General features: G+C 39.5%; 2 protein-coding genes across 2 annotated transcripts; one reads left to right on the forward strand and one right to left on the reverse strand.

Annotated features, from left to right (window-relative positions):
- Positions 1 to 697: 697 nt before the first annotated feature.
- On the forward strand, positions 698 to 4,140 carry nkapd1 (NKAP domain containing 1). Its single transcript, XM_026365055.1, has 5 exons — positions 698 to 1,087; positions 2,437 to 2,525; positions 2,681 to 2,821; positions 2,931 to 2,984; positions 3,202 to 4,140. The coding sequence occupies exons 1-5, from the start codon at positions 1,019 to 1,021 to the stop codon at positions 3,632 to 3,634; spliced, it is 786 nt and encodes a 261-aa protein (XP_026220840.1). The 5' UTR covers positions 698 to 1,018; the 3' UTR covers positions 3,635 to 4,140.
- Positions 4,141 to 8,416: 4,276 nt separating this feature from the next.
- On the reverse strand, positions 8,417 to 101,712 carry lrfn1 (leucine rich repeat and fibronectin type III domain containing 1). Its single transcript, XM_026377093.1, has 5 exons — positions 101,593 to 101,712; positions 53,847 to 53,898; positions 29,663 to 29,770; positions 11,975 to 13,370; positions 8,417 to 9,466 (listed from the first exon to the last, which is right to left on the reverse strand). Exons 4-5 carry the CDS (start codon positions 13,348 to 13,350, stop codon positions 8,566 to 8,568), a joined length of 2,277 nt encoding a protein of 758 aa, XP_026232878.1. The 5' UTR covers positions 13,351 to 13,370; positions 29,663 to 29,770; positions 53,847 to 53,898; positions 101,593 to 101,712; the 3' UTR covers positions 8,417 to 8,565.
- Positions 101,713 to 144,179: the final 42,467 nt, after the last annotated feature.

The following is a 144,179-nucleotide window of genomic DNA, read 5'->3' on the forward strand; positions in this document are numbered from 1 at the left end:
TGTTTTTGATGTACTTGATTTGTACGAGGAAATGTTCTAACTGTTGCTTCACCTTTTCAGCACTATTAAATGGTTGGAGTAAACCTTGTTACGTGTTGCTTCTGATCTATAGGAAGCAAAAAGACTAAAAGAAATTCACCGTACTGACTGAGTCTAGCTTATTATGGCTAATTGGCCTGCAGAGTGATCATCCCATTCAAGTGTCTACTGTTGTATCCACTGGGGATTCAGCTCTGGTTAGATGTGCCAACTTGTGAGAAAAATTATCTGCTGCACACTGGTGTAATTGACTCTCGGTGGACCATGAGCAATGTCACATTACTATGTCTTATTACGGATTCAATGTTAGTATAAAATATTGTTATAATAAAAGTGCAAAAGTCAATATTAATTTCTCTTGCAAGTAGCCCACTTAGTTGTCTTGTGTTATTTGTGCTCTTTAACACTGGAATACTACCAATCTTAATAGATGATTACGTTCATGTAATTCTGGTTGAATTTACTGATGTGTATGCATTAAAGAGATAAACAGATACTCATCACTTTAATTAAACATTAGTTAAAACATCAGTTAACTATCTACTCATTGGCAGCTTCTGCCACGATGATTGACGGGCCGCTGGACCAACCAAGCATCATGTTTTCCGCACCAGTCAGTGACGTAAATTGTGCGACGATATGACGTGTATTAGGAAAGCGACCGTACCGGTTTTCCAGATTTCCGGTAGAGACAGCGAGCCGTGTTTTTATTTTTTTGAATTCCGCACTCTTAGGAAAGGTTCAGTTTGTATACATGTACCATCTGCCACTGAAAGTTGTTTGGAAACGCTAAAAGCAGCATTTATTTCCTTCTTGTTGTATCGGAATTTCCAGCAGTGATGGCTAGCGAGCTAAGCTAGCTTAACTGGCGAGTGTTCGTGAAGATTATCCAAGATAATCAGGTTTTGTTATTATTGACCTTGTATTTATGTTTATAATAAGATAGACCTTTACTTATACGTGCCTGCCAGTTATCACCATGTCCAAGCAGCATATGGGAAAGACCTTGCTGAGGAATGTAATCCGCCACACAGATGCCCACAACAAGGTGCGTTTGAGTCCATGTGTTAGTGTGTCAAACACGAAACATACTCAGGATCTAGTTTATTGATACGTAGTGTTAAAAGTTTAGCAGCCTAATGCAACGGCATGAAAGTTTTAACACTTTTAATTAACCTGTTCAGAGAGCTGTTGATTCAACTGTATAATGTTGGACGACGTTAGTTGTGGTGATGTTTCTCCCATTTTGTTGCTCTCACTGATTGAATTAGGGTGGAGTAGGTAGTACAAGTTTTCATCTGGGTATAGATCATAGAGGACATAGTGGGACAAGACTCTATATCAAGCTGTTGGTTCTAGAAAATGAGAGGAAATCGGTAAATGGGCCTACAAGAATCTCCTCAAGCCGAAGGTGACATAATTTGACATTTGGTTTGTTTCCACAGGAAACAAAGCTGGAACTAGATAACACTTGGCATTTATGCCTGAAGGATCACTTAAAGGGCCACTTCCTGATTTACACCTTGTTTTCTATGGTTATAGTATGAATGAAATTAAGAAAAACCCCTCTGAATGACATCATCTGAAGTAGTTTCATAGATGTATACACGTAAACGCTGCATCAAGGCTTCTGAAATGTGACTGTCTCCGTGCCATATTAGATCAGTTCAAGAAAAAGAAAACAACAGACTTTTGTGCTGGTTTTGGATTCTCTAATGAAAGAAATGGCAATGACCAATGGGGGATATTATTTCAAAAGTTATCTTAGAATATTTTATTATTATTATTATTTTTTTCTAAGATTTTGATGTATTTGATGTGTTGAGTATCAAAATAACTAATAGTTAAGTGGCAATGAATAATGTTACTAAGTTAAGCTAGCTATTAAGTGAAGTCAATGACTTTATAGTTTAATTTAAAAACATTTATATAATAAAAGTAATATAATTTAATAATATGCATAACAATATTATAATACAATTATTAAAATCTGACATACAAAGGGGAAGTATACCTTAAATATTACTGAATATTGGTATCACAGCCTAGAAAAAGATTTCCGTCTCTCTCTCATTTCTTTCTTATGAAGGCTGAAGAGAAGCTTAATGCTAGAAATTTCGTTTCATCAGTACATATTTGAATCCCTTAAGCATTTCCCCTTGATAAATAAATAATAAATTTAGTATTTAGGTTATCTTTGAGTAATATGAAAATGTGTTTTACTACCTGATTTATTTAAGTGTGACAAAGAAAATAAAAAAAAAAAATTGGGAAGGGGGAAAATACTTCTCACAGCACTGTACTGGTGAGTTCAATAAAGTATTTAAAATGTGCATGTAATTGTGACTGTGTGTGTGGATACCTTTTCACGTACTTACTGTTGTCAACTCATTGCAGATCCAGGAGGAGATGGAGATGTGGAAAATGCGAGGCTGGGAGATTGGGATGTCCCACAACAAACATTTGTCAGACACGGAGTGTGTGAGGTGAGGAACAGTGAATGTCCCAGTTTAATATGAGCCAGCAGAACACAAGAGACACCAAAGCTCATTTGGGATTATGTTTCATTATATAGCTCTCAGTTTAGAGAGCAGTTACTGTATGCTATTTGGCTGATTTGTGGATAATTGTTGTTTTCCAGGGGGCGTATGCACTGTGATCGAGTGTCGGCTCAACCAAGAGGCCTGAGTCAAAGCAGAGAGCGCGTCTCCGAACATGACGACAGAGAGGCTCGATACTGGACCCGAAAGCTGTATGAATTTGAGGCAAATGACCCTGATAGGTAAAGTATATGACTAAATTAGAATCTACATATGTTTTAGTTTTTGGGATATCACAACAAATTACTTGGGTGAAAATGCACATTTTCATGTCCTGTTTTCACATCACAGATGGGGACATAGTGGCTTCAAGGAGCTTTATCCTGAGGATTTTGATAGTGACAGGTGAGCAACAAAGATTTTAAAGGGACACTCAAGTTAAAACAGATAATACTGATCATATTGTAAAGGGTTAGTTTGATTTTGATGGGACTCTTTAAAGTCCCATCAAAATCTTACTCTTCTTAATAGCTCTGGAAATGTGAAATAAGTGGATTGCATCCTTATTTCATAACTAAAACCCTGTTTCATGTAAACTATATTTATTTTTGCTAAATTTCAGTGAAAAAAAACGCGCCACAAAGAAGACGGGGAACCATAAAAAGTCCAAGTCCGACATTGAAGGCAGTTTATCAAAACACTCGAAGAAATCTTCCCGAAAGAAGAAGAAGAAGAAAAAGAAGAAGAAAGCAAAGTGCTCGAGTAGTGATGACAGCAGCGATGACAGCAGCTCTACCAAAGATAGACAGAGGAAGAAAAGGACAAAAAGTCGACATAAAAACAAGAAAACCGCAAAAAGCAGGGGGAGAGATGAGGACAGCAGCTCAGTGGGCAGTGAGGATGAAACACAAATGCAGAGACGGACACACAAACGCAAAAAGAGAAAACAGGACTCCCACAGAGAGTCGGAATCGGGGCCAGACTCAAAAAAGAAGAGGAGGAAAGACTGGAAAGCAGCAGGTGAGGGAAACTCAGGTGATAGTTCTACAGACTGAGATGCACGAACATGGACAAACACTCAGCTCAGGTAAAGACAGCGGAAAACTGCTGCAGATTCCCTTGTTCACTTGCACAGAGGGCTTTTCTCTGCAGTGCTATTCTGTAATGTACTTTGTCAGACATCAACAAACCTCTGCTGTCGGCCTCCTCTGTGGGCGTTCTGTGTAGCAGTATTTCATCACCTCTGCAGTGCTGGAAGCACATGGTTCAGCAGTACAGGCAGCAAGAAGAGGGATGGTGGAGCACCCACCACCTGCCTGATAAAGACTTCTGTAGGCTGCAGGCTCATCGATTGTTCATTGACTGTTGCCTCAGACTGTCTGCCTCACCTGTTCTGAAATGACCCATAACAAAAAAAAAAAAAGGCTAACGTTATGCAATATTCTTCTTTATGTGATGATAGAATGTGCATTTGATTTTATTCATGTTTTTTAGTTTTGTAAATTGTAATATTTTACATGCAGCACATTGTCACAGTGCGAAATAAACATCTACTTTGTTATTCTTTCTCATTCTTTTTGTTATTTGGTTAAGGATTCCAAATGATGTACTTTTAAAAGTCTGATTTTTAGTATTTGTCTCACTGTCATACAAAGACTAAACCTAACATTTAATCTGACTAAAAAGTATTGTCTGTGCAGCCTAACCTAACGTAGCCTAGGGACAGTATAGAAATTATGGGGGAGTAGTAAAAGGGAAAGGATGTTCTTGTGTTTGTCATTTTTATTTTGTATAACTACGTTAGCATTGTAGTTAACAGTTACTTAATTAAATGAAATTGAATTTAAGTTAATTCACATAAATGCAGTTTGCAGACACTTCTCTCTGTTTGGCTTTTTCATTCATGTGTAGACTGGTGGTTCCGTTTTTAACGCATTATGTTTTGTAATGGAAGTTACACTATTTGACAAGTTGCACCAATTCACATTATTTTGACGTTTTCCCCTGAGATTAATAGAGTATACAAAGAGACTCCCTCTACTGTAGTTTATTTTATATCATCCTGCTGTCAGAAATACCAGAACTAGAACATCAAATGTGTATTCATCCACAGCTTGACATAGTCCCAGAAGAATCCACTCTTCTTTTTCTGTTAGCGTAACCTTCGCTGCAGCGGTTATAAAAATTAAATTCACTTAAAAAGTTGGTCTTTGTAGTAATGATCCCTTTTTAAAGAGACCACGTGTAGTTTATAAAGAAATCGAGCACAGCTTCTTCTCCGTAGGCCTTCATGGATCAGAGACGTAGCTGTGACCCCTTCACTTTGAACATGTAGTGTTTTTATAATGCAGGAAATATACCTTAATAAGCTGCTCTTTATGATCAAAGAGAATACATTTAGTCTTTCCACTCAAGAGTTCAACCCTACCGTATGTTTAAGTGCAACAGATTGATATCCCCTGTAAGGTGTTATAGCTCAGCTAATGTGCTACTTCAAGTGATGTCTGCGATCATATGTATATGACATGTAATGATATGGTGTGTCACACTGTTCTCTTCAGAAATGCACAGGACTAATACATCACTATCATCTTCTGTGCCACTGGTCAGTTAGTAACAAGGAGTAGGTCTGTGTCATGTCGGTATATTTAGTTAATCTGATGCTGAAGCAAGTAAACCATTCTGAACGTGTGTGTGTGTGTGTGTGTACTGGAAAAGCCTGAAGCACTTTCCTGAGTCTGTGTCAATAGGCCAAGTGTTCCATGTAAATTGCAGAGAGTGGGCTGTGTGGAGCTTGGCTGCAACTGCCTAGATCTTGGAAGTGGAAAAAAGCAAAACTGAATTCTGCTGGTCAAATCAGTGTTGACGGAGCTTCCTAAAAACATACTGCCAAGGTTAATAAGCATTTGGCAAGAGGGCAAAATCCCAAAGTGAGTCTGTTTTACAGCGGCATTCAGTGGACGTATACAACTGTTCAGGAAGCGATTTGATTATTAAGTTTTGGAACATTCTCATTATTCAGTAGTTTCATTTATGTTCATGTGTTTGAAGTTGCAGAGTGTTGAGCTCTCAGGGCCACCGCACAAAGTGCCGTATAGAGCAGGGATGGACAACCCTGGTCTTCAGGGGCCACTGCTCTGGAGGTTTTCCAACCTACCCTGCACTACAGCTTCTGAATGGCTGAAAACACCTGATTCAGGTAATCAGCAGTGGTTAGGGCAGCGATATCTGGAAAACAAGCAGCACAGTGGGCGTTGAGGAGCAGGATTTGACACGCCTAATCAGTTGGAATACATTAGTGATTATTTAGAGAGAATGATTAACACGGAGGAGACTTTTTATGCTGTATGTACCAAACCACTTTCATATAGGACTTTCCAAACACATATGACCATGCTTTACACATATAATGAGATCTTGAGCGAAAAATATCACGCACAGCAAGTCGAGAAACATTTTTTTGCAGTCACTCAGAACTGCTGATGAGATACAACACACTTCGCTCTATCCCAAGTGTTTGCCAGTTTGGCTGTCTGGGCCAATTTTGTAGTACAGGTGAAGTCTGAGCCTCCTCCTACCTAAGCAGATTTTGTGTTGAATAATGGTTAAGGGTTACGGATAGGAGCAGGCAGAAATACTTCCCCTTCTGTGAAAAATGGTCAGCAGCACATTTCCAGACTGGTAGTTAATGAGAAGATGGACGGGTTGAAAAATGAGCGCGCCACAAATTGACAGCTGCACACCGCAAAGTTAAATTTCCTTCTAACAGGAAGAACAATCCTCCAGGCCGTGTACAATGTAAATGATTCAGGCTGAAAACTGGTTAAGTGTGATGAAAAAAAAAAAAAAAAAAAGCAAGGGATAACCCTGTTCTTGGACTCAGTCCTCTCCATCACTGTAGATGCAAATAGGAGATTCAAGAGGATTGAAACCTCCAGTGTGACTTATCGCTCAGCTCCATGTTTTATCTCTCTGCTGTCTGCGCAGCTCGCTCTCATCTCAGCCTGTGCTAAGCAGCTGTAATCACGAGGAGAGGGCGGATTCTCTAGCTGTAAACAAATATCCCATCCATCCTGATCGTATCTCTTCTCACTGGCGTGCCTTATTCGCTTTATTTCACCCCTGTATTAAACATTTGAATGCAGAATAAAAACTATTAGAAATGGTTTGTAATCCACTAAAACGTGGTTGGAAGCAGATACAGACATTTCTGAGTGATTCTGAGTAGATTTCTCGACAACTCCATTATGAAGCATCTGTAAGTGGTACAATATAACAATAATTTGTCTCCATATGGAAAAATACATATTTAATATTCATTAAAAGAAACCTTGAAGGAATATATCGTTTGTGTCTCCATGACAACTGCAAACTCCATCTGCCGATGAAGTCCATGAGATGTGGCTGAAAGCTCAACAAGCTTTGAGTTTTGAGCATATTTACCGACTGCTGTGAATCTTCCAGTTAATGCATGTTTTACAACACACTGATTTATAAACTATAAAGTATTTACATACACTACTGTTTAATAATGCTGAATTGGGCATTTAAAGTAAAACGTTACCACTTTTATAAAATCTAAGCTTTAAGATCCTGTCCAGAATCTAAGCTAATTCAAAACTAAACCTGAAATGAAGGATGCTACACAGACGTTCTGCCAGCGCTTTTTAATACATCCTCTCTGCAGCCTGCAAATAATTAGAAACCTTGCAGAGCTTTGTCTCCTCCTAGTGGCACGCAACAGATCTTACATTTGTAAATAACAACAGGCAGCATTTGAATCCAGCATCACGTCCACTTATCATGTCCCTCGTGGTGTCCCTGGCTCACTGTGCTCCTGTGGTCTTCATGCAGCTTTCACAGAAACCTTATAAACAGTAGCCAGGGATCAGGTTTTTATCACCTTGATTCGTGCGTCCCTCCCTACAGTGGACACATGGCGCTGCTCCTGAAGCATGAGGAAAAAAATGCAACTGATACAGTAAACCCACACAAAAAAAAATTTAATACCCTTCGTGAGGGGATAAATGGTCCAAACTTTGACATACTAAATAGGGAGAGGTGTGATGACACAGGTTTTTAATGTAAAAACTTGCAGCCAACACCCAAATGCTTTGTAAAAAGTCATGTGACATATGACTTACTTACTTACATAGTTAGTACACATACACCAATGTTTTAATATACTTATATAGGTCTTTTTTTGATTGTTGTCTTTTTATCTAGACCAGCCAGATACAGTACTGATTAATATACAGTCACATCTGGAACAATACCTATTTAACATGATACAATCCGACCGTCAAAGAGGGATCCACGGCAGCTTTCTAGGTCCATCCTCCCTACGCTAACGTTAGAAATCGGCACGTGTAAAATTCTTTTTTTATTATTATTATTATTGTTGTTGTATAGACTGGTAGTGATACTTGTCCTTGTATCTCGTGTCTTCTGTGCAAAAGTTTTTTTTTTTGTTTTTCTTTTTTGAAACAACCCAAAACATGATTGACATAACAGGATACCTGGCTGTTCACTTTACAGTTATGATGAAGTTTTTAATTTTTTTTTCATTATTATTCTTTTTTAAACAATTAAACAGTCACATCCAAACGCCGCGCTCCCTTGGCATGTCACAGGAAAAAGAAGAAAATTAAAAATCCGAAGATATGCCTCCAGATATCAGGATGGGAGGCAATGATAGACAGATCATCTATCAATGACAGTACATGACTACAGTGAGCAGCATCCTCCATTCGTACATTTTTTTTAGAATAAGGCACTGCTGCATAAAGAAAGGACATGGCCAACAAACCTCTCTGGGAGTATGATGAGGAGGCAGGATGACGGGAGACTGTGCTATTCTCCAGCAACTCACACAAAGTTTCCATGTGTACGTTAATGTGCTTGTGTTTGCTAAATGATGTATTCGTGTTTTAACGTGTGTATGTTTGTGTGTGGCTGAGCCATCTACTGGGCTACATTGTTTTCCTCACACTGTGCTCTCAAGCATCCACTCGGTGCTGCTGAACGTAACTCTCCTGTTAGCGAGCGGCGACGACTCCATGTTGAGCTGGTTGGTGGACTTGTGCCACCTTGTCCTTGCTCTGCGGGGGTAACTGTGACTCTGAAATATGGAGTAATCCCCGCCGTCAAAGGAGAATCTGTGCCTAGTTCGTGCCAGCTCGTTTGGGAGCAGGCCCATGTTAGCCAGGGCGCTTTTCTTGTCCTTGAGCCTGGGAGCCTCCTTGGTGCCAGCATTAGGGCCTATGAGACACAGGGACATGGTAGAGCCCGTCAGGCTACTGTCTGTCTGCGTGTCCTCAGACAAGGGACCAGAACGCTGAGCATCCAAGCTGGTTCTCCTCTTCATCTTGTCCACAGAGAGCGAAGGCAACTCCACCTCCAGGACGGCAGTGGTGGCTGCAGGATCCTCCTTCTTCTCGTTGTCTACCCTCAGCACCAGCGCCATGCACTCTTTGGGTGCCTGGGCTTCACGTTGGCCCTCGTCAGACGGCTGCTTGGAGGTGGATCGCTGGAGTCGCTGTTGGCTGCCATTTGTCTGAGAGTGCATGCTGGAGCTGACCTTGGTCTTGCAGTCCTCTGGGCTGCTGTAGGCCTTGTAACGGATCATCAGGATGATGATGAACACCAACACAGAAGCAACAATTATGCCGCCAATAATTATGATCATAGTGCCTCCCAGAAACTGGCTGTGCATGAAGCGACACTGGCTGACCTCATTGGCCGTGTGGAACTGCACGCAGCCGACCACACGTGTGGCCGTTAATGATGTGATGCCGTCGTCGTAAACCGCCAGCACACAAAGGTCATACTCCCGCCCTGCAGCCAGATCATTGATTAAGAAGTTCTTGCTGGTAGATGGGATCATTCTGCAGAGAAAGAAACAGTGCGGTGGTGAAGATGTAGGGGATTAATCATTGGAATTACAACGCCCACACATACTCATTTACATAAGGTGTATTAAATCACACATAGGTGTCAGTTCCCCATAACAGAAAGACAACAGGGCCATCGCAGCTCCAGCATTAAATATCACCCATTCCTGTAGACAAACATAAAAGCCCCACACTTCATTAAATTTGAATTATGAGCACATATGTTACTGTATCTTCTAAAATAACAGTGAGAAGTTGCTCTATTAGGTTTGTGTAGAAAATGCCAGGGAAAGGTAAACTGCAAGGTGAGAAACAAGGCAGAAGCTGCTCACTGTCTAAAGAACAAACCACAACAGCTGCGGGCTGCAGGACAAGTGATGCATGAAGTGAAGACAGTTTTGATGTGTGAATACCTCAGGTCACATCTTGGCGGCAACCGTAACATTACGCGTCTCTAAATACGAAGGAAAAAGGCATTGTCTTCAGGTCAACATTGGCGTTAATATAATTAGAAGCTTGTTCCTTTTCCCTGAAGGGGAAATTTGATGGTTATCATTTGTAGGTAATAATGTACCACCTAAAGACAAAACAACAGTCAGCTCCATGTCTAAACTGAATGAGAAAATTATACAGGAGAGCAACTCATTATATCCGATAAAACCTAAAAAAACCAAAAATAAACGACCAATATTATTAACGTGCTGCATGAATACATAAATACTGAAAAACTTCTGCTATACCGGATTCACTTCACGCGCTTCACTCTGCATAAGAAATGCATCAAACTCTGTCCTATATTGAAAACAGCATTTTAATAAGGTTCGCAAATGGTAGTAGTCGCTGTTTTAAAATGACTGGGCTCATTTTGCACAAATAGGTTTTGTTTCTCTCTTCATGTATTCTATTACCAAACTGTAACTTTCCTCATTTAATTATATTTAACTTCCTATAAGAAACTTAAGCAGAACACAAAGATCTAAACACAAGTATATGTACTCAGCACGTAAGTATAAATTGTTGAAGGGACTTCAAACAGGACAGGTTTTCACTAAACCTTAACCTGTCACTATCTCCATGAATCTGCTACTGGAGTGTGGATCGGGCTGCATATTTCTGTCCTGACTCCATGTGAGCCCTCATGCATTTACTTTTTGCAGTGTTTTTCTAGAGTAGATGCTGTGCGATCCTCATGCTTGAGTCTGAGGAAGCCCTATGACTGAAGCCCTGTTTGGTAAACATATCAGAATATATCACAGTTAGTTTGGCCTGTAGCTGTTTTGACTTCTCTAAAATCTATAAACAACATTCTAATCTTAATTCAACTTAATATAATAATGTATATAATAATAATAACTTTTCAGCTTTGTTCAACAGATTAAGACATTTTCACTGATTAAGACACTGTGTGTGATCATCAGTGGCATTACTTATTACATTGGGATTTTACACATCACAAGTAATGTAACATGTCATCAGTTATTGATTAAACAATCCAAACTACATTGTGCTGTTGGAATTATCAACCACAACCAACCACAAATACTGCTGTTACTTCAGTAACATGGCCCAGTACTGTATTTGTTTTTCCATTTTTATGTTTACTTCACCATATTTCAGAGGTTAACGTCTCATTTTTACAGCTGCGGTTCCTCGTTACTTTTAAATATGATAAACTTATCTAATGTGACGTACTGCTCAAGACTGAACCAGTGATTTTCTAGTCATTTCTCTGCCTGGTGACCCCGTATAAAAAGCAGCATTGAGGCAAAATATAAAAAAACAACATGTTGTACATGTATCAGACATTTATTTGTTTTCTTTCTTGCCCCATGAATCTTTTCAGAGCCCCTCACATTTTTCTTGTCATAAACGTGAACTACTGGACAAACACACTGTAGTACTGCAGTGGACAGAGTAATTTAACTTGCTTTACATTGTGCAATCCTGCTTCTGTGATTAAATAAATGATCTGAATACTTCTTCCACCACTAGAACCAAGCCTATCATTAGACGACCACATCTAATCACACTGTGTTGCAGCCAATTAATGCAGACACTTGCTAATGATACAAACAGTTACATGCAGTGAAATAGTTGGCCTTCATGTTATTGTTTGTCGTATTATGTTCTAATGATGCTGGAAAGACCTTTTAGTCCTTCAGGGCGCTGGACTCTGGAATCCTTTCATGTGATTGCAACAAGCTACACACATATCAGAGACTGGAAATGTTTCGCTGAAACTGAAGGTAAGTGTGCTGTACATTTTGTGCATATTACAATACATTTTAATTTATGAAAAAATATTCTTCCTCAGTTGTCCCCCAAGACTGCACTATAGGGGTCCTGCTTATGTTTGGGCATACTTAATCATTTTGCCTCTGCTATAATGGGCCATTGTGTCATTCAGCAGATGGTAAGTCCAGATGTCTCACCTTTTCCTCATGTCCCTGCTCTACCACCCTCTTCTCCCTCCATTCACCCACTCTCTCCACCATAGCTTACCTGTACACCAAAGTATCATCTGCTGTGCTGTTGTACTGAATCTGGTACATCCTGATGCCAGGGATATGGCGCTCAGATGGCCAACGGATCACCGCGGAGGAGGAGGTCAGCTCAGTGACCATCACCCTCCTGTCCTGCTTGTCGTAGCCCTTGGTGTCATTGCCAGATTTGGAGGAGGTGGTGATGTCTGAGAGGCCAGGGTCCTCACGCATGTGGCCTGTGTTGTTAACAAACAAGGGTAAGGGGATCATGTTGATCTCAACAGCAGCTGTGGCGATGCCTGCGGCATTGGACGCCACACAATTAAATGCTCCGCTGTCCTTCAGTGTGGTGATGAGAATATCAAGGGTGCCATTATCATACAGGATGGTGCGGGAATTGTTATGCACCAGCTTGCCGTCTGGTGACCGCCAGTGGATCTCTGGGTCTGGATCCCCCACGGCTTTGCATTTAAGAGTCACACCCTGTCCCTCCATCACGTAGGGTTTAGTGACGAGATGTTTGGTGATGAGTGGAGGCTCGCAGATAAACTCCTCCTCTTGGATGGACCAGAAGTATTTGTCCATGAGGTGCTCTGGTGAGGCACAAGTCTCTAGATCGTCTTCTCTTGTGAGCCTGCGGAGCCACAGCAGCTCACAGTTACAGTGAAGAGGGTTTCCACCAAAGCTCACAGCCAGCGTAGAGGAGCTGGAGCCCTTGGCATCTGACAGGACCTGCGCGTGCTGGAACAGGCTGTCTGGTGGCAGTTTCTGCAATCTGTTAGAGGTCATGTCCAAGCGGACCAGCTTGGTGAGCAGCGTAAAAGTCCCGGCTTCGATGTGATCAATCAGGTTGTGGTCCAGCGTTAGTGTGTTAATGTTGGTCATTCTGGCTATGGCTTCCCAAGGTAGACTACGCAAGTTGTTATTGGAAAGATCCAAGTCCTCTATAGTGGAAACAAACTCATCAAAGGAGTTGAGGGCCACATGGTGGATCTGGTTGTTTCCGAGGATGAGGTGCCGCAGGTTTATTAGGCCTTTAAAGTGGTCGCTCTTTATAACGCTGAGACGGTTTCCATCCATGTGGAGCGCCCGCAAGGAACGCAGGCCGAGAAAGGCATGGGGGGTGATCTGGCTGATGGTATTACGGGACAAGGTAAGGTGGACCAAACTAGTCATGTTAAAAAAGTCTTTCCTGCGAATGATGGTGATGAAGTTGTCGGTGAGCCGGAGCTCGACGGTCTTGCGGTCGATGGTGGGCGGAACAAACAACAGGCCAGTCTTAGCACAGAGCAGAGTCAGTGTGGGGGAGAGGTGCTGGCAGATGCAACGGCCGGGGCAGCTGTATCCCTTCACCAGCGCCGCACACAGCAGCATGCACAGAACCACCCGGTCCATCGTTGAGCAGTTTCCAGGTCCTGTGTGTGAGACAAACACAGGGAAATAGGAGGGACACTGAGTCAAAAATAGAGATCTTAAAATTAATAAACAGCGTCTCAGTCTTTATGAAAGCATGCTGCAAAAATCCAGACTCTGACCAAGATTGCTGAGACTGCCAGCAAGGTATCAATCACAAAATGAAATGGAGCTTTTCTGAAATAATGGCACCTGGGATGATGAAAGGCTGTACCAACACTGTCAGAAGCCCATGTCTCTGTAGCCTTTTAATGGAAATAACAGAATATTTTTGTACCGCCAGGCTGCCTCACCACTGAACCATATAATTTCTTGAATGATCACAGGACAGTTTTCCTATATTAGGTAACCATGCCGTGTACATTCCCATCATATAACAAGGCCCGTGTGTTTTTCTTGCTCTGAATTCCACATCAGGGTGGAGAATTAAAGGTAGAAAAGGGCGCTTGTCAGTGATGCTCAGGGATTTTTATGACCTTTTCACGCTCTCTGCTCTCCCTATGCTTCAGGAAAATTAGACAGAAACCTGTCATGTAAATCACAGCAACAAAAAGTAAAGGTGAAAACAGTGGGAATGCGGCTTGTTTTCTAGTCTGTCCGACGGAGGCATTATTCGAGGATTCTTGGATTTTGCAGGATGTTCTGATTCTCTGCTTCCCATTTAGGCGTATTGATTTCGGTCTCGGAGAGAACACGCCTGTGGTGACAGGAGTAAAAAAGTGATCCTTGGCTGTAATAACTGTAAGACACGCCAAACAGTGATGTGCTGTTGCTATACTGTCAGCAGTTTTACCCTCTTTGGCAACCACCTTGATTGCTAATGCCTTAAGCTTCGCTGTTGATGAGAGAGCCTGTTAACGGCGATAAAGTAAAGAGTTGACAAATGACTTTTCTTTCATAGGTTTAGAGCATTGCAATCACTCCATCCACCCCGCAGCGTGACAGATTTGATCCCTGGCAGATCTGTGTCGTTCAGCAGCATTGTCTCTATTCTTGAGGTCCAGCATAATTATTTTAATCCACTCTAAAGTGAATCCAAAGCTGGCGGTTGATTTTAAACATAAACAGTGTCTGTTATTCACCATTTCTGACACTCCATCCAATCTGTCACAACTAATTATAGAGCCTCTTTATCTGTGTTCCACCATGCTGAGGTGGTGTTTAATGATGTCCTCAGCACCCCCGATTTTGTCCCCCATTGTGCTCAAAGCGAAAGCATCTAATGCTCACATTACCAACAGCACTACATTAAATTTGATATTAAAAAACGCCTGTGGTGAAATTCATGAAATATTTTAAATGCCACATCAAATTTCATAGGAAACCAAGGTATAAGACAAGCTCTCATCTCTCATCCTTCTCCATATTCGTATGCTTCGCACGCAGACTGTCACACGTCTAAAGCTTAACAAACGTGGTCTGATGAGAGTTGTTATGATAGCAAGAAGAGTGAGAAATCGTGAGTGCGCTGCTGTCGTTTTGCATCAACCTGTGTTGCATATAGCACGCAGCAATGAAAATTCTCAGGTGCTCTCTCTTTCTTTTTTCACTTTCTTGTACACACGCTGCTCTTCCTCTAATTGTGAGGACCCTCATTGACGTGATATGTTCCTCAGCACTCTATCCTAACCATCACAACCTAAACCCTTTAACCTTGAAAGTCTCAAGCTGCTGTTTGAATTTGTGAAGACGGCCCAAAATATATCCACAATAATGGTTTGAACTGACATCCACACAAGCGCAGAAAGACTTACACACATGCAGACATGCACACAGGTGCGCACGCGCGAGCACACACACACACACACACACACACACACACACACACACACACACACACACACACACACACACACACACACACACACACACACACACACTCTCTCTCTCTGCTGGCTCCCTCCTGTCTGACAGACAACAGGGCATCTTGTTAACTATGCGATACTGCTGTCCAATCAGAGAGCTCATTAAAATTTGGATTTGTATGATGTCATTTTCTGAGGCAAGTAGAACAGCTTGAAGCACAAGTTCAAACCAGTCAGATAGTTTGTCAAAGGGAGTTGATCACATTTACTGGTAGCTGGCAGTATTACTTCTACTTTATACTACAGCTCACTGAGTTTTAAAAATGCAGCAAACCCAAACCTTTTGTTTTTGTTTACACTCTTTTCTATTGACTCTGGAGGCTTAGCGATAACCCCCACTTAGAGATTTTAAATTGAGAAATACCTTTTCCTCTGCAATTTATTCAACAAAGACCATACAGGCGAGATAAAAATATAACATGCACATAGTTATTTTGGTGTTCAGTCATTTATACCGAGGTTAAACTATTTCCTGTGCAAAAACACTCACTAGGCGGTACAGAGTGTGAGGAAATTTCTGAACCCCCCAGAGTGAATTTACTTATTTAGCAACAGTCGTTTACTGTTGGCACTGAAGTGTGCTTCCCTTGTCTTGTTAATTCCCCAAGTTACTTTTATAAAGATGCTGCAAACGCTAGAACTAAAACAGGGATTCTGCAGGTTCACCAAGGTAATATTTTTTTAATGCAGATTTAATGCTTCCCAGCAGTATATAAAAGTAATTTATAGAAGTAAGTCAAATGAATTATTTCAGTCATTTTTATATCCATGTTGAACATATGCTACTTTTAGATATAAAATGCAAAGATCTGCTGCTTTTTGAGTAAAATATAACCAGACTGATGGAAAACTGAGGACTTCTAATGCCTAATAATTCAAATACCTTGAAAGCCTTTATACTGTCTATGAAAGAGGCCGCAGTAGTGCTGGTCTTAATTTTAGTTAAATACCTTTCTAAATAAGAGCTACAGCAGGGTGAGAGTCCTGAAGTCTTTGATTCAGATTGAATCTAACATTGTCTTCAAACTTTGTTAAATTTCAGTGACCTTGCTTGATTGTGTTAATATTCAGATGCTAACTAGGCCACAAAGCTTGTGGTTTCTCAGAGGACCATCTGTGCCAGAGCATTTCCTGCCACACCGTCGAGGATACTCTATTGATCTTTCAGCATCTCAGGGAGGGGGAAACTTTGTTGCCACAGCAACTCTGGTGCAGAATGTAGGTCTTTGAATTGCATTAAGATGATGTTGAACTGCCCGAAAAGCAGGGCTTCAATCTTAATGGGTGCCGAGAAGGTAAGAAGGGACGTGAACAGATGTCTGAATGGCCAAGTAAATTAAAAAGAAAAGGGCAGCTCTGCCTCGCATTTCTATTTCTGTTTTATGGCTTAATTTTAGTGGCAGCCACCAAATCGATACGTAGAGAGCAGGAGAGAGCACAAGGTGAACTGGAGTTTAGGTTCGTTTTTGTGTCCAGTCATGCAGAATCACAGGCCATCAAGGAGACACTTAGCTTTTTTACCCAAATTAAGAAAAGCTTGTGCTCGTGGTGATACACACATACTGTTCTTGTACATTGTGTGCATGAATAAAGGAATAAATATGCATTTATGAATATGTGGATGTCCATCCCACCCCTAAAGGTTCCTGCAACAGAGTTTCCTATCTGTTGTCACTGGCTATAACAGGCCATGAGTCTTAACAACCTACAGAAAGGCAGAAATGAGTGATGACTGTCAGTGCTATCACAGGTGTGTTAGATGGTTGGGAATGCAAAAAGATAAAATGCTGTACACAGGGAAAGTGTTAAAGCATCAGAGATCAGATAGCAGTGGAGAGGTTGAGTTTAATAAGAGTTAGTAAGAGTTTAATTCTGCTTGTGCGATGTTCTGAGATTTTAATGTATGGCCATTTGCTAAAAGATGCTTGTGTTCCTGCCCAGCTGTTAGTGGGTGTATTTTACAGTTTTATCCACAGGTTTCAGGGTAGTTAAACTTAATACCAGAGGGAGCTGTCCTTTAACCAAACGTGTGGCAGCTCTCTGTCCCTCAGTGCCCATTTGGACCTTTAAAGAATTGCCTTTCTTGAATAAAGGTTATACATTTTTCTACTTCACATTTGGCTGTGCAGTGATTGTATTCTTGCCGCTGACACTGAACTAAATGGGATAAAGAAAGGTGAGGGCGACCAGAGCTGAAACAATTTGTCAGTTAATCAGTTAGTCAGCAGGGAAATTTATTTTCTCTCCCAACTGAAAAAAAAAAGACAGGAAAAAACAAAACAAACAAAAAAACTAAACAAAAAACAGGCAAAATAGGCAAATTCATACCCTACCTAGCAGTATTATAGTAATTAAAATCTGTATTACAGCTGCTCAGATGTCTTCATTATATCACGTTATAGAGTATTTTTGAAATTTTTATTGATGAATTAATTAACAATCACAATAGTCAACTTTGTCCTGCTTTGCAAGTTGTTGCAGCAAAGGTTGTCAACACTAATAAATGATACAACTCACACTTTCTCCAGTTCCCTTTTAATCAGCAACAAACTGTGTAGGCCAGCTGATTAGTGTAGAAATTATGAAGAGATTCCAAGAAAGCGGATGGAAAATACCATACCTACAAAAGATCTGTGTGAAAAGAGAACGCTAATGTAGGTACTATCAGTACAACAATCGGATGCTCACTTAAAAATGACTAAAAGCCAGAGCTGAGAGAGTCATAAAGAGTGCAGCAATACAAGCTGAAGGAGGGAAACAACTCATGTAGCACCTTCCTGCTGCTGCATTATTAACACATACCATACCAAATTCAGAAAAAACCCTGAAACCAGGCCCCATTCATCCAGGCAGATGAAAAACCTTTTTTCACCTGCTCATTTAGCCCATGACTGTTGGAATTTTTAAATTAGCATTAGCATCAATGACTTTTCCACCATATAGTGGATTTATCAGGAAGAAGTACAGGCTTTACAAACAGAGAGACCACTGCCAAGCACATATCCTATAGTTTCACAAAGATTGACATTGTGTGTGAGTGCGCTGTTTGTCTTGTCTTAATGAAGTGATAGTGAACTGATTGTGGACAGTTGAAAGGACCAAACAAACCATTTAAAGAGACAGCATTAGGTTAATGTAAATTAATACACCTTTTTAGAAAGCATTAGGTTAATTTAAATTAATACACCTTTTTAGAAAGCATTAGGTTTCAGGAACTTTGGCCTTTTTTTCATGTACTTGTATTTGTTTTATAGTTTATAGTCTTTTTTATCTAAAGTTTTAATTCCTCAATCTAAAAATGTATTTCTTTTTGTTATTTGTTGTTTTGAATTTCATCCAATTTATTTTTTTATTTGGCTTCATTTGCCCAAATGTGACTAGTTTCCAATTTTCTTGGTTATTTATAGTTGTAAATTGAATATTGTCCAGCTATTATATGACATTTTTGAATTTTTGAAATTGGTCAGCCAAAAAAATATATAATAATAATAATAAAAAAAGGAAAATAATCATTAGTGGCAGCCCTGGATTTTAGTTACTGTACAAGTTAGTTGAAGCTCAAGGATATTTTGAATGTGACATTGACAACAGTCAGTGGTTGAGTACAAACAATTCCACAGGCTGTCCTTACCTCAGAAAGCACATCTGCCCTGGGCTGATGTATTGGAAGGCTATTTTCCAGACGTGACTTTGTCAGGAAACTGTAAACGCCAATTAGAAGGTGTCTGCAGCACTGCTAGCTGCCCTTGTATGACTCTTGTCAGGATGCAGGCATAATTATTGACAGCCCAAGTTCACTGGAGTCAGCTCTGTCACCAGCAGTGGACGTGTAAACCGAGGCTTCGCAGCCCAGCCATCAGCTATGGGGGTGGAGGGATCGTCGTAAACAGAAGGAGCATTTGCATATTATAATTATATCTGAATGCAAAGATGGTCCTCTCAATTACATCCCATTTAAAACTTTCAATAAAGAATAATTGAGAAGCACAAACTACTGTAGCTCCATAAACTTTGATTGTAAGAGCCCTTCCCCAAACTAGGCGGAGAACCTCGGGATTACACTGACGCCTCATAAGCATAGTCATGCACATCATTTGATGGAACACTTAATTGCTACCTTTTACCTGCCACCTGTTCCTTTTAATTTGAATGTCTCATCTCACAAATGCGTCAACAGTTACAAATGACCTGAAAGTGAGTAAATATGTTGAGATGAAATGAATTAAAGAAAAAAATGTGGTTAACAAGGTTTGGTCAATCATTTTCCTGACTGCTTTCCAAAAGCTTGCCACTGAATATTAACTAGTAAATGATAGCTAACAATTATTCACACATACACAGGAAATTACATCGAAGAGACTGAGAGGACTGTAATTAATATTACAAGGTTCCAGGTCTTTTCAAGAAATTGTTTTCCAGGCTGATCTGTCTGTCAGACGGAGATCACACTGAAGACTCCCAGAGGTTCCCAGATGGAGAAGTCTCAGGCTTTAGGCACTATAGATTTTGAACTTATTATAAACTACAGTATTGGTTGCATTATTTTTGAAAGCATTCTCAATTCAGTGCAAAGACTTGTAACTTTGGATGTTTCATTCTAACCTCATCTGGTCAATGAACAGATCCAGGAGACCTCATTTGAGCTGTAGATGAGGATATTTGGCAGTTTGCTCTCAGCAAAACGAAACACTGAGGAAACTGTTTTCCAGGATATTTTACTATTTCTATCATTTTCCAAGACTTTTCGTGACTGGAAAATTGTATTAACTATAATAGTCTAATATGACGTCTTTACCAATCGTACCATTTTATAGTTTGTTTTGTCTGAATAAAAGCCCTAAAATTTTTGATTTAATATCACACAAGAAAACTAGCAAACATTAACTGTTGCTCCTTAAAAATGTCAGACCAATCAAATAATCAAAAGAGAAAATGATCTTGATTTGTATGATAGTGATATTTGTTTACACCAGTGACATAAGAGGCGCACATTTCTGCACTTAATCCTGATCTCTGCATATCAACTGAGTTCTTCACTGAAATAGTCAGCAATCACAACAACGGCATGACGCATAATGTTCCAGTCAGTCCACTCTACACATACTGCCTCCACAACTGATCCAAAAAAGAATAAGGAAAAAAACCCTGACTGCATCCCATCTATTAGCTGTCACAAATAGATAGATAGATAGAGGGATAGATAGATAGATAGATAGATAGATAGATAGATAGATAGATAGATAGATAGATAGATAGATAGATAGATAGATAGATAGATAGATAGATAGATAGATAGATAGATAGATGGATGGATGGATGGATGGATAGATAGATAGATGGATGGATGGATGGATGGATGGATGGATGGATGGATGGATGGATGGATAGATAGATAGATGTGTGACTGTTGCTCTTTTCTCCATGTAGCAGTTTCACTGACAACATCCTGGAGAATACTGAAGTACAGTCGACATATTTGTCAGAAAAGAAACACAAACAAGCCTTGATAAAAGCCACAGCTGCTAGCAAACAATATGAGGACAGATAGTGATTCTGAATGACACTCAGCTTATGGGATTTCTATTTCTAGACTTACTTATTTTGAGATCTTGTAAGGGTCAGTGACAAGAATTGGTGACTTACAAACAGCGCAGCAGCGTGGTTGTCTCCTCTATATGTAGTAGCTGAGTGTGTCGCTTTGTGGTGACAGTTTACTCGATGCTGTATGCTTGTTTGTCCTCTACACTTATCACTTTATCCAGTGACTTGCCGTTTGTCGTCTTGTTCCTCAGCACACAGTTATCAGCGCCGTGCCCTCTTAGTAATGTGCAGACGAGCTGAATAGAGTCTCTGAATTGGTGCCTTATGGTGCCACTTTGTGCTACAGTGATGCTGAGGAATCCACATTTGGTTTCAAATCCTCCTCCCAAGGCTCCTATACTGCATTGATCCTGCTCTGTATGTACCCTTGCAAGGTATTATGTATGCCTGTTATGTGCTTCACTGCCACAGCAGACTCTAGCGAAAAGCTGATTTACACTGTGGAGAGAAAATCAAATCAAATGGCTGAACCTAAAACCTTTCCCGGTTGAAATACAGTACGGATATATAATTATCTTTTACTGATATTAGCTTTCATGTATTGAAACGGGATTACTGATCAGATTGTTCTATTTTGGGCCATCTCTGAAACGAGCAATGCAGACCTTATGTCGATCAACAGAATAACAGATCAACTAATTCTTTTAAATCAACTATGGAATAACAGAAGAATACAAACATTTAGAAAGTGGTGAAAATACACAGAAAAACTGTGCTCTATAAATAACAGTCACTCAGTAAACCGCTAAATTTCCATCCTCTGCTACCAGATGGTTAAAATCTCTACAAAAGGAACTGAAATGGCTTTAGTGATCCTCTGATCTTTCCACTAGCACCACAATGAACTGGACATTTTTGGGTTGTCAGAATAACTACTGGGTTGATGCCATAAAATTTGGTACAAATGGCCTGTTCATGGTGTGCAGAGAATGAGTCTAAATGACTCTGGTGAAAGCAACAAGTGCTTTACAATGTGACCGCTGGCAGCGCTGCACTCACCTTGCAAGACCAAGCTATGCAATGTCAAAAGCTATTTTAATTCTTGCAGTGTACTGAGGGGAATTATTTCTTTATCTGGATCTTTATAAAAATCTTTGAATCACTGTGAAAATACCTTCAAAATTGGAGTGAGTTTTGAAAAGGTCACCAGGAATTTATGTTGTGGCCATCGGTGGCTTAGCTCTGTGACCTGAAGACTGTAAGGCAGCATACTGTACGAAGTATGAAGTACTCTCTATGGATGTTCACATGCCAGCCTAGTGCCTGTACATGTGCTGTAATGCATGCTCACTGTTGCTACTGTCCAGAATTTGCCATCTTGTTTTGCGGTGCAAATGTGGGGTTTAATATGAATAGAACAATGTGTGTGTGTCCATACTGTGAGTAGGACAAATGGAAAATAAGAATTGGCCTTTAGAGTAAATTTAAACTAGTGCAGGGGTAGGCAACCCTGGTCCTAGTGAGCCACCACCCTGCTTGTTTTCCAACCATCCCAGGCTATGATTGGCTAAACACACCTAATCCAGGTAATCAGCACTTGGTAGGACAGAGATAGCTGGAAAACAAGCAAAACTGCAGCCCTGGATGTCCATCACTGACTACCTGCCTATAGTGTTTAAAGTCTTGTTAAACTAGTGCACTGTCTTGCTTCCATTCAAGACTCTGCCAAATGCAGACATCCCCAAATGCAGAGTGAATATCAAATGTTTACTTTCCCCTTTGTGACTACATAATCATTTAATTAACAAAAACAATTGAGATTTATTACCATCAGGATCCACACGAATAAAACTACTATAAAAAATTAGATGCAAGAATGACAATTTCACACAGCTCTAATTGATACAGGAGACAGTGTATTAAATTCACTCAAGGCCATAATGCTTATAAGAGTGCGTTACAACCTCAGAGTTGCTATAAATGCATGTGATTCGCTGAATGCACACAAATAATGAACCAAAAGCTTCAATTTGACACACTTCATAGGAAAGCCTGTGCAAAGCAGGTTTAGGCATAACTTTTGTCAAACGTATATTGAAGGTATTAAACTCATGTACACACTACAGGGTGTCTGAGCTTCACTAATCCTTTAGTGCACCTTCCACAGTGGCAGTGGGGCAGTAAATAGACAAGAGGTGTGGATTTATCTACATTTGGCATTGCACCAAGAGAATTTGGTTAATAAAGTGAACGTTTGTTTCTAACAACATCATTTTATCATCATGTACCAGTGCATTTATTTATTTACTGTGACTCCACATGAAAGAACTGACTTCTCTGCACCACTTACACTTACTTAGAACTGGATTTGCATTTGCATATGTTCATTTGTTCACTGGAATTTGTAATATCCTGATCTTGTTTTACTTAATTGTCTGTGCCATGAAGACGTAGTGCCACCCTCTCTTTTCTAATGTATTTTTAAATGTAATCCTTAATTGCATGCATGCATTTACCCAATATGGGGCCCCTGGACAAATATGTGTGGTGGGCCCCTCAGCAGAGGTCATCGGCTAGGTTTGCTGTGTGTCAGCTGGTTTGAGATTATTTAATTAAAGACATTTTCATTAAGAAGTATGCAAAATGTGGGCTCGACAGCACCTGCAGTATTTAAGCTAATATGCTTACAGTATACGCCAATAAGCCACACCACTGAAACCAACCATCAATCAACCATAGCAGCATTATATTTTTCAGCTATTTGTACAACAGTAGCTCCTCCAGACCAGACGGACTCCCCTTCACTCTCCACCTGTACCAGTGAGCCATGCATGCCAATGACCCTGTTCACCAGTTGTCCTTCCTTGAACCACTTTTTAGAGATAATGACCACCGTGTACCTGGAACATCCCACAAGACCTGCTGTTTTGGAGATGCTCTCACCCAGTTATCTAACCATCACGATATCCATTTTTCTTACTTTCAACATATCAACTTCCAAGAAGATGATATCTTGCTGGCACTTGCTGTCTAATATATTCTTGAACGTTACCAGTGTAACAATTTAATCTGTGATATTCTTAATATCTGTGGAGTCTTTATAACAGTGCTACAGACGATGTAAAATTCAGTTTCCAAAATCAATGTTAGTGCTTTTGAGGTGTAATAAAAATGTCAATTTGTTTTTCATTCATAAAACATCTGAAGAGTTAGTTTCTGAAAGAACTTAAACCAACATTGTTTAAATTGATGTTTGTTTGCTGCTGCAGCAACTCATCCCTAGGCACCTTTTTAGGAACATCATCAACCTACTGACAGGACTCTGTATCTGGTGCATTTACTCAACCTTTCTTTAAAGCCTCCTCAAAAGTGAAGATAATGGAAATGAATTAAGCCAATGGTCCCATGTAACATGCATGGTGAAATTAAATGTTTTACATTTTCAATTGGGTTAAAAGACATTAAGAAATTAAATTATAACCCCAGTCTGCGAGTGTTGGTGTATGTGGTAGGTTCAAATAGAGGTTGCGTTTAAAGCGTCTAATATGCATGATGCTCTGAGTGAATTACATCTTTATTTACCATTTCTACCTCCAGTTCCAGTTTTTTGGCGGGAAAATCAGATCAATGCATTTAAACCATGACATATCAGGATAATAAGTAATTATGTGAAGGTAATGTTTAGAGTGACTGTAGCAAGCTCATGCCATGCTTTGTGAGTCCCTAATCACTAACCTGTAAGACATGCTATTTGAGACCAAAAGGCAGATTTAGCTCAGTCACGTAAGATTATTTTTACCTATATTTTCCCCCTAGCTGTACATATGTGCTGTTAATATAGCTGAATCCATGTAAAACATTTAATCTTATTTAAAGTGTCTTTAAATAAGCATTCACTTATTAAAGTGGCTGTTGATTTAGAAACTTAAGAAAGACATTTGATCAAAGCTGAGCTGTGCATGTCTTTACAATGCTCTGGATACTGCCGTAGTTTCAAATTGTGCTCTAGCATTAGGAATGTACATATTTCCACTACTACAGTAAAACAAAAAAGGTAAAGACCTACTGGCTGAAGTAACAGCAAATCTCAACACCAAATACTGTACATGTGACTCAGCTATAGGAGGTTCATTATGGGTCACTGTGCTCATGGCTGCACCATAAATAATTAGTTCAAACCTATTTGAGGAAGGTGGCATTATCAGACACTGCTCTTCATTTGGTGTCTCTAGTTAATTAGTAAATTTGATAAATTAACCACTGAACCAAATTGCAGTTCAAACGCTATCAAGTTAGGAACAAATTAAGCCTAAAAAATGAGGACATCAGAGAACATTCAGTGGGATTGAAGCAAAAGAGCTTTTTTGGTTTTGTTCCCTTTTATTGGGGTACAACGTGAATTTAATTCTAAAACCTGCATCAAGCACTTTCTACGTATTCAACATCTCCCAAATGGCTCCTGGTGCCGTATTAATTGTAGACTCTGTTTTCATAAAATGGCTTGTACATAAATAAAACCGCTGTCTTGGAGTTGAATTAATTCTCATGGAAGATTTTCTGATTGCTTCTCGTGTTTGATGTACAATCTGAGAGGATGACACAGCAGCTCCTGTGTCTTTGTCTTTCAGTTTGATCCTCAGCCCTCATCCTTTCTTGTGTAGACTTTCCTCATTTTCTCATTGTTTGCATGCCATTTCGTCCAGATGCGTGATCTTTACTCGAATTGCAAGGCAGGAAAATGAACATCTCACCTGCTACTTAGTGGAACAAATAACATGTGTTCTGACAGAGTAAATGTTATACCAGGGTTATACCAGGGCACAGTTTCATGTATTCTGACTGACAGTTTTCATATGTAGCTGGAGACAGGTGTGGGAATGACCCGAGCTAAATGCAGCTAAATAAAGAATTCAACACTGAACTGCTTTTCTATAATTTATTCCATACAATAACACAGACCTTAATCTTGGACAGCAGAGAAACCTACTCAGCGCCATTATTGTACTTTAATATAGCTTTGCCCATGCCACTTGTCCATAATACTACACCCAGGCAAGCTCATTGTGCTGCCAGGACCACTTACAACATCCCTGCCTCATGTGCAGCTCCTCCTCCTCCTCACTCTCCTCTGCCTATGAGCCAATGCAAATTACAGTAACAGCTTGGACGTGAGTATAATCTCAAGTGGTGCAAACTGGGCTCCATGGCGAGGCATGCAGGCAGATGGAAGCAGAGACTCTGCCAGGCCTCTTTAGGGGCTCCCACTCTTTCTCCAGCATGCTAGACAATGGAGGAACTGTGGCTCATAACCAGCTCCTCGTCTGCCACTATCTTGCAGCCTACTCCCATACGCTGTATTGGGTAAATGATATGAAAGAAAGGGGGCTCCTATCGTGGCCTTGTTTAGACGGCGGCATAGATGGACACAGATCCTGGTGCAGAGCACAGTGCTAAGGCTTGAGGAAGGATTTTCAAACGCTCACATTTGTGATGAAAGAGAAGCGGGGAGAGCGCAGTGGGTGTGTTTATGTATGTTTCTTCACACCAGGTGGTAAAGGCCTTTCCCTTAGCTACGATTTATTTATATTTAGACATAAACAACTGCTTCTATTTGCATAAAAAGATCATATCACGTAATTTTGCAAACTTTAATTTTACTATGTTAAGAGAAAAGCTTTGATTCTCTTAAAAAAGCAACATATATTATTCATTTATGCAACTCCAGTGAGGACACCACTACTTCCAAAACTGTCCTGATACAGTATGTCTGAAAACACATCCCCCATACAATATTCATACAATATACACTACAAAGCATTATGAATTCAGCCTAGCTTAAATATGTTATATGTTCCCGTTGCCTCAGGGAGGGCAATTTCAGAACTGAAATAGTTTTCCTAATGTCTGAGCACAGTCCTGACTGTATTACTCAACTTCTATTTCTGCTAAACAAGTAAGAAGAGTTTGTTCTGCTCTGTAATTTGTAAAGCCCTGCTGATTTTTTTTATACACTTATAAAGAAAACTACAAGTAAGGAAAAAATTCAGTGGTTGTGGATCCCTTTATAAGTTAAAAGCTTCGGTATTTGATTCAAGCACTGCAGTAAAAGTTACATCAAACTGTAATGCACCTTTTATTTTGAATGAATGAGCTCCAGGCTTTACACTTGCATGACAACAAGGATCAGAGGTTCTCTGTTCTGCTGCTCTGGGAGAGACGCTTGCTTAGGCTCACAAACACTGATTCTGCTATTCTTGGCCATTAACGTAAATGGATCCTTTAACTCAGTTATGTTCCTCACTGTAACTAATGGGGAGGCTAACGCAATAGGTTTGCACCTCTGTGTGCCATTTAAAACGCCATGTGACGCTGCCAACCAGGAAGCTCAAAGAGAGACAAACATATGTGCCTCGGATGAGTTCAAATAGCACCCTCCCCCCTGTACACATACATAACAAGACACAGTACAAAAGAATATGATGTATGAAGAAATCAATAGACTGTGAGTCAGCTGTGTGTCGAGATGAGGCTGTTTAAGTGACTCAGTCTTCAATGTGTTTGCCAACCCCGAGTACATCTGCAATAACAAAAAGATATTTAACCGAGAGACAGAAACAGAGAGAAAGCACCAAGACGCTGAGCGCAACTCCCCTGGAGCTACGCATTTATTGTATCTGACTTGGGCTCGCACGCATCCAGGTGCGCTTGATTTTACCAGATTTTCCTCCAGTATTATTTGAAATAGCTTCAGCTCCACCATTTCACATTCGCAAACCCCCTGTTAGTGCGGGATGCGGGTGACACGGAGTGCACAGCTTAATTTCTGTGGATGATTAGAGCCGCAGTAACAAGAAATCAGGTGCAGAGACGATGTCTCAACACGTGCTGGAAACTTCAAGAATACCCAGAGCTGCTACTCGACGCTGGCTGTCGCTGCCTTCAATACTTGGTATTCCGGGAAACACTGAATGCAAGACTCGGATTACTTTGACAAGGGAAGCAGACCACAAAACACAAAGAGCCCAGAGGAGGCGTGCGTGCACAGCGCTGCCACTGGAATTTTGAATATGTGAGGGTAATAACTTGACCTCCTCCTCGCTCTCCCCTCGATCCCCGATTAAAAACATGCATTCACTACCTACTTAGAGAGCATCATTTTCTCTGTTGTAGGACCATAATTTTGTGCAAGCAGAGATGAACTGGTAGGAAATCCTGTTGTTACGCCTCTTATCTCCCTCAAACTTGACAACGAGGATTAAGCTACACTTGAAAGAACAGCTGGGCGAGGATGATGAAAGAATACATATGGGCCAAAACTGCTGGACTTTGCCAGCGCAAATTGCTTTTATTTAATTGGAAAGGGTGAATTCAATTCTTTTAAAATGGATTAATTTAACAGTTGCCATTATTTTGAGCAGAGTTTAGCAGGGCGCAAGACTGTTGTCGACGCTGCTTGTTAGGTTTACGACGAGAGGGAGGGAGAGCACTGAAGGGAACAGCAGTTACATTCACTAATTAGCATTGCCCTGTCATTCCATTTGAACCAACTGAGGACAAGTGGGAGCCTTCACATTTTTTTGTTCTCAGCACTGTGGGATTCCCCCCGACCATAGAAACCGCATGGGTTCTGACCACAGAAGGTCGAAGGTAGGCAAAATAACCTCACCTCCCACTTGCCTCCTTAGTGAACTCCCACAGGGGAATTACACAGACCTTTTGCTCAAACTACACCCTCAGCAAAGTGCAGTTACTGGCAGCGCGCTGGATCACATAGTGCTTAGATGTAGAGCGATGACATTTTGAAGATGCAAACCAACTCCAAGTACACCAGACAGATGTTAAGGGGATTCAGGTACCTACTGCACTTCAGACGCACACAATTATTCTCAGCTGACTGCTCTCTGAAGACGCCGCGCAGATCATTAACTCTATCCTCCCGTGTACAAGGTTATAATTAATAGTTTCATGCTATATAATGTACCACGGAAACACGAAACTGTGTTTATGTACTGTGATTTGAAGAGTTTTTGTGGCTCATGTCAGGTTAGTTAGAGGGAATTACACAGCAGCCCAATCACTTTGTCCTACCCGACGATCCCATGAGTATCTCTTCCATGCTGCTACACAGGAGACCGTCATCCGTCTTGGAGAGATCAAACCACCTGCAAGGTGGTCAAGGTGGTCGGGAAGCATTTAACATCATATGTTTCACAGTGTAAATGCTAATGCGTCCCGAGGCAACCCCCCCTCCCGCCCCCCACGTGATTTTAACAAGGGTCAGTGCATTAACAATCCAGCCATTCAAGTGTTTCTTTGTAAACACAAATAGCATGCATATTATCCATTACTGTTCAATCTAAGGAGATTCTTTACACTGACCATAAACCATCTATTGTATGCATATACAGTTACCACATTAGCCATATGATATCTATGCAGCAGTCTTTGCACTCCCACACACTACTGCACTATTTGTAACCCTGCACACACTGAGTGCTGTTTATATACAGTATCTATAGCCTTTTTCTCATAACATATATATGTCGGTACATACTAGCCATAGGTTTTTCTTTACTTCTCTTGTTTATCTCTAGTGTTTTATATTTACATTATGTGGCTTAGGTGGCATATGGCCACAATTTAGCAAATACGACAAAAAAAACAAACAAACAAAAAACAAACATTATTTCTGCTCTGCCCCTGTAGTTTCACTCTGGTTTTCACTAATAAATTTCCACTTGTGATCTACATACTACTGCGTCTTCAATCTGCTAATGCACCACTGCTAACACAACAGTTCTGGCAGCGACAGAGCTGCCCCGGCTAAAGGCGGAGCTGCAACTGCTCACAGTGAATGTGCAGTGACTTGGAAAATACGACAAACTCACCAGATATCAAGCCCTGGTCTCCATTGCAGGTTTCACATCAGCATCCCAATCATCTGAGAGTCTGAGCTGAGGCAAGCGACTCCCACTGGCATCATAGGAAAGCACCGTCTAGAGGACAGGAGACATGTGTAGCCTTTTTGTTAGAATCAGCACACGTTACAGCTGAGGTGAGAGAGCGGACTATACTAAAAAAAACAAAACAAAAACACGAGAAGCGTGGTTGTTTTAACACATTTAGGAAATTTATCATCTAGACAATATTGTAGTGCAGCAGACAACATTCCTCAACACACGAGAGAAACAGTCATACATTCGTAATATCATTGACTGAGCTTGCTTCTTTTTCCACTTGGCAGCTTTGGGTGCAATATGAACGCTGATCTGATTATGAAACAACAGGAAAGAAGCATGAGCAGCGGGAGAGGCACCGAAAAAAAACAGAGTTGGAGATACCATGACTATGAATGTGTGTCCTGTCATTAATATTTCACTGCATCATTGTAGCTGAAGAAAGAGAACAAAGTGTAAAGGGGAGCATAATGAAAAATTAATCATATTTTGACACAGCTTTGGAATTTATCTGTGCAATATAAAGAACTGGTGATTCTTCAGCTCGTGATGGGATTTTGTGACTGAGGAAATAAGTGAGTTGATTAATGAGTCCAAATAATTACTGCATGATTTAACACAAGGTTGTTGCCATTTTATGCACACATCTGATGAAGAGGAATGACGATGGGGTTTTGTAACTCGCTATTTTTTGAGGCTATTTTTACAGCAAAAGAAACGTTTCTTTCATGCCTGTTTTCTTCCTCACGCTGGAGAGAGGTGACTGTCAAGGTCACAGGGCTTTGGTTTCTCACTTGTCCCTAAAATTCAAAAACAAGCAGCATGACATGTCTCAGCTCTCCCTGCAGTACAGCCGCACGCAATCCAAGAGAGATTACCATATCGCTCGCGTTTGTCTGCAGAGAACCTTGATGCATTTAAAAACAGAATTTTCCACTCAGGTTCTTCGTCTTCCAGCTCTACTGTACATCAATTTGTATTCAGAGAGGGACCTTAGGCCTGTCACCTACAGCTATTCATTCAGCCAATGAAGTATTTATGACGCAAGCTTTTGCTTTTTGATACGTCACAGCAAACCTCTTCAATTCATCTCAGGCCGTCATGTCATGAGTTTAAGATTTAAAGGGCAAAACCAAAGTAAGAGTGTAGGTGTCATAAATTTCACATGTCTATCGTTTCACAGTCTATCATGGCATGCATATTAACCCATTCCGACAGTCAGAGTGACAGTGAGTGGTGTGACACACAGTGTGACGCTGAGCAACCACTGGGAGGTGCATAAAGTTGTAAATTTGTTTCGAACAAGAAGTCCTTCACCCATCCAGAGTGGCCTAACAACTGATTTTTTTAGTTTTATCTTCAGTTCCAGGCATCAAATCATCACCTGCCCCAGTGTGATAAGTTCGGTGTCAGCCCAGGACAAGCCAGTCTCACTTAATCTCCAACATGGCTCTCCTTCGCCGTATCAAACACTCCACTTCCCTGCTCCATTTTCTTCTCACAGCCACAAGATTTTACCTCTCGCTTTCACTTTCTTTTTTCTCTCCAGGCCCTTATATGAAGTGAAAAGACAGAAAAAAAAAAGAAAAAAAAATCCTCAGTGCTTGGCTGCTTTGGCCAACGGACACACTCGGTCAAGTCATTATACATCACGATGATTCCTTCGTGTCTGGGCAATACAAAGACAGCTGTTAGGGAGACAGTCATCCTCCTGTACTGCCGGCTTTGTTACTTAAAATACAACAAATGGGCTGAGACTTGCTTGCTTTTTTTTTTTTTTTGCTTGCTGTAGTTATAAACTATCTATTCGCATAGAGACGACTTGAAATGTGTGGCATAAAAAAAAGCCAGCCAGGTGAGAGGAATGATGAAAAAACATCCTCTTCAATCTCTTTAAGATGAAAACATCTCTAAACTTGAAAATCAAAACACTAACATCATGTTTGTTATTGGAACTTTGATGGTAAATGTAGCTGCAGTGAAAGCATTATCTGTGTGTATATAACCATTAGGTTGCTGCGTGAATAAATATTATTTTATTAGAATGTAAAAGTGAGATATCTGAAGTGAGCTCACGACTAAATTATGATTTCCTTGGAAAACTCTGCCTACAGCAAGTATCAGCAAACTGGATCAAAGCTAAACTGATTTATTTAAAGATTGTAATATAATAGAATTGTCAGTTTAGACTTTTTGTCTGGGCATACAGGATTACAAATTACATATTTAAAGGCTATGTCTGAAATATTTCTCTATGCGCTCAAAAGAAGAAGGAGCTTTTTTTTTTCTTCTCCTTCTTAGATATCAGCTCTGAAAAAGCATCAAAAGAAACCTCTGCTAAAAAACCTCCAGGCATCTCATTATATTGGATCTTGCTGACCATTTAGGGAGACAATAACAAGTCATGGAGCTTCAGTCACTTACAGAGCTTTGAGCTCCCTGAGCTTTCTTTGTGCTCCGTTCCCCATCAACAGAAGTGATGGCTATTTCTGAGTGTACCGGCAGGTAAGCGTAGACCCACACCATTTACCAGGATAAAACCCAATACAGGACATTAATTCCACCACTGGCATGTGAGGAGGTTTTTCTGTATTTATTACATACTTTTATTATTTTTAAATTGCCTGACTGGAGTAAAGGTTTTTGGTTGGAATTAAATTTTTTTCTACAAGTACCTCCTTTCACTAACTGCAGCAATCACGGTGCCTGAGATGAAGACAAGCAATAAAGCGGCCGCAGCTGTAACGCTCTTATTAAAGGACGTTCTCAATGTCATTATGACTCAGCAGTGGACTGACAGAGCCACTCACTCAGGAAAACAGCTCTTCTGTTCAGAGGTGTAGAGTAGCCTGATGGCTGTCATAACGGTGAGGTCAAACTCATCCTCAGCAGACCCACAAAACTAGATGTCATCAGGCTATTTGCCTTTTCCCCTGGCTTTAAGGTAATTTACTTCTCATGTCAGCATTTGATTAATGACTTCATTTGCACACTGGTTGACATACAATACATGGTAAGGTATCAATCATAATACTGTACATGTTCACAGACATTCCAGCAGCTGTGTTGCCACAGTCAAACCTTAATTACATCTAACTAATAGGAGTACATGAGCAGCAATGCACTAAAATGGTAACCATATTGAAGATATGTCACCAAGTGTAGATCAAATGGGTTTAAGTACTTAAATATATTCACTTCTTTCACCAATGTGCTGAATTCTTAGTGCCAATTGGGGACGAAACCACAGAAGTCATGTGAATGTAAAGGACGAGCAGCTGTTTGCTTTTTTTGCCGGAGCCATTTGTGCTAATCTAAAACACTACCAGACTCTAATGAACGCTCCCATCCCACTGGTCTGACGAGAATCGAGCTCGGCTCTTTACTTGGAATTGAGACAAAACAGTTTCAAGGAAAATTGCTTGTAGGAGCAGTCTGATTGAATAATTAGCTTTTTATTAGCTTCTACAAACCTTTGGCATTAGGGGTCAAGAAAAGATGAATGGTGTGTGTTTGTGTGTTTTTCCACAGCCAATCAATACTCATGAATCCTCCATGAACACTGCTTGAGGGCAAGGTTACCAAGAGAGTGCCTGGAACTAAAAGATCAGGTTGGAATCACTAAGCACCCATACTCAGTGATAATTAAGGCTGGTTGTATCATGGTTAGGATCCAGCAGACGAGGCTGGTTGAGGTCCTCTGTAATGCATGAGCTGAATGCATGCATGCCTATCAGTGAGACTTCTATCAAATCACAAGAGCACAGGTTAAGTTAGTGGATTTTACTTTTGTTAATATGAGATCATCAGCTCCCAATACAGAAACAAATACTAAATGATGATTCAAGGTGTCTCCGTATTACTTCGTTAACAAACCCTGTCCCCTAAAAATTATACAACAATACAAATTAGGAATGCAACTGCAACCAGATTATGATTCCTATTAATGTAACCAGGATATACTGACAACTGATATAATGAAAAGTCGCAAACAAGTTGATTGGCATTGTGTTATTAAACTGCATCACAACATAGTCATTCTATGACTGTGTTTGCTACGCAGACATAATTGCATTTGCAGTTTAGCAACTGTACATTTAGCAGACAGAGGTGGTAATAAGTGATGATACACAAGCACTTATTCTAATTATTAGAATTCAAGTTTAACTTCAAGGTTCATTGTGAACCTTGAACCTTGAAATTTTGACAGCTTTCTTAACTCAAGGTCCTCTTGCAAGCTTTCAGTTGGATCTTGTGCCCTTCACCAGTCACTAGTTTGCCCAGTTGTCATGGACAGTGGCGAAATATTTAGGCTGGAAATAATCACTTTATGTTTGAAATATGCATATTTTATTGTCAATTCTTTACATTTAACCTCAGTATAGCAAGATATATTATAGTGTGTTAAAATATTTATGTGCAAATTATGTTAAATACTGTTTACTAATGTCAACTATGGGATGTTAGAGTAAGGTGTTACCATACAAGGAAACACAGTGATGACTTACTTATGACAAGCCGGAATAACAATAATAAACTTTATGTTATTGTTGTTGGACAGTTGCACATACAGTAGATGATGATGCTACTATGGTGTTTTGTCCAAGGACACTTTAACATGTGGAACAATGCTCTACCAACTGAGCCTCTGTCACACCAAATTGATGAACTGTTTGGCATTTCTGCTTGAAAAATTACTTAAACAATTAGTCGACAATCAAATTAGCTGCAGATTAATTTTGTGTCAGCTGACTAATCATTTAACTGATGGATCCCTTCAGCCCCGAGTGTAACAGAAGGAAGAGAAAGAGATAAAAACTACAGCCTCATGAGATATAAAACTGAGCAATTTAGACCACATACGGTGAAGAGATCTCATAATTGTGTTGAATTGTTGTCGTTTTGTTTTACACATGCTGCTCTGTCAATTGAGATTATATTTGGCTCCACTTACATTGGAATACTTCAGGGAAGAAGTGGACATGTTTTAGAGACATGAGCAGCTAAAATCTTGTAAAAGCTCACAGTAGGTCAGTAGCTTACAAAACATCAAACATCCTAATATGGTATTAATCCAAAGCAACTGGCAAGTGATGAATCATTTAATCTACGGCTGCAGTGAGCTCATATAAATAATAAAGTTATTTTGCCTTTGAGCATGCTTCCATTTTTTAATGGCAAAGAAAAAGCTTCATCAAGGCTATGAAGTGCACATACTGTGGCCTTTTTTGTCCTGTTAGGAGACAAAATAGACAATAAACAGTACTTAAACATAACATCTTGATCTTGTAAACATTTTCATTATTTCATGTATTAATGTATTCATTATAATGACTTTAAGATGCATTTACTTTACTATCTTTTTCAGCCCATGACATCATCTTCATCAGCAGATGGAGTTGGCTTAATTGCCATGGACATGGATCTGCATCTGAGCATGCTCAGTAGCTGCTGTGATATGCTGTGAAGCTTGTGGAGAAAAAAATACTTGAGTGTTTGTTTGTTTGTATGTTTCTTTGTTTTAGTATATAGTTTCTTATACTCTGGGTAAATTTAAAGTCCTCTCCCTCACTGCGTTGATGATAAATCGAGCTACGGTACATTCTCAAGTAAGAACAAATTGCTCACTAAGATTAGATTTCACATTTCCATAATTCCCAAAGAACAGTTTTGCATCGTGGTTCCACCAATTACTGTATGTGGGTAATCCTTCAGCAGGCAGGTCATTAAATTTTAACACTGTGTTGAGGTTTTGGCACTATCACCAGAGTGCACGGTGCAGTTTATGAAAATTTACAGGCGTTTGACATGCTCATGTCACATTAACAGGACGAAATATAATGAGGGATTAGGCAGCTGTCTCCATGTGGCTGTGAGCAGTCACACTGACATAAGATTAACACAAATAGTTTATTACATTGTTGCAGATATATATTATTGTCCCTGTGCTTCGTTGTGACAATATCTACACTAACTTCATTAACTGTAGGTATGTTGCGGACGCAAACCAGCTCATGATGAAGAATGATATAAATTTAGCTCACCCTGTTGTTAAAAACCGTGCAACATGGCTTTGCTGTCTGCACGTCTCATGCCATTAACATGAGGCTCCATTACAGCGATAGTGACACTTTGATCATTTCGTGCAGCCATAATAGGAAAAGACAGGTCTGTTATACAAAATGAAGGTTTTGCAACTATCTCTCCTGCCCCATTGAGCTTTCACCTGAGAATGCAAATGGGCTCCACGAAAACCAAGTGATTTCATGGTTCACCGACTGCTACATAAGCATATGGGCTCCATTATTCAGGATAATGTTTTATAGAGGAGGGAGTCTGCTTATGAGTCTTACCTTAATCCATAACTGCTCATTTTGTAATCACTCAGTCATATTTAGTTCACCTGTGTTTCTATGCAATTTGCAGCATTATACTACTTCAACATTCGAGCAACTCCACATGGCTATGTTATGCCAGCAGTATTTACAGTATGTGGAATAGACATGGTCCTCTGTTCAAAAATTCGAGCATGAAGATTACAAGGGCTTAGTAAGTAAGGGCGTAGTAAAAGTATTAGCAATTCCCGGTACCTACAAACCTCTAAGCAGGGTTATAAGAGAGCAATGCAGCTGCCTCTAACTTGTTTGAAATTCTGTGCAATTAATTAAATACTGGAAAAAAACACATACAAAAAAAAAAAAAAACTGCAGTAAAGTAGCGGCGGCTTTTGCTGCACAGTTGCTCACAGAGATCAGTGACTGTGAGGGATTCTCAGGCTACAGATTTGAGAGGTGAAGACAGAGAGAAAAAAGAAGCTTATATTAGTTTTTTACGCTCTCCCAAAAAAGTGGGAGGGCAAAACCCCTTTACGAGCCCCGAGCGTGAGTGTAATTTGCTAAATGAATGTGACAACTTGTCTGTAAACAGGAGCTGGGACTAACTATGAATCATACTGGCTAGCCAGATATTTCTCCTTATTTACCATCTGCAAATAATGTCAGAGTTGTGCCCGAGCGCTGCCAGAGCTGTCACTTTGACAGGTTGTGGAGGTGGTGGTGGTGCAGCAGTCACCAACAAAACAGGTTATAAAAACAAGTCCTCTTCATTTCTTTTCCCCTCATGAAAACATCCCAATTCTCCCCAGGCTGGTTAACACTCAGGTTTCTATAATTTGAGTCGTTTCTTGAATTTGTGGCCAACTGTAACAGGATATGTCTGTCAAGACAAGAGTCCAGGTGAAGAGGAAAGGAGAGGTTTGATAAGATCCTTTCCAATATGTTAAAGGAGGACTACAGGGAGATCACCTGATTTCCTGAGCTCACTTTCACTTGACTTGTTCTGATTAACAAAATGTTCATTTAATTCATTTCAGTCTTTTTCTTTCTTTCCTATAACAGAAATTCAATGAACTAAGAGGTACTATAAGAACAGCATGAAGCCTCAATCCCATTAGCAGAGGTTTAGTACCTGTATTTTGTTAGCAGCTGAAATTCACAATTCGCATATACAGAAGACTGACACGTCGTTTATGATTTCATATAGATTTCATTTATCACTTGTCATGAGTAGGTATCTCCATCTCCTGATTTAGTTTGCTGAGTCCTGAAATGGCATTACTACAGCACAAGAGAAAGCTGCAGCCACTGATTTATTGTTGTTCCAAAGCATTTGTATTTGGGCCGAACCAACTTGTCTGGATTCACAGTGGACCTCAAGTCTTGGACCATATGTCTCTTATTAAAAATAAATTCTGTTTTTTGCCATGCTAGAGGCATAACTCCTGGGATGGCAATGTGTATCTGTCAGTCCATTACTTTAGTCCAGACTGAAATATCTTGACAACTGTTAAATGAGCTGTCATATTTTTTTGTACAGACATTCATTTCCCCCACAGAGTGAATGCTGATAACTTTGGTAATAATCTATATCGGTTAATATCTAAATACCATGGACAGACTAACGTTGTTCGCGTCAGCCTCGTCTCTGCTCAGTGTGTACTGCTAATCAGTGCTAATTTGCAAATGAGCCATCTCACTAACCTCAGCCAAGATACTGTTAGAGCCGTTATACCTGCTCGTCAGGATGGTAGTATTACCATGGTGAGCATGCCAACATTAGCATTTTAACATTTAGCTCAAAGCAACACTGTGCCAGGCACAGCCTCTTAGAACCAGCAGCATGACTGAACTGGGGCACTACCTACAGCTACAGCTTATATTAATGTTGCACTTTGGTATGTTGAAATGCGTGTTACTGTGCGCCCCTTTTTGTGCCAGATGGGTATATGTTCCCTGTTTTGCATTTTTACCCTGTACTGTTACATTTGTATGGTGTTATAATATGCAACAGCAGATGCATTTTGAAGGAAACATACTGCCGCTTGCATAACATTTTTTATAAAGTTAATGAGGAGACAATAGTAATAATGTTTATAATAAGACAAGTCACGGAATACAAACAAAAAAATAAAAGCATCTGCAAACTATTACCTAAACTGGAACTTATTAGTTTTCTTACAGTATTCCCACTGCACCACTTGAGGCATAGGTTCATCTTTTTTTCTTCATTCACTCATAGCATTTGATTAAGGGTAGTGAAATATTATGGTACAGTACTGGTACCTCACCTGTAAGGTAAGGAAAGTGCTTCTGTCACATGAGCCTAAACACACATGGACATTGGAAAACAGTCTCTGGTGTCAAAGTCCTGACATCTGTATGCCCCACAATTCATTCTAACCACCTGTCGAAAAAGGTGTTACGATCTTCACTGGAGAAAATATCACCTGTAAATTTAATCCAGGCAGAATTCCATCACAAGCATACTTAGGAAAATAAATAAGCAGTATATACATATAGTTCATAGAAGACACAGTTGAACTAAGTTCACAGGAGGCTAGAGAGCCTCATTACTTTGCTCTTTTAACTATTAAATGTGTTCATATGCAAGTTGAAAGCGTTCCTTTCTCAAGAAAATTGAAATTTAGGTAAACAAAATCCTGTCTGACCCCTCACAAACACACCAGCACAAACTCAAATTTGTTCAATAAACAACACAAAACTTAAGATGAAAAACAAACAACTTGTTGGGGATTTCTACAAAGTCTCACTGAACATCATGGAAGTGGAGAAATTTCCCCAGCTCCTTAAAACAAATACTGACAACCAGCAGCCTCAAAACATCAACTATTAATCACATTTGAAGCTATGAACTTAAAAGCAAAATACCCGTAACACCTCACTGCCCCGCACAGTCTTCAACTACACAATCAAAGGGAACTTTCACAGCAAAATGGGGTTTAACTGGGGGACAACTTTCATGTACTTCATGATAATCTTAAATTCTGTTTCACCCTAATGCATCAACAGTATGTTTTTATCTGAGAAAATGACATTTTAGGCTAAACTACCTTTAAATATATCTTATTTAACTGCTTGAGCAGATAAAGAACTCGGCTCGTCCTGTCCTTCAGTGTTAATCCAAGTCAACATGTGGATTTTCATTCATTCAAAGTTTTTCATTGAATTACAAAATTTTCACAACTAAATAAATTACAGTAAATCAGCCTACAACGAATCCTGTCAATAGTTTGTATCTGTAGAATGTAATTGATCAAAGTTAATTTCCACTAGACCATTTAAGGTGCTGCATAATTTTCCTACATTGGCTTCCCAGTTTTTGCTCTATGCGCTTGAGCACACTTATCTCTACATGTATTATTGATATACTTGGGGCATAATGTTACAACAAGGTCTTCGGGATCCATCCCCCTCAGATGGATAGCTGTTTTTTCACCTGCTCAGTGACTCCTCTTGGTGCATTTGACAGCTGTAAACATATGTATACTGCTGGCATGGCTGAGCCAGCCATCTATAATGGATATGGAGTTGTGTGGGGTGAAACAAGTCACCTACTGGGACTGTATGAAATGTTAAAATGGGCCTCTTCAAAATGCACTGCATTTCCATGAATAATATGCAGAGCTTAGAGTATGAAAATGTTGATCGCTCTCTGCCTTGCCTTCAGAGATTCGAGAGTGCTATGAGAAAAAATGTCTGTCCTAAATGTATGTCACTTTGGAGATCTTCCGCACCTTGATGTGCCGCAGTCAGTCAGTAATGTGGAAACTTAAAGACGTGCATCTTGCCATTGTTTACAATCCACCTGATTTTTCCTAGTTTTAACAGACTGTATTTCTCTGTTTTTGAAAAAGCTGTTTCCGCAAACCGAACCACTCTATGAATAATAATGTGCTGTGAAGTTTAAATTGGGTTTTAAGACGTTCCACGGCTCATAGATGGGTTTCCTTGAGCTCCCGTCGTTGCTGTTTGTGCTTGTGATTGCTCTGCTTGAATCCTTTTTGATCTCAGTGAGGCGGTTGACACAGCTGACCAGGTCATCCTGCTTGAAAGCCTCGGAAAAGGGTTTATGTCACAGTACCTGCCCTTCAAACAGCCCAGATCATAACTTGCTGATAGATCATTTCCTGCTGCAGATTGCGGCGCGTCATCTTGAGACTATTTCATGTTTGTATTGATTGTAGCGCCTTTCTCTATTAACTACTCTTTATCAGCACACAAACAGCTTTTAATCAATATTCAAAAAAAGTCCGTAATAAGGCTCTCACTGTGATTTAATTAGAAGAATTGTTCTGCCAATACAAGATGAAAATCAATACTACACGCTCAATATATTTGAAACTAAATAATCAATCTATTAAACTACTATAAATTAGTAATGATGAAGCTACCACTGATTATGTCTTGTATATTTTTTAGACAACACTAATTTCTGTATTCTAATCCAGACATACTCTCTGTATCTTTGCATGGCAATAACAATAATAGCTATTTGGTTGTAACATTATCTATTTCTCCTGTGAATACCAACTAGTTCCAGGCTCCACAATTTATTGATAGTATTCGCAATAAAAAAACATTGATGTTTTTATAATGATTGACTGAATTATGGAATGATTACCACCTGCTCAGTTGTATTAATCTGATTTTGAAAAAAAAAGAAAAAAAAGTGCATTTTAAGCTGTCTAGAAATCACCATAAGGCCTGTGCATCAGGCTTTTGTGTTCTTTTACTCAAATCATTTTCTTGGATCAAGATGTTAGAGCTCCATCGTCCTGCTTCCTCTGCTGCAAGTACTGATGAAATATGGTCTTTTCTAACCTTGAGAAAGACAGCTGTGCTTTTATTTAATCTCATTTTCATCACCACATCTCTCAAAACCAGTTAGAAATCTGCACTCAGGCTAAGCCAGAGCAAGTATTACATTACTCCAAGTTTGATGATACTAATACTAGCTGCTAAATTGTGATCTTCTCCTCCAAGGCGCTTAAACTATGAAAGTGTGACCGTTAGGTGGATAAAATGATCAGCACCTCTAAAAATACAGAAACCCCTTTAAATTTCTAATTAGCATCCGCTTCATCTTTACCTTATTACTGGACCTTACTTGAACTAATACCTTCCTTCTACTTAGTGTTTTACGCGTATTGGCTCTTTCTGAATACTGTTATGGTTTAACTTGTGATATAAAATATACAGAGTCAGAGATTTATTTTGTCAAATTACTGATCATCTTTATACATAAATCTGTTAATAATGTGCAACACTACAGGATATTACAACTTCTAATGAAATTTATTGTTTCACAAACAATGTTTCAACACCAAACTCTGTCAGTATCAATATTCATTCTATAGAATCATTTCCAGGTGATCTACTTGGTTGACAGAGAGATGATGCGGCTTAAATTGAAACATGCCCTATAATCTGCTGTTCATAGATATTACACCGCTTTTTCACCGCAGGAAAAATTGGAAAAAAAGAGACCCAACATACACAAGACAAAAAATGTCAAATGTCAAATGTGTGCATGATGCAACAATATTGAAACAGCCAAAATGGTGTAATCACCTCACAAACAATTAGTCAAACTGGGTAGACTGGGTCGCAAAGCACTTGCTGAGAAAAAAAGATGCAAATTAACTGCAAGAAATTTGCCAAAAATTAAGCATGAAACTTCCAGGAACCTTTTAGCCTCCAGTGCCATAATTTCCTAGAACTGCAACCTTACTGAAGTCTGCAGAAGAAGATGGTGCAGAATCCTCCAAGATATTGGCAAGATGAGAAATCAGAGCCCCCATTAAAGAAAAGAAAAGAAAAGAAACACAAGATAGACTTCTCAGAGATTTCTCAGAGGTTTTATGAACTGACGAGATGAGAGTGACACTGCATGGACCTGATGGATGGGCCCGTGGCTGAATCATTCATAGACACAGGTGACATGGGTGTCAGCAAGGTGGTGGAGGGGTAATGATGTGGACCGCTATCAACATTGATAAAATTGTTTTGTGACGCAATTGGCTTAAAAATGGCTGCTACTTTCTGGAAGACACCTTGTTCAAACAGTGTTGCAAGAAGCAGTCTACAGAATTTAAATGAACAATGATATTTATACAGGGCAATGCTCCATCGTATGTATCCGAGTGCTCCACGGATTGGTTGCTCATCTGATTTAAATCTAACTGAAAACCCGTGAGCCTTCCTAAAACATGAGCTTTACATTAATTGGCCATGAAAAAAAATGTGGCTTGTTAAAAGGTGATAATGTTAATGCCTTTAAATTATTTGTTCAAAGTGAAACAGCAAATCCTCTAATGTGAATAAAAAACATCTTTAGTAGTGGAGTAAAAGAAGACAATCAGAAATTTGAACTAATATCAATGTAAAGTTTAGTCATTTCTCCTGATAACAGGTAGCCAGTGCAAGGAGGTCAAAGCAAGGGAAATACAATCATATTGTCTACTTATTGTAGGAACTCTGGCAGCAGTATTTGGTACAAGATGGAGCCATGCAATTGATTTCTGTGGCAGACCACTGAATAAGCCATTGCAATAGTCCAAATGGCTGTAAGGCATGGATAATGGTTTTTGCATCCTGGAATGAAAGAAGAGATCTGATCCTAGCAGTGCTCAGGAGCTGACAGATGGCTTTCTTTGTTATGTTATAAAAATGTATATTGCGATGCAGTGGTTGTAAAGCAAAAACCTGGTATTCTACTTCTGGCCGCTGAGGTTTGTGCACTAAAAACATTCAGTGGGAAAACAGATTATGAGACCAGTGAAGTGAGTCCAATTTTCTTGTGCCATGTACAAATTACAACGGTTTAAGAATTATATTCAAGCAAACCCTAAAATATTCTGGTCAAAAGATGAATAAAACTGAAATAGTTGTTCTAGTTTGTTTTGTTATGTTTAGACTTTCAGTGGTATCGTTTGAACTTGTATTTTTGATGTGTGTTTCTCTCTCTGTGTGTGTGTGTGTGTGTGTATGTGTGTGTGTATTACAGACTGTTCTGAATCTAAAGAAGGGGCAAGGAGGGATAGTTGCCAACCAGCTACTCCCAACTGGTCCCACCTTAACTAATCAGTTCCTAAAGCTGTAATTAGACAATAACATTACAAATCCTATATGTCTATAAGGTTTTTAAAAAAGACATGAAAAAACAACTAAAAAAATTAAAATCAAGTGCAACATATTTTATTCATAGCTTAATTAAAACCTTAAAAAAACTAATTCATCTTTAAATTTGTGTATTTATTGTGTTTTTCCTATTTTTTGGCAAACATCCTAGTGTCAACCAGTTACTGGCTCTGAATGATCTAAAATATTGCAATATGTTGATTATTAATACAATATTAATATTTAATTTTCAATATCAGTGTCATGACACCCCTAGCATCTGTGTTTCATGTTGGATTTTACTGAAACTTTAAGCTGCCATCTTGACCAGGTCTCCCTTGAAAATCCCTTGATCTGTTAATCTCAGTTGGATCTACTTAAAATTAAATTTATGTCAAGAAAAGAAAATTAAATATGCACATGGTCTCATGCCACCCCTTTGCTACTACATGCGCATTTGGATTTGCCACTGAAAATTAAACATTTGAAGATGCTACCTCGAGCTCCCACACACCATGATGTGCATTTTTCAGATATTTTACAGAGAAAAAAAAGACAAAACACAGCGAATCAATTAGATAAATGAACTGTGATAATAACTGGCAGTAGCAGCTCTGTCCTACTTAATGTCAGACTAGTAGAGATGTCCCCACATAGACTTGAGTATTGCAGAGCAGTGTGTTAGTGTGAGACAGATGCCTGTGATCAGCCACATTCACTGGGACAAAGTCAGAAAGTATTGCCTCAGAGTGATGAAGAGCAAACTATGTGCATGGTGCAGTGAACCATCGCGTCCACATCGCCCGCTGTAATGCTAATCACTTGATTAATTGAAGTTAACGTGTCTGCTTCTTGCAGCTTCAACCCTCAAGTTTGCTGTGCACATGTGATGAAAGGTCAGCTCACTCCAATTTATTTGGCCAAAGGAGAGGACACATGGGGAACAAGCACAGGCTGGGAATTTAATCAAAGAGCCACCCTGATGCTGAAACCTGGTTCTGCTCTGTAAGCAGCCTGTTTCACAATGACATGCACATCTGAATATGGGCAACGAAGCATGACTAATTGTCATTGACTGAGACAAAGAAACTGCAATCATAACAAACTGACAAGTTTTGTTGACAAATAATTAGTCAGGAAAGACAATGTTGATTCATAAGAGCTGAGACCATTTGAATTTCTGAATATTTTCAAGACAGATTTGAAGTATATTTCTTGACTATCCCTGTCAAACCCTCACATAGAGAGGTGTATTTAAAAGAACAGGTGGCCGTTTCTCATTTTGAATTCAGCAGACAAGATTCTGCAGAATCAAAGTGGGAATGTGATTAGAGAAGTTATTGATCCATTTATTTGGCCAATGTTTCTGTTAAAAGTCAGTGGACTTCACCTCAATTTGTGTCTGCAAGTCCTTTGATGAGTGCATGCACTCAGAGAACGATTAAATCGACAGCCATCATTAAAAAACTATTCCCCAGCTTGCAGTGTGCCTACACTTAGCTGCTGTAACTGTCAAGTGTAGAATATATGAATGACTAAATGACTGCAGCGCATTACATTTATCGTAGGAGGGGGATTTCGTTTTTGTTTCATTAGAGATAATATTCTTGAGCCTCTGTGCTACAGACTTGCTGTAATGTTGCAGTACTGATAAAAATGGGTGTTTTTCAATGAAGACATGTTCACATTGAAAGAGGTTCATCACAGAGGATGCAATGCAGTTGAATGCATTTCATACCAAATGGAATATTTGCTTACTAGAGATATGCTTTCTTAACGTAGAGAGTTGCTGTCAAAGCCTTCTGTGGCCCAGACTGGTTGAGATCTTCACTTCTAAAACATTTCGAGCGATGCACACCCTTTCAACCAATTAGAGAGATTCAAGTACTGTATGTGCGTTTGACTGTAATTTGGGCTGGGTGGAGTGGCTTGATTAGTCTCATGCTAGTGTTAGCTTGCATATTGTAGCTTTAAGTTATCTTTAATATGCCACTCTAGGCTGATTGACAGCAGATATGGTTATAGTACTACAGCGCAGCTGCTTCGTAATAAAGACAAGAGAATAAAAACTGGGGTATGTTTAGAGTGCAGATAGAATAATCCACACTGTTTTAACAAAGATGCAAGTCAATAGTTTGCTTCTTTTTTTTTTTTTTATCAACTATTCTGCAACTGTGGTCTGATTTTATTCTGACCACTTTTTGACAGCGGGAACCCCAACAATAGATAACCGAACCCAACCTTCACAAAACACACACACTGTATTTTCTGAGGCTTCTTAATAATAAAAGGCCACTCCCTGATTCATCAGCCGAGAACTTTTGATGTGAAGCAGCAGCAATAACATGCTCCGTTTGCACTGGCAGTAAACACCACAGTAATCACTCAGTGAGAACAGAGATGAAGTTACGCTGGAGTACATGCTGCATAGTTTTCTCTGAATCCCTTGTGCACGTGAAGGCAATTAACAACGAGTCATTTAAAAACAATTTTAATTCAGCATGGGAATGACAGACTGTGTCATAATATAAAAACCTTTATGTAAATACAATGATTAGCTTTTTAGTAGTATGAAAAATGGGATTTCAGTTCATAAAAAGCTTGAGGATTATAGCCTCAGTAAACCCAACTTACTCTCTTAAAAACTGCAGGGAGTGTCCCAGTCGGCAGAGACGGCCTGATATCCGGCAATAATTTGTTGTTGAGTGCCATTTTTCCATTGTCGTGCATATATATCTGCAAAAATTGACTGAGCCTTCAAACAGTATAGAGAGCAAGTCGCTGCGATGTGAGCGTTAAAACCCAAAGAAATGCTTTACAGAGAGGGCATTCAACCATCTTCCCTTTTCCTGGCAGTCACCACAGCAAACCCCACATCAGCATGAACGAAGGAACAGCAGTGAAGAAAAATGACATGCTGTGCTGTCTGGAGAGAGATGTCCTTCATGGGCTACAATACAGCAAATGGTGTTATTATCTATGGCCAGTGCATTCTGCTTTTCCTCTCTCACCTCTTTCCCTGTCTTGCTTGGATTGTGATGAAGAAGGCGCCATATTTCACCTTGTTATTTACATACTGCTCTAATAATCCTCGGTGTTCCTTCCACTTCACATTCATTTTGATATTTTACACTATTTACCATTAGGGGCTTTGCAACGCATAACCAATACAGGCGGAAGGTAATGAATAAATTAAGCATTAGAGTGAAGGCAGAGTCCTACTCAGAGGTCGCGTGTATTTTGCTGCCATTTTAAAACTGGCAGATCACTGAGGACTACAGCAGAATACGTCCAGTCAGATGCAAGCGAGCGGCTGTAAATGGGCGGCCATCGGGGAGCACCTGAATAATTTATGATTCCTCTTGTTGTGCAGCAAAATCAGCCGAGGTTTATTTCAAACAAAGAGAACATGATGTCTGTTATGAATTTCTGTCATGCTTTGTCTCACCCTGTTTGTACTCCACATTTTCATCTGCATCACATTTATTTTATTTGATCCATCAAACCACTGATATTCACTTGTAATTGATACAGCTGTGCAAGCTTCCTGAACCATTTAATGACTGAAAAAGAGAATAAACTGTTGTGGGTGTTAGGATCAGAGAGCTGAAAGCTGTATTTCAGCGTGCTCTTAATCTAGCAACTCTCATCTCGCTGCATCCTGGGACGTCCCACTACGTCTGTCTCCAGAGATGCCAGATCTCACTGACACAACTCTCCAGAGAAACTCACAGCGTGAACCGATAAAAATGGCACTTTTGTAAGTCATCATGCTGAGAGGCTGTTTGCCTTTCCTTGCCGAAACTCCACCAGCACCGTTGAATGTATTTAGAATCTCTCCTGGAGCAACTCCAACATACTATAAAACATACTATCAAAAATAAAGATATAAAATATAGGATTTGTAGGGGTACAGACACACATTATATTGCTCTACACTTCTGCAGTCAACCTAAATCAAATTACTGAGTGGACCTTGTTGGACAATAAAGACAAGTGACCAAAAGAGGCAGACAGAGTAGCTACTAATGCCACTGGCAAATAAAAAGTTGCAGCTACTTTGAAAGGCTTGAAATATTTCTAACATGGTTTGATGGTTGACACTGGTGCTTCTATATTACGCATCGAAGAATACAAGAACAAAATATAATCCAAAATAACTGAAGCAAAGGTAGGCACGAGCAGTCGAGCCTCCCCAGGCAACAACTGTTGCAGCCAAAGGCTCATGAGGCGAATACCAAGCAGACAGAATCCAATACCCCCAAGCACCAGCAACCCTAAAGAGCCTGTTGTGTTATTATTGTGACTTTGATAGCTATAGTCGCAAAAGATGATATGGTGATGTCAAAAAAAAAATATATATATATATATATATATATACACATTAATAATGCATAGAATATTAGTTAAGAGAGTGCATTTTCCCTTGTCAATGCCGAGAATGAACTGCAAATACTCAAATTACAATTGTGACGACTGCCCATGCCATGATGCTGCCCAGTTACAGCAACATTTCATCTGCCAGCACAATGAATATAATAATTCAGCATTTTAGCATATTCATTTCAGAGCATGTGACAAATGTACAAACAATAATTTTCCACAACGGTTGAAAAATCACTACTTTTGTGCTGATGGGAAAGGTCAGTGGAAATAATGAACATCACCATAATTGATTTGCTAATTAGTTGCCACTTGAGCAACCATATTCAGTCATGTGCAAACACACTGGAGCAAACGTTACTCAGCAGGTTGCTGCAATGGTTCTCCTGTTGGTGCTGGTTGTTTATTTTAGACTATTTTTAAAAGAAGGTTTTTGCACACAGCTGCTCTCTCTGGGTCAGTAAAGGCGGCACCATGACTCAAAGATAAACCAGCAGGAAACCAATGTACTTAGGAAGGTATATGTAACCCAATACAAATACATCATTTGGATAGAAACACCATCAATGTTACTGTTTTCCTCCAGTAATCAATTGATTAGTATAAAAACACATTCTTAGAGTTACGACCTAGCCAAACTAAACACAGTCATTATTTACACATACACTTACTCATTCCTTCTGGTGGGCAGTGGTGTCTACAGTGTTCTTTATTATGATGACTCTTTATTATTTCATGATTTAGAATATGTAGATACATGGTTACATTTTGCTAGGAGCTAAACTTAAAAATACATGTACTGTGTGAAGAAAATAAATAGCAGCAGAAAACATTGCAGCACAATACGTCTAAAGACACTTTCCAAAGACTTTCGGTCCACATACCCTGACTGTGAAATTACACTGACAACGGTCTTTAACATGCAGTATTTGGTTAGTCGCATACAGAATGGTAGTTTCTGAACAATACGTAAGGAAAATGTACACAGAGAGCTGTGGTGTCAAATAACTAAGTACATACCAGCTGTAACATCACCATGATGACCACGATAATACTACTAATAGTATAAAAAATAAAACAATAAAACTTTTATTCTAGTAGAATTTTGAATGCAGAGTATTGCTACATTGTGGTAACTATAGTATAATATCCAGTTGTACTGCATTTCCAATCTGCAGCTCTTACTTCATTCCTCATTTTCAATTGTCCTTGGGCAACAACTGAACTCAAGTTGCTCCTGGTGTGTGGGGCTGTGTGTGTATGTGTGTGTATGTGTATGTATGTGTGTGTGTGACAGTGACTTGAGTTAACCAAAACCACGATTTTTCCCTATTACCAAAGTGCTGGTGTCACCTCAACCTAACCCTAACCACAGTGACACTGTATCCATACAGCAGGTGACATTTAATCAGTGTAGTGCTTCAAGTCAGTCGTTCAAAAAAGAACCAGGTTCAGAACACAAAATGAAATGTACACTTTCTAATTTACCAATGTGGAGTTCAAATACAAACAAGTCTTTATTATATGGTTTGAATATATTTATTTATTATAACATATATTTTGCTATATTTGATATACACAGTTACTTTGCATGTAAACCAATTAGCCACTCTTAACTTTATGTAAATCAGTGTTCATTGTTTGAACCAGCCCTGAATAGTCCATTCAATGCTCAGGAAAATCACGGCACAATAAAACCTTTTGTCTGTAAGCAGCGGCACGTTATCGCACTTGAGAGCTAACATGTTGTCACAAAGCTTTCTAAATTTGGAGACACCACCCTCAGAGGTGGGCCAACAGAACCAGAGGAAACACAGAGTGCGGCTGGCGTAGAACCAGCTGAGGTGAGCTCTCAAGTCACACAAGTCACTGGGAATTTCTATGTCAGACTTTCACACGTCAGGCTACAACATTAGCAGTGAGGCTTAAAGATGCTGCTGATAATTCAAACACACCAGACTGTGAAAGGAAGCTTGTTTTTTTTTTGCAGAACCTATAAATATAACACATAATAAAATAATGAACACATTGAATGTGGTGATCATTAATTTGCATGTTTATTTATTCATTTTCAAGAATTCCAGGTATTTTTTATATTTAATTGAAAATGTTTGGGGCTATTCACTGTAGTTTTTAACAAAGATCCAAGAGGATTACACTCTATTTGCAGCTCGCCTAAGGGATCAAACAGTAATTTGCTGCTGTGTGAGGTGGTAAGTCTTACTGCTGTGCACATGTGGGCAGCGAATGAGAGGAATGTTTGCTCACCTCTCTATCATAATCTATTGTTCATCAAAAAGATCTATTTTCTGCCCTCTTTGTACATTTTCACTGGACTGCAAACTCTGACAAAGTGCCTGAGTCTGTGCTCTTTAATGATGATCTATGAGAGTTATCCTGAGGATGTTGTCAGATCAAGGGATGTGCTGTGGGTGTAAACCTGGGTGGTGACACGTTTAGAGTAAATACATTTTTTTTCCCCTCTAATTCCAAAAAAGATGATTCATCTTGTGATGGAGTGCAGCTCTCAAAATGTCGGGAAACAACTGAAAAAAGCTCAAGGTGCTTTAACTGTGTTAAATTGATCTTAACATTGACCATTAACCCCCATTTTCTAATGTGTTTATCTATAATTGGGGTGTCACGACTTAAGCCATTAGCAGGAGAGAAGGACCAAAGCAGTTCAATAAGTTTTTCAGCGGCAGAGTAACAAGTGCTGTGTCTTCATAAGTTGTAATTTGCAGGTTGTGGATTATAATACAGGAAACATGGTGCAGTGCCGTTGAACAAATTTCCCCACAAACTGATTTTTGGTGCATCTACGCCGCTGGAGTAATGAAGATTAATACACAAATCCTCAAATACACTTTGCTCCTAGAAATGGATTCCATTGTGTGTGAAATCTAGCTGTTGTTCAGCTCGTATTGCTTTGACACGGCACGTTTTGCAACAGCCATTTCTCAAACTGACACAGACTAAAAGAAGGGTTGCGGCCTCCTCCTGTTTAATTATAGCGCCCTGAGAAAAGCAGCAGATGCCAACAAAAGACATCAAAACAGCTATTTGCATGAAGAGAGTCTAATTTCAAAATGAGTCAAAATCTATATTTTGGCGTGCTGATATTTTCTACATGCCTCAGTGTGCTCTCGTGGAGGAAAATGGCTAATCTAAGAGCTCTGCAATTTTCCAAGACATTAGACTCGTGTCAATTGGTTTCACTTTTTCCTACTGTATGGTAACATAAGAAAAACATCATTTACTGCAGGACGTGCAAGTCAGCCAGCCAATGAATGGACTCCACAGTCGCACAGTTCAGTACATTAAGCTCATACTCGGTCCCTATTTCACATCTACATAAATCTGCCCACTGCTTTGCTGTTATAATCAATCATTTATAAAATACCTTCCTTAGGGCTTGTTAATTATTATCAAGCACTATGGTAATTATTTTGTTCTGTATAGAAAACACTGGGTATTTTCATAACCTCAGGTAGTGCTTATGAAGCCTTATGAAACTGTTAAATAAGCATTTTAGCAGCATCCCAAAGTGTCAGCACTAATTAAATGATATGCTATTAATTTATTTACTCGCTTATTTATTTTTGCTGCAATCTCACGTTTTCATCAAATGCATTTTGACTTTTTGTTTACTGCGTTCGTGCTGTCAGCGAGCAATCAGTGATTAGGGTCACATGGATAAATCTGATTTGCTTCGACTACTGAAGCTACAATTTTGACAACTCCGCATCTGTAAAAAGAGAGAAAAAAAGAAGAAAAATAACAAATGCATTTGTTTCACATCTTTTTAGTTGGAGCAGGAGGAAATCTAATCAAAATATCTGTCAACATGATTATCAAAGTAGCATTAAAGGCTCTTTTTTTTCTCGTCTCATGCCTTTTTTCCCCGTCCAAATAGAAATGTGAGGAAGAAATGTGACAAAGTGTCTTTACAAACCAGGTGTTTATCACAATCCTCCACAGGGCTCTTTGCATATTTCTGTTTCTGAGCTTTTCTCATATGCAGCTGTATTTAAAGAGCACTCTATAAAGCCAACACATGCGAACTGACAAGGACACATGAAGACAGCAACAAATGCATACGCACCAAGAAAGACCAGAATCTATTTCTCAAAGAATTTGGGCCTTTGTTAACGATCTCATGTCCATATCAACTTGTGTTTCTTAAAAACACCACACACTATAATCTGATATTTAGTCTACAGTATCCCATATATCCCCAATATAATTCTTCTCATCTCATTCAAACAGGAGAAGCTTCACATCGTCTTTCCTGGTGGACAAAAATAATGTTTTGTTATTACTCACACAATGGATTATTAACTTTCTTTTTCAATCCAATTGCCAAATTAGCTGACGTAGCTAGTTTCTGCTTCCCTGTGCAGTACTGAAGCCAGGTATTGGCCTCGCGCTGAACAGCATTCTAGAGGACTGACTGTTCGAAGCACAAAAAAATCAATGTCCTCTCACAGTGGCACATTATGTAAACCCCAGCCACCTGAAAACAATCAGGTTCAATATCTGCAACGTTTAGCTGCCATGCCTGTTGTGTGCCGATGACTTTCATGCATATTTTGATATTATGTCTGTGCAGCACTGCTGCTACTCCTGTAGAATAGAAATGGAAGAAATTACTACACTCTTTACTCCACTACAATTATTTTGCAGCTGTTAGTTACTCATTACTGTGTAGAGCAGGACCTATAACTAGAAATGAATAGAATAAAAACAATATAGAATTTCAGATGGATGGTTATTTTAAACTTCATCTACTGCTGGTCGAAACTCTTTTTGGTGTGTGAGATCATGGATATGAAAGCAGTACTACCGATGAGCACAACGTGCTTACATAATTTTTGTCCACATCAAGTCAAATCTTTCAGTCCCTTTACATATTTTGACTTCTTACTGAACGGAGCAAAGAAGAATGTTTTCAGACAAATGGCAAAGCAACAGAGGAGAAAGTTCTGTCACAGTATGAAGCTTGTGTGTGTATACACACACACACACACACACACACACACACACACACACACACACACACACACACACATATATATATATATATATATATGTATATATGTATGTATATTTAGTGGATGCATTTCTAAAAACACGTCATTAACCATATCCAGCTGCTCTAGTCTCTGAGAGGTGATAATGTGCTCTTGCAACACTTTTTACAAAGGAAGCACACACATGGCATCGGTTCATGCTGAGTTTATGTCATGTGAGAGTGCAGCAGATAAAGAGCTGCCTTTATCTATCTGCAAACAGTAAGATGAAGACATCTCGGCTTGTCCCAGAATAACAGGAGCACGTTACAGGCGTTCACCTAGCAGGGATCCTTTAGGTTTAAGGTTTGATATGTGCTTAATGGCAGCTCCATAAATAATTGCTTCACTCGACTATTTGATGGCGAGGAGCCCTTCCCTTCCCCAAAACCTTCTTTTAAGTATGAAGCAAAATCCCTTGAATATCTATGACCATTAACAAATTCCTAAGGGGAAGATCAGTGCTGTGCATGCTCATGAGTTTATCTAACCATCTATTGTATGTATTCTCAATCCATGTTCACAGCTGCCCTGGGTGTTTTTGCTCTTCATCAGAGGGGCTGTTTTCCCTATTGAGATAAGAAATTAAATCTGCAGGAGCAGAGGATGCTGTGTTTGCTGCAGGGTGGCGAAGCAGCAGCTCTGATAATGGAGCCGACTCCCATTGTGCAGGCTATGAGGCAAACAGCCGTGGCGCCAGCCCAACCCTGCCTATGCGAGAGGACAGCTAACAGTGTCAGTCTGCAGAAGCTCGCTCCATCTCCCTTTCTCTCCATCCCGTTCTCTCTCCCTCGCTCTGTGTGCATGAGAACATGTGGTTTAACCTGCATGTGACAGGAAGGGGAATCAGAAGCTGCTGTGTTTTTGAATTTTCTGCATTTGTCTCCATTTGAGCTAATATATGTGAGAGAAAAAGGGAAAGTAAATGGGTAGAACTGTAGGGTTAGTTTAGTGCAGTGGGAGCGTGCATGCGTGATGAGTCAAACATACGGACCCTGCGGAATAAAAAGTGAGTGATCGATTGAGTCAGTGGAGGGAAGCACTTTTTTTTTTCCACAAAGCTTTTCCCTTCTATCCCTCTGGCCCACCACTTTCTGCTCATGATCACAGTCCGGGTGGATTTTGGGGCGTAGTGTATTATGTAAATGTGAAGAGGGTTTTAATTTCAATTTGGAAACTCACCAGAATATTGTGTCGCTTTGGATGCTCCTCACTGGGTTCACTTCAAAGCAGTCTGCAGAGAGAAATAAACGGTCACACCTTAATGTGCAAGTACAAATAACATTGGGGGCCATACAGTACCAGTTGTAATAGTGTCAGAATCATAAAAAGGTTCAATTTATAGTTCAATCTTTGATTCAATCCCAGACTCAATACAAATTATTTGATATTTCTCTAGCGGTGGAACAATCATTTTCTGCCCAGAGCTTTTCTGCAGATTAAATTTAGAACAGGAGAAATTCCAGCAGAAACATCATTGTACCTGCCTCCTTCTTTAAACCCGATTTCCTACTTTATATGCATAACTAATATTTGTCTTTAGCCTGTGTTGTAATTAACCTTGGATTGTACACTGGAATTACCTTGAGGTTAGTATATTTACATATGTAGTTTTTTTTTCCATTACAGCTCTCAAAAAAATACATTCATTGAATAGCGGCTGCAGAACACGCTGCAGGTTTTTCACTCTTCCTTTGTGCTGCACAGAAAGTAATGAACTGTAATTGTATAATGTGTTGCCATATAGTGTATTACTCACTAACAAAATAATTCCATATGTTTACCATAACCTTTATTGAGGGCAATACATTTGACAGAAAGTGACAAAAAACATACATAAATGACTGAATGAATTTAAAATAGAAAAAAACAAACAAACTTAGAAATACACTTGAGTTAGATGTAGTCTGATACCACAGCAGCCTCTGCAGTTGAATCTTATATGGGAGGCACTGATATTCCAACTCATGTTAGTATCAGCGTTTAAACTACAGCAGATTGTGAAGGTGTTTTGCAGGTGGATGACTTCGAGCGGTAAGACACCTACAGTACAGTCTTGTTCGTTGTTGTTGGTCCACACCAGGCTAGGAAAAGTTTATTTATGGACCCACTAAATGTATAATGTGTTCCTATGGTCTCCTGCCATATGAAATGTAAATATAAAACATCACTTTTGAGTAATTGATATTTTGGGGGCTTAAAAACATCAAGGTAAAAAGAATCAAATAGAATTTATGTTAACTAGCGTAACCCTACTGAAAGAAAAAAACAGCTTTTGACCTCATGGTTTTATTAGTAACTAAACCAGAAACATCACGAGTTACATGTGTCACTTTGGGGAAAAACTAACTTTGATTAACCTTTTCTACTGCCTGATGTGACAGTGTGAGTGAGGGACACGGGAATGGAGACAAATAATCCTCTACAGCCTTTATCGCTGTCTTTGTCTAGAGAATGGTGCACGTTATGAGTCATGTTTTGCTTTAGCTTTTTGATTAAGCGCAGCTCAAATGCAGTCACAACAAGCCACTGATTCCAAACTGAGGTAGACAAAAGCAGCAACTAATTTCTCGCCAGTAACAACCAGTATTGTCCTACAACATGACACCCCCAACCCTGACAAAATGATTTTTATCAGCTGTGGCTAGTTCACTAATAAAGCAAAGATTCGCTTCAGGAGTTGGATGAAAAAGGTGATACACCATCTTTAATGTTTCCAACTGACATTACTGTATTGATTAATTTAATTAATCCAATAAAAACTGGAAACAGTCCTAGTATAACAACTTCTTCCAGATGTTGGTTAAATAAATAAACTGTATTAGTCCACTGGGGCAGAGTGACGACCTCTAGTATATTGTACCCAGACCTGTGTACAATTTTAGCACTAAAACTAATTTACCAGGTGCCAAAGTTAACACTGCATCTGACTTGCTTTAATAATAAAGTTCATTTAGTTATGTGTCTCAAAAAGTCTGCATCCTCACCAGCTGACGAAAACATAAAACTGTTCTTATATCGTAGTGTAACAAATCACTCCTAGTGTAAAATCAGAATGCTTAAATTTAGTGCTCGTTTATATTTTCCAACAGTGTGTTTCACTTTAAATGACTAGAGAAAAGGCCTTTAGGATGAGAAATAAGGGTGTTGTGCAAACGTAAGGCTTTTCTTGGGAGTGTAAACCTACCCCGATCCAATAAAGAGCAGGACAGAACTGCTAATGTCAGCCTAAAACCTGATAGCATCCAGGGCCACTTTCTACACAGTGGGGAAATACTACACAATGAATGTGCTAGTCATGAACAGTTTTCTTTAATGTAACTCTACAAAGTTATCTTAGCTAGTTAGGTATTTATGAGTTCAGTCTGACACATGCTATCTGGTGCAGCTTACTTTAGAGCACATAACCACACCATTTATTCCATTCATTAGGCTTCTGATCTGGTGCATTTGGTTTTGGAAAGGCATTAAAAAAAAACACCACTCTCCAAACTCTTTAAATGTTAAAAGTACCACTCAGACTTTGAAACATTTTTGGCAAGCAGAAAAATCAACAAAGTTTATTCCAGTGATCCTGCTGCACTTAACTGCATTTAAAGACTTTACTTGTCATCTCTGAGTGCACATAAATACTATATATGTATATAAGGATCAGTGCACTTAGAAAAAGCCATTCCACACACACCTGGGCTGGAGTGAGATCAGTCTCACATTCACAAAACTATTCTCTTCAGGACTGGGATGAACTAAATAATGACCAAATGTGGTTCATCTCTGTACGTTTTGCATATTCGAACCAGCCTTTCTGATTCCTACTGCTGATGAGGGGTTTGCATCTTGTGGTACGGCCTCTCCATTTTTGCCCATAACGTCTTCTTCAAGTGGTGAATTGTGATACCGTCCCCTTTTACTTGACTGACCTGCTATGATTATGTTGCTCAGTACACAAGAGAGTGCACCACAGACAGCTTTCTGCTTCTCATGAAGAATACTGGGTTGGAGCTACAAATGTAGTCAAACTAAGTTGATTCCAGTGACTGACTTCAAAAACTCATGCTGAACTTAACTGCTTTTCTAGACTTTACTTTTTTTCTGTGTGAGCACATGAATACTGAACATAGATATAAGCATCAGTGCAGTTATATTAAATTAAGAGTTTCATGCACACCTACACCTTTAGCGATGTCAGTCTCACATGCACAAAAACCAAACTTTACAGGACCGGGGTGAACCAAATAAAACAGGTTAGTTGTAAATAGAATTTAGAGGAAATGAACAAACTTCCTGGAACTCATTTAAAGTGCTGCAGTACTGTATATAGGCTAAAACAAATCAAGGGAGCCACAATTCCATCTCTCTCTCTCCCCAGTGCAAAACTAAAGGCGCACACAGAGCTATCACAGTTAATTGAAGCTTTTGTAGATGAAGAAAAAGGGACCACTTTCTACTTTTCTTGGTTTTCAGGAATAATGACAACAGAGGAATGGCTCTGATTCCCCTCTGTCAAACTTAATTGCCAAAACAGAAATCTTGATTAGGATCTCAACAGTCCTTTTTATCAGGCACAGCCATAGTCACAGGGTGTTTGTCCAAGAAAGACATATTTACCAACCTGAACTCTGACTTTTACTCAGTGTAAATAAAGCAGGCCTCACATTGAGAGCCACCTTCAAAGGTTGTTCAGTAGCATCCATTACAACCATCAGAGACGTGTCTCTTCTTCATCTTTACTATCACAGTAGTAGCTCACCTCCTAGAGCACCGTGAGCATGTAAGTGACACTCCAAACATTTTGGAAATCTCAAGTCCACCTAGTGTTTTTATGGAATCAGTAACATACTTTACAGCATGGATGGTCAAGACAAACGAAAACCTTTATTTTTAAACTACCATTATATAATGTCAGCTTTCTAACTGACCTGATACAGTGATGTGAGAGTTCACACATGCTGCGCTTCACTGGGATGACCATCCTTTGTTTGTGTCCCCTGGAGCATCAAACACCAAGGAAATGATTAATACACATTGCACACAGTCATGCTGTACATATCATACAAGCCACTCATGCCACTTCAGCTCAAACCTTCATGTGGATGTGACTGCATGCTAACTGCCGCCCATCTATTCATTAGACTCAAACACAGACAAATCAAACATAAACCATGCTCGCACATACTGTCGATTGCTTTGTGAGAGGATTTTCTACTCTGCATTTTAGTTATTGTTATTTTGCTCATTTAAAATATTAGTAATGGGATGAGTGATTTGGAGCACAGAGGGGGAAAGGTTGCATACTCTTAAACAAAAACAGTTTCTCCTTTAGAACATCCTTTAAAGATCAGACCTCATTACATTCATATCAGCTATATATTTGATGCTAATGCAAAATGATTTATAAAAGAATCAACGGTAAATTCAGGCTATCTGGCTTTGTTCTCTTCTTTTCTTCTTCACCAGTTGATGTAAAGCTGTGTTCAAGTCTATACCTGGCCATTCCTTCTGGGCTCCTACACCCAACTAAGCACGCCGTCCCGCCCACCCTCTCAGGTTAGCTGCCCCCTCTACACTCACAGCTACCTCTGGTTCAAGTGTTTATGCATTCATTTAGTCCCAATGCCACAGGAGCTGTTGCATAATAAGGCACTATAACGTGTATTTTTACGTTTTAAACAGAGAAATAATATAAACTTATATCAGTGGAGCACCAGAATAAAATAGAAAGCCTAAAATAAGCACAATATGGTCACTTAAAAACATAATTGATAGTTATGCACTAATACTTTGGGGGTTTTTAATTATTCTGCCTGTTAATTGTTCATTTAATAAATGGCAATTAAATTGCCCATAAAAAACTTACATTACTTGTTTCTATTCATACATCCAGAGATATTCTATGTAATATCAAGTATAATAAACAAAAGCATCTAATTCTTTCATCTGAGAACCATAAAATATTTGATATATATGCAATCTATGCACATACATTCTTTTTTCATAATGGGAACATCTATACTGTATAAGACATGATTGATGACTCACTGGATGCTAAAAGTGCAGATGTCAGGTTGGTGTTCTGCTTTCACCTGCTTTTTTAAACACTAACCCTGGCTTCTCATTTGCAGCCCTCCTCAAGGACAAGCAGCCATTTGTTCAGTGTTTCAGGGTGAGGCAGGCGTTTGGATAACTGTAAACTTGGATTATGTCTCTACATAGCAACAGAACACATTCAACATCTTATTTTAACTGATTTTTTTATTGTTTCACACTGAGACCTGAAACATGCTATTGCCTGCATTTTGCCGTACCTGTTAGTCTTTTCTGTGTGATTACAGGAGCAATATCCATAGAAACATTATCACCTCTCAGTCGAAACACCCTCTAGAATTCTTAATGAAGAGCCTGCTACAGGGCCAACCCTATGCTAGTGTCTAAACCATGTGTGAAAATGCTAGGCACACAGCACACCCACGCCTCTAATACATTGCATGACTTGTCACAAGGCTAAAATAAACATTATGAGGCCAAGGTCTAAACTGCTATTACGAAGAACCCAATAGAGACCAAATAAAGAAATGCATATTTAATCTCAGGCCACGGTGAACTTCACCACGCAGGCGAATTGTGAATAGTGGCAAGATGTTAGCCTATGGAACCTGGTTAATCTGCTTGTTTAATCCCTCTCTGTTATCAAGTGATCAGTTTGGAATACAAAAAAGAAGTGATGTGGTGAGAAAGGAAAGGATGCGAGAAACACCTGCTCTAATCCGCTGATGGCTTGACTGCAGCATTTGCCTGTGTCGTGCATATTAAACACGCTGTGATATTCAACGGATACCAACCAGCCATGTTACTCCACTGAGTGTGACTTAACAGACAGCATATGGCTCTCTTAGCTTGCCCACACAGTTGGCACACTGACCATTACCAGTAGCTCCGGGGCGGCCAATGTGACCTCCAGAGAAGCAAGAGCTCCAGACAAAGGCAACAACCCAAGGCAAAGCAGAGGCCTATTCCGTGGGCTGCACTGAAGAGAGCTGGAACACAGAGATAATGGCGGTGGCGGAGGTGTAAAATGATGAGGAAAAAAAAAACACGCTGATGTTTTACTACTAATATTTACCATGAACACGATGGCTACTGAATTTTGCGACTCCTTTGTTGGAAAGGAGATCACCAAGTGGTGCAGACAGTGAATGTGGTGACACTGAGCAATAATACAAGTTGCCTGAGAGAATAACATCAAATAATATACGCTCTAATAATTGCTCTGGTTATGCAGTTATTTTTAATAATAAAGGACTGCTGTATTTGCTAGTCTGTGTTATCCTAAACAGGGCTCTACATATATAAGTAAGTGAACCAGTAGGAACATGGCAACAGAATAATGCTCAGTCATCTCACATGAATAATTATGCAATAAGAGTGATGCAAAGTAATGCATCAGTAGCCACAGAGGTCAGCAGGGTCACCCATGAGCCTCTAGTATTCAGACTACGTGCATGTGAGGGTGAGGATCTGATGCTCTGGTAGTAAGCTCTTTCCCCTCCCCTTTTCCCCCCTTGTGAGCTGAAGCCCTCTGATGATATCCATGCTGCTATTTATACACTTAGCAATGATCAGCACATTTACCAGTACCACATAAATAGTCAGTTGGTATGAAAGACAGCGTGCAGGAAGGATGGGATGGGTTTGCTTTACACAGCAACTTCACTACTCCCTACTTCCACGCAGGAAAGTACAACATTTGCAACATCACAGGTCATTCTTTCATTCCACGCTGACGTACTCATCTCTCAAAATAGAGTTTTTACTTATTAATACGTAATGACATAAACACGCAACTGAATGTCTTAATGGGTACTTTTACTGAAAAGTCTTTAATGGCCCTATTGATTGTACTGACCAGTATTGATAAGATCTAAGGGAGCATAAACCTTCTGTCAGCAACATTTCAAATGTATCACTAATGGGATACTCAACTTACTCAACCTCACGCCTGAACCTTTGTTTTATGTCTAGTAGTGTTGAAGGACACCATGAAATATTATACTTTTTTCTTATCAATACACTGGAAATGTTATTATTTTTAATTATTTAATGCTGTGAAGCTGTAAAGACCAAGATTGTGTCCCAAACGTTTTATACAGCTGTGGCCTCCTGAGTGACATTTTAAACTCTGTTGTATAGCCTCTCTTCCAAAATTTTCTTGCGCACTTGGATTAAATTGAGCGTCTGGTCACCTAAGCTAGAAGTTCACCCTTAGTTTACATTTGCCCATATTTGCACCAAGTTCCACAAAAAAAGATAAGGATAAATATACCGAATCATCAGCTTGGCATGAGCTTCTGTAATGGCAGATAATGCCAGCTGTGTTCATCCCATTTAAAAGCAGCAGACAGTCTCCTAATGGGCTGCGAGGAGAATCCAGTCTGGCTTCTCCTCTGAGTATACTGTTCCTGTACATAAGGTGCCAAGACCCAGAGCAAAATATACTGCAGTACCCCAAATACGATTACAGAGCACTCTAAATATCCAAGGGTACATCGTATCCCCGTTTAAACTAAATTCATTTTTTAAGTGACACTGAAAATCAGCATTCGTTCCCTGTGTGTGCATTTAAAGTTTGAGTTTCTCTATTTCTGTATGAAAATGTGATGAGATTTCAAGAAGTCCTAAAACAAGATAAAGGGAACCCAAATAAACATCTAACATTTAATCTTATTACATCATCCACTACTTATTCATCCATTTATTGTGGAAAATCGCAATCTCAATTGTTTGTGTGCAGCAGAAGTACATAAACCTGTGTCTTCAGTGTAATTTCAACAACAACGTTTCTGGTATCAGTCTTGCATATTGACTTGGAGGGAGTTTAGCCCATCGTTCTTCACGGGCTTCTTTGCATGAATTGCTTGCTTCAACTCCTTCCACAGTGTTTCTATGAGCTTAAGGTCAGGACTTTGACTCAGACTTTCCAACTGCAAGAAAAGCCCTTAGTTTTTTAGACGTTACCCTGGGCTCCTTGTGACCTCTTGGACTATTACACACATGGCTCTTGGTGTGATCTCTGAAGATCGGCCACACCTGGGAAGGGTAAATGAGGCTGAATGCCGTCTATTATTATTACTATTATTTTTGTTTATCTTCCTGACAGTCAACCGGAGGACTCTAAACCCTTTGGAAATTCCTTTGTAAGTCTGCACAGCCTCATAAGCATCAACTATTCGTCTTCCAAGGTCTTCAAATATCTCCTTGTCTGATCAGGGCCTCCCACATTCACACCTGAATATCATCCCACTAACTCAAACACCTGACTCTTAACTTCAAATCACTGATAATCTTAGAGGTTCACTGGATTCAGCCACACACTATTATGTAAGTTAGGACAATTGTCCTGCCTTTTCCTAATTTTTGATAACATAAGGTCATATTTTTACAGAACTAAAAAAAAGATTTAGTGCTTGAAAACAAGCACGACTGTTGTTATTTAACAATGAAACCTGTTCTGGTTATAAATTCAGTACTGAAAATATAATGTGCTTTCATTCATTTTGTCTGTTGCCTGATTCAAAATTGCAATCAATCAACCATTTGGTACATGAGTATGTTTACATGGGCACACAAAAAATTCTGTGGGAACATCTAAAGTTAATGGCAGCCTAAAGAAATTCACGTCTACAATTTGGTTTCATACTGGATAACAGAACTGCTGCACCCCATGATCTGCATAACCACAACCTTAGCATGAAAGCTGACTTTTTTATCATGCCTCCGTGTCACCAACAAGACAGAGAAAACACCTATCTTGGTTTAGTTGGAGCCATACAACTTGAACTAACATAGCTCAATGTGAAATATATAGGCTTCTGCAGGGAAAGCCACGTGGTACCATGTCTTCTGTTACCAACAAGGTCTCAATAGATACAGAAACAAAAAGAAAAGCCAAGGCTTTACCTTGTTGCTGCCATCAAGAAACATAAAATAAACACAAGTTTTAAATCTTGATACATACATGCGCTCGTCTCACTGATCACACTGGCCATTAAATGGTGGATACGAGGTAGCTTACCGCTCTGTCAGGGTTGAAAAAGATTTCCTTTGATGTCTGCTAAAGAGATGAAGTTAAATGCATATCTAATGGTGTAAAAGATGACACAAAACCTCAATTTAAAAATAAAGCAAATTAATAACAAAATACTTTATCAATCCCCTTAAGAAAAACGTTTTTGGAAAGCTGTCACACAGTACATGTTGGTGCTACTACTAGATTTTGGTGTCTGTCGTTGGCATTTGTAGATGACTGCTCTAACAAGTGAGCCACTGACACCCCAACTGTTTCAAAATAGTAAACTGTAGTAAACTATCGACTATCAGAGATCCCTTCATATTAAAGTACAGTATAAAGGCACACAGGTCAGTATTTGTGCAGTAGGCATTCATTTTTTTTCTGTTGCTATGTGTACATACAGTATATATTCAGATCATATTACAGTTTACTCATTTTAATTGTAGCTCATAAAATTGTAGCAAATACTATTTAAATCTACAGTTGCTCCTTTAATTCAGACTCTAATTAAAGTGAGTTTCGTGTTTACTGCTTCTCTTTAAACTGGAATTCATGTCTAAATTAAGCACAGCCCCACTGATCAGGGTGTTTTCCGGGCTTTCAATCTATGAATGAGAGTTGGAAACATGCAATTATACAAAATAGATATACACTATAAATGGATATCCATACACAATTTCCACAAACGTGGGAACATTTCACACTCACCACATTTCTCACTTGCAAAAAATTTTAAACCTTCAATTGATCCTCCTTCTGTCAAGATCGGACAGAAGAAGAATATCCACGACGAGGGAAGGTAAGCTGAGAAACGATGAAACTTTAATGAGTTCAATGAAGAAACTGGGGCGCTGCGGCAGCAAATATTGATAGGATATAATAAGAACATCCTGAAATATGTTGCATCAACGCTGAATGCCATTCCCAATATGTTACGTGTAGCATTTCAAATGCTTGGCAGCGCGATAAATAAGCAAAAACGAAAGCATTTTTAACATTTAGCAGCATCTCAATGTGTAACGTCAACAATTTGTCTGAACCCACTTGTTTTGAACAGCAATTGTTTTCATAGCCCTCTCTCAAAACAGTCATGGTTAGCTGGACTTGGACAGCCTTGCTTTGTCATACTGACAGAACAGTGCTCCCACGAAACAGCAGAAAAAACCCTGTTATGATCCACACAGTCACAGTCTCATTTGAACTCGGCCAGCAAATGTGCAGAGTGCCGCTGTTTGCTTAGCCCCTGAGATGTGCTCAGAGTGTTAGCTTTTGTGTGTCCAGTTATTTACTTTAATATCTGCAGGCCCCATAAATGCCACGGCATTGGGGTGCAAGGAACACAAGTCAGCATGGGATCCCCTAGATGATGTTTTATTAGACGGGACAGCATTTCAATAACATTAAATATGTTTTGTCATCTTGGTGTCAGTTGATCTACAGTAACGTTTATATCACTGCAGTGGCTAATAATAGCAACCTGCCAACTACCAGTGTAAACACAGTGATGGGAAACAACAGTAAGCCGGCAAAAGTGTTGTATCCTATCCATTCATTTCAGAGCATTGACATCCTTGCTGATATTGAAAGGGATTATGTGACTTAAGTATGCATGTTTTGCATGCCTGCAGAAGTGTTCTACTTGGATGGAAGCGGATCTCGCCGTGCCAGTCAGCGCCGTCTGAATACTGACTTCCTCCTTCGCAGATAATCCCATGAAAAAGACAACTCTTTAATGCCTAACATCCTTAACACAGCTCTCTCAATTCCTTGAATCAGAATTAGCCGCCATGGATGCCCAATCCATTTTGTGCCTCACTGTGGACCTTTTGCACATGTCACTGAAGATGTGCCATGCAGTATGAATCAGGTTCAAAGTGATTGGGAAAGAAAGACATCACTGATAAAGAAAACACTGTCATATGAATATGATGGACAAACGCGGCACTTGTAGACCCGCTTGTTGCCGTTATCTTATTATAGCATCTCAAATTCTCTCCTCTCTACAGTATGAATGTGTTAAACAACCCCTTTTCTTCGCTATTCATCTTATGTTGGACTCAATATAGATGCAGCTCAGCACTCCCTTGGTTTTAACTGCAAAGAAGCTGCAGATTTCCATTAAGATAAATTGGAAAATGCCCTAATACAAAGGCCACAAAAACTCACTATGTACTGCAGGGTCTTAAGAAAAGCCAATAACTGATTTGTTTGCTGATCGTAATCCTGTCTCTCTGTATGTATAAACAGACCTTTCTTTGTACATTTTCTGTTTTTTTTTCATCAGGATATTGTTAAGGGCAAAATCAAATGTCCCCTTTTATATTCTAAATCCAACATAGAATGTAAAGTTGGGTCATTCAGGACATCTGGCCTGATAAAAATGAAAGTAGGGGAAAAAAGAAAATCAAAAGAAATATGGCCATGTGTCTGCATGAGTATGCTATATTACTGGCTAAATGCTCTCAACACCATCCACCAGATCGTGTGGAGGGTCAGTGAAAAGAGGCCATGATGAAATAGGGCTGCAGATCGTTTGACTGCAGAAATTGCTAAGAAATGTCAATCAAAGTGTTATGCCCCTAAGTACAGGTGGAGTCAGCTCGCCTGCTAGTCGAAGAAAGGAAAATCTAAAAGCCTCTTTTTACAGGCTACAAAAGTGGTAAGTAAAAGCTTTAGGGATGTTTAAGAAGTTTTTGAATAATGATTTGTACAGTGTAACAACCAGCCCCAGTATTAAAATCAGCTGCCTATTAATGTGCAGGTGTCCCTTGTGCCAGCGAAACAGCTCTGACGCCTGGAGGCATGGACTTCACAAGACCTCTGACCTCTGGTATGTTTCCTGTTACTGAGGAACACACAGCAGTTGCTGTACGTACAGTCTCTCCCATCTCAGTCACAGGAGCTTATAATTGTTTCGGAGGAGTCCCATTTGTTTCGGCGATCACTCGGCGTTTGTGAGGACGGCCTGCAACACAGATATCACTAACTGCCAACCAAAAATGTTTGGATGATATTGTACCTAAAGTTTTAGTGTGTGCTTCTTAAAAATGGTTTAAGTTAATGCAAAGACACATAAAACAAGTCTGCAACAAAGGCCAGCACCATTTATAGCTTTATATACAGGATCGGTTTTAAAGGATTACAAGGACATTAAAGTTGCATTGATGTCAGAATCTAAGCCGACCTCTTTATATGCCAACAAACAACTGCACATATTCAGACTTTACCACTAAGGATTATGCTTAAAGAAATACTCCATGCTGTTTTGTGATAAAGGACTAATGGTAAACCATGACTGTCCTGCATTTTAAATACCAGAGGCATCTTAACAATGCCTTCCCATAGTGCACTATACTTTGAACTCCTTTCAAAGCAGCTTGTGTGTCTGTGTTAAAACACTGCATTAGGTAAAAATACAATATACTGCATTGTACTGTGCACATACTGCTGTGCTCTTTTCTCTTGGGCAACTTCCTTGGTTTTCTATCATGTCACATTGTAAGACGTGGATCTGTTAGATAATCCATTTATAGTCTATAGTACAGACTCTTGGACAATTTCTTTATTTGTATGCAAATGTGATGTTGCCATAAGGGAATAGTGACTACAATTAAATGACAAATCCAGCTGTTAGTATTTTATAAGTTAACTCAAGTAAAATTATTTTCATCTTTAGTCAACAAAATACATGCCAAGATATTTTAAATCATTACGAAACGCTGCATATTCTCATCAATATGCATATCGAGTGCAATGTTTGAATTAATTTAAATCACAAGGAAAAAACAAATTCAGTTTTGCAAATCATAGCTGCAAGAAAGAAAAAGAGAAAAAAACATCTTTAAGCCTGATGAAAAACCTTCAAGCACATGAATATACTTTAAATGAGGTCAAATGTGGATTGTAACGGTTCATCGCATGCCCACAATTTATCACCAACAACCATGTGTTTTCTGCACATTTTAGTATTAAATATTATGCCGCCTTTGACCACAGAGAACAAGAGACGAGGGGGCCGAAGAACAAAAAAAAAATACTGCTGATTGTTAATGACTCTGTGAGCAATGAAACAGCTTTATAATGTCTTGTTGCACCATGACAATGAAGCGGGGAGGAGTGAAAGTGTTTTTGTTCTCCCAAGGTCAATTGTTCCACGTTGATTTTATTATGAAGTGGAAAAGAGCTTGATAATAAGCTTGCTTAATAGCCTAGTTTCAAAAGTTATTGGTGGTTACAACAATAATAACTGAGAACGTATTGTATTTTAAGCATAGGCGGATAATCAACCTATATTATCTTTACTGCTAAAGTAAGTTATGGACAGACAAAGCTTTATTCGCTGCACACACCCAAAGTTATTGCACCGTTAGGTTGAAATGAATTTGAGCTCCACTTGACGACAGCACCCTCTCTAAGTATTTGAAACAACATATTATTTAACACTCTTTGTCAGCTTTGTTGCACATAACTGGGGGCATCTTGACCGGGCAGGCAGAAAACAGAAAGTTCATGTAACGAGCTATTTATCATCAATTTGTCATCATTTACATTCTGGTTGGAGAAAGGAATCTAATTAAGTAATCCTAGCCATGTTTTATCCCTTATGGAAGTAGCCAGTGGAATACGTCTCACCCTGCAGAGTTTCAAGTTAGATTTAAGATTGGTGTCATTGGAGTTAATCTCATTATAGGGGCAAATAAGAGCCATAGTGAAAAAAACGGATATGTATACAGAGAAAATGGGATCAGCGCAGAGATTGAGCTAATCACGCCTTGTAAGGGTGAACTCTGGTTTAACGGATTAAACCCAGTCAAGGCGTGATGATTAAACTGACTCCCCTGTAGCAGATTTTCCCCCTTCAACCTGAAAGCTTGGGAAAATATGTGCGTGCTCTTGATCCTGCAACCATGGCCACCAGAAAAGGCCCTTGGACAGGCAGATGACGGGGCAGTTTGACTCGTACAACACACCACGCCGTGACTCACAGATGGGAGCCAGCTCAAGCAGGATTTGTCACCATAATGGGAACGGTGTCTGTAAATGTGTACTGCGTGTGTGCGCATGTGCTCGTGTGTATGAGCGTCTTTTGAGGGTGTCTGTGAGCACGTAAGTATAGTGTGGTGAGACTGTGGTGTTGACTTTCAGCGGAAAGGGGGTGGGTGGAGGAGAGGCGCTTTGACAAGTGTGTGATGCATGCTCCTGTGACGGCAGCAGCCATCAGAGAGCAGCGGGCTGTCAGAGACTGATAACCCAGACAGGAGAAGTTAACCACGACCTCTGTCATTGGGACTAATCCACACACTTCAGTGAGGAGGTCAATACATAGTTTTTCAAATTGTATCTAGAGTATGATACTGTACAGTTGGTTTCGAGCTGAAAAAAGCTAAACACGCACACGTCACAATGAATAATTAAAGCTGTAGATGCGATTAAAAAACGGATGAAATACTTCCCAATTTAATTGAAAGCATACGTATTTCTGCAGGGTGACAATGTGTCTTCCTTGAAATTCAAATGTACAGACAGTGTTTGGCTTGTGAGCTCCATAGCAGCTGCGTCTCACTGTGGCGCCCACTATCTGCTCAAATACAAAAGACGAGTAAATCAATGCTACAGCTAACACTCCCTTATCAACCTGAAGAGCAGATAGCCAAGTGATTATATCTTGTTTTCAGTTTTAATATGAGGTAATATGTATATAACTGTGAACAGATGGAGGTTGTTTTGGATGAGTTGGGTTCTGGTGCTAAAAATTCCCATCCTACTATGATGAGTGATGCTCATTAGTGAGCAGGAATGAGCCTTATCTAATCTGTCAATTTCCTCGTTTCCAGCAGACATTTGCAAAAGTGGAGTAAGAACACGTTTATTTTATGCTTAATAAAAGCCAGTTTCTCTATTTTGCATCATCCTTCTCATACCAAACCCTTGCCCAAACGGCTGTGTTTAAAACCCGAACAGAGAGAGGTAGTTTAGTAATGTTTCATGGAACTGAGAAGAATATACTTTTATTCCAATGGTTTGAGGTAAGAATATATTACTTAGCATGTGAAAAACGGTCTATTATATTCAGTCTTTTATTTTTGTAAGGGACTTTGCTCAGGTCATTGTCTTCAGCGTACTTCTCTCCACTGACTTGTTCCTCCAGAGACACAATGTATTTGCAGTTAAGTAAAAGGCAGCAACCTGTCTCCAAACTGCTCATGTGAATAGTCAGGTTCTTTATAGTCCTTTAGATTAACAGGTTTATCACTACAGACAAGAAATACTAGATATTGGACACTGTGCAGTCTAGTATGTAATGCATTATATGACTCCCTAGCTAACAGAACATCTCATCTAAGGGTTGAATTCATTCATTTTTCAAAGTACTTATTCAGGTTTTTAGGAAAATTTCAACAAATTCTCAGCAGAGTGGCGCCACATGAAACAGTATTTCTTATTATAAGCTATCAGACGTAACAAGAAAGACAAATATTAACCAGGAACTCATCTTTTGAAAAGGGTGGTACATTTTTGCATTAAAAAGGTATTCCGCCAACTCTCAGGTCTCAGATGGTTGAGCTTCCTACAAGCACATTAATGCAACACACAAACAGATTTTTCCAGATCAAACCACTCTTAATTGCATTAGCAATGCCACAATACAGAAACAGAAAAATCATGAATATGAGGCTCACACTGAAGCAGATTTAAGTTGGTTTTCATGCTGTAAAAAAACACTGCAGTGCTTCTCCAGTGGGGCAATTGCTACTGGGAAGACTGGAAAACACATGCTGCTTGTCATGACAGTAATTTAGAGTAAATGTGATTTATTGTAAACAGTGAAAGACAGCAATTTGTGCCTTTAAATGCTCAATTAGTCAGTTGGTCCTATAGCGCGTGCAGGTTAGAGATGCCTGAACAAACCTTTAGCTTCCTGACCTGAGCATAAAACGTAAAATGATTAATAGTGGCAGAAGCAGGGCCCTGAAGCTTAAAGAGACAAAACAGATATGATATAGAATATAACATCCATACAGCTGATCACTTACAAGGCTGCTAAGCATAAAAAAAAAAAAAGTTTACAGTGATTATATTCAGACCAACCTACAGAAAGCAACACTGCAGATGGAGAATACTACTCTGACCAAAGCAGGAAGTGAGCAGTCTGAGATATGTAATGTCATGTGCCCACATACAAATATAGCAAAACCATGTGTGAGAACTAAAGCAGAAGCTTTAATTTGCCAATATGTTAGTAAAAAACTGCAGTCTTCTCTCCTCATTACGAGGCAAAGTGAATCACAGTACACAAAGTGAGTGGCCAATCACTTTAAAGAGGAATTGTTGTCAAAGATGAATTAGTTTAGAGCTAAGAATAATGTCTCCTATCTGAAAAGTTTGGACATGAAGACAAGGAAACTACTGTCTAAGTAGAAACCGTGCCTGTTGTATAACAATAGTTCAAGACAAGTTTTCAGCCACGTTATAAGTTTGAAGTAACTGAAAAGATTGTGTCAGATCATTAATAATTCAATGAAGCCTTGAGTAACCCACATACCAACAAGTGAGCTCAGGAAAACGTCAACACAATTTCAAACACTGCCACTGCAAATGCACAGAGATACGTTTGATCTTCAAATGAATGTATGCAACAGTGTGTACTTATAATATCAAAGAGTCTGACTGCGCTATCGAAAAAACTGTCTCACTGATATAAGTGAGTGCTGTAAGTTATTATATTCAAATGAACTAAACACAGTGCCACTATAACAGTGAATCACCGTGAGGTATTAGTGTTTGATCTTTAGAAAACTACAGTATGTCACAAATTATTTTGAATAGTATTGGTCTTTAACACAATTCAAAAATTTTATCCACGTTTGCATAATTCACTCCAGTCTATTCAAGGGAAAAAGCTGACAGACACCCTGTTGGTTCAAAATGTCACATGCACATTCATACATGTACATGTAAGCGTGCGTCTCCAGGTGTCCAGCAGACCACTTGTGTGAAGACTGTGTTCCTTCTGCATCACACCTGCTACGACACTGGACTGGGGGGGTGTGGCGGTGAGTCGTGCGATCCTGTGCATCAGAACGCATCAGCGTTTACGCAACAAAAGATATGCGATCAAATCCGCCCCGGACCACCTCGTTTATAAAGCTGACTTTGGAAATGCCGATGGTAGCCTGTTGTGGACATTGCTGAAGTTGTTTGATTCAGAGATGTTGCTAAAGTAAATTGAACTATGTGAGAGATGCAAAGCTCTCAAAAGAAGCTGTCTGACCTGTGAGCCGACCTGAGCAGCATACTGAGTGAATTTTGTTGTTTTATTTACTTCATAGCTGGGCTGCTGCCGCTGCTGCTGCACTGCAAGTCTTCACGCCTAATAAATGACTGTGGAGCTTGAAAGGACTCGGTACTTAATAAATCTTAACCATTCCCTTGAAATCTGAGTGATTTCACCAGACCATAAACATCTTTTCACATAATACCCTTGAAACTTCTGGAGAATGGCCAGCTTTGAGGATATTGTGTGTTTTGTTTGATGATTTTATTGCTCAACCTGGGGGCACGTATCTCCACCCACAACAATGCTGCACCTACATAGCCATGAAGAATGCCTCTCAGCACAGCTCTCTTTTACACAGCTGTGTGAAATGTAGCTTCAAATATGAGGAATCCGGATGCTTATTAAAATCAATTAGAACACTTACGAATACCCCGACAGTTCACTTTTAATGAATTATAAGTAAAGCCTCGTTAGGTTTAAGAAAATGTCACTTCTAATGTAAACCAACGGAGCTGATCAAAAGGTGCATATGTGTCTTGGATATTCTGCTAGTTTCTGTCAAAGCCCCATAAGACTGACTTTGAGGCTCACTTTGAATTTATGTTCTCAGCCAACATGGTGCGTCTCTGAGGGAAACTAAAAGGCGATGAAAGTTGGCATCTGTCTGCCACAGAATCGAGATTCTCCGCCACACTCCGACAGCAGCGCTAAAATACGCCCGCCACGCCGCAGAATGAAACGATCACCATCTTTGACGTCTTCGGTTAGCAGATTCAACGGGAGCTGCTGCATATGCAAACAATGGCAGAATCCATAAATGATACACCTTGTTTGTCAGAGAAAAGAGCAGTGTGGGTGTAGCACTAATGGAGCGCTCCACTGACAGGCAGCTCTTTCACTTGTCTTATGAAAGCAGCTTGCGTCTTCGGCAGGGGCGATACAGTGGTGCGTCTGGAGAAACATGAAAAGATTGAAGACTTTAATTCCAAGAAGCACTCCAGTCTGTGTTCAAGTTGCCCTGTGCAGAACATGCTGGTCCCTGCTGCAGCTCCTACTCTCAGTTTCCTTCCCTAAAAACAATTTGAGTAATCTACATATAGCAGTAGCCACTTAACCATTTTCTCATGACACTGTTACTTTGAAAATGACACTTGGCCATCCCTTGTCTAACACACTGTCACAGTCAGACACTGCTCATCTCAACATAATAAGTCACACTTCCCATAAGATTAGTGGCTGCAAACCCGATGATGACTATGTGTGTTGAACGCAGCTTAAACAAGGACCAAATTAGTCCCAATACCACGGCTAAATAGACCCAGCTCTTATCCCGGAGAGGTCTTTATGTTGTCCAGAGTCTGAAAACTGAAAGAAGTGCAGTATGTTGTGGCATGTTGGCCCTCGTTACTGACAGAGACAGAGAGAGACAGTTTCTGGAACAAAGGGAGATGAGCCGAAAACAGCCCGATGGCAGAATTTGTCTGCTTATTTTTAAGAGAGAGCTGCGAGTTGAAATTCGCTCCATGCTTTTAATTAGTGACAGGGTGGAAGTGGATAGGAGAGGACAGAGGAAGAGCGACTAGAGACAATCACCATAAATATCCTATGATGGGGTTCTGCAGGGAATGTAGCAGCAGGCATTGGACTGTCAACCGACAATCTGTTTAATGACAGCTCAGTTGTCTGGAGGTGTTTTTATTCGCAGTCATCCATAGGGCTGGGTGACAAAACAATCTTGATAATTATTGTGAAAAAAATCCCACGATAACGATGATAAATTTATGAGAGACTTCTGAAAAAGCCTGCATTTGGGTCATGCCTCCGTACAATACCCCTCTGAAGGTACTGCAATAGGGACATGTAGATGAGGTGTAGGTCTGAAACAAGAAAACACATGCTCATAGTTAAAACTAAGCTGCACAGGATGGTGAATCTGGCTTAAAGACGGGTCATCAGTGATTTGGAAATATTTCCAACTTCGAATGCTCCAAAAAAGGAATAAATGATTTCAAATTTATGACAAAAGACAATGTGTCATTTGAAACAGCTTAAAAAAAGTGAGTCAAAAGTGAACAGTGGTTTACAGTGGGTGGCCCCAGTGTGTTAACAAACAACAACAGCAACAAAAGAACATGCTAAAGTTTCTGCTCTTAACGCTCAGCCCTACATCTTGTACTCGAGCACATGCACATAAATGTAAATGTACTTTGTTGCATTCCACCACTGCATACATACAGGACGAGGAGAAGAATTATGAATATATTAAACAAAGAATGAAGAATGCACAGTAGGTATAAATGAGTGTTTCATCAATCTCTTCAAAACCTCCAAAACTAGAGCGAGCAGTCTGTCATGCACGTCTACACACAACAAACTCGAGTTAGAAAAAGGCTGCTGTGACACAGTGCTGGATGGGGTGCATTTTTTATCTTCCAACTGTTGTCTGTAATATAATATTAAATATCATATGAATGTTGAAATTGTAAAGGCCGTTAAATGGCCTCTCCCCAGGCTATACACTGGTGTGAGACGACATCTGTGTCTCAGTCATTTCTTTTCCAACCGAGCCGCTGTCTGTGTGGATTTGGTCACATCAGCCTGTCCTCGAATCCTCACCAGGAGCAGATGTATCAACATTTGTAAGAATTTTTCACACGTTCTCATTTGGCTGTAGTTGGTATGAGAGAACAATATTTCCTATCAAAGTGTTCAGTCCTTGTTTTTTTTGTCTCATTTTACAGAATACACACACTAACTCTACAGAGGGTGGTTCCCTCCCTCTCTATTGTAGGGTGGTTCCAAGTTAAATGAATTCAATTATAGTAGCCATTCACAAGCAAATGTAATGGGGGTGAATGTTAATTGTGTAACAACAGGATTCAGATTTCTTTCTTTTATCCATCTAATTTAACAATTAAGAGTGGCTCAGGCGTCCCCTCTGCAAAAGCATGGTTGATAATTGAAATAAATAAAAAAAAAAACAGAGGGATTTGCTGCATGTAAACAGGGCCTGCTGAGCTTCACTCCAACTTCAGTTCCATTTCACCTTGTGCTAAAGTGGTATTATGTGCAGATATATATCTTACAAACAGCTCCGAGCTGCTGTGACCAGCAGCAAACACACACTGCCCTCTGTATGGTCAGGCGTGTTTCACGTGTTAGAGGTTTGGACAGGGCTTCAGTGAGTAGCGTTTCATCCATCCACTGCTCAGTTTTGTTTAGTTTTTTGTTGTTGTTTTTCTTATTACTCACAAACTAAAGCCAAATCTCCTGCATGTCCTCTATTTTCCTCCAGCTGCTGAATTAATGACTACCCAGTCCTTGTTGTCTTTTGATCCACTCCGCTTTGTCGGAGACGTAACTCTCAAATAATCGACAGCGCACCTCCCTGGCATCGTTCCGAGATGGCGTCAAAATAAAGGCCTGTCTTTGCTTTCAGACAAATTCACTGTGACGCGCATCCAGGAAATGTTAAGCCGGTATCAGTGGTAGCTTTGTGACAGAACAAGAGAGCAGAAAAACAGGAAACAATCCCACTGACGATGCCATTTGTGTGACAGAAAGACTTCTGAGTAATAATGATAAATACAGCAACGTTATACACAAAGGACTTGTGGGTCACAGAAAATTCAGGCGTGCCAATATTCAATGAATGAAGCAGAGAAGTTCTTTTAGCATCATGATAGTGATGAGGGACAATGATTTTAAAGAGAACTGTAACTTAGTTCAACATTAACACACATCTTATATATTTCATATAAACTGCCAGGCACTGGATTGAACAATGTCCTTTATGCAGTTAATAAACATGCTGCTTGATGTTGGTCTCTGACAGAAAAGTCCCAATTGACAGCATTTGAAAAATCAACTGAAGCATTGAGAAGTCAAGAGGGGCAAATGTATTTTCGTATGCGACACACATTTTGAACGTACTGTAGCTCTCGGAGGAGCCGACGATTCCCCTATGCTCCTGTCAAGTCACAAAACTTCCACTTCGTAGTGAGCTGCACAAAACTCAACTACCGCGGACGGTTGTTTTTCTCAAAACAACACACGAGTGTGTCTGTAACATTTCCTCTCCATTAACACTTTGTTCTTTATGTACGTACATTACAGTTCTGTTTCGGCTCATTTCCCTCCTCATACCTCCATTTTGAATTATTCATAAAACATTTCACTTTTTGTTATCATGTTTGCTTTTTGCATTTATGGAGCAGAACCCTTCATTCAAACATTAAGCCCCATAATTCATTTGCTGTTCAAATTAAGGAACACAATACATATCAGCATGAAAACTGCCTTGCCTTCCAGCTGTGTAATAAATGTGTAATAAAGTGTTATGAGGCTATGAAGAAATTGCAAAAAGAAATGGTTCGCTCGCTGTACAGGTAGCTCATGAAAGGTGTAAATACTGAGTAAAAATGCACTGAATGTATTGCAGTGAGCAGCTTATGAAACACTTCATTAATGATGATGTGCTCAAATAGTTAACACCCCTGTGTCCACGGCAGGTGCAGTGGTCCTCTTGAACCTGAAATGTGCTGCTACAGGCAGTGAAATGCTGTCACACTTCAAACAGCTGCAGACCTTCCCTGCTCGTACCTTCACTCCAGCCTCATTTAAATACTACACACCCGAGTCGCTCCCGCTTTGAACTTCCTCTATTTGTTTCGTCTTGCAGTCACCTGGCACTAAAAGGAGTCATTGTGTTCTGACACAAATGCATTTTGTTCCAAGTCACGTTTCTCATGAGCAGCAGGTCTGTACATTATTAAATGATAAATGATGTGTGTGCCAGTGGCGTGAACTTGGAAAACATGTGGCCAGATGTGCTTTACATCATTGATTAACCTGGAAGTAAATAATTGTTTGGAAGGGAGTGACCCAGATGCTTCTGAGTGTAAGTCTAGATTGAATTTTCTTTTGATGCTAAATGGAAAACTTTGCTGATTTTCTAAACTCACAGCCTGGATACCTGTGTACTCGTAAACCTCTGTAGACTGAAAAACTTAAACACAGGTTTATTGGTCTGAGTGGGGACTGTTAAAAATACAGTTCATTTAGAAATCTTCTCATATCTTGCAGTCTGACATTGTACCCTGAAACTGCACTGTGCTTAATAATCACAAGTCATCTAGTCAGGTCTTTAACCACATCTGAGAGTGATTCCTCAATAGAAAGACATTTGCAGCTATTAGTGTTTCTATTTGTCCACCTCCTTTCTATCAATGAGGCCACAGGCTGCATAAAGCAGCACTGCTCAGCAGCAGCATGAAGTGCAGCCTACAAAATCCTTGAATTACCAGCTCTATACAAGAGCTTCAACAGAAACTAAACATTATCACCTTAATGAGAAACTTTGCTGTACGACTGCATTAGCTTTAGCTAGATGTGCCTAATATACTTCCAAATGAGGGTAAATACGTACAACACTGTTTTACTGTATCTCTACAACAATAACCTTTTAAACGGTCATCATGGTCATTAACTTGTGTAGATTAGAACAAACTGGATGTCACACAAGTGGTTTAATTTGAGCTTTTTGGTAGAGGTGGTAAATAACTAAGCGCTTTTATTCAAGTACAATGTTGTACTTCATTGAAGTATTTACATTTTATGTTACTTCTACTCAAATATAGATGGAAATAATGTACTTTTTACTCTTTTCCATATATTGGACAACGTCAGTTCCTTTGCAGATTCAGGTTCGGCCAACAAAAATAAATTGTTTTATAATGAATTAACCAAGTGTCAGTAGAGGATGTGATTAAAATCAGTTGCACCTTTTGACCAGCTGCTGCTTTACTACACCTTCTTCTTTTTTTATTTAATTATCATTTTTCACCTTTGAATGATTGTTTGCAGCTTCAATCACACATGAAAAATGTTGGCAACAAATATTTACTCTGCTCATGCTTTGTTTCACTTACGCGTATTTCTTAATGCTTGTGACTAAAGGGTCAGATTCTGAATTGAAAAATGAAAATCAACGTTAAATGATTTTTCAAATGAAATTCTCAGAAATAAATTTACCAAAGCGGTTCTAAAACTCAGCAATCGAAGTTTTATTTGTTGTATTTCTTAGCCGAAAGCATTTCAGAGCATGTACTTTTAGAAGATGAACTAGTACTTAGTTCACTGTGATCATTGTTTTACTTTCTTTTATGCAGAAACAGCAATGAACAACATTCAATTTTGTATAAAAAAGCGTTAATTTTATCAAAGATCAGACTAAAATTCATGACACTTAGTTTAACACGATCAGTGCAATTAATTAGAAATACAGTCTGGACTGTCTGTTTATTATGAGGCATGTCTGTCAGGACATAATTAGTCATCATTATTCTGTTGGTTTGTATTTATGTATTTGTATTAACTGCAGCAGTAGTAGTGGTTTATTTTAGCAGCAGTTGTGGTCAAAGCAGTGATGCGTTCTCCTATCTGTTCCGGTACAAGCAGGTAGACGCTGACTTCAGAGGTCAAAAGTTTGTGTCAACACATAAGTGATGTCTCTTACATCTCAGACTGTGACTATTATACGTTTGATTGTGCGCGCCGTCTCTACACATCATCGCTTTCTGAAACAAGGTAAGAAATTCACGACACAGCCCCTTCACAATCTGAAAGATTTTGTTTGATGGCGACGGGAGATGTTGTCCCACTTTCTGTTCAGCCCCCTTGGGAACGGTCCTCACTCTTCCCTCCTCGCCTGGTTGAAAACAGAGAGCCAGGCGCAGTGAAGCAACTGCACTAAATACAGCCCTGCAGTTACCATAGAAACCAGCGCTGGTGCATCCCTGACTAGTCCTACTGTATTTCATTTTGCACTTGACCCAGAAAAACACTGGGAGGTTGATGTTTAGTTTCTCCTCAGTCAAAATTCTCAGAGTATAGGTGATATAACTGGCAGGAACAAAGATCTACACCATGAATAAGGAATAAGCAAGAAGCCAGTGCTTCCTGAAGGAGACAAAATGGAAAGATGCAGGGGTGTGAAAAAGATAGAGGTATAAATGTGCATGCGAGTGATGATGCCAAAGGCGCTTCAGGGAGAGTGAATTTACAGTGACAACAAAATCGAGTACCGCTGCAAGGATGGCCATAGCTAAACTGGACTGGACAGCACATGATCACATTTGAAATATATCGAGCCTTACTTGTGCTGACACCTTCCCTAAGATAAAGGATGATGCGGCACGTATTTTCTTTTTTTTTTTTCTTTTTTTTAAGGAGTAGTGGAGCAATGCTGTTATTAAAGTTATATAATGCAAGGTGCTGCATTGCATCAAACAGCACTGTTTAAACACACTTTTTCATTCCTCTTTAAAAGTGTCAGACTGATTAAAGATTTGACTAGGAAATGATGACACCTGTACGGAAAAAACCATCACCCTTATTCCTATTAACTCACCTTAAGTCAATTATCCCATTAATTAATTATAAACCTTTCAAAGTAGGTCCCCATTCTACAGGCCCTCATAATGTCCAGGCAAGTTAAGTCATTTTATACTGTAGTCTGAGATCCACTGGGACATCATTACAGTGTCCAAATAGGTCAGAAGAAGTCCATTATACTGCAGCCATGCTGTGTTCTACTGAAGCTTCTACTGCATATCATTACTGCCCTTTTCAACAAGTGGGTTAATGCACCAAACATACGTGTCATACGGCACATAGAGTTATTTGCAGTGAATGACGTGATAATGGTTGGAACACTTAGTGGGCCACACAGTGTGTTAGGTTGGTATAAGAATTACTGCAATAAATGACACGAGCATATGATGCACAGAACAGCATCTTTAATTGGGGTGTGCGCACTTTAAACACGCACAAGCACCAAAACCTATTGAGGAAACAAGTCACACAACTGATCTCCAGAGTCCGTGTACTTCAAAGGAATTACTGTGGCTACAATCCAATTGTGTGGTTTGGACTATATACCGCATTTACAGAAAAATTATATTCATGAAGGCTCTCTGAATAAGAAGAACTTTTGCAGTCAGCAGATACAATAAAAACAAAATTTCAATAAGGCAGTCAGAGAAGACAAATGGGCAGCTGCTGAATAGATTTGCCTTGATAAATCTTTAAAAGCAACAAATGCTGGTATTTGTGAGAACAACTACATCTTATATTACAAGAATTTTGTAAAGGCTTCCATTTTATACACATACTGTGGCTGCAATAGAGGTTTCAAAGCCTTTGAACGTTTATTCTATCAGGTACTTTGCAAGGCTTGCAGGATATGGTCGTTTTCTGCAATGTCAGGTTGAAAACACACAGAACCTCTACATGTGTGCACGTTTACAGTAGCTCTCCTGAGGTCAAAGGATATTTTTATGCCTCTGCACCAGCGACAGCCATGGTCAGTCATTGGGTTTGTCCCATTCAGAGGCATACAACCGCAAAGCAGTAATTCTAGTTGATTATGTTTTAACATTTGTCCATCTTAATGGCATTTTCCCTTTTATCTTAATTAGGCCTTAACATAATATTTGTATTCATTCCTCACATCTCAGCTGGATATTGAGCATCTCCTCAGAATGTGGTCTTTGTCTGTTTGTGCTGTCTTTCTCTCTCCTAAGAGACTCAAGAGATGAACTAGTTATATGCGAATAACATGTTATAACAAATGTTTCATCTTGGCACAGCTCTACCGTGTCTGTTTTCCCGTGCTTCCCTCTGTAAGAAGGGCAGAACAAAGGGCAGCTATACAAAAGCTCCCTTGTCGCTGATACATATTCAATGTCAGGGTCTCTCTTTGCCCTGTGCCGCCAAGCTCCCATTCTTGCTCAACACCACCTTTAGTAGCTGCTGAGGGACAGGGCTCCTCATTCACCCACATGTTCACGGACAGTGTGGCGATTTGAACCTCTAGTGCTCTAACCTTTAGCTTCCTGCCATCTTATCACCCTTCATTGGAAAAAAAAAAAAAAGAGGAAATGACTATTATCCTATATATAGCTAACCTCAGAGGTTAGCTGTAGTGGTAGTACTTTTCACTTGCAAAGCCTTTTAAAAGGTCTACTCTTGTATTACTGTAATAGCCAATCAGGCATTCAGCAGCACTACCAGGCCGGCCAGACAAGCTAATGATTGAACAAGTGCAGTGGCAAAGTGGACTAATTCTCTGATTGTATTTTTTTTGCATTGGGCAGTGGTGCTTTGTAATAACTGAGACTGGGTTGCACACTCTGACACTGTTTTTGTCTTTAATGCTGATTTGAATGGAGCTGGTATGGCCTGTGCTGCTGGATGGGGGGGGTGTCAATATAGTTACTACATAGTGGCATCATATTACACTGCTGGAAATCTTCCGTTAAGTGTGAGCTGTATGTAAAGAGACAACTGTGGTCTTTCTACAGTAAGTGGTCTTTGTGAGCCTTGTTACAATGAAGATCAAGATGTGTCTTATATTACTACTAAAAGGTGTTTCACAGCATGGAAGGGACATGAAACAAATTATATGTGACAAGTGCAGCTTCACAATGGACGAATTGTCACATGAAATTTACACAAATCACCACCTACAGTACCACAGAAAACATGGTTATCACAAAAATGTATAAACTGTACCCACAGAAAATCCTAATACACATGCAATAATACAGTATTTTATGTATAGATTTTTATTATGGGACAAAAGGTGATGAGTTGCCAATATGTCATACTGTATGCATCCTTTCATTTCAAGCTATCATTCTGCTGAAATCCTCGAAATCCTCCACCGATCACAGAATAAGAGGGCAGACAAGAAGAAGATTAAATTAGGGTTGATATAACCTCTGTAATGGCAGGCCTTGAGAGATGATTAATGGTAATTGTATGACTCGATCAGATAGTTAAAAGGAATTCAAATGAGACTTGGCGTGTAGGCTCAAATGGCCAAGGCGAACAATGCAGAGTTTTTATATTTCCAAGAGACACACTGTTGAATCCTGTGAAGATGACTTTGCAGTAAAACCATCAGAAAGTAAAGGCTTTCTCGGCTTTGCACAGCATTCTGTGATCTCTTCATTCTATCAAATCGATAAAAATCTTTAACATGATCACTGTTTCAGCAAAAAAGTTGTATCTAAAAACAGTGTTTCTAGGCAACCTGTGTTACAAACGTAAAACTGCAGACTTCACCGAAGAAAGTGAAAGATAAGATGTGATGGTGGTTACTTATTTTTTACCTTGCAAGAGCTGTCCTGCGCATCTCTGGATTTTTTATTTTATTCTAACACATGTTATGAAATTATAGAAGATGCTGATGGTTCTTTAAATTATATTCTCTAAAAAAAATCAGAAGGGGTTTATGAACTTGATATTCATATTTAGAAACACTGTCTGTTGATGACAGTGAATACAATTCCATTTCTAAGATCATTCTTTATCCTTTTATCTTAATACCGCTAATCCAGCATAGTCATGTAGTGCAGCTCTCTGCACATGCTGTTTGTCATATATGTAACTCATCAGCTAATCCAACATCACCTAATCCGACAACACACGTGCCATAATTATACAGTACGTATGAATCTGTGGCTCAGATGAAAGCTGCTCATTGTTGGCCCCTGATGCACAGCATATGGACTCACAGCAGACATCATTAGCATGGGTGATTAACTGGATAGGTTAAGTGTGTTGCACTTGAGAGCCTAACAATACCGTCCACCTCGAGGGATCAAGTCTCCTGTACGGCAAATCATCTTATCTCTGAAATCAGTACGGCAGCGGGGTGCCAGCTCCAGCGTTGGGATTAGGTGACTGTGTTTGTAGCTACACAACACAACAGAACGTGAGAAACAATGAGGACGCGAGCCAGCATCGCCGGGGAGTAGGACAGGGAAAATGTGTGGCAACAGAGGGACTGACGGGAGCTGTGATGATTCCTCCTGGGTTCAAACGCGCCCACCTCACATTCAACTTTAATGAGAGCCTGTTGGGAAAAAGTCATCGAGGGGTTGGGGTGGTGGTAACAGAGTGGCAGCCTAAACCCTGTAAAGCAACTAGAAGTAAAGGAAGATTGAATCACGTTCAAAGACATGTTAGTCTGTGGTTGACTGTGAGCCTCAGTGAGATGGCACTGGGGAATTCTCTGTTTGCTTTGCGCATTTTCCTTTATGAGCCTTTGAGGCACATAACACCCAAATCAGGTGACAGATGGAAGCTTCTTCAAGCAATCACAGAAGGTTTATTAACTTATCTTTAGAGTAATGACAACTAATGAGCTATATTTTTGACTCCTGTTCTCCTGGCCTGCAAAAAATCAACAACAAAAAAACAACAACAACAAATCAACAACCAAAAAACAAAGATCCATCCAGTTCACACTGTGAGATGCTAAAAGTCTTTAGCCCACCACAGTTAGCAAAGTGCAGTACATTTACGGGTGAGAGGTCACAGTGCTGCTAGAGTCTCTTCTCATTCTCTGAAGGCACGGTAATGGTTTGGCAAAGTAATTCTGGGCAGAGAAAAGGACGCTTTCACCATTAGGTGCTGTTGTTCCTGTGCAATTCCTAAAGGGTCCATTGCTACCTTTAAGTGCCAAGATAGGTTTTGAGGAAGGTGGAGTTCCACTGGAAAGAGGACTTCAGACTACTACTTTCACTTCCTTGAACTCCCCAGATCCCTTTCTGCCTGCCGGTCAATTGACTCCTCATTTTCACTAAGAGACGCAGCCATGTCACACTGCTGTTGATGGAACAGTGGCACAGTCTTGAGCCCGATGTCTCTGAGCAGCAGCATGACTGGTCCCTACTCACTATTGTTGCTCGCCCACTGACATGGTGAAAGTGTGTAGACTGCAGCCAACGCGATGAATCCCTCCTTTTTCCAAATCCAACCTGTTCTCAGAGACAGTAGGGTGATGAATATATTAAAGCACGACGATTCATTAGCTGAATGTCAGCCACTAAGTGTGCTCTGACAGGGCCTTGCCTTTCAACCACAGTTCACTACATGAAAGGAGACCTTTAGTTAGACTTGAGTCATCCACAAGATAATTTAATAACTTACTATAATAGCTTTCTGTATTTTCATAAGGATTTTCTGAAACTTCATCTGTGAACCTTTGCCCTGTGTAAAATGATTTTTTTTTACTGTGATTTCATTTTCTGGTCTGAATATGAGTGAATATGGGTACATGAACTGCTACCCTTTTATATTAGCTGTTCTGGAGCTTTCAATCATATGAGCTGGACTGAGTTTATTTTCAGATGCATTACTAAGTTCATCAAGTCCTTCTGAAGTTCTGACAAACTTAAATTTGAAATTTAGAGTGTCTTAGTTAGCTGGGACTCTAGTTTTCTACAACCGTTGAAATGATCAAACAAAAATCATCATCTATGGAAACAGGACATCAAAATACAAAATTATAGTTTGTACTTAAAGGTTAATCCGTGTCAATTTTTGAAAACTGCTTTATCTTCATCAAGTGCATTCAGTCAGTCACAAGCTGGAAGAAGCCATGTCAGATGAGGGTAGAGTGGGGGGGAGACAAAGTGAACTGGTTTCTTTCAACTTGACAGAACACACCTGATCCAGGTAATCACCAGTGGGTAGTACAGGCAGCAGAAAAATAAAAGGGCAGTAGTCCTCGAGGACCAGGGTTGGAAACCCCTGAGCTAGAAAACAGCTCAACCTGGCAGCTACTGGCTTTAATATTTAATGAGAACTAAGCTCTATCTAACAGCTAATTGAAATGGTGAAACCTCTGTTAACACAGTGATGTATAAAATCCATTTAGTACTAACAACATTAGTACTAACAAAATCCATTTAAGACTTACTAACAGCTGCTGCAGCTGGCTCCTGTTCTGAAATTTAAAATGTGTTAAAATTTTAGCCAGGCTCTTTGAGAGCTTTGCATCCATGCTGAATTCAAAGATGTAAGGGACTGGGAAGGATTTAAGGAGAAGCGAACAGCACAACATAGATCTGTGGTAACTACGGTACACAAACACTTCCTGGTGATGAAGATCATGAGGTATGATCAAAAGCTCTAAAACAGCAATCTCAAGGTCAAGAGATGAAATTAATTTCTCAGCTGCCGATTCCAAGCACTTTTTTTTATCTCAAATAAAGAAGCACTACTAACATAACTATCCTTTGTCATCTCAGTGTAACCCTAAATAAAACCAAATGCTTAAGACTTTCTCCTCTACCAACCATAATACCACAACTGCTCATATTTCATAGAATTCAAGGAGGGAATGGGAGTCTGCTCTTGTTTTTGTTGTTGCATAGCCCTATTCAGGAAACAAGATAAGAAGATGAAGGAAAAAATATTAATGTTATGGTAACGTCTTTATCTGTCGTGCACAGAGAATTTCACTGCAAACACAGTGAAGCCTGAAATTCCCAGCTAAACACCCCCATAGCTATTTTGTGCAGTAGAAAGATATCACCCCAGCATATTGGAAGGAAAGGCCAGAATTCTGTTTTTAATACTTAATTTTGAAGTCACTGCTGGTAAGTGATCTTCGCACTCCCTGCATACCAATTTGCACCGAAGTCGTCCTTGAGAACCATGTGATTAATAATGGATACAGTGTGACTATATGCCAATAGCTGGAGCCAGCTGTAGAGCTGTGAACTGCAACACTGAGCTGGAAAATGTGTCCCCTTCTATCTCCAGGCCTCGAATGCAGCATGTTTGAAATTAACCAAGACAGCCAAGAGTTAAATTTTGCAACGTGAAGTTGATCCTCTCTTGTGGTTTTGAGGCTGCAGAATACAGGAAATCAGTGAAATCTGATCGTGTGGTAAAAGCTCGCACTGTAGCTCCACACCTGCATCCCAGCTGTGTGCAGTTTTGCTTTTCTGAAACCACTTTTCACCTTAAGGATATGCCTGACATTGACATAGGATGCTTAAAAGAACATGAGCAAAATGTCTTTTGTTAATGATTGTTGTTCTCCTGATTGTTTGGGATGTTGTGCTGTAATTGTTCCAAGGATTTTTCACATTATTGTCATCCTATTATAATAAAATGTATTAAATGAAAAAGCTGTCAAATTAGTATTTAGGGAAATCGGTCCAAAGCCTTCTCCTACAAATCAATCTGCAGCCCATGTTTCTAAACTAATATTACATGGCTCAGCTCCAAATTTAGAGACATGCAGAAAAGAAGTCTGACAGGGACCACGTGCGTCATTCCTCCTTTAGATGCATCTTCATTTGTGAGTGAGATCGTGTGCCTCGGAATATGACATTTTATTTTAGCCTCAGTGTGATCTGAGAGAAGTCAAGCCTGCAGAGCAATGTTAGTTACTGTGTAAATATTGTGTACTGTGCGCAGCACATAGAATAAATACAGTAGATGGCTGCAGACGTATTTGCTAGGGGCCATTTCTGTGTCTCTTAGTAAATTTAAAATAGTAAGCAAACAAGTTAAACATCCATAATTAAACAAAATCGAAAGAGTTGCTTAAAATCAAGCAGAGAGGAAACTATATCTAAATCAAAAACAAGACTGCAGTACTCCTGTAGGGAAATGTTTTGCTACTGATGAAAATGCACTGCACATTAACATACTACCTGCTTAATAAACTGAAAGGAACATGCTTTTCCTGCCCTGCCCTTGTGAAATAGCCCAAAGATTCTCCTCTCTGCTACACTGTCTGCTTCTGTGAGGCATCTGACGCACCCCTCTTTTACATTTCCTTCAAATCCCATCCAGCTCTGTCATTAAAAGTAGGCTTGAGAGTTCTGTGGTATATGAACTACTTTCAAAATGGATGGACAGATGGAGCTTTATTTTAAATCTAAAAAAAAAAAAGATCTCCAGGGGAAATGGTGGATGAAGAAATCTCCGTCTGAATTACAAATAGGTACTTAGCTGGTTGCTATATACATTACCATGTAGTAATAAGCACCATTTGTTCGAATGGTGGAAGAGTCTTAATTCTCTATTTTCTGAAAATAGAAATGTTTCCTATTTTTGTCCAGTTTATTGGGTAGATGTGGACAAATGAAGTTTGCAGTCACAGTAGAATCTATAAAGGAGATATATTACTGCAGAACATGTTTTTATAGACAGAAAAGGCGCCTGTACTGCAGCACCTTTCAGGTCTGTGAGAGGCCTGGTAACCACTGAAACAGTCTACTATGTGGAGGACAAAGGCAACCTGAAGGATGGGACCTGCCATTGAATCTCCCTTGTGTGCAGCCACAAGACTCACAGACCATGTTGATTCACTGACAAAAACAAGGTCCCCTTCTGTGTGAGTCAATGCTGGTGTGAAACACTGCTCAAACAGGATATTTCGCTCTTTACTTTGGTGCTCATCTCTCAAAGGTAATGGCTTGGAAAATCTGGATGTCTTTAAGAGGCAACAGGGACTACAAGGCCATTTTACATTTCTTATCCCACTGACACTGACATCGCAGCTCAGACAGGCTGACATAAAGGGTCATTAGCTTATTACTTTCTCATAAGCGGTGCCGTCCAAACAAAGGGTCAGCTATCATAAAGGCTTTTGACATAAAGACTTCATATAGACATAGATCGCTGTTATGACTTGTACATTGCCAGAGTTGATGCAATATCAACCCCAACCACGGCTCCTACCATAATCATTTCAAGCGTGTCTTCGCAGGAGCAGTGGGTGATAGATCAGTCCTTCGTGTGCTGTAATATTGCCAGTGGTACCCTCGACGTCTTCATATTTTCAGGTTTAGAAGACACCTTAATCCGATTGTTGATCAGGCTCCAAGAAACCATCTATAAAAGACGCTGAAAATATATCTGTGCACCACAAGAACATGTGGTCAATAGTCGGTGTACAAGACTTACCTCGCTAAGCCGGCTTATACTTTAGCTTATAGCACTTCTTAAGCCTCTTAACGAGTGAGCTCACACCAAGCTAATTATTCACGGACAGCCTCCGTCTCCGGCAATACAGCCAGGGACGAGCTGCTAAAATGAAATTGTGAATTTTGCAGCGTAACCTATGGAAGTTATTTAATCAGCGTTTTCACCACACGGAAACATCTACATTTGCTTTATCAAGTGTAAAAGTTACACTCGATCTTGTTATTGTAAAAGGTCTTACATCAGGCCATTGTCTTCCACAATCCTTTGATTCTGGCTTCGCTTACTAAGCTTAAACTGTGTCGCAGCTATGATATCTTGATATTTTAAATTAAAACTGTAAGTCAGCTGTGGCTGTGATTTCTCAAGTGTTTTATAGGCTTTTGTCCCCAAAGATTTAAAAGCTGACTCATACTGTTAATTGTTATTCGTCTTAATATGGCTTTCCCATGTGCCTTTGTCATTTTAATTTAGCTACTTCAAAGTCTTTATTATGGTACTTTTTTTTTCTGTCATCTTGCTCCCTGTCACCAGAAATTGGAACCTTTTAAGCATCAGAATAGAGGCGAAGAAATCCAGCGTTTGTCAGGATTTAAACTAATTCTCCATTTCCTGCCTGCTAATAAGAAATTAGTTCAAAGAGAAAACACTGTATGTGTGTGAATATATTTCATGCAAAACATGTCACTGCTATTTTTATCTCATATGTTCGCAGGTGATCAAAATGATGTGCATCTGCCTCAGAGATCCCAAATCAACACAGGTTTTATAAATGTATACCATTAGCAGAGATACTTGATTACATTTACATTTTAAATCCTTTCTAATCTTTTTCGTTTCCTGGCACCTCCTTATCGATTTTGTCAAGTATGTAAATCGCTCGCTGAGGCACTCCATCACCTGTCACACTGACAACTTCATAACTTCATTCTGTTTATCAGCTTATTACCTAAAAACTCATTTATGAGAAACAATTGGATCACTGTGGCGCAAAGTATACATACAATTTCTTATGTAAGCTTCCACAGTAATTTGAACCAACATCATTAACAAGTTTCCAACAATGACATCCTCACATTACTGTAAGCAACCTTTTGTATGGGAGCCTTAATGAACTTCTGTTTAACTTGTATTATAATGGGGTAGACTGTTGGGAGACAGTGGAAGGAGCTGTGCACTAAGTACTTTTATGAAACTAAAATAGGTAGCATAGGTTTGTGTAAATAGATGTAATGAGAACGTATGATGCAAAGTTAAACAGTAAATAGTGTGCAAAAGACTCAAGAGGATAATCATCATGTTCTTTCTATGAAACAGAACATGTACAGTACATAATGTGAAAAGCCACAGCAAATGTTAACAATGTTTAACCTAACTTCTATGACTTATGAATCAAAATGGAAAAAATTAATTAGTTACATATCATTTCAGCAACATTATCAGCACGTGCACTCATCCCTACACAGAAATTGTACTGAGGTTTTAAGTCAAATTTATCTGGTGTTACATTTATTGACAATTGTACTGCTTGATTCTAAACGAAATTTTTGTACCAATGTTCATGGTTCCAGATAAATATTTCAATAAAATCTTTTCTCTAGTGCTAATAGACAGAAAGTTCCTGTGAACTTCCATGTAGCGCTCCTGTTACATTTGTTGTTTCTAACTGGTGAAGTTAATGAACTCAACATTTATCATGAAATATATATTTTTTTCTAATAAATTATGCTTACAGGCTCAGAGGACATTTGTTTCAAATGTCATGAAGTTACACGTGTGAAACACTCTTTTAACTTGTATTAAATATCAAATTACCCCAGTGAACAGTATGATGTAAATGTTCACTGGGAGTAATTACAGTTTTACAATTTAATGGAAAACGACTTATCAGAGACGTTAGATAACCCATTAAATCTTTACATTTTCAATGTTAATGCTGTACAGAGGTAATATACACTATACATTTTAGAAATACTACAGGGTCAGGACACCACAGCACCCACAACACTGCTCTGTTTATATTTGTATCAGGTAAACGTCACAGTCACGGGACCACAAAACGTAATTCACCTGAAGCCAAATCATTCGCGTGTCTTGGTGTGCTTGGACCACAATGACAGAGCTGCAGGCTCATTAGCCATATGTTAGTCCACTGATTAAAGCCATGCTGAAAGAAAGACCAGCCCGTCAAACACCGAGGTAAAGCACTTTTGGCTGAGGCTTGTTTTACATCTTCAAGTCTCTTTACTGCATGTCTAATTGAAAAGGACGGTTGATTTAAAGTTCCACTGCTTGCCAACACACAGTCCGCTTTGAAAGGCAGTGTCTTTTTAAACCAGTCTTCATTAACATCTTTTTAAACAACAATTCAGGATTTTCTGTCAAAGGCTACGATGACGCATGGTGAATCAAAGCATTCCTGCTCAAAATGCCTTTCCTTCCATATTCAGCCAGATAAGAGTTTCACCTTCTAGCAGTTTTGAAGGTTATTTTTATGGTTGATTCGAGTGGAGCAAGATGGAAAAGATGGAGCAAAGAGAAAAGAGCGACATGTAACAAAGTGTCCCTGCTGGATTCAAACAAAGCATATCACAATTACATGGCACACACTTTATCCAGCTGAGCCACCAGGATGCCACGAAACACCTAACAGGTTTGAGGGATGTTTGCTGCCATGGCAACGCAGCAAATAACACTGATGTGTCTTATCGACAAGCCTGCAAAAGGAAGGAAAACTGAAAAGCTTTAGGCACAATACCACACGAGTGAAATGAAGCTAATGTCATTGTCAAGAGCCTCAAAAGTGATTGAGGCTTGGGAGGGAAAATCTACTCAGAGCTCTGTCATTCAACATCATCCAAACAGTGGTTTTGTACCAGATTGAGAAACTATTGAGGCAAAATATCTATAAATAACTATATTTTAGTATATATATTATAGTGAACCAGGCCTGTGTGTGTTTCATTTCTTTAAATGTTTGATTTAACATGAAATGTTCTTGTGGCAGTGTCTATGTTATGATCATGGGAGCATCAATGAAGACCGGAAAATGAACAACAGACTTCTGAGACTAATACGTTGATGTCTCTTGCCCAAAGCTACTTAACTGACAGCCAGCTGCCAAGTGTCTTTCTTGCTCTGCTGTCTAATCTAAAAATTACTGACATGTCAAAATTCAAAGACTTTGTCAACTGCAAGACATTCATGAGGAATTCTTGAATTACATGATTGAATTTGACACTTTAGGCTGTAACATACTGTGCTTCACGTTCTACATAAACACGTGTTCCTCCAGTGTCTTCTTGTTAACAACAGTACATAATTCAACTTTAATAATAATCTTATTTATAGTAAGTTAAGATTTAGAAATCCTGACAGACCACCAGAGACTAGATTTGTTTCATCTCACTAAAGTGAAAGCCAGACAAACTTAAGTTTGTTGTGAGTGTCCCTTGATTGAGTGAACAATGTAGCCACCTGTGTTGGCTGACACCGCTGCAAATACGCAGATTCATTCTTAATTCTCCTTCTTTCACTGCAAAACTGACTTTAGAAGTAGACATAATGCACATTAACTTTAAAGGAAAAAATGTAGACTGCACATACAAGCTGTTTTAAGTTATATAATATCTGATAAGACACAATGCGAGCACTTGAATGCTGAATGTCTTCTCACTATCATTCAAACAACTTCTGCTCCCCAACTGTGGATCAAAGGGGTATCCATCTGCTATTACAGAGCTGGTGCCATGCACTCCTTTAGTTAGAGGATTTCGCAGGCCTGTCTGCTTTTCATCCTGAACCGGAGTTTTATTTCCTCTGAGACTTTGCACTCATAAAGCATCACCCAGTCGTCTGGCAAAACAAACACAATATGAGACAAGAGGAAAGGTAATTATTTTAAGTTTAGATTTCAATGTTTGTGACATCAACGGGCCAAATCTCACCAATGAGACGATGTTGTTGCGTCATTTATGGATGCTTTATTCTGGAAAAGTAAGGTGACAGAGTCAGTGTTTGTTGTTGAGATTCAAAACTCACTGCTGAATTAAGCTCAAGCATGAATCTTCTGACAAATCTAAGTGATCTCTGGTCAGGAGAATTAATAACTGGGGACACCGATGGCAAAATGCTCCTTAACTCAACATCATGCGTTATGAGCAACACAATCATAACAATATCATAATTAAACTACTACTACAAGTCCAACTCAAAATAAACAATTATAACAATTTACTAATAAATGATGGAAGTCTTTTTTTTCTCAGCAAAAAACTAAACAAATGAAATTGAAGTTTCCTGGATTTCTTTCTCATACTAGAAAAACAAAGTCATTAATCACTGAATTAATTTATTAAGTAAATATAGTGGAAAATTCACCAAGTAATTCTGGGTCCAATCTGGTCAAATAAGGTAATTCATTATTTTCTAATATGTCATATATAGTTATATAATCTAATATAGTTTTAGAAATGTTGGCCAAACTGTTGGACACTGGGAGGTTGTTCTAAGAACTTCCTTATTAATTTAACTATTCATTTATCTTATATACTGAAGTTACATTGTGTCTTAATTATGTGTATGATTTCATGTTTCTTGCCTTGTGGGAGAAAAAAACATCCTGTCATGGGGAAATAAAGACCTTTGCTAAACTGAACTTGCCAGTTAATTGAAAAAAATCACTTAAAGATTAATCAGTAACAAAAAAAAATTGTTGCAGCTGTAAAATGAGTAATTTTCTCTTTTTTTGGATAAGGGTTCAGGGGTGGTAGGGAGATTAATCAAGATTAAATATTTTTGTTCCTGTTGTGTATAAGTGTCAGATTGAATTATGAACTAATGGCACAAAATGTATTCAGATCCTTCACTTAGAGTGTGTAATAGAAGCCATGGGAATATACGGCAACAAGATGTAATGTAATAATTAATTTACCTTGGTAAAGCAGGGAAATGTAGTGAAGCATCGTAAGTAAAGTCACTCACGCTGGGGAACAAACCTTTTGGACTCTGAGTGTTGATTTAAGAATGTCAAATAAATGTCAGATACATGTAGCACAGCAAAAGGTTCAATATTTCCCTGACGTGTATTGAACTACACATCTGTACAGAATGGTAAACCTGAGGTCAAAAGCCAATAACTTCACACTACAGTGAATCAGTGCTTTCCACGTCAGCTAAGTTAAATGATACATGCGGCTCTGTAGGGTAAGCCTGGGGGTCTTCAGCCATCCATCTGTCTGAACATCCAGGAGGAGGCTGACACACTTTATGAACGTCCTGCATCACTAATCCCAGCCACCCTAAATGAGGTCCTTTTAGTCAATAGACACGTAGCACACAGCGACTACATCCACTCACTGTTTTCTCAAGCCTCTTGACAGAGAAAGTAGTTTGTCAGACCTATCTAATGAATGGATCCTACTGAAGCCTGTCAAAGTGCATCATCAATAAGTCTAAGCATGGTTGCCTAAAAAAGCATCTAGTTATTGCCTGCTGGAAGATAATCACTCTTTAACAAGATTATCACTTTACATCGCTAGGCTGCTTTGTTTGCTGGGTTGTTACACAGTATATTGTTGCTGGTATCAAACTATAAAGGCTTTCATAATGTCTCACGTCTCACCACCCCTCATATGAACATGATATACAGCTGACCTTCTACTGGGCATTGTTTTCTTGGTTGGCATGTCTCAATGCATCTTGACAGACAGGTGTGCTGAGGGCTCAGACTGTTATGCCACTGCTGTTTTTCTTCTAACAGTCAAGTTTGGGTTGCTTTTGTTTTTCCAGTTCACATCTCATGTAAGTCAACGTCAACCACCTGCCCTCAGTGCAGGCCCTTACAGATGATTCCCCACATCACAAAGCATTCAGTCAAGGACGTGGCATGCTAAACCACTCATCCTTCGGCTGGTTTGTCTTATATAAGCATGCCAGTTCAGAAACTGGGCAGTGTAGAAAAAAAAAACAACCTTTTAAAAGTCATCCTGTAGTGCTGTGGGTTAATTGGACTCCAGAGAGATTTTCGAATTTAATATAGCAGTATACAGGGCAAAGTATTACCTTTGTAATGACAGTGCTTGCATATGTTTAGAAGAAAATCCCCAACCCTCACATTAACATTTTCATTTGTGGTATTTGCCAGACAGGCTGGCTAATCCAGAGCAACTCAGAGCACCACTAATTATTCATGATTAAGACAACAGCATCGGACCAACTGAAGATTTGGCAGAGACCTGATGATCCCAGGATTCGTCAGACCATAAGTGTCCTACAGAGAGTAACTAACAAGCTTCAACTCACTCCCTTGAACATATTTCCATTTTTCTAGGACACGTTTACTGCAGTATAAGATACTGTCTTTCTTATGGAGCGCTCACATAGTCAGAGTGGCAATTTCGTCTCACTGAATGGTGAAATAGTACTTTTTGTTGCATTGTATCTCAGTAGTAAATAGGTATTACACAAGATTTAAGCAGAAGTATAAGGTGCAGAGATTGTACCATTATACTCTTTTTAAGCCACATTTGGCTGAAGCTGCATTGTGACCTGGCACAAAGCATGGCATACACTTGATCGACTTTGCATAAGGCTGTGCTCAGAAAGGTAGTTTAATTTGTTTTTTGGATAGATGTCAGTGCTCCACTAAAGGACAGAAGCATCCACAAAAAGGTTTTGACAGAAATCCTCCTTGCGGCACAGAATGCACCTACAGTCACTGTTTACTCTTTGTAAAATGTTACAATAATGGAGTTTTAATCAGAGCCCGTATTAGAATTACACCAAACGTTGTACTCCAAATGTACTGGCATTAAACAGACTTATATATTGCCCTTCCAAAACAAAAAGTCACCCCCTGGAATTAACTGAGCAAATAGGTTTGTTGTTTCAGCTGGCAACATCTTATTTAACCCTAACTGATGCAGTAAGTAGCTCCTCATTTTCATTAACAACCATGAAGAAGACACATCCTGTGGTCATGTACAAGATGTCTAGATGCTGAAACTACCAAAACTGGGTCAGGAACTGTCAAATGGAAGATGGCCATGTGGTCTGGTGAGTCTAGATTTACCCTGTTCCAGAGTGATGGGTGAAGCGATGCACCCGTGATCCCTAGTGCCTACCATAAAAGCCTGTGGGGGCAGTGCTATTATCTGGGGTTGCTGCAGTTGGTCAGGTCTAGGTCCAGCAACGTGATGATCCCCGAAGAATGAGGTCAGCTGACTACCTGAATATACTGAATGAACAGGTTATTCCATCGATGGGTTTTTTTTTTCCATGATGGCATGGGCATATTCCAAGATGACAATGCCAGGATTCATCGGACTCAAATTGTGAAAGTGGTTCAGGGAGCATGACACATCATTTTCACACATGGATTGGCCACCACAGAGTCCAGATCTTAATGACATTGAGAATATTTGGGATGAGCAGGAGAAGACTTTGCGCAGCGATCTGACTCTCCCATCATTAAGATCTTGGTAAAATAATGCAACTCTGGATGGGAATAAATGTCGTGACATGGCAGAAGCTCATCAAAATGATGCCACAGCACATGGGTACCATAATCAAAATCAACTAAATATAATTGTGTGACTTTTGGGTGAGCAGTGTAGTTTTGTATCATTGTCCTCCTTGGCTTGTCCCATCTATTGCTAAAACAGGCTGTTAATATGTACAAATTAATTAATAATAATTTATTAACCCCCTTGGGGAAATTCTTTGGGGAAATGCTGCCCCCTTGAGGCACCAGGTTTGGGATTCTGTGTCTTGTCCAGTCTTCCACATGTGGCCAGGACACTTAGCCAAATAGCCAACAGAGTCAGTTAAGACACAGTAACATCAAGGACAGCTGTATGGGTACCTCAAACAGATACATGCAGTACACACTTTTTACTTTAAATGCAACACTGATTCTAAGCATGTTTAATGTAGGGGCTGGGAGATTAATTAAATTTTATTTTCAATTTTGATTTTGGCTTTCAACGATTATGCAAACAAGACACACACGACAAAACCCTTATTGTGTTGCATTCTGTTTCACAATGACTCTTGTCGTGTTCTGCACCCTTTTCCTTTATAGTAGCCCACATTAGGTATAAATGACAATGAAACAGATACCGAAAAAGTTCCGAAGAACTCGAAGAGAAGTATTACATTTGGTATGTAGATGAAATTTAGACACAGCTCGGGTTTTAAATGTTGGGGTCACTGTGGTGGCTCAGTGGAATGAATGAAATGAATTGTAATGCATGTGGTTATAATGAACCATGAGTTGTTTATGTCATGTATCCTACCCTGACTGATATAGATAGGGTGTACAACATAACAAACACACCCCTTAGTGTAATTTATTACAATTCAACATCCATATTCAAACTTGTTATAAAGCTAAATTAACACACAGTTTCAGCAAAACTAAAGACTGCAACCTTCATAAAAGAGCAAGACTGTACTGCTTAGTAGGATTAATGAGTGGACCACTACAGAAATAACTAAGTATGGGTACTGACTCACTTTAAAAAAAAAAAAAAAGCTATGCCTATATGAAAAAAATGATTTTATGCTAATCTATGCAACCACGAAGATTTTAAGTTCTCCTAGATTTTATGCAGCCCCCTAAACAGCAATCCAGCCTGTGGGCACTCACTGAGGGGTATGAAATAAAAATTCAATCCCAAGATACAATCCTGTGAAAATCACCAAAATGAAGTATTCGTGAAATTAACTCACTGATGAAAACAGTACATCAGCAACAACTCGGGTAATTAATGGCTGCGCTTGGGTGAACAAATTGGAAACAACTAATCTAGAAACATCTCGCAAGATGCTGATCTGAGGGATAGATTTTCTGAGCCAGAGTTCAAGCTCTGTGTCAGAGAGAAATCCACCCTTCTTAGGTGTCCTTCTGCTCGTGTATGTGTAATCATGTGTTGATCAATGTGTTATACTGCTTACCTAAGGAAAAAGAAAACTAAGTTGACCACACTGCATAACTCTTCTGTTAGTAGATTATCACAACTGTGTCTGTTAGCCAGTAATTCCTGGTTTGACTTATATTTACACATTAACATAAATCAGATCTAGTTTACAATTCTGTTTTCTGCAGTGAGAAGACAATACTCTACATCCATTACTTACACAGATTATTGATCGCTGAATTATTTGTGCTACATTTCGGAGGAACGTTTGTCAGGTGTATCTTAAATCTTGTCTAAGGAGAATGTGCTCAGTATTTCAGGGCTATAAAGCTTTCAAAGCCCTGAAAGATTTAAACAGTAATAATCTGTAGCTTTACACAAATATTGTGCACCACACCTTGAGACAGACCTGCAAGGTTGTTACGGCTTCAAAAAAAAAGCTCATTATCAGCTTGTGAAGCTTGTGTGCACGTTAGATAAATATCAAATAACACACGCACCAGACGCTGCATTGAAGCAGAATCACTTCAGAATCAGGCCTGATTGTGAAGCTCTCAGAATTAAACCTGCTCTTTGAATGAGCATTAACATACCCAGGACTTCTTGGGGAAAGCATAAGCTCAGGAAGAATCTGCTCTAATAAAAAAAACGTCCCCTTTATGTAAAAAAGGTGCGCATGCATCAAACAGTCTAATGAGAAGCATATTCTGTTCCCAGCTGTCCTGGAACAAGATTCACAGATGTTACGAAAAGACAACGAGATAAAAATATGGTCACTGGCAACATATTCGCAGACGTTGCATTGGGGTGCTAGATCGTGCATGTGTGTCTATTAAAGCCAGAACATTCAACCAATCAGAGAAAACTGTATGTGAAGGTTGAGGCTCGCTTCACTAGAATAGTTAATACTTCTGCCATTATCCCGGCCGAAGAGTTGGCATCTCCGATGAGGCTGGCGCAGTCTGATAAAGCGCACACCAGATGACATTTTGACAAACAAATCAATATGTAAAGACAGAATGATCTCTCATCACAGAGCCGTATTTACTAGACATAATTCACGGACGCATTATGTTTTACCTACTGCCTCAGTCAACAAAGAATAGTGCATTTAATGCACATGTTTTCCAATGCTTCTGAGTTCAGAGAATAAAAGTCTTAATAGGACTAGTAAGAACTGCGGTAGTAAGCGCTGTACAATAAAATGTTGTTCTTATGCATTAGTTAATGGGGCTGTGGGGAAGGTTGTGTTTGTGTGCATTTCAAAGTCTGTATGAGAGCATGTAGCTCTCTTAATTGGCTTCCTCCAGAGAGCCAAAGGCATATGCTACTATGGTAGAAGATATTGATCAGATGACCAGACCCAGCTACTAAAAGCATGATCGAAATCAATGTCACCTTCAGGTAAACAGAAGAGGACTACAACTGCAGTTTAAGCCATCGATAGATGTTTGCTATTATACTGTACTGCTGCCATGCATTCTCAATGTCTGCATGTTCTCATAGCACTTTATCGAAAAGACCCCCTAAAGGCTCTGATACACAGCGCCGCGATCAACAGTTTAAGGCTGCTATAGTGGCAGGATGTCTGCACGTCGGTAGTTCTTGAGGGAGACAGATGCCACCAATGATTTCCTATCCCGACTCAACAGAAGGAACAGGCGACTGCCTGGTACCATGCATTTAGAGCTCATGGGAATAAAAAAGTGACGCTTCTCTGCAGCTTAAATGCCATATGCTCTACAGCAGGTGAACTGTTTTCCCAATTAAATATTTGTGTCAGGACTCTAGCTGCTCTAGACAGGTTGAATATAGTATGTCTGGATTATGACGGCTGCTTACCACTGTGCCCAGCTGGGTGTTCAATATCACACCACATCCTGCACAGTACTCCTGCAAGTATTAGCCCTCTAGCCTCTATATAGATCTTCATGTGAATTTCTCTCCCTCCTTAAGGCAGCTACTCTCTCAGAATGACTCTCCACTGCTTCCTTCAATATCGGCTCCCATTGTACATTCTGGTCACACCGTGTTGCTGCATTTCACATGTGACACTCATCATGTAGCACAGAGCAGGTCAGTCTTTAAGCATCAGTGCTCACCTGTTTTATCTGTCTTTGATGGAAGCAAACAACAATAGCCGTGGTTAACAAGCACGTGTTTATGCTCTGTGACAATAAATAACTGTTTTCTTTATTCAGATGTGCTGCTCGGATGTCAGGGAATCATGTAGGAGTCATTATTACAAGGTTACTGTGTCAGAATATGAATGCTCTCATAGCCAAGACACAACCTAATACAAAAGTCATGATGCATACTGTATCTACTCCAGTTTATACCCTTTTAAATGATATCTCTGTAAGGTCTTGGACTTGTTCTACTTTGCTTTTCTTTTACTGTATCTCAAGACAGCTCATGTCATCTCAATTTCTTTACTGATCATTTGCAAACAGTGTGTTTGCCAGAACGTTTGACTGACTGGAACACATTGTATTCATAGTGACATAAGCAGTCGTGCAAAGCACTTATGGCAAACCATGTAGTTTGTTCACCCATTTCCACTGTCGCAAAGGATGGCAGCCTCTCCCGGCATGCACTGGGCGAGAGGCAGAGTACAGTCTGGACAGTGCGCAGGTCGAGCACGGGGCTGATAAAGTCCCCTCACACCTTCAAAATAGTGTTTCCAGTCCACCTAACCTGCATGTCTTTAAACTGTGCAGGGGCTTCTTTTACTTAGAACCACTGTTGTTTATTCCTGTTGAGTAAAAAGGCCTGCTGTATAAACATGTTAATATATACATTCCTCAATAAATCTCTTATATATTTCTGCCTCCTGAGGCCTACAGTATATGTTATTTGAATGTTCTCTCCGGTGTTCGGGGCATTGAGTGCATCTTACAACACTCCACTCGAACCCTAAAAACACAGGGACAGCTATAGTATTTAATTGCTTCAGAGCTTTGGTGGCTGCTCTTTTGATCTTTTTGGCTAACTGTAATTACACCATTTCTTTAACTTCTGTCATGCATCCCGAGCACTAAATAACATGACGAGCCTTGGGAGAAACATCTATTTCTTCTGTCGACTGATAACAACTTAATTGCTACTTCTTTTCTCCTTTCTTAACTAAGGCTTTTCTGTATGAAGAGTCCAGAAATTGTTTTAAAAAGCATTAACAAGAGGGCTGGGCTCCTGCTTCACTGACATCACTTCTTTCAAGTCCATCACGGCTTGCATCATGATAGCTTTTCATTCACTGTTGTTTATTTCCGGGCAAAGCATGAATCTAAAAGCACTTTCATGAGTGAAAATGAAAAATCCTTCACATAACAAGACCAATGACCTTTCTAAGTTGCAGCAAACTACTTTATACTTCTCTGCACCTCTAAGAATATCGGATGGCATCATGATTAAGTGTAGGGCCTGACTGAAAATCATGCATGCTAAAATTCCCTTATACTACTTGGATTTAGAATTATAGCTTAGAGTAGCTTAAAAAAAATCATCTTTGGAGAATATTCATTTTGCAAATGTCAAGTTGCGAGCATGACTCATTGTAAATGGCTATTTTAATATTTCTTGCATAGAGAACAAACACAGGTCTACATAATCTGTTATGAAGTCTTTCATTCTCCCAAATACAGATCAATAGCTTGTGCTTGCTGTTATTTTCTCGTTCCTGTGGCGGCTGATAACCCACTACTGGTCCCATTTTCATAAATCTATCACATGACACCGGCACCATGAACAGCTGCTGTAACACAATGCAACAGAATGGCAAGACAGAGAGATCCCATTAATCTCACCCTACGGCCCGCATACAGCAACCTAGAAAGCAAAAAAAAAAAAAAAAAAAAAACCTCTGCACACATGCCATTGTCACTTTCTTTTTACGCATAACCTGCTGAGATATGAATTTGTTCTGCAGTCGTTTCCTGCCTGCACCAGCATTGCTAAACATGGAAGTGTTGGCAATAATGCATGTTAATGATAATGACCATCCTGCCTGATTTCATTAGGCAAACACACGACAGCAAGAGCTCTGAGCTGCATCCTGCAACACACTGACATGCCAAAATTGTGATCATCACCATTTACTGCTATTTAAAAAATACAACATCTAAATACATAAGAGTCCTTGTGCATGCACTGCTAATTCAAATTACAAATCCAGAAAGACTCAAGGGTGTCAACCCTTCGAAGAAGAAACCTCATTAACCTCTGTTTTTTAGGAGTCTATTCAAGTCCTTTATGTTAAAGCCTGTATGATGCACAGCTTTAAACAAACATAATTTCACTTCACTCTGTTCATTCAGTGAAAAACACAGGGCTCAACCTTTACTGAAACACTTAACATAAGAGAGAGCCAAGCCCCTCAGCTAGCTGTTTGTGCTTTTTTAGCCATTAAAGCCTTATGTGAGGATGCAGTATGGTTTTGTCATTGCTCTTAGACAATAGAGGCATTTATCAGAATATGAAGACTTAGTGGCGAGTTTCTTTTTTCCACACTTGCCATGTAATATCCTGTAGAGGTGGCACTGTGCCATGTAGAAAGATGAATACAGTCCTAAAGGTTCGCTATGGGTAAAACGAGGGGGCATACAGTAGATGCAGCTGGTAGTCTGGGTTTTGCAACAGCTCTGTAAGCTGCAGTAGCACTCGCTGCACACCCTGATGTGGCCAGACAGCTGGCCTATGCCTATATCTTCCCCAGGGGATGTCTTTGAAGGTATTATGCGGATAAAGCAGAGCAATATGAAAGATGTTCACTTGACTTTAGTGTAAGCATATTGACATCTAACCCCCACCTCAATCTAACAGATTTACAACTTCACTACCTCCACACAGGCACCCTGGACCCTCATTTCTCCCATCTGCTGTGTGCCAATGTCCTCTGAGTGATGAACAGTATTTTCACAGATCAGACACGGGCCTCTCCAGTGCTGCATGCTTAAAGTAGAATAACCGGAGTGTAACAAACTTCCTACAAATGCTGAGTTGCATCTAAGGAGCCCGAGCTTATTGAGTAACTGGGAAATGATGAGAGAGGCTAAAACTATTCCAGCTGCAGACGTAATTGCCAGTATTCACTCACAGCGCCCATGAGATCATTATCATGCTGCATCAGTGCTTCTATATCTCTTCATCATCTCTGGACCTGCTTTGCTGATTGTCAAAAACACCAAAAGGTGCGCCGGTGCACACATGCAGCTGAGGCCTGGCTCTGTCAACACATCACAAGCTGCACGTCTATTTAACCTCTTTAACTCTTCTGGTCATTAACAAGTTTCCCCCCTCATCGTTCAAGCACAGCTGTCCACTATCTCAGCAAACCGGTGGCAGGATCCCAGCTCTGCTGCTCATTTCTGAAAAGTGTTGGGTCTCTGCGTCGTGCTGATGCAGACACGCCCGGGCCATTTCCACACGCGCTCCAGTCTCTGGGAATTCAGCTCATGTGTCACTGTTGGAGCATCTCGCTTGCACAGTTTGGAGCCACGGCACAGAGACGGTATGAGCGGGCTGCTGTGGGCCCACCAGACCCCATGTAACAGACGGAGTCAGAGTATTGATATGATCGATATGTCCTCCAGCATGTGAGAGCGCAGCATCTTAAGCAGCATGGACACATGTGTGCCCCATCACATGTGCAGGATAGATAGATAGATAGATAGATAGATAGATAGATAGATAGATAGATAGATAGATAGATAGATATTGAAGGCCTATGTTTCTACATTTAGTATTTGCGGCGCATCAATGTGAGTGTGTTCAGCTGCTCAAAGGCACACATTGTCTCCACACTTGTGTCAGAGGTGCCAAAGTCAATTGCACATTTCTCACCAAGTCTACGAAGTGACTTACCAAAAGTGAGACCAACAGAGCAGATGCAGAGGGCTGGATCCTATTGCACATGATTTCTTGTGTCCGCACACTTGTCTCACGGGGTACGTTCACCACCAATCTGAGTTCATTTAATTCCACATTCACGCGTAAACCCTTGTTGTCGGGCTGACCGGGCTCTGAGCTGCAAAATCCAACGGACGCAACGAGCGACAATCGGCTGCTTTAGTGTCATCAACAAGAGACAGGGGGGTTCTTCCAGTTACCTGCGTCCGGATACAACCCCACCTTAAATCCCAGTATGATCCGATTGAGGCTTAAAGGCAGAAAATGTAAAGCTGAAATCCCTCCACCCCCCCCCCCAAAAAAATCCAAAAGCTCAAAGAGCCCGAGGCTCGCGTCCGAGCTGTTTTCAAAGGGGTTAAAGCGTCGCTACGTGGTCCTATCAAGTCCCCGGCGTTTGGGTTTGTAACGCACAAACACGGTGGTTCAATTTCCAAAGAAAGCTCCACTTGCTATGAATAGAGGTGCAGATGGTGCGAGGACGCAAAGTGCAGTTTCTGAAGCGGCAGACTGCGCTCCTGAGAGGAGAGAGGGAGAGAGAGAGAGAGAGGGAGAGAGAGAGGAGCCCTGGACGGCGCGCGTTTGGCGTCAAATTGAGGCTTCAAGTCCGTCACAAACCACGAAGGTCGACGTTTCTCCGTCAACATGGGTCTTGTAGTGATTACAGCACAACGGCGCAGCTCTGATCACCAGTGTTTTGCTTGTTTGCCATCGCCGGAGCCATTTGTTGTCATAACTTCCCCCCTGTCTGAAGCGCAATGAAGGAATCCCAGCAGCGCACTGATGCCGCCTTCTCTCTTCCTTCCTCCTCTAACACTATGCGTACCCATGCGAGCAATTAGTTTTCATACATGACTTGATCCGTCCTCTCCTTCAGGAGAAAGAGAGCGAGCGATGCGGTCGATTTCTCCGGGCGGGTCGTGGAAGGAAAATCCCGCTGCGTCCCGGAGAACAGGCAGCCTCTTTCAGTCAGGATGCGCCTCTAATCCTCATGCAGGCGTCCACCTGCGCAAAAAGAGCCCGATGTAAATGAATACATGTTGTCACGCCATGATGTCTGGAGCAGAGGAGAGCAGAGGAGAGCAGAGGAGAGGAGAGCAGAGCCAAGTGGCCAGTGGACAAATTCTTGGTATCAGAGGAATCAACTGACACCTTTCATGGACAGTGAGCACTGCAGCAATGTGATGTCATTTGAGGGACTGCATTTAAAGCACATACACGACAAACTGAGGAGTTCCTTTTTTTTTTTTTTTTAATTATTATTTCTTTAAACACAGAAGACAGTGTTTTACCGTGAGAGTGGGTTCATATAGAGAGGAGGCGCTATGGGCTGTTTGTAATACTATGGGATGGGCTGGCAGCTCTTAGTCCAGCACAAGATGCTGCAATGGTAGGGGAGGGAGGGATAGAGGGAGGGAAGGAAGATGAAGGGGGTGTACCACAGCTTCACAAAAAAACACACACACACACACACACACATTCACCTTCTATAGGTGTAAAACGTGTTTACTGCTCCGTGTTGAGCCTCTAATGAATACCTCTTTTTATCTTCTTATCCTTCACAATCTTGGACGGCCATCATAAAAAGCAGAAAAGCAAAAGGCTTGACCACCCACACGTCTCTGACAGCCCCTCATGCTCTGCTCTGCTCTGCTCCGCTTTGGGACACAAGCACTCATCTTGGCCCAGATCAATGGAAATAGGATATTCAGCAGCATACAGAAAAATAAACAGGAATATCCACCCACTAGAAAAAAACACAGAGGGAGAGGGAGAGAAAAAACAAAACAATGGGTAATCCTCTCAGAGTTGCAGGAGAAAAGCCAGAGTCAGCCCATCCTTCATCATACTGTGCACATCTGCAATATGCCTCTAAGAAGAGGATAACATGTTTTTAGTGTCTGTTTTTTTTTTTTTTTTTGTGCATAATCTGCTGGATGTGTCACACACATTGCACACACTTGTATTGCGCTGTAAATGAAAACAGTGGATATGTCTGAGACCTGATTTGTGCAGGAAGTCAGGAGAGGAAAGTCTGAATTCACCTTTAAAGTACATTTAAAAGAAAACGCACACAGGTTTCAAACATAAGACCGGAGCCCCGTAAATAACACAGCTGCTGCCAGAGGAGACCAGAGACACACGTAATGCTTTAAAGAGCAGCTTGTAAAAACAGTAAATCCGCACAGTGTTTAATTTTCATAGGCATCGTTCTGCAGTGGACGTACCCACTTACACCGTGTCACTGTTTCACTGCTGCAACATGGGAGATCATGTGATGTTCAACTTTGTACACCAAGAGCAGCCTGTTGTCATTAAAGGGCAGTTTATAAAGGGTGATACAAATATTCACTAAAGAATTCTTCTTATTCAGATCAAAACCAGCCCTGTTGAAGGAGCCTAAAAATGTGTTTTGTGCCTTTTAGAATAAATATTTCAGTCCATCTTACAATATTTTTGTAGCAACAATTTAAGTAACGAAACAACAACAGTCCATTTCAGTATTTATTTGACCTCAAGTCACATCAGCATGCAGTCTTTGGAGCCAATCACATAGAATCAGCGATCAAAAGTAATAACCCTAAACATTAGGAAATAGTAAACTAAAATAACTGAGAGGCTAAAAGCAGAATATGAGTGGGATATTTCCTTCACAGCAGTATCTCTGATCCATTTATATGATTCGCATGAATTGGTCCTTGCCAACGGTTTGGCTCGGCCTTCCAACATACTCATCGTGTTTATGACGTGCCCACGTTACGGCATGGATGGAAAAACATTATTATATTGTCATTATCACAAATTCTTATCATGGGGAGGAATTATCACGACATATCATGGACGATCCGATATGGCACAGTCCTAAGAGGACAGAAGCAGATGCTGCAAAATCGTGCACATAATGTGATAGAGTTTAAAGGATCATTCCAGATGATTCGTACCTGGCTTACAGTATTTAGCTCTGAGGGTCAGGCTACCTTTCACTTGCCACCTCTATTGTAAAGAATGAGGACATGAGCGAGCTGCGTACAGGGGTGCAGCATGTCTGAGCCAGGCAGAGCTCTCTGAATAAACATGACTCGGATCTAGTGGATCTCCCGCACAGCTTGAGAGCGTGAGAGTCCTTGTTTCCCTGAATCCCAGCAACAGAGGTGTCAGGTGCAAAGCTAGCAGAACCCATACAGTCAACAGTAGGTGAATTGGTGGGTAATACAGGATGAGATGAACCGGTTACGTTTCACTATATGTGATTGCTCTGAGCCCAGTCTGAATGAGCATGTGCGTTCATGATGTGGGTGAGTGCGTGGGACACGTGCAGTGAATACTGATGGAAAGTGAAAAAAGAGCCATGAAGGAAGCCAATTTGCTATTTATATCGCCGCACTCTGTGGGGCAAAGCTCCCCTCTCGCAGTAATGCACTGTAAAAGTGATTGATTAGTGTGATATTGAGAGATTGTCCATCTTAACCGTCTCCACTCGCTAAAGTGATGAAATTACTGCACACTGGTCTTTGATAGCATAATAGCACATCAGGTCAGTGTGTGATCCATCCGCTCTAATAAGAAAACTTGCCTTTCCCTATAGTGCAAAACATAAGGCAGGGGTCTGCACTCAGATCCAGTGCACACCACTGAGCCCCTAATACCCTCAGAGGGTGTGCCTAATGACCTGGAACATATTACACAGCGAGTTTGCTCCATTTAGGTCCAGGTGTAAACAGTGTCTATATGCGTCCACCTCAAAATGCCATTTTTGACACAGCACAGTTGCCCTCGTCGCTGTTTTAACAAATTACTCAGATCTATTTCCATTAGGAGCAGTGAAATTCCCAATTTAATCTCCTTGGCTGAGCTCAGAGGGCCCTCAGTGTGATGCTCCATGCCTTCACTGTGTCAGTGAATAGCCTGTACTTTGAATTGGGATTAGAATTAGTGCAGCGACAGAGACAAGAAAACAATCTTCAGGCACAGCAGCATCATTGCCATGTATACAGTGCTTTGACAGTGGATTAGAGCCGTGTTGTTTATACCGTCAAATCACCGTGTACATTAGCGCTCTCTCTTTCTCTCTCTCTCTCACTGAGCAAAAAGTTCCTCTTAATGTGCTTTAAATCTTCCATCTTACCATCAAATGCGGAAGCGCTGTTGATGTGATTTCCACTATAGAGGTCTCTAATTGGCTTATCAGTGCTGCCTTTTTTAAAACACGGAGGGGTAACAGGGAGATGGCTTCAGCAGAGGTCAGCCTGCATGTGCATACAGAGTATGTGTATATATTTAGTAGGTGTGGCCATGTCCCACTTAAAAATATAAGAAGCAAAAGTCTCAAGGAGATTGTTGAGGTACAGCAGATGGTTCACAGTTCACACAATGTGAACTGTCAAACCATAAACCTGAGTTCAGATACTGTACTGAACCATATTTTGGTGGAATAGAAGAAATACACTGTCCAGGTTCATTTAAATATTTTTAACATGCATATTAGCAAAGTCTAACGTTTTGTTCCTTTTTCAAAAGTGGACTCCTCCTCTTTCGTTCAGGAAGTGACATTTGGTACATATGGTGCAACTGGACACTGTTGTACCTTGATCTTGGAGATCAGTGTGTATCTATCTGAGTCTTTTCTTGGTTCCTTTGAAACCATTAAGAACGTTCTGTTCTTCTGTGCCCAGATTACCTCTTGCAGCCACATAAAGGAGGTTGGCTACAGTCCCATGGACTAAAACGTCTTAATAAAACTAGCAACTGTGCTGACAGGAACATCAAGCTTCTTGGAGATGTTGCTGCAGTCTTTACCTTTCACGCTTGGCAATTATTTTCCTCCTTATCTCATTAGACATCTCTCTTTTCCTTTCTCTTGCCCATGTTCAGTGTGGCAATGCACATACAATGATGCCAGTGATCTCCATTTAAATAGGATGAATGGTGGATTATATGATTGAAGACACCTGGAATAATGACAATAATCTGCTTGAAATATCATTGTAATCCACTTATCACCACTTCCAAGGGGCACCAATAATGTTGTTCAGGCCATCTTAAAAGCTATTTGCAGAATAAGCATGAATACTCTCCAAAGCTTCTTTATTTTATTCTATAGAAAAGCAAAAGAATGCAGGTTTCTATACACCACAAAACAGAAACCATTGTAACACAGAGAACGCAGAACAGGGCATGGTTTCAATAATGTGTAGCACACAAATAGAGTCTGTATTAAAAATACTGACGACACAGAGATAAAGACACGCATAGGTACGAGGGCCTGAGAGCTGAATTCACTGCAACTGTGTGCAAATGGTGAAAACACTTAAACAAATTAAGAGAACGTTGTCAATTTGACGGCAGACATGCAACACTGAAAACAGAGAGTGAGAAAAACACAAACAAATACTGAAAAACACTGCAAATATATACTAGTATTACCACCACACCACCACAAACCAGTCAAGCTGAATGTTACGTGCATGTCCTTCCTGACGTCTAATTCTAATAATTTGTGCCAACTGTAATGAAGTAACCTTGACGGGTTTCGGACATATTGCCTTGATGAGAATGGGAGGCATGTGAGGTCACGTTGACCTTGAACTATGGCCGCCAAAATCTAATCAGTTCAGGTTAATGTTTTTGACAGATGGGAAGACATTTAGACAAGGCGAGACACGACGCTCCATTAGCAAACACAGAGGCATAAAAACTCAACCAAGTATTGAAACACGCAGATCACCGCTGATCACAACGTCTCTGCGTCCCCTGGAAGCGTCTCTCTTGTTGCCGGTGCTATTTGCAGCGTTTCTGTATTTGGCTGCATTCTCTCACTTATGTGTTTGCATGTGTCTTCTTAAGTTGCAGTGCATGGAGCTGTCAGGGCCACCGTGGGCCATCTGGGAAAGTGTGAGATACAGCTCACTCACAGGAGAGGTTTTCTTTATGCCTGAATTTATAAAAGAAATCCTGCTGCTCGCTAGAAACAAATGACATACATTTAGGAGTAAAGATCAGCGTGTTTTAACTGCAAAAGCTTTCATCGATGTTACAAGATTATATGTATAGTCATTTCTCAGGGACATCTAAAATAGCCACTTACAATAGTGGCCAGTACTTTAAAACATTAAACATTATACCACCAAGTGTAATTGAGAATCTGACATTGTACCATATTAAAAAACCTGGAGAATACATTTCAGAATCAAGTCTTCCATTTATTCATCTTGGGTTAAGACTTTTAAAAAGAGAAGATCCAAAGGTGACTCTGTCTCATTTCTAATGAAATTTAAATCACCTCTCATGAACCAAGAGACAACTTCTCAATGGGAATAAAAGAAAAAGCAGACATGCACTGTCTGGCCTCTTTAAAATGGCTTTCTACACAATTTCTGACACCCTCTCTCTTAATGGAGCGCCTGCACTCAGTAATTCAGTATTTCAAAGAGTACTCTGTTTCACTTTCCACAGCGGCATGAAATCATCCATCACATTTGTTGTTTTACAGTTAATAAATCTCTGCATGTCTGCAGTCTTAGAAAACATTTATTTATTTCTTTGTATGGTCAGGTTAGCCTATAGGCATCTTTAATAATACTAAATAACTTTATTACTGACCGCAAATTATCATGCAACCATGATAAAGAATGAGAGTGAGCGTTTCTGACATTAAAGCTTTGCCTGTTGTTCTCAAGAGCAGCTGGAATTTTTTATTCCTTTGGTGCTTTTGATCCTGAACTTTACAGAAGTTGCAAGGTTGTGACAGATACTTCTTTTTTACCCTTTGAACATAAAGTTACACGTCAAATCTTACTGACAGTTGTTGACAGCGAGTATAAGTTTGTGAAAGTATATTTATATCAGACTAAAAAAAATACTAAATCCACATTTCACTTTGGTACAATTATGGGGGTGCTTTGTTAGGATAACAATCCTAGCCTATGAGAGTGTGGCTGTATAGTAGATGTTTCAGGATTTAACTGAAATATGTCCCTATATTAATTTAGTATGATTTTAGATTTAGAGCTACAACATGCAACTTAAGCTAGTGATAGGGTGAGACTCTGTGTCAGTCTCTTCAGCTCTCTCTGGTGTGCACCACCACGCCCAGCACTTCTACTAGTCAGCATTGTGAAATACCATTCAATGAGAATGCTCCAAAATATACTAATCATGCAGCCTTAATTGGAGTTTTCTGATTGGTTAGAAAGGTGAGCCTCGCTCAAAAACCATTAGTGGCAAATATGTCTGCCCGGCTGCCCGGCTGCTCAGCACGTCTGGATCACTCACAGGAAGCTTCGACAGCACCTCTCCACATTCAGATAAGACTCGGACCATTTTTCTACCATATAAATATTTGAAAAAAGGTTTATACTGTAGTTTTAATGCTGCTTTTGTTTACATGTTGGGTTACTGTGGGGGGATCATGACATTGACAAAGGTGTTAGGAAGCACTTGCTTATTTAGACATCCAGCATACACATTAGCATTCATTACAGCCAGTGTCAGCGCCAGAAGAAAGTCTCTCGCTGGGCACTTTATTTAAATTGTGACCTGATAGTTATAGGAGTACATCGCCACTATGCACTGCTCCCTCCAACAAATGTACGACAGCATATGCTCCTTAAATGAGTCATTTCTGTTCAGTCCTTTGTCCTTTTGTGAGGCACATTTCCAGCCTATGAAGCCTTTTACTAAATGTTAAATCAGATGATGCATGATGCACACAGCGTCACCTTTCAGGGGAGGCTACGCAGCCTATGTCTGTGTTGGTGCCAATCTCTTCCCTGAGAACAGTCGAACTGGAAAGCTATTCAGAAGTACCTCTTTGGGTTTATTCACTCTAATTCATCAACTACACAGCAACCCCAGGATGTGGTTTGGGGAAGAAAGGTAAGAGGCACACAACTGCTACTGCTGTTTGTGTTTGTGTTTGTGGCTGCTAACCTTGCAATAATACTAACGATAGTTCCCATTAAATTCAAATACTGTATATTGAAGTGTTAGTAGTCACTGAGTGTAGAAGTGCGGCTGCATCTACCACATGACCTCAGGATGTTTACAATAGGATATCATCTGCAAGAATAACAGGAGCCTAATGTAAGTCATGAACAACAACTACACAAATAAATGATCATAGTATCAATAATAATATTATAGTAGAGTAATAATATTAAATCGTTAAAGGGCTAGAGGGCCAAATTTCTGGATGGACGGACCTAAGATCCATCCTACGATCTGCATGCCTGCTGCGGGTAAGGCCACCGATGGAGTCGCCACAGTCCTGCCAAGAGTTTCAAAGCTCTTATTTCTTAGAGTGTTTGTGTTTGCATTTAGACAGAATTAATTCAACAAAAGAACCAGCAGAAAGTGGCTGGCAGAATATTACTTCTTTTATTCTCTCAGTGTAAGTTTTTCTTTTTCGCCCCCCAAACAATCTATTTTTACATTAGGTACTAATTTTGTCTCAAATTGATCCAAAGTGTTTTTGTCTGCGAGGTAAGCAGACAGAAAAATGAGATCTGCAATCTCATGACAAAAAAAAAAAAGAATCTCAGCAGCAGATTTTTCAAGGTACCATGGCAACACAACACTCAAAAGAATTCTGATGAGAACAGCAGGCGAGGAGAGGCTGATTACAAGGGAGACAATTTGTTACTCCAGTTGACAGAGCAACAGAGTCTGATTACACACACAAGAGTCGTATTTTGTATCTGGACCAATGCGTAAAAGCCTGGATCTTCTCTGTCCAATCATGGTCCTTCAGTGTGAGGATGACACTGAAGAACAGAGAGAGGGAGAGAGCACCTGTAGCAGCTTACTGTGAAGATGAAGGAGACTAGGCTGCTGTTGCAACAAGGCCAGCAGCTAAAGCGTTGTGATGCGAGGCGGACACTGCTTTGATTGGCAGTGCAGCAGGATGAGAACAAAACATGCAGGGGACAGATTTTTTTTTTTTTTTTCCCCTAAAAAACTCAATTTAGAATCACACGAGAGGAAGTCGCAGCTACAGCAGTATCAGCTCAGCGCTGCAGCTGTCTATCCTTGGTGACGATTCTCGCTTCCTAATCTCACTCTCCAGTGCTCGGCAAACAGAGCGCCGTACTGACAAATACAATCACTCACGGCGTAGATTCAGAGAGCGTCTGTTGGCGAGAAAAAAAAAAAAAAAAGCAGCATACAACCTCAGTTAAACACCTTTATGCATTGAATACACAGCTCTCAGCTGCATATTACCAGACGATGACTGTTCCGTAAGTACTGCTCTAAGCACTGAGAAGTGATGGTTAACATGCGCAGACATGTGCTTGCACTGTACACTTCATTTGTCAGACAGGAAACTCTGACAGAATCATGGATGGCATATGGTCTGAATGAATATTTACACTTAAAGTTTTACAGGCAACGCATGGAAAAACACGCTGTTATGACTCTTAATTGGAAATTCCTTCAATCTGTACTGTAGCCAAATACACCAGTTCACTTAATTGTGCTTCCTCTTTTACATTAACGTCCCACTGACATTTATTGGCATTTCAGAAATACGCATATTGTCCTAAATATATGGACATAAATAAATGTCATCTTAATAAGATTCTAAGAAATTGTCACAAACTCATTTACCACAAACTGTGGTAAGTGTGTGGTCGACCACTAACTCAAGCATGGTACATTAGGTAATGTAATTTAATATTTAAAAAGATTATATTAAAAATAAGGTAAAGTGTAGTATACTGTATGTCTGAAGTTTTTTCTTCTATAAGTCTAGAAGTAATATGATCAAAATGACAGCATCTAATCACAGCATCCGAGGCGCCCCACAGATAAAGTGAATTGAGCCCAAGAGTCAATGAAAGCACATCTCACTTGATGGATCTCGAGGCTGCCATTGTGTGAGTTCATGTAGGTGAGTTTCAAGGCTCCACACCATGGTTTTGTGTTGTAGAATAGATGAGTGTTAGGGTTCAGTGGGTGTATGGAATAGAGGCTACCAAGGCTGAGATAAAAGGAGGATGCCAGCTAACACACAGAGGTGGCAGTGACTAAAGGCCCTACCTGAGTACAGCAGCCACACAAAGCAACCCTCATCTCCTCTTCTCAGGCTGACTCTGATAGTGTGTGTTATCAGTGCAGACAGGCAGGCTAAATCACTGGTTGAGTAAAGGTTAGAGCTACTGGTCTGTTACTTTGCCCATGAGGGTTGGCAGGTGAATGTTAAAGCAGCCTGAAGCACAGGCAAACCACTCTAGAGGTGGAGAGTGGGGGTCTGCCCCCCAGGGCAGATGGTGATTTGTGCATTACTTGTGTTCAGTGGTGCGTCACCACATTAAGCTGAGCAGTTCACTGATGAGCAATGCGTAATCTACAGACATCACCAGGTGCTCCTGTGCTTTTATGTTGAATACTGGCAATTTAGTTGTTCAAGCAGACGTTTCGTTTTTCAAGCTTAATGTTTGATTTAGTTATGTTTAGTGATTTGCTACTTACATCAGCAGTCATTCATTCCTTTTAATGAGGGACTATCACACACTTCAACTGTCATACCGACTGAACAGGAAGTCAAGGTAAACCAGCTCAGATGTGTTCACGGATAAAACTTTACTTCTGTGTAGTGCTAAAGTGTCCTTTCATAGACATGGTTATAAATGGCTGCATTGACACAGCACTTTTAGCCAAAGCACTTTGTAATTAGCCACCACAAAGACACTACATCACATCTGGGCTAGTATGCGTTCCACCACCATGAGCAACTCAATGCAAACCTGGACAGCAAGTCATTCTTTTAACATTGGAGTGTTAATATCTGCTGTCTGATAACTTCTGGAGACCACTCTCTATCTTACTATTGTTACAGATACATACTGTATAAACTCACTCCAATGCACTGATTCAGTCATAGACTCACCTCTTATGCCTGGACGATCAGCCTGCAAACACCTAGGGCTCATGGGAAATGGCGCTCTTTAAAGGCCACTGCAAACACAAATATTGGATAAACCATGATACAATATAATGTTATGAAACCTATCACACTTAACATGCCAAGTAAGCCACACAACATACTACATGAAAAAGGCTGCGTTTTTTTTTTCCTGGGTTTTTTGTTATTAGCACATTGTATGAAATATCGATGGGATTTAAGAATTCATTCGAATGCATCCCTGTAGTTCCAGTTTAAATTTGCCTCTCTATTTATCCAGGTATTGTGGTGAGCTGCCATGCAAGGTGCTGGTGCTGGTCTTTCCCAAGGACACTTCTGGACAGGAGGAGCTGAAGACCAAACCTACCTACCTCCTGAGCCATAACCTATAACTCTCTATGATTTTTCATGACTTTGTGCCATCTAGCACTTTGTTTCTGGGCATATCTTTAATCTCAATGGCAAGAGACATCCTAAAGTGATTCTGAAATGGCAATGGTAACACTCTCCTCAGCAGACATTTAACTACACCTTGGAAAGTTTCAACTTCACTCTTTCTTTGATGCCTTCAGGTGAACACATAAGTCTTGCTTGCTCTCACACAACGCTATGAGATGCGATTCAGTCTCGTCCCGTTTTGAATTTGAAAAAATATGATGCTCACTCTGTGACTGACAGTGTTCTGGATATAGTTAGGAACACAGCCCACATATGCACACTGTATGCAATTCAATTAGTAGACTTGAATCTAATAGAGTTTTTTAATTATATAGTCTCTTGTGGCACACTATTTGCCTTAAGACTCCACACTCATTTCTCCTGGTAGGCCTCAGCAGAGAAATAAAATTGTAAATACACATTGTCTTGTTTCCACCTGGCACTTAAAACAGATCTGGGACTTGGCTATATAATTGAGACTATGCAGGATTCCATTAGTACAGCTGTCCAACAGGGAGGAAGTCTGTTCTCTGCCTGGATTCACTGTGTACTGTAGCCACCCTTAGAAGAAGCCATCTGAAAAGGAAACCTTGTTTAATATTACTGGGTTCACTCTACTTTCTCACAGGGCATGCATTTGTTTGGGGATGTTGCAAGCTCTGCAAAATGTACGTTGGAGAGCAGCTGTTCAGGCTCTTTGTGTGTCATTTTATATTGCAATTTCAATGTATTCAGGCTGACTTTAAGGACCCTTCCTCTGGTCTATGTTGACAATCCTTTATCCATAAATCCCTCAGCTGGAAAATAATGCTTCAGGTTAAACAGCTGTTGTTGCTCTTTGCACACAGGAGTCAAGTGTGTAAACCAGAAGAGAGAAAGAGGTACAGTTCAGCCTTGGGCACCTGCAGCTCTACAACTTCTGCAGATAACACGAAGTATGCTCAGTGTTTGGTCCAACAGCTCATTTCTCTTTCCTGCCATCGTCATTGTATCCAGACCTGTGATAAAGCCCATTTGCAGCGATACCCCATTAATTTCCCCAGGGGCTGATCATTCAATATTCGATAGCTACTGTTATGCAGGCACCAACTGTAGATCAAGCTTAGGTGGCTGCTCAACCTGACCCACATCATCAAGACTCAAAACTATCTCTGTGAAGTGATCAGAGTCACAAAAAATAACCTTGTTTTTAAAAAGATTGGCTCTCTCCCAGATGACAGTTCGGCTGTAGCTGGACTTACTGTACATGCTGTGTTTTTCTTTCTGTAGAAATGTGCATGGAGATAATGTAAAGTGATTGCATTAATGAGTGGCATATAGGTGTGAAACAATTAGAGGCATGGATTTTTTTCAGTAAAGGCATCTTTATGATATACTAAATGCTCTTTTAAAATGTTCCTTATTTGAAATGAAACAGGCAATGTATAAACCAGATTTTCAGAAAGGGTTGGAGTTTTTCTAAAATGCAATAAAAAGTCAAATCTGTGATATGTTTATTTACTTGATGTTTTCTCTTACAAGAAAATAAAAATATATATATTCGATTGTATTTTGTGAATATAAGAAATTGAGTTTTGTTACATTATCTCTCCTTTTAATTACACTTTTTGGGAGCTGACGATGCTAATAGTTGCAGTTTTGCAAGTGAAATATTTGTCCATTCTTGAGGGATACAAGACTTCAGCTGCTCGACAGTCCATGGTAGCTATGCGATTCTCCTCTTCTTGATGCCCCATATGTTTTGAATAGGAGACAGATTAGTCAAGCACATGCACTCTGTGTCTACCAAGCCACGCTGTTTTAACACATGCAGATGGAGGCCTGTCCTGCTGAAATAGCGTGACGTTTGCCTTGATGCCAGCATATGTCTCTCTAAAACCCCAGTACATGCCTCTGTATTCATGGTACTTTCACACATATACAATCCATCCATGATGTGAGCACTGATGCAGCCAGTTTGAATGGTCTTTTTTGTCTTTGGAATGGAGAACCTGACGAGCTGAAACGTGAACCCGCCTGACCACTGAACACGTTCCCACTGTCTTCCAGTCCATCTGACATGACCTCGGACTGATGGCATTTCTGTACAAAACTGATGCATAGCTTCCTCCTTGCATAAAATAGTTTCAGGTTCCTGGATGCACCAGCAGGTTGTGTTAAGTGTCAGTCACAATGTGGAAATATTTCTCATGCAGTGCCACCTTAAGGGTCGAAGGAACTTTAAAGAAATATTGTTTGACAGTGGGAAATGATGGACAAGTGTATTACAAAGTGGTGAGTGGTGACCCTTGCCAACACTGATGGTGGATGCTCGTTCTATCCTCGGTTATGATACTATCACTTGTTACCAAATAACCTGCTAATTCTGGAACTGTGTTATTTGCTTCTTTGCACTTTTAGCAGATAAACAAAGGTAAAGCTAAATAAAAAAAAACTTTTCTGGAAATTGGGTTTGTTTTTATCACCTCTGAACCAAGCACATATTTTTACACAGTGCTATGAAAATGTAGTAGGTGTTCAAATCATCCAAGAAAGACTGTGTGCAGGAGAAGATGGTGAGTTTTAGTGTCCTCTGACAGATTACTCTCTTACTAGGCTGCGTTTAGAGCCAAACTCTGCATCTCTGCAGAAGAGAGCATGAATAGAAGAGAGGACTCATGCTTGTTAGCACCTTTACAGTATCCATTCACTGGTAAGAAATCTCAGTGTAAGGCATGAGGGGGAAGATCAGTTGGTGTTTAATCCTGTTTTGGTTTAGATAGGAATGCTTCTGAGCCATTCTGTCTGGAAATGACAGCAGAGGAAGTGTGACATCTCTTTACAGAGCGTGACAGTGTTGTAACTCTTCTATGTGTCCAGAAATGCAGTGATATGAAAAAAAAGGTAAGCTATATGTGATGTGATAGCACTAAATGTGTTTAATCATGTTTGTAAACACAAATGATTAGATGGGGGAAAAAAGAGTTATCTTGTAAATCTTGTTTGCAAAATGTGCTGTTTATATGCTACTAAATGATTTTTCCTATGCCTGTATGGGATGGTTTCTGCCAGTCCATGAAGCCCTTTTACCGTGCAGAGGTCATAGGTGAATAGTTGGTGTATGACGTGTGCAGCCGTTTAAACATGACCATTAAAGTGTTAATCAGCTTCTGTTGCCATGAGCAGAAATTGTAAAGAAAACAAATTCATGGCATTTTACAACACTACTACACTTTGTGAGATTAGTCCTCTCAAGGAAACTAATAGCATTACTTGTTTTTTGCAAATGCCTCAAAATGACATTTATTCAAATGACAAATCCCTCTCGCAGCCGATGGAATTATACATTTTGCCTTCAAGCTAAAGAGGAAGTGACCTTATTATAGACTTGGAAGATGACTATTTGCTTCCTATTAGGATAGGGATGTTCATTAACCTTCACCAGTTAGTTTCTGTGTCTAAACTTAACCCTGTCTTAAGAGAATGTCTTTGATTTTTATAGTATTGTAATTTTTATGAGGTGCGCTGGCAAATTCCTGAGGAATCAAATCTGAAATTTTGTTGTTTAACGTGGAACTCTTGTTTTCCTTTTCAGAATCATTATGTCCATCAAACTCAATCAATAGAAACTGCAGTCTGTGTTTTGTGTTGCATCACATCTAGGTAACAGGGTTGGTGAAAAAGGCCGTTTTAAGAACTATAAAGTCAATTCTAGTTATTTTTAACATGACATGCAGCACTGTAGCACCCTTTGAATTTAGGAAATGTAATACTATCACAGTGCTACATTAGCTTAAAGCCCTTTGGAATGTCTTTACTCAACATGTATTCATAATTTGTCAAGCACACATTTCTTTAATGAAAAATCCATAAGGGAGTGTTAGGTTTACGTGACAGTTAAGTTGTACACTGATTTACTTTGTTCTCTTTATGCAGTGAGCCGACTGATGTTACTCCCACACCAGAGAGCTTCACATAAGGCAAAATAACTGGCTCAGGGGCTGGCTCATGTGGTGCAATCATCAATTTCACATCTTATCTTGAAGAACTAAAAGATTCTTTCTGAACTCTTACCATGGGTCGAATATTGCTGGCACAAAATTGTTTTTCTTCAAGTAAGTAAAATATGAGCTCGGAGGCTGAAATGTGAAAACCTAAAGGGCAAAGAAAAATGCACGATGTCAAACACGTCGTGTAGAGTATCTGAGTGAATGACACGGAGCAAGAGGTTTAACAGCTCTGCCTGACCTAGTATATACAAATCTACAAAATAACTTAGCAACAGCTTGACATGGTGACATTTATTCTAATTTTCTTTACTGAAATGTTCTTGTAACATTAAAACTTAAAAATATCATCATATAATTAAGTAAATATATTGTGTGAGATTCAGTCAAGTGAAGGAGTTATTTTCTACTAATTCATCAGAAAAATAACATCTATTAGAGAAAACAGATATGTAAAGACTACAAATGACACAGTGACTCATTTGGGCTTTTCTGGTAATGAAACTCACTCTTAGCAACTTATGATTCAGCAACAAATACAAGCTCAGCCCCATGCTGAGTTCCACTTATTTTAGACAATCTGGGAACTTAGAAGGATGCTGGCACTTCCACCTCAAATGCTGAGCACTAAACCAAGTTTGAGTGTGTGTGTGTGTGTGTGTGTGTGAGTAAGTGACTGATTAGAACCAGCGCCTGGAGAGCAGCCAGTTTCGAAGCCACTGGAAAAGGCAGGTAAGGCATAAATTGTCTTAGTTTGATTCAGACTGCACTTCATTCAAGTTAAGTGACTTTTCTATTTGTTTAGTAGCTATGGGTAGAGTGAGGGAAATTATGTCAGATCTAATGCATTGTTTGAATTTCTATCTCTTTTAGTTACTAACCAATCTCTCATAGTGTTTTTGGTTATTCAGCAAAACTGTACAGTATATAACAGAATAAGGTCAGAAACCTTACGACCTGGAGTGGCATAGCGTACGCTGACTCTGCAGTAAACTGAAATCTGTCGGCAGTCATCTTTCTGACTTTCTTTGAACTAGTTGGGGTATCGGCAAATACAGCTGATGGAATAGTTCAGTATTTGCCTTGAGTATTTTATCGCAGTTTCTTTAAGCTAAGCTAGGTTAAGATAAGGTAAGCATCACCCATCTTTATATCATTCATTCATATTTAAAGAAAGAAAGCACATTTATTCCAAAAAGTGGTAAACTGCTCCTTTAACGAATCACGAAGAGAGCTCTTCATCCACCTCCACACTAGTCCAAACAGAAATCAGGCTGTAATCGAAGTTGAAAAGAGTATGACACAACATTCACATGTCTTATCTCCTTGAAATGAATTAATCTTAAAAGGTGATGCCTTGTGTTTACCAGTTACGCTCGCAGTTGAAATGAATTTGCAGTTTGCTGCAGTGGAATCAGAGCGAGGGTACTGAGCAGCTGAGCCCATGTCAACTTACGGCTGGAAACAGGTGCTCTGACAGCTTTTTCTTCCAAATCAATATTAGATGAAAAAATGGAAATTTTATGTAAGGCCACTGGAGGGAGGCAAAAAAGAGATGTTAAGTATGGAAATAAATAGCAAAGGTTAATGTAAGTCAGAAATATGAAAGTGCATAAAATATTTATTCCCTTCTACTTATTGTAAGATGACAACTTTTGACCAAAAGGAAAATGCTTCTTTAACAAATTATAATCTTTATTAGTGTAGTGTCAAAACAGAAACAATCCAACCTATTCTGGCTCGATTTGTTAAATCTGTAAGTAAAACTACAGTATATTTACTTCAGCTGTCTAAGAAATGAGTCAAGACAGTTGGAAGTGATTGTGGCCAAATGAACAGAATGGGAATCTTCTAGCAGGGTAGGGAGGTAGAAAATTAATTCTTCATGTGCCTCCTCATGAAATCAGTGACATAAATGACAGCCAAGAAAACAGAAACAAATGCCAGTGTGCGGTTAAAAATATCTGCTTGCTCAAATGCTTATATGAATGTGGAAACATCATGAAAAATCTTCTTCCAGCACAATTATGAGCACCAGAGTTTAACATTTTTTAACACCAGAGAAGTAAAATGTTATCACCCAAGATCCCTGTTTTGGGATTTTTGTCTTGTATTAGTTTGAACTTGATGAACGACCTTGCAGTCACATGTCTCCGCCAATTCATCTTTTTTTGCAGTTCACACGCCCGTCAGTCGAGTCTCGTATTCTAATCAGTTCATCAGTGAATCAACGTGATCCAGGCGTTCCTGAGACTCTGCACTGACAAGAATGGGACAGATGTGAGCTCACAGTGATCTGTGACCATCATGATCTAACGAGTGCACTTTTGAGTACAAGTGCACATTTGAGGCAATTATGAGGACCCTCAAGGCATTCCTGAGATATCACCTTCACAAGAATGGACATAACGCCTTCTGACACAGAAGCCTAAAAATACTACACTTGCAAAAGTTTAACTATGACACCTGAAGTTTTATGTTCTTTGTCTGGGGACTGAACTCAACCCCTTACTTCCAGTTATAAAAAAAATCTTAATGTCTCCATGCACAAAGTGCAGTCTTCAGACAAACTGTTTCACTGTCTGCTGAAATTCAAGTACTGAGTCTGGGGTTCATATCCTTAACCAAGGGCCTAAAGTAAAGAGTGCCTAAACATAGGCATGAAAAGGTCACTGATGCTGTAGTCACACCAAGTGAATAATATACTGCAAAATTTATATGTCAGGAATTTAATTAGATAGATTTGTTCCGGGTATGTAATTAGCAACATTTCCTCATTGTAAAAATATAAACGAGATGACACTGTGTTTCATTCAATACGTATTTGCTGACGGAAACATTTCTAGAAGAAAGAGCTGGAATTTGATGTGGAAGAACTTGACTGACCCCCAATCACAACACTTTGGGATGACGTGGAGCGCCTTTGTTGATCAAAGGGAGCAAAGCTAGGTTCTCAAATCTTGCGGAAAGAGTTCCCAGAAGAGTGGAGGCTATTATAGCACTGAAATGAGATGAGATGCTAAAAAAAATCCTGCACGGCTGCAATGTCTACATACAGTACTTATGGGTATATAGTGTATACTGTGATTTCGTGAGATAATGGCCCTTGAGCTGACTAATCGCACAGGCGGAAAAGGAGTCATTATACTGTCAATCAGAAAAAAGACTGGATTCTGACTTTTACTAAGCAGAATCCATTATAAATAATAATAATAAATGTTTAGAGCAAATTAGAGCAAAGACCATCTCCTGGCTCTAGTCATTAATTACCTGTGTGCTTATAAAAGTTGAACCTACATGTGAAGTGAAACCAAATCTGAGGAACTGTGCTTTAGTGGAGGTTACTAATTCAGTGGACTCTGATTAAATTGCCAGTGTTACACACAGATTTTTCTGCAGAAGTGCTGCCAAGAATATGGCTGCACATCACACTGTCAATGAATTTCATGCAACCACAAGCCAAAAATCCTTCAATCCTTTTTCCCCAGTTCACAGTATTACCTTAACCACTGCTTTCATGTGATCCAAGCAATGCAGTCCCCGTGTATCCACCGATAATAACATTATCACTTCATCATTTTAAATATTTCTATGATATAAAAACATAAATGGTCTGTCTTTTGGTGTTATTCAAACATTTCTGCTTGTGAGAGCCTTTAGAGAGGTGATTCTGTGGTAAGTGGAGCATAATTACTTCCAATTTGCAGCTTACAGTTTTATGAACGGAGCATGATTCAGATGAGTAAGTACTGACATCTCACACACAGTGTTCTCTTCTTTTATCACTTTTCAAATCTCAAAACAAAAAACAACATTCAAAAAAACGAAAAAAGCCCAAACCGGATTCCTTTTCAAGCCAACAGGTCCCAGGTCTTAACTAAGAATAAATCTAATTTCTCATCATTTTTCTAACAACCATCTATGGCTTTTTCACCCATTTAATGATAAACATAAAAAATCATCAACATAATAAATGCATCATTGCTTTGAAGAAATAACTGATGATATCCCATGCCACATGGTTCATTTACAGTATGTGCCGCTCTGTGTCGCAAATTTTATCTTATGATTGTATATTTAATTGAACTTATGCACTGTAAGCCATGAAGTGTGGAGGGTTTGCCTAATGTCTCTAAATATCATTAGAACTCGATCCAACCAACATGTGAAATTAAAATACAACCATTTTAATATAAAATAAAAAAACTGCAGAGGGAACCCAACTCTAAAGTACAGAAATGAATAATTTATATACCTGCTGTACCATGTATACCTAACATTATCACTTCATTATACCAAATATATGAGTTTATACATAGCTGTACATGATATTTAATTGGACACTGGTTGTCATGAAAACAGTAGTCTGACCTGGGGCAAGACGCATAAGACTGTGTGGTGACAGAAATAAGCATGCAGCATGCACATCTCTGTCACTGTGAAACTGGAAAACATGAGCTCCCCACCCACAACGAGCCACAACCAGATGAGGAAACATACTCAAACCAGGTTTGAATACTGACACTTACGCCTGCTTGACCACTTGTTAGACTCATCAATAAAGAGAATTGAATTTTCCAATTGCGCAACACTTGCTCATATCACTAATTTATCACCAGTAAAGCCTCATCAACAGTGATAAGTCAATCATTACTACACTGTCTGGTAGTTGTTCAGTGAGTAATTTAGAGCTCATGTTGAAACTGAATTTACAAAGTGCTTCATAGTTGACACTAAAATAATCATTAAGAAATGGAAATGATAGCTTGAATGTACAAATAGAATGGTATCATTTATAATTGATACTTTGAACTTAAGAAATATGCCTTCCATTGACGTTTTATAGATTGCAGTGTTTGTTAGGTTAGTGACTTTAATACCACATAGCAGCAGATAATGGTGAGGATAAGCAGCAGGGAGACAGCATCCAACAACATCATTAAAAAAAAAAGTAACAATAACAAAATAAAATAAAATGAAATGAATGAAACTATGCAGTTAGCATCTTTACTGTATTTAGGAAGAAAACCAAACACAGACCGAAAAAAATAACAATGTGGTCAATGAAAGCAAACGTGTTTTACTATAAGGTCGCATCACTCATGTTATATTTCATCTTTACTGTATATCACCTGCAACGGGTGCTGGAAAATCAATCGGGTGGGGGGAAATAGCAAAAGCACGCGCAGCTTTGAAGCTTACAGCATTGTTCTTATTCTAGTCCCAGTAGTGCAGTATACCTACTGTAGGAAGTAAAAATATAAGTGGCTCTAATACATAGAGCTCGTAACAACACATTTCTCAGCCCGATTCCCTTCACCTGACCACTGGGCAGACGTGAGAGGTCCTACTTAAAACAAGCAACCTTATATTAAGCATGTTACATAAAGACAAGGGGCTTGTGTGTGTGTGTGCACATGTGACAGCCCTCCCCTGAAACTATGTAGAGGAGGGCTGTCAGATGTGCACACGGCAGACAGGAAAGAAAAATATCAAGCTACACACTCTCACTGCCCACTTTATTAGATACACCTGTACAATCTAATGCAATCTAAGACAACAGCTCCGATCATCCGTTTGAAGTCTTCAGAGTACAGTGGCATTTGTTAGCTGCCTCTCTGTGTCAAGCTGTCTCTGTCTGTCTTGATGACCTTCCAAGGTCTATTTTGTTAATGACATAATGAATGCCTTTGCTTTATGTTGCTTTTACTCCAGCAGTTGCGCTCGGACAGAGACATTTAGGCAACAACACAACCGGCTGCTGATCGCAGTGAATCTGACCATCCATGGAACGCCTGCTGGACTGTCAGGTTTCCCCACATCCTCGTTCAAAGAGGAGGTGGAGGTGCTGCCCTATCAGAGTGTGCTTCAGCGCCTCCAGCTCCCTCTTGATTGCCTGACATTCTTTATCAACAGTCAAGTAATTCTGTTCCCCTGGCAACAGTTTCCTGCTGATACAAAGAATCAGGTATCACCTTGAAAGTTTAAGAGTGTGGTTGGCAGCCTCAGTGTTTTCATTTGCGTGCAGCTGCACCATGACTTCAGGAGGAAACTAGGGTTTAGTTGTCAGGTTTAGGCTTTTATTTTCATCCCCTTCCTACACTGCCCTACATTCAGGTCATGACATTCTTCTATTTATTCCTCTTTACCACCTCTGATCAGTCATTGCAACGCTGCAGAAGATCTACACAGAGCTTTTGTGGTGCACTGTGTCTGTGGTCTCTGTAGTCCCTGCTCATGTTTCAAATCTCAAATACAGATAATAATGTTCAAATAAGTCTGTAGTTAAAATGACATGTATGATACAGAGGCTACTTTAAGATTGGCCTCTTTCTAGCTGCCTTAGTGTGATTTCAGTGACATTCTTTCTCATTTTGACCAACTGGGCATCGTGATAGGAGATCACAGAATTTATTCACATTTGTATATTAACTCCCCAAATGACACTGACATGGAACAACGTTATATTTTTCTTTTTATCATTTTAAGATTCAAGATTCAACAATCTTTAATAATAAAGGGAAATTGTTTACTGTATGTTTTATCTGAGTCAGGAGAACACTGTGTCTCTTCTCAGGTATATTATAGTATTTGGTGGTTATGACTGGTCAGACTAGAAATCTAGAAGAAGAAGATGATCTGCCAATCAAATGTGACATTTTCTCATAAAATTGTGTTTGCATCTATTTCTTAGACTGATTTCACATTTTTTCCCAACTTTATGCCAACTTTTATATTAAAAATGATTTTGTTTGCTTCACCATTTGACGTTTTTGCACATATAATTTGACAGCGCCAATAAAAAAATGAGAAATAAAAAACATACTATGTCAATCAGAAGTTAGATCTGCACAATAGAATAAATGAAGGATAAATCTGGAGGACATCACTCGTTATTTCAGGAATGTGTGTCAGTGAGGTTTACTGTAGCATTTGTGTTGATCATTCTAGCAGACTGGATAATAGAGCATATGAAACTAAACATCTGAAACATTAAATACCCTCTTCTGTAGGACACCTGACAGCGAGTGAATTGAATTTTACTCTGTTCTCACCCTAGAGTCCTATATGGTTCACATACTTTGTATACGTTCCTTTTCATGTCAAAAGTTTGCATTTGTCATACATGATAGTAGGAAGCAAAGTCGCCAACGGAAAAAAAAAAAAAGAAGATTCGAACGTCGAAACTGGCTCACATGGCCGGCTTATCATCATGGGTCAAAGGCTTTGTAACATTCACTTACATGCCCACGCATTATGTGCACTCGTGTGCACAGAGTGAGCAGTGAAAATACGGTAGCAACTGTCAAAATACAGAAAATGTGAGGAGACATGCTGCTATAATTTGAGGTCTTTTAGGCTCTGTCTACAGCAGGATGTTTATGCTCATTTGTAAAAAAAAAAAAACACAACCCAACACAGAGAGTCTACAGGACATTTTTATTCTTTGTCCACTGATTTACTAATGTGCCCTTTGTAAATGCAATTGCATCCTGTTTACAAACTCTTCTAAATTACTGCTTTGTCCAGCTACAACAAAGACGTGGCCAATTTGGACTGCTGCTTCTACAAAAGCAACTTACAGGCATGTTGGTGATTTAATGACTGGATTAGTGCGACCGGCTATCGTCAATGAGAGAAACGTGTAGTTGATAGTTGGATCTCTCTGGAAGAAGAAGCTGATATAATTCACATGTATCTGTTATGTTGGATAGTTTATTGTATCATTAATATGTGTCCAGCCCACAGGCTTACAGCACAAATACTGTTGCAATACCTAAAGTTTTCAGGCAATGAAAATATACAGTACTTGATATGACCCAAACTGAAATGCACTGGAATGCATCATTAAGGTCACCCAGTCAAAGTACAGACGGTAATTGCACAGACTGCTGTATGAAATGTTAGCCAGACCTTTGTCATGGAGATGTTCAGAAGCTAACACGTGAGTTCAGATGATTTGTCATTGCATGGTGGGATCGTTTTAATGAGAACTAGTCTGCCGGTGCAGGTTATTTGCTTCCAGTCATCACATTAGCACAGCAGCCTGATCTCAGGACACTGACAGTGGGTACAGGGGTCTGGGGTTAAAAAAAGCTCAGCCTTCGTCAAGCTGTGCAGTGCTGAGATGCACCTGAACCGTCAGACAGAAACAGCACGTTTGACTCCAGACATGTCTGGGGGGAGAAATATGAATCTTTTCAGGAAACTAGAAATGTTCTTTCAAAAAGGTTCATTTTAAGAAAGAAAAATAAAAAAAGTACTGTAGATGGTCAAAAGGTCATGTAGTGATGTGCTGGTATGTAGTGGCTGGCTGTGCATCAGGTTTCTGTAATTCTCTGAATTTATGTAGGTCAGGGCGATATGACAAAAAAAATCATGTTTTCATATCAGTCGATATCGATATATATCTCGCTTTAAGTTAAATTACTATTTCTGTCAGGCTTAGTACTAGCAGTTGTAGCAAAGTAGCATGTCTATCTGACACCATTATAACATCGTCTTTTGAGCCTTGGGCTCTGTCTTTCACAATGTTTTTAGCGCTGTTGCTCGAGTTTCCCTTAACTTTTTCGGTTATAATTTTCTCTTATCTCACTCCTGCACCTGATGCACTGTGTGCACGGCTGCAGTCGCCAAAACATTAGTACGTGTTGCTAACAGCGGATATTCGGTCTGTGCCATGCGCATCAACCTACATAGTGCCTACTCCACTAATGGCACTATTCTTATCTTCACTGGGCTTGCTTGTCTAAACATGGATGGAATGGGTTCTATCAAAGTTATATCAACCACGTCTAAAAGTTCTATTGTGGTTTTAATGTCCAGCCCTACTGTGAAGAAACGTATAATCACACAGTAGTTTCAAAAAGTAAACAGACCCCTTTTTGCAGATTTTACTGGTTTTATTTTTGCCCGTCAGAGCTCAATAACTGATGATGACAGAGTCAAAATATGTTTTTAGAAAGTTTTGCACATTTGTTGAAAACATTTTTTAAAGAAAAACTAAAAAACAAGAAATTCTGATGAAATCTCTCATTGACACTCTTTGCTGTGGCATTTAGAACTACGGCCATGTGCATCCTGTTTGCTTCGATTATGCTGTGTTCAGGTCATGACGCCACATTTTTTTGAATCTGTTATGTTGATATTTAAGCAATTGTTTCTGCCAAGAGGGCGATATCTTAGAAGTCAAACTTTTCTAACCTCTGTTATTTTCACTTTAACAAGTTTTAGTATTGCATTTGTGTTTTATATTGGATTGTCCTGTCTATCTGCTGTATTTTCGTGTCCCTAATGTCAGAGTTAAAAAAAAAGAAAATTGCCAAAAAGATGAGTGATGATGAATGATGAGTATTTGACATTCAATCAACAATTAGTTTAATTTAATCAAAGGTTAATATTCAGAATCAAACTGTCATAACAGATGATGAAAGTAAACAGCTAGATACAAATCCTTGCACTGAAGGCAAATTGTGAAGTCTGTGTCTAGTTAGTTACAAAAGCTGGATAGTAACTCTAGTAGTAATATATTTTGGGTTTACTTTTGTATACAGGCACAGAGCAGGTGATGAAGTATCATCATTTATCCAGTCTATGGGCTAGACACGTTCAGGGTTACTTCAACCATAACCTTATACTACAGCATATATAAAATATACGTTTTGACTTGTAAAACATGTCAGATAGAGAGTAGCATGGAGCTGGAGGATATCCTTGGGTGAGTGTGTGAATACACAGTGGATTTTATGTGTCATGCCATGTGAAAAGGTTGTAAATGTGAGCCAGAGCTGGGTCACTGTGAGGGCCAGGGTGAGCAAATGCCCTTCAAGCACTTGAAAATATGATTCGCACTCTAGGGGAGATTTGTCAAGGAAGCATTGATTGGGGCTGTGGTAGGAAGGGTGACATGCACAACATGCTGAAACAAGCATCTTCTCAGGCTAGAGCAGCAATCTCAATATTTCATCCTGATCTCTTTATAGGCAGCCACAACAGCCAACACGAACACACCTGATTTACTGCTGCTTAAAAATTTAATTATAAGCATGATCATTTGCCATGGGTAAGAATCCCTCATAGATGTTGTTAATTTCTGTTTTTCATTTTCTCCTTTTTTCCTGTTGAGGACGTCACATTGATTATTGCAGATGTAATCAGGAGCTTTGGCAGCGTGGTTAATAAAGACAAACCTCAATACTTTGCTGGAACACTGTCTTCATAGTTTTTTTGTCTACTGCAGAGAAGACCCCGTAAAAAACAAAGCCAGTCTGTGTACAGAGCTGCTGTTGTTCTAATGATGCGGGTTAGTTGATCAAATGATGTCACTGTGGCATTATCACAGTTGTACACTCAGTGGATCCTAGAAATAAGCCCCTTGCCAAACACTTCCTAATGAACTATGCTGTATTTCTTGCATAGCCGAAAGCATGCTCACACTTGGGTATGAAAACCCTGCATATGACAGGTTCGTTTTTAATGACTGCACTTTGCACAATACAAACAAGGGATACAAACGAGGGGAAAGAGAGTATCATTAAGGTAGGAGGCATATTTTGCTGGCATGGTCAAAATAAAGTAGATTTGTGCTTCAAGGAAAGCAATACAGTCTATCTGCCCACGAGACTAACAAAAGTAGAAGGTCTGCACGAAATGTAAAACAGATTTGACCATATTAGTACACAGTTAAGTTACTTTGTGGGAGATGGTTAAATATAAATGTTTTTTATGCAAAGTTTGTGCTGCATACAGTACAAGTTAATACAAGTACAGTTATAATTATGTATGGCAATGTCATAAACCATCCATTTACACAGGGCTCAAGTGACATTCACAGTTTGTCAATATATTCCTCTTCTTAGACCCACTGGATTGATATGCATGAGTAGGGCAATTAAAACGGAATATGTGGACAATTAAATTAAATGACACTAATTGCTTCAATCATCAGTTTACCATTCATTTTTCACATGCCACCATGGCCGTGAATTTATTCCTCCTCTGTTAAGGGTTTAAAGGCAGCATAAAATTTCCATTAGCAGTGTCTGTGAGGCACAAAATCTGTATTTTCAATGCTGTTTGCTTTTCTTTCTTTGTGCAGTCACTGCTGCTTTTCCCGTCTATCAAATATTAAGTTAATATTCATAGTAGATATAGAAAAACTGACTTTATCCATAATTTTTAATAATAAATTATACAATCCATTGTACTACAATACACTACCGAGGATTTAGTTATTTATTGGGATCGGTTTATTCGATGACAACCTTAATAGTCAAGCTCATTAAATATATAACATTTTCCTTGGAGATTAAAGTTATATTTTACATAAAGGATATTCATTTTCACAATGCTTGGAAAAATGAGGAAATCCTGCTATCCACACTGTGCCCATAAGCCATTAGACATAATTTACCGTACTGTAGATTCATCGCTCAGGACAGCTATCACATTCATCTCGGCGAGTTATATGATAAGATCGTCATCGCTGACATCTGGAAGACACGGTGTATGTGTATTTTATTTTATGATACATTGCCATCTCACTCAGGAGAAACTGGGCTCCAATATAATGCAGGCTCTTACTACTAAAATAATCTGAAAACACTTTGAAGTTAGAGACACTCGTTCATCTGAGAGACGGTAAAATCTGTCAACTGTCTCAGACTAAACTGTACCATTCATTCTGTGCTGAGCTCTGCCTTTAACATTGCTGGATCCATAATGAGCTCCAACAATCTCCAACTTGATGGAGTAATATGAGTGGTCAGGAGTTTCAATTGCTACATTAGCCATCCCAGGGTGATCTTAATGCTCCAACTTTAGCTGCTCTCAAATCTAAATTAAAGACTCTGTTGTTCCCTCTGTGCTTTTGTGCAGTGTCAAGTTTTGTTCTCTTTCAAGGAGGCAAATAGGATGACGCTGAAAGACAACAAAATGGTCTGTGTACCATCACCGCTACACTGACCTTTTGACTGATTAATTTGGCTCATAATTGCTTCACCAAAGTTGGAGCAATTCATCTGACAACTGCACAATATTTCGTTTTTTTCACCACTAGACAGCCCTGACCCGTATGTGGACAAGATATGAACCTAGCATGGCCTCAATCATCTCACTTTATCCATCCGTTATCTTAACCGTTGACCTCTTAAGGGTTGCAGGTCCCAGCTGTCATTGGGGGGGAGACCTGGACACCCTGGACAGGTCGCCAGTCCATTGCAGGGCAAATGTACGGAGACAACCATTCACACCTTATGGGCCTATGGGCAATTTAGAGTAACAGAGAGAACCCATGCAGACGCGGGGAAAACCTGCAAACTCTCGAACCTGGGTCCTTCTTGCTTTGAGGTGACAGTGCTCACCACTACACCACCGGACCGCCCTGTATCTCACTCTCTAGAATAACCTTGTGAACCTCTCTCACCTGGCTTTGTACGTACCACACAGGTGTATGCAGCAATTATTTTTCACGTTTTACAACAAAAAATGAGAAAGAAATTTTTAAAGATGCATTTTAATTACCAACTTACATGAAGACACAAACAAATAAATAAATCAGACAGTGTCTTTGTGGTCCATGTAAAAAATGAAAATGTGCATCATATATGCAACAGATTGCTATACACTGTACTGCACTAAATAACTTATGTGTGCAGCTGCAGCTGTAAAGATGCGGAGTGAGAGAATCTGCATTATTCATCAGGTAGTACTCTGATTGGCTGGGGGTGAACATGGGGGCACACCTCCAGCCAGTTAAAGGTAGGTGGTCATGAATAATGCAAATTTTATGTAAACACAGCTACAGTTGCTGGAGGACAGAGGTGCTGTTAGGACAGGCTGGATTTAAAGGCATCAAAAACACTTTCTGGTGAAAAAAACGTCCCACATATGCTCAGTATTTATAAAACTGAGTTTAAAAAGGCCATAATGCCAGCTTTATAACACTGACTGAAGGTAAGCTCACTGTTGCACTGCTAAAGGTCACAGATCACTCGTCCTTCTCAAGCTATCAGAGATAACACTAAGGTCTTGTCATATTCCCTTCATCGTCAGCAACTTCACAGATATGCTGTAGCTGTTTTGTTGAAAGCCTGTCACATTTGTTAACATGTGATAACTTGCATGTTTTGTTTATGCTGTGACTTTTATTCTTCTGTGTTGTCTTTGTCATGTCAGAGAGAAGATGGCTGAATAGAGAGATTCACAGGGTATGAGTGAAAGACTCAATAAATAATAAAGACTTGTTTGGCCATGGAGCATAATAAATCCAAGTATTTCACCAAAATGGAACCAGATCCATGTCTACATGTAATATGTTATCTCCTGCTGAAGAAATCCTCACTTCAGGGAGACATCCTGCAGTAATCAACCTTTAATAACTGATTATTTCAGCATGTAGTAACAACACATCAATCAAATCCCACATTGCAACATGAGCATTATGTGAGAAAACATGTATGCTAGGCACATTTCCACTATACATTCTAACTGCATGTAGCCAGTGCAGACACACAAACAGCACACTCACTGTTGCAGAAGATGACAGCTTAATGAAACCCACCTGGCGGTGATGAGGGCAGCCTGACCCCCTCTTTGATGAATCAAGTGCTGAAGCTCTTGGAGAGAGGAGGTGTTTAGCATTCCTTATGCCACCTCTCCCAATTTCGCTTTACCTACATGGTCAGCATTTAAAATTACACTCAATGTTTTTTTATCCTTGTCATTTATCATTCATTTGACTCAGTTATTTCCTTTTATTTCATTCCTAAAATATAAATGAAATACTTTGCAAGGGCGTCATGGTTCAGCAGTCCTGTGGATTGCAGCTCCAAGTCTAACGGCACATCCTGTCGGTTATCACAGCAGACATTAATCCCCTGAATTTCAGGGTCTCAAACCTTGCCTTGGACAAATGAAAGAATAGATGATAAGGATGTCCTGAGAAAATCCTGCTTACTCTGAGTCCTGCTTCACTCACTGCCATTTTAACTTCACTAAATCAAATATTGGTCTGAATTGATTGTGTTTTTTTCCTACCTGGGCTACCCATGAACCTCCCCTGACATGCATTCATAGCCTTGAGTTAAAGTATGGAGGTTCATGGCTGTATTAGTTTTATAGTCCCTAAAATAACTAACATCTGCTAACATTAGTCTAGTGCTGCGACAATTAGTTGGAAAACAGTATAGCGTGGTGTATCTTATACCATAGTGACCATACTGATACATAGTCTATATACAGTATGTATATATATATATATATATATATATATATATATGTGTGTGTGTGTGTGTGTGTGTGTGTGTGTGTGTGTTTTATCATTGTTTTCAATAAAGTAAGTAGAAGACCTGTAAAAATCTGATGAGAAGTTTCCCAGATTCTCTTCTTTGAGAGAAGTCCAGCAGGGCACTGGTTCAGCCTCTGGCGGTTTCTTCTGGATGCCAAGTTGACCTTTCCATGGCCAGAGGAAACTTGATCAAAATACACTGTTGTGAAATGGACCGTGCTACCATTAGTAATACTGAGTTGATCTGAATACCTCAATTTAGGTTTTTGGATGTTGCCAGGATAAAATGTATCACACACACGCTACAGGAACGCAGGCAAAGGCTGACGCACAGAAGTAACAGAAGGAATTTGTAAAAGATGGGTTTTTACAACCATATTTATATTAGACTCCTTACCTGCAGAATTTTGATCAGATTTGAGATTTACATGTATGTTTCATGTTCCATGTAACGATAATAGCATTTAATATTTACAGCTCTATAATGACAGAAATAATTTTGATAGTCAGGTAATTATTTCTGTGCCAAATATGCCAAACAACCTGCAGTCTAATATTTTCTAATGTCAGGATTGTTCTTGGTCATTTATCTTAGTTTTTTCACCTTACAAACAACACAGGATAATTTTATAGTTTCACACTAGATACTTTGATCTGCTGGGGTCCACAGATATAAAATAACCAAAATGCATTCTTTTGAAATATCAGAAATTTAGCAAATCTAGTTTTGTCTATATATAATAACTTTAAAGCCTGGTCTGAGTTTATTACAACTGAGCAGAACTTGCTAGCGCTCTTTTTATTGTAGATAATCCACATGGAAATCACTGTCTGCATGCCAAAACCTTTCAGAGCTGATAACAGCAAAGGCACATGCACAGAGGTGAAGAGTGTATACATGTGCGCAGCACTTATGACAGCAAAGTACTCCTTTAAGTGTTTTGTTGAGTACACTACACAGGCAAGGGAAGATTGTGAGAAATGCACTAGAGTTTCTGGCAGAAAATAGGTTTGAATTGCAAATTTATACACTACAGCTCCAAATAGTAATGTGATGTAACTGAAAATTGCAGTGGTCAGAAAATATGTAATGCGACATCAGCGAAGTGCGCATAGCATATTCATGTTTGCCTGCTTGGCCTGTATGAATATGTGGATGATAAAGGAAGAGAGCTTTGAAATGGAAGAGACTATTGCTTTTAGCTGCTGTTTGAGAGACAGGTTTGTTTGCTTCACTGTCGACTGACGGCTTTGTTCAGGACAGGCGAATAAAAACACCAACAGGTGTCTAACAGTGGCCTGTAATTTACAGCAACAAGGTTACTTTTCAATTGTAGAATTAAAGTCATACCTATAATGCTGTGTTTGTTTGTTTGTTTGTTTTTTTGGGTTTGACAACCCCAAATTTGAGCCAACCTGCAGCTTATTGATAGTTGAGATCTAGAATCAGAGGACAACTAGAAATCAGAGCAGGCATGTGTGATGTGTGATGTTGGGGTGTTGTGGAGAAATAAAACAGTTCAAATAAAAAGAAAACATGTAATAACTTTGCTATTTGCATTAATTGACACGCAACCTACTGTTGTAGTAAACTCATTTATATGTTTTTGCTCTCTAGAGACACCAATATGCAGCAGAACTGAACACATTTTTGCTGATTGTGAACAGATGTTTGAGTTAATCACAGCCGACAACTGCCTCCTCCAACCAATGACCTGCAAACTCCACACTGTGAAAGTAGTGTGTGGTAAACGTCTTCTAGCATTTTACAATTTTAAGTCAAGAAATCTGCAATCAATGAGTGCTTTTGCTGTGAATATTCTGAAATGCAACATTTTACAGAAGGTATTCCAGCAATTTGATACAGGATCTCTTACAGCTGGCCCAAAGCAGTTACAACACTCACATCACAGTGTTATTGTGAAGATTTACACTGCGGTAAAGACAACTTTTAAATGTAACTAATCATACTGGGATTTGATTGTCTCACAATGTATTAAATTACAAATCAGGGACACTCATGCCTGAGTATTTGTCTCAGTATCAGAGAGAATGATGGCAACTTGGCCATCTGCCAGTGGTTTTAAGCTCCACACAAAATCAATATTACATGCCTAAAAAGCAATTTGACACAAGAACATAACACCGCAAAATAATGTTAGCCTACAGCAGCTGTGTGATCACAAGCGCCGCCATTACTTTCAATAAAAGACAAAAGAAAACACTGCTCATAAAGGAAGAGCAGCAGCGCAGCACTCGTAGTGTGGCTTTTAATAATAATTTGCTGTGAAAATGTTCATTCTTCAAAAGGAGGATTTCACAGTGGTCGTTCATGTGTTCAATCCGTCAGCGTATGAATGAATTCATTTTTAGTTACTAGCACTGTAACCTTTTCTGACACATGGAGCTTTGTGAAATCTAATTTCATTTGTCTGTCTTATGAGCCTGGTGGTAGATATCACGGTCAGTGAGGGGAAACAATCAGGGCTTTGTTATTGAGTTAGATGATTTTCAGATGATTTGCACAGTGCCAAAAGCCCTGAAAGAAGACTCCTCTGCTCCTCAGGAAAAGCTCTCCTCCATCCCTGCTTGATTATTATTAACACCTCTCTATTCTCCTCTTTTTAAAATGTTATTCCTGGCCATCACAACTTTTCAGCCAGTCAATCTGTACAGCAAGTGCACACCACATTTCCATTTAAAGCTGAAGGATTAGCCCTCAACATTAGAGCTCACGTGGCAGCAACATGCAGCCAGCTCCCACACAAGCCTGTACAGGGCTCTGATTTCTCTGTGAAAATGTTAATGTTGTGTAATTGCGTTGATAGAGACCAATTTGAATGTTAAATCAAGCAGAGCTTACTAATATATACTTTTATACAGCAATTATTTGGAGCCAGGATAAGCGTGTAGATTTTTTCTGCTGTACCACCTATGGTCATTTCACCTGTTCCTAACTGAATATCACAGCTGTATTCAACACAAGAGTGTCATTTCTACTGTATGTCATTTCAATAAATGACAATTGTAGTAATACATTTATTCATTATTTTTTAAAGCTTCACACTGAGGCCTGGCTGCAGGGTCAGAGTTTAATTTTCTTGCTCAAGGACACTTCAGAAAGACAGATGCTCCCCAGCACCACCAGGGTCTAAACAGCTTTATAAAACTGAAGGGCAGTCTTCTCACTGCATTTGCCTGCTGCCCGTGAGGCACTTGTGTCACCCACTGGCTGTACTCGCTATAATTACTGTACGCGCGCATGATTTCAAATGCAAGTTTGCCCTGATTCACAATGAGCTGTCCTGACAGATTACCACAGTGCCGTGTATCAGTTAAAAGTTGGCTGACCAGACCTCCCATTCCCCGGCAGGGTCCTGATGTCAATTTGTGAAAAAACTCTGGCAGGTCTCGAGGAGCTCCTTGACTCACAACGATCCTAATCCACGGCCTAGAGGGAGGGATGGTGGGGAAGAAGCGGGGAGAGGGGACACGCTGACTGAATGGTAGAGTGGACTTCAGTGTGAGGTCACAAAAACTGTTAACAGTCCAGGCACTTGGCTCGCTGCAGTATGTCATAGCCCTGTACCCACCACTGCAATTTTATTTCCCACTGGCCTCAATTTGTCAAGTGGGATTCTCTGTGTATGTCAGGACTTCCTTTCATAACTAAGGATGGTTGAGTTGTGAGAGAGAATCTAAACAGCTGTGGGGAAGCTGCTCTAACGCTAATATCCCTCTACTTAAGACAGAATAATCACTGTCAAACAACTAACACAACTGTATTTCCTCCGCCCTCTCCCTCTCTTGCTTGAGGGGGTTGGTGTGTCAGGCCCAGCATAAATAGAAAGCAGCATTTCCATCTGTCTGGTACACAGGCTGGCTAATCTCAGTTCATCCATTTTGGATATTTCACATAGATGAGGAGATTTTAATGCTTTATTCTGCACACAAGCATTTCAAAAATCAGGCTTTATAGTGTTAATTTAATCTAAAAGAAACCACTGTGATTAGATGTGCATTTTAATCTTTAAATTCTTAATTAATCTTGAAATCAAATTCCAAACACAATACAAACATTCAGAATAAGCAAACTCACTTTTATTTGTTGCTTGTTTATTAAATTTGGACACTGAACGACTTTCCTATAATTGATGGATATAAAAAAATCAACTGTGAACAAAGAGGTTGCTATGATATTCAGTATTAATGAGTGCAGAACCTGGGACTCTAGGCTTGATATCGCCGGCGTCATTAGAGTTGGCTTTTTTTTTTCTTTAGACTTAGCAAAATGGGTTATTTCATGTTAAAACAATTATTTAAAAAATCAATATCGCTACAAATACGGCTAAAACATCCATCACTGAAATCACACAGTACTAATAAGGCATTTACCTTATGTATTATTGCCCATGTACCAAACCCGGCACATTTTAGGATTTTAACAATAAATTGCCCAGTTAAAAAACATATTAACATAATGAACACATCTTTGAAATGCCACACAGAGATATTAAAAAGAAAAATTAATTTAAAAAAAATACTGTAGCCACACAAATGAGTTCACACACAATCATAAACACCACCAGTTTAAAGGTTCATTAGTACTGCATTTAGTCTAATTTATGTGGCCATATTTTCTCGGCATTATTGTAATTTTTGTTCCTTTTGTAATAACTGATTATGAAATTGAAAGTTATTCACACCTGAATGGGTTTCCAGCAGAGATGGTAGTCAACTGTGATTGGGCTATTTATGCAACTTCAACCAGCAATTTGTCACTGTAATTATATGAATAATGATGTTGTTGTTGTTTTTAAATGTAACCAATGCTTGTTAGCAATTACTAAAAAAAAGGCTGTCCTTCTAATGCTACAATATGCATGTCACTCAACCAGTTCAATGTGTGTACAGAGCAAGCATGAACTCCTTAACTTAACTTACTCTATTCATTCCAGACTTTTTTTCCTCCATGCTTTACCAAACTTCTCTATGTCTCTAAAAAGGCAATCAATACTGTAGAAATTCCAGACACAGAATATCTTGGACAATTAGACAAAATCCTGATGTCAAATCAGTGATTAATCTTGTGATCCCATGAGCAGTCATACATACAGTCATACATAATTCAACATGCTGCTTACACACACACACACACACACACACACATACAGACAGACAAAATAAGACAGACGGATACACACCTCTTGCCTCTTGTCAAATCAGTTTACAGCTTCATAAACAAGACACAAGCAATGATACCAGAGCTGTAAAAACCAACAGCTGTGTTGATATCTCCATCAGGACAGATAGAGATGACTCCGCTGCAGACATGACACTCTGCTCTTTACACAACCTATTAGTCTAAGTAATCACTTAACAATGCTGCAGGTAATCAGTGCAGACAGGATCATATGGTCACCCATTTCAAATGTTGACTGGTGGGTAAGGACCTGCATTTTAAAACTCACTTTGCTGTCAGGATACCAAATGTGTAACGCCAAGAGAAATTGATTTCATTTCAACTTCTTCTTCCTCTTGACAACCGAGTACTTTTTTGCCGTGTGAAATAAAATATATTTCTGATTACAGAGGCAGCATTTGAAAGGCACAAAGCTGCATGTCCAAGGGACAATGTTGAACTGTTCTGAATTAAAGCCACTGTCTGACATTTGTTTTCCAAGATAAAGAAACTAACTGCACTAAACTTGCTCTGTGGTAGCCAAAATGCACACACTCAGTGGAAGAAAGACATTTTTCTTGGGCTAAATGATGTGATCAAACAAATGTGTTAAAGCACTTGAACTCTTCTGTTTTAACAGCAGCACCGCAGAGTTCAAGCCTCAATATCACCAAAACAAACAACCAGTTTACTGTGATAGCTTTCTTGCTATCAGCCCGATCTCAGATATTCTCTCCAGTGGACACGATTAATGCAGGATATAAATGGGTCAGGGCAATATCGGTATCCTGTCTTTTTTTCCCCCCTTTTTCTGATCAAAGATGTTATATCCAGTCTAGACAGCAAAGACAGCTAAGAAGAAACCCCGTGCAAAATGAGCTCTCCATTCCTCCCAAAATAGAAGATGTGTAGTTGCTGCAGATAAGGTGTCAGCCACTGAAAACAACACATTCAATTTTGTTTCCATGGTGGCCCTGTATCTTCTGATAGAAACAAGCTATTTTAGAGCCACTTCTGTTAAGATCACATTTATTTTATCCGTTGACCTTTTTTAAGGCAAGGATAACTTCATTCAAGTAACTTGTTGTGCCTGTTTCCAGATGCTACACTGTATTATCCAATAACTGCTACTCTAGCATTAAATGCCTAGAGCAGACATCCCATCAGTCCACATCTTAAATGAGACCTATGGCCTTGTCAGTGTCACATACTGACTCCAGCATGACATGGAAGATGCAGACACATCTGCATTTTTTATTTTATTTTTTGGATAGTTTCAAGAAACAAATAGCTTTTTCGGTCATTTGCCTCTGAATTTAGGATGAGATGACAGAATTTATGGAGCAAGGTGCTTTGATCTTGGTGCGTTGTCCTCATTTTACAGGAAATACCTGCCACAAACACATTTAGGAAGATTAAGAGTGAGCTTGTTATCTATCCACTCCACGTTTGCGTCTTTTACAGGACTAGAATTTCAATGCAGGACCAGACACCAGCAGAACACAGACGTTGTTCATTTGTTGCTGCTGAAATGTTGTTTAGCCACATCAAGGACCCGCTCACATTGATGAGCTGCTGCAAAGGTAAAGAGATGCAGAATTTTTTAAAGACTAACAGGCCAGCAGTAGTTAAAGTGTAGTTAAAAAGCTCTTTTATGTTCAACCTGACAGAAGTGAATAGGTATTTTCTAAGGATGATGTAATCAATGTAATTTAATCAAAAGCATTTTGAAAATTCAGTTGATTTTATGATTCTAGCATCAATGCCTGTAACAGAACTTAATAATGAACATGCATCACCATTTTCACCTTCAATAACATTCCTTGAATGCTCAGAATACCTGGGGAGACTTTTTTTTTGCAGATAAGAGCATTATTCCCTCACAATCACAAAGTTTGCACTGAATAAATACTAGCAGCTTGCAACATTGTCTTATTGATGTGCAGAATATCCATGGGTAGGCGGAAAATCCCCGACCAAATTTCTGAGAGACGGATTGTGATCTCATCATCCGGGAAAGGCGATGGCTGAGATTGATTGTGCTGTGTCTTTAACAAAAAAGAAAAATTTTTCTTTTTGTAGGCCCACATTGTGGATTTCTTGTGGGAAAATCATTGTTTGCTCTCAAAATTGGACTTCGGTGGCTGGGAACATTTACTCCAGGGCTAGTGTGTGTCAGCCAACAAACGTGTGCATGATGGTGTTGTACGCTGATAGTTTGACAGTGATGTAGTTAAACCCTCACTTGCTGACCTATAAAGTACACTGTCTGTTAATGTTATTTCTTATCTGTCATTATCTACCTGTAAATTATACACACACTTCCCACTGACAGCGTGCAGAGTGTGAGCGAGTTGAAAAAGATAAAACAAAAGGACCAAGTATCAGAGGGACATAAACAATCAGCTATCTCGTGTCTGCAGCATATCTGTCAGTCTTATCTCTCTCCTCCCACTACAACAATGTTATTGATATCTCACCCAATAGTTAGAGCACTAGGCCTGTGCTTTGTAGATCTCATTTGATTTTCATTGCTGATAGTGGATGCGGTAATTTATGCCAGTGCTCATTCAAGTAGATGGAGATCAAAGAACCTCGTCCTACCCCTCCCCTTCAGTCCCCCATCCATCACATCTGCAACATGACTCCTTACTGAGGCTTCCTGATTCACCCACTGAATCACCAGGGTCAAAATCCATTCCCGCAAAACAAATCTCTACTAAAAATCTGTCGTTTAACAATGGCATGTCAGAAATGTGCATGTATTTACGTGTTTATCAAGCACTGCACTGAGTTGTTCAAATCTATCCTGATCACACCCGATTGTATTCAAAGAAGAGTGCAGTGTGGTATAAAGTATTATTTTTCTCTCCAGAACTAGAAAAGACAGGCTGAGAGATGGTTATCACTGTCAGGGGTTGCTGAGCCATTTGAATGATTGCATCACTTTTTATTAAAACAGTAATCCATGGTGTAACAATGGACAAGGTTATTTAGCCTTAAATATCCGCTTAGGTCAACACCTAATGCATTACAAATCACCTGAGGGAAAAATAAGGAATTCTTAAATCAAAACCTGTCTGTGTTTCATTTACACAGATTCAAAGCAATACGCTTGACCACTACTGAACTTAACCAGTTAAGTAGTATGGATGGACATACTACTTAATGACATATTATTATATGGACTTTACAATAATACATATGACAACACAACTATAGCACAATTCAACAATGTTTTTTTTTTTCTTGCACATTGTAGCTAGAGTAGCTAGAATAATTCTGTTTTTCAGTCTTCTAACATAGGATCAGTTATCAGTTTGGTGATATGACAAATTGATATGACATTTTTATCTTGGGGAGGAATTATGAAGACACAGTATGTACATAATACTGTGGCAAAAAAAAGGAATAAAATGAAAGTAATTTACTTTCACAGCAGGTTGTATGGTCTATTTTGTATGTATGGTACTGGCATCATGTTCTATCAATTTTCTTTTAATGTAGGGAGAAACACACAAACACTCTCTCACATGGAGTTTACTTACTGTTGTTGCTCTAACATCCGCTTTCACTGAAAACTGTAATGCTGTCTATGATCAACAGGTGCATTACAGCTTGACATGGTAGTAGCAGAGTGGTCATGGAGTAATGGAAGAAGGTGGTCCTGGTCTGACAAATCACATTTTCTTTTACATCATACGTAGAGCTGACACCAGGATGCACTATGGGAGTCTAATCTTTGAAAGGCCACAACTTATAAAGATATGAGGTTGATGTCTTGGTGCCAGATACCAGAAGACACCTTCTGAGGATCTGTTAAGTTCATGACTCGATGAGTCAGAGCTGTTTTCAAAGCAGAGGGCGACTTTCACAACAGGTAGTATTAGTGCTGGTGATGATCTATGTATATTGTAAATATGTCAAATTCATGTCACAGGATGTTATTATACCTGTATATCATTAACGATTTGATGTGAGACAGGCCGTCTACCATCTATATTCAACAGCAGCCATGGAAGCTTGATTAATACAAGACACAGAGTTAATTTTCCTTCTGTTTTCCTGGAGAGAGAAGTGAAATGGTGCTCTGAGCCTAGCAGCCCTGCTACGCCATTTTAACAAGAGTTCATTATAGCTTCACCATGACAAACCTCATTCCCTAAAGAAAGGAAATAAGGTACAACAAAAGGCAGCGCAGACTTGTTTCCATGAGACCAGGTAATACAAACCTGGAAATTCTCTGTGGTTATGTATTGCAGTGGATAAACCAATTAAAGTGCTCTTGTAGTTCAATGTTTAAGCACACTGGATATATTGTTTTTGAGGCATTTATACAGCACATTTAAATCACTCTCAAAGTATTTTACATAGTCGAAAAAAGCATTACAATATGATATTCTTGCAAAATAGACTTTATAGAATCAGGGTACGGAGTAAATGGTCATTAAATACATATTCATATTAACAAAACAAGGCCAAAGATTCAGAAAGCTGATGTTCAACATTAGCCTAATTACTCAAAGTAATACTTATGGTGACTCCTGCTGTAATTTATTAATAACTGTAAAAATATGCAGTTTAATATTCATTCATGCTTTTGTGGTGAAACACTAATAACACCTGTGAAGTCTTCTGCAGTCAGATTCTGTTCTCCTCTCTGAGCAGCTGCTCAAGAAGTTTTGTCAACAAAGCACACCCCAGAAAAAGAAATAAAGCAAACAAACAAATGAGCCAAATGTTTTATCTGATATTCTGCAGGAGAAATTATGGAAAGCAGAGGCTGCACCAGACAATATGTAATCAAACAGCCACACTGGACGGCAGAAAATCAGCTCAAAACTACCATGTACTGAGGTAAATCACATAGCAGGGATGACGACAAGGTGCCATAATTTAGCTAGTTTGTGCATCTCTGCTCACAAAAGCACACAGTCATTGTTCAGAGTTACTTTGAGGAGAAGCCGCACTCTAAGCAAGTAATACAAAACAAGCAGTTTGCTAAATATGGATATTTATGGCAGGTAACAGCAATGTTATTGAACTCTCTGCCAACATTAAGAGGAGTAACTCCATCGAAATTCAGTAATTCCTTAAAAAAACAGTGCTTATATAAGTGGAAACTAAAACTGTAGCGATATGAACAGTAAGCTGATAACAGATAACCTTACTTACTGTGTGTGGTCATGTTTGATATATACTGTAGAGAGCGGGGCTACTCTGTTGTTTTCCAATTTCCACTGATGCCTCACTTTTTTTCCCCCCATCTTGCACCTACTTCAAACAACCACTGAATGAAGATAGAAGATAAAACTTTAAGCTGTGTGGCAGGATGGAAACGGCACAAAAAAAATGGAAGAAAGATTTATATGTTTTTCATTTTTCAAGTGTGAAGAAAAGCCTGGATTTGACTTTGAGGTCTTTCTCTTAACTTGTTCAGAGGTGTCATATACAGCTCAACCTTTTCAAATGTCAGCTGTATCCTGAAGGCCACAGTAAAATAAGAATTCGGTAGCAGTGCTGTTTTCTTACACACAATGACTATTTTTGACTCTGGATTATCTTGAATAAATTAAAAGATGCATACACAGTTTCTGTTTTAGGTTTACTCTGATTATTTCTACAAACTGAATGGACATTGAGCAACATAACTACTGTTCAACTCTGGTGCCTGAGCAAAAAAGTGAAAGCATTTACTCAAACAGTTAGCAGGGACACATTCAGCAGATCTGGCCAAAAACTAGAAGCAAGCAACAGAGATTTTGATGTCCACTTGGACTTTGAGTTTGGTGGTAAAAGTCAGAGTTCAAGATTTCTTTGGCCTGTCTGATGGTTCCATTCTTATAAATGTAATATTATCCAAAATGCTGGAATAAGTGAATGATAATTTATATTTGGCACAAGTGCCCAATTTGACTGAATGAACTGATTAGATTGATGCTCTAAGGTCAACGTGACATCAGAGAAAAGACTTTGAGAAAAGTTTACATTTACATCCAAAGCGACTTACAAGTGAGGAACAAGGCAAGAAAAGTCAAGGGGACACCCTCTTACCAACTGCACAATGAAAGCTGTGTTGATGAACCAACTGGATGTATCTGCAGTTCTTCAAAACTGCCACAAATGTCCTCTAGGACTCAAGGATGAACTAAACTTATAGTACACCTGACACAAATGTCCACTTCAACTTCATATAGTTAAATGTATGAGCCTGGACAGACATACATATAAACTGCAGCTTGACTGGTTGGCATCGTGGTAATTCTATTTATTTATTTGTTCTGTTTCCTCTGTCTTTTGGCCTTTTTTATTAAAGCATGTCTTTCTAGACAAGAAACTTTAATTTTGATTTATCAAGTCAAGCTTGTTATGTTGTCCCACAGTGGTACAGTACCTGCACAGTTTTCATGTTCCACAGACAGAACATGGTTATTCATATACAAGCCCAAGGCCGTCTGCGCTGAACCATCGTTATACAGCACCGTGTCATGTAATCCACTGTCCTATCATCAAACCAGCTAGAGGGCATGCTGCAGTTGCAGAGCGGAAAGCTGTGCATGCCACATTTTCAAGCAGAATACAAAGCAGCTGCACGAAGGGGGAGGTCTGCGGTCTCACTGTCAAGGCGTGATGACCCGTAGAACATGTATCATAAACGATTTTCTTTCTTTATCCTATTGGTCATCCTTTCCTGAAAGCTGTACATGATGTGCAGGCCACAGCTTCTCCAGATCCGCATCTAAGAGCCGGTCACTGCAACTGGGTTTATGGAGATAGTAAAGGATCTTGATTCACTAACACCACATATTGTAGAAATATCTTATCAAGCTTTGCAGATGCTGCTACAAAACGGTATCTTTCTTCCTTTGCTTGTGTATCCATCACAGGTTTTAGAGGGCGATTTAATGTTCATTTTACAGTCCAAACTATAGTGTTTTTTACGAGAAAGGTGAAAATCTGTATTAAATGGCCCATTTTAAATATACCAACGTTTGCAATAACACTTTATAACCTACATTATAACAAACAGTATCTAATCCAAGTAATTATTCAATTAGCCACCCCTGATGTATGTAGTTGCATCACTTAAACTGCTTTAAAAGCAGATTTCTTAATGCATGTATACATTTATCTAAATCACCCTGTCATCTGGTTTTCCACATAGAAATCAGACTGTATGGATAGTTAATGGATATGCATAATATCATTTGCTAGCGTCTGCACGGCTAATAATTCTACAGCAATTACAGTGAAATGGATTCATGTGTTAAGAAATGTGGTGTTGTTGACATCCACACTAATGAGCCTCCCGCATTTACACAGAAGAACAGACAATAGTCAAGTCTTAAGTGATTATCATGCAGCATAATTCAGAAAATAGACCTGCTTCTTTCAATATTTTTGTTCATGCATCCTAAGAACCTACTTTACCATGAATTCCTTTACAGGCGGTTAGTGTTGGTCTGAGGCCGTCATGCTGTCCTGTCAGTTTAACTTGGTTACCATTCTATACAAGGGGAAAAACATAAAATTAAGATCCCAAAGTGCTACCTACAGGTCAAATTATCACCTCTTGTTTAGTATTGACTTGAGAACTGTTAGTCAACATGATGTGTTTTAAGATACCTCACATTGGTCATTTCTGCCTTACAACATAAAGTCTCGACTGTTTGAAGAGTAGTGGTTCTCACAGGTATACTTTACTGCAGTTTTTAGTGGCGTTTTTGTTCCTTTGATTCTCGTTCATTG

The sequence above is a fragment of the Anabas testudineus genome, chromosome 13 (assembly GCF_900324465.2).
Source record: "Anabas testudineus chromosome 13, fAnaTes1.2, whole genome shotgun sequence".
NCBI lineage: Eukaryota > Metazoa > Chordata > Actinopteri > Anabantiformes > Anabantidae > Anabas > Anabas testudineus.

Coding starts and splice junctions, on each gene's coding strand:
- lrfn1 (XM_026377093.1), bottom strand. CDS start 13,350: ATGGACCGGGTGGTTCTGTGCATGCTGCTGTGTGCGGCGCTGGTGAAG. Junction 9,467..11,974: donor GATGATACTTTGGTGTACAG/GTAAGCTATGGT, acceptor CTTTCTCTGCAG/AATGATCCCATCTACCAGCA.
- nkapd1 (XM_026365055.1), top strand. CDS start 1,019: ATGTCCAAGCAGCATATGGGAAAGACCTTGCTGAGGAATGTAATCCGC. Junction 1,088..2,436: donor ACACAGATGCCCACAACAAG/GTGCGTTTGAGT, acceptor AACTCATTGCAG/ATCCAGGAGGAGATGGAGAT. Junction 2,526..2,680: donor TCAGACACGGAGTGTGTGAG/GTGAGGAACAGT, acceptor GTTGTTTTCCAG/GGGGCGTATGCACTGTGATC.